Source organism: Ursus maritimus, unplaced genomic scaffold (assembly GCF_017311325.1).
Source record: "Ursus maritimus isolate PB19 unplaced genomic scaffold, ASM1731132v1 scaffold_4, whole genome shotgun sequence".
NCBI lineage: Eukaryota > Metazoa > Chordata > Mammalia > Carnivora > Ursidae > Ursus > Ursus maritimus.
Genome location: NW_024426552.1, coordinates 15,222,856 through 15,367,034, shown reverse-complemented (window position 1 = coordinate 15,367,034; position 144,179 = coordinate 15,222,856). Strand labels below are relative to the sequence as shown.

The 144,179-nt window shown below is 40.8% G+C and overlaps 1 protein-coding gene and 2 pseudogenes across 5 annotated transcripts; 1 reads left to right on the top strand and 2 right to left on the bottom strand.

The window, feature by feature from the left end:
* Nucleotides 1-3,528: 3,528 nt before the first annotated feature.
* LOC121100474 lies at nt 3,529-4,532 on the bottom strand (annotated as a pseudogene).
* Nucleotides 4,533-37,506: 32,974 nt separating this feature from the next.
* On the top strand, nt 37,507-74,228 carry MAP3K7CL (MAP3K7 C-terminal like). 5 transcript variants are annotated; one of them, XM_008701797.2, is made up of 7 exons: nt 37,507-37,721; nt 38,228-38,281; nt 39,773-39,881; nt 51,881-51,942; nt 61,958-62,073; nt 72,462-72,671; nt 73,940-74,228. In XM_008701797.2, exons 2-6 carry the CDS (start codon nt 38,246-38,248, stop codon nt 72,640-72,642), a joined length of 504 nt encoding a protein of 167 aa, XP_008700019.1. In that variant the 5' UTR covers nt 37,507-37,721; nt 38,228-38,245; the 3' UTR covers nt 72,643-72,671; nt 73,940-74,228. The 5 variants fall into 5 exon arrangements, with proteins under 5 accessions (XP_008700019.1, XP_008700017.1, XP_008700020.1 ...); XM_008701795.2 differs by lacking the exon at nt 73,940-74,228 and having other exon boundaries at nt 72,462-73,620; XM_008701798.2 differs by lacking the exons at nt 38,228-38,281; nt 73,940-74,228 and having other exon boundaries at nt 37,508-37,721; nt 72,462-73,620.
* An 18,353-nt stretch (nt 74,229-92,581) lies between these two features.
* LOC103673203 lies at nt 92,582-92,952 on the bottom strand (annotated as a pseudogene).
* Between the last annotated feature and the right edge of the window lie 51,227 nt (nt 92,953-144,179).

The following is a 144,179-nucleotide window of genomic DNA, read 5'->3' as shown; positions in this document are numbered from 1 at the left end:
TCACAGAAAGAGAAAGCACAGATGGTCAAGTGTGGCCAGGAAAAAAAAAAATCTTTGGCGCACCCATGTGAGTTCCAACTCAAAATGGACTTCTCCATATTCCCATCCCAGTAAGTGTTTGCTCCCCACCAGCTCTGGGAAACCGGTGGAAGGATTCTCACCAAGCCTGGGAAATAGAAAGTCCACTTGCCTGACGATGCTCTGGGAGAAATTAAGGAATGTTCATGGCGTTTCATGGGGACCAGGGCATTAAGTCTTGCTCCTTCAGATTGATTTTGCCACAGGCACATTGTCATTTCACTCCAGATGGCGGAAGTCAAGGCTGGTGAACAGTGCTGGCCTAAGATTCAACTTCAGTTTAACTGATGATAATCATAATGAGAAAGACATCACAGTAAAAGAGGGCCCACAATAATGAGAATTTGTCTTTATGGTGCTTGGTAATTGACTCCTAGCCTCTGCTCAGGCCCTGTTCTCAAGTAATCTTACACTAGCTTGACTCTGACTTGTCTTTTTCTTTTTTTAAGATTTTATTTGTTAATTTATTTGCGAGAGACAGAGAGAGGGGGTGCAAAAAAGAGTGCGATCGGGGGAGGAGCAGAGGGAGAGGGACAAGCAGACGCTGTGCTGAGCATGGAGCCCGACGAAGGGCTCCATCCCATGACCCTGAGATCACGACCCAGCCCAAATCAAGTTGGACGCCCAACTGACTGAGCCACCCAGGTGCCCCTGACATTTAGATGAATGAAGATTTGGGGCCTCATTTGCAGTATTGTATGTCAGAGTAGTTGGCGTAGCCATGACGATGACAATACTTCCCGTTGAATGTACACTAGGCACCACGCGTTTGCTGTGTGGAGCCCTTCACGGAGCATATCTCATTTAATCTTTAAAACCACCCAGATGAAAATCCTCTGATGACTTCCCAGTGGACTGAAAAAAACCGGACCCTATACCAGGGCCCCTAAGGCTCAGTGTGATGCCACCTCTTTCTACCTCACGTCCTGCTTCTTTCCCACTTGCCCTGCCTCGCTTTGTTCTTGAAACACACCAAGCTCGTTGCCTCCTTGGAGCTTCTCCACCAGCGGGCTCCCTGTGTCTGGACAGCTCTTCTAGACCTGGGCACGGACGGCTCCCCCTTGTCATTCAGGTCCCCGATGAAGTCTCACCTCCCAGAGAAGCTTAGCTTGACAGCTCTGTCCAGAGCCCTCCTCATACTCCTTTCATATCACTCTGCTTTATTTTCATCCTAACACCTAATACTGCCTGAAAATGTTCATGTCAATTTAAAAATTTTAAAAGCTCTCTATCTCCGCCCATTTGAATGTCAACTTCCCGAGCATTTGGACAATACATGTTCTTCATTATTATGTTGCCAACTCTCAGAACAGTGCTTGACACATGGTAGGTATTCAATAGATGAAGAACTCCAGTTTCCAGAGCAGGAAGCCGAACCACTGAGAAGTTAAGAAATCTGTCTTATGCCACACGACTCCGGAGGCACACGAAGGATTCATCCAGGCTTAATTCCAAAACCCATTTTCTTAACCACCATGCTATGACATGGATTAATAGATCTCTTTACATCAAACCTGGACTCATGTAAGGGTTACAGTGAAAACAAAACTTAGATGCCCAAGAGGGGAATTCTGGTTCTGTTTTAATCTACTCAGTTAATTGAGTGGGTTAAGAGCTTCTTTATTGAACCACTCTGCACTTTTTTATGAACCACTATTAAATAATAGTCATATTTCTCCAAAGTGCTGAATTTCAAGACTGTGCCCTCAGGAGAGAGCAGAGCTGTGAAAATATTTCACTTATGTCCTAATAACTCTGATCAAGATAATGCTTTTATTTTTTTCATTAGTTTATGTGAAGTGAAGCTTAAATAGACAATGTGGGCTGTTCTAAATATTCTTGATTAAGAAGTTTAAATATAAGCATAAGAAACAGCAACTAATAAATGCTATCACCTTTGTTGCATTTTCCTGCATTTGCTTATTTTAAGATATGTGATCTGTATTTGACCAAGAGTACGCAAGTTTGCAGCCTTGCACTACGTTTTCTTCGTGTTTTGAATTATGTGTGAGGAATAAATATAATTTCTGGGTTCTTCCAATCTCCTTCTCTAAAGCTCTCCTTAAGTTATTTCAGACCCTGTAAAGTTTAATTTAACCGTGCTAGCTTTATTTGATAGGTTAAACGGAATTAAATTGGTTTTAAAATAAATTACGCTGCAAATAATAAAAATGCTAATAGGAAATATATTCCTTAGTACTAATGCTATATTTCTTGAGGCTACTGAAACCCAGTTATTATTATCATTACAGGTCTTAGACTACAATTGACCAATTTATGGATGAATTTTGGCGACACAAGGAAAAGCGTGTGTGTGTGTGTGTGTGTATGTTGAAGAAGGCAAGACAGTCTACCTTTTGTGGTTCTGCTTTCTCTGACCTCACGAAGATAAGAAATTGCCTTCATTTCTTTTGTTCTCTAGTTTGGAAATCTTGGGTGTGATTGTCTCAGTGAGTTAGCTTCCTTTCGGAAACATAGAAAGCTAACAAGCTACCGGTGCTGGGCTATGTGCTACGAGTCTCTCAGAGGTAACTTTCATCTCTAATTCCAGAAACCGGGAAGGCTGCTCATACTGCTTGAGAAAAGGAGGGTGGGCTCCTGAGATACCAAGTTGAGCCTTATATTTGTCTTTTCCCATAAAGATACTGTTATATTACTGTTTGATGAGGTGGAAATCATGGTATTATTAGTGTAATGTGTATTTGTATTTTTGCAAACTTGCCCTGGAACAAATGAGAAAAAGATTTCCACTTCTAAATGACCAGCGAATAAGCTGCCTTTGGGAGGATAAGCCCTTCCTAAGTTGAGGGCTGCTTACCATTATGCACTTGACTCTATTAAGTTTGTAGCTGGTAAATGTTTGTGGTCTTACTGTGTCTTGATCTTGTCTGTGAAGTTGGGCTTTGGAATATAAATGACGTATTAACCTCATGAAGACATTGTATAGAAATAAGCAGCATGCATCTCTAAGTTGAATTTGACCTTATGCCTCCGTCTTTACATAGGATTTATACAAAAGATGTGTCTGAGGGGTTCAAAGAGTGAAAGAAAGAAAAAAATGAAAGGAAAGAAGGAAGGAGGGAAAGNNGGCAGGACAGAAGAAAAGAAGAAAGGGTTGGCATGACCTAATCCTAGTTTCTCATTATCAAACCTGTTTTCTTGCCTTTATTTTCATCATTATTGAATCCATGGTAAAAACTGAAAAAGTAGTAATGTAACATGTAATTCATTTGTTCACTTATGCATTCTTCATTATTGTTACAGACTCGTTCACTGTGGCAATTTTTTTGGGGGGGGTTGGGTACAGTATACTTTAGTGATCATACTTGACAACGTAGGGCTCCCCAAGCCCCTCCCTTTCTTCAGGGGGTCTGGGATGGAAACTGTGGGTGTTGGGAGATTCTCAGTGTGATGGGGGATGAGTTGGGACAAGGACTCCACAGCAGCTGAGGGCCTCTCTCTTCTTGCTCTTGCTGCGGCTGGTTACTCTTTGGAGGCCATGTGGACCATAAGGTCCACCACCTGGTTGCTGTAGCCAAATTCATTGTCATACCAGGAAATGAGCTTGACAAAATGGTCATTGAGAGCAATGGCAGCCCCAGCCTTGAAGGTGGAAAAGTGACCGTCACTATTAAGGTCACAGGAGACAACCTGGTCCTCAGTGTGGCCTAGCATGGCCTTGAGAGGGCCTTCTGATGCCTGCTTCACCAGCTTCTTGATATCATTGTATTTGACAGCTTTCTCTAGGAGGCAGATCAGACCCATGACTGACATGTTGGGGGTGGGGACCCGGAAGTCCATCGCAGTGATTTTTCCATTCAGCTCAGGGATGACCTTGCCTACAGCCAGTAGAACAAGAGATGATGTTCTGGGCAGCCCCTTGGCCATCATGCCACAGCTTCCTAGACAGGAAGCTTCTGGTGGCAGTGATGGCATGGACTGTGGTCATAGGTCCCTCCATTATGCTGAAGTTGTTACGAATGACCTTGGCCAGAGGGGCCAAGCAGTTGGTGGTGCAGGAGGCACTGCTGACCATCTTGAGGGAGAACCATATTTCTCATGGTTCACGCCCATCACAAACATGGGGGCATGAGCAGGAAGAGCAGAGATGATGATCCTGTTGGCTCTACCCTTCAAGTGAGCCCCAGCCTTCTCCATGGTGGTGAAGACCCCAATGGACTCCACAACATACTCAGCACAGGCATCGCCCCATTTGATGTTGGTGGCGTCTAAGTCCTGGGAGATGGAGATGGGCTTTCCATTGATGACAAGTTTCCTGTTCTCAGCCTTGACTGTGCAGGGAATTTGCTGTGGGTGGAATCATACCGGAACATGCAGACCATGCAGTTGAGGTCTACGAAGCGCTCATTGATGGCAACAATATTCACGTTGCCACAGTTAAAAGCAGCCCTGGTGACCAGGTGCCCAATACAGCCAAATCTGTTTACTCCCACCCTCACCGTCGGGTCTCGGGGTCGGGGCTGGCTCTGCACCAGAAGATGCTGCGGTCTGTCCAACAGGGAGAAGAGAGCCACTGTGCTGTTGTCTTTTAAAATTCTACTAAATAGCCAGCAGAGGGTGCACTTTCCTTAATTTAGGTCCTTCCATCCACTTACCAAAAGAGGACAAATCATTTTATAAGATTAAAAACTTTTATCTTGTCATTCATGACAACATGGATGGACCTGGGGGTATTATGCTAAGTAGAACAAGTCAGACGGAGAAGAACAAACACAATATGATTTCACCGACATGTGGAATCTAAAGGCAAATGAATGAACAAAACCCAGAAACAGACTCATGAATACAGAGAACAAGCTGGAGGTTGCCGGAGGGGAGGCAGGTGGGAAGCTGGGTGAAATAGGTGAAGGGGATTAAGAGGTACACAGAGATGGAAAGCACTGCATAGGGAACATAGTCAAAAACATTATAACGTTATATGGTGACAGATGGTAGCTACACTTACCCTCCTGTGCGTTGTGTAATGTATAGAAATTTCAAAACCCCATGCTGTACACCTGAAACTCATATAATATTGTATGTCAACTAAACTTCAGTAATAGAAATTAAAAAAAAAAACTATCCAATAAAAAAAGGTCCAAGTTCTCTTTCTTTCCTCTACCAATTATTACAAAATGGAATACGTAAAAGGCATAGAAGTATAGGCTCTTTTACTTTTTTGCTGATAGAAAAATCACTCTTGATGTCTTCCTTGCTTTATGTGGAACTAGGATCATCAAGCCTGTGTCCTCCTTTATGAACTGAGGCTTTTTAAAAAATTTGCTACATCCTGGTGGCTTCCTTTTTCCCTCACTCTTTTGTGTATGTATGTGTTATCCCTAACTAAAAACTAGCAGGACACAGCAAATTACAAAGTGATGTTACACATGCAGGGCCCCTTTATGTTTAATTATCTATTAATTTGGAAACAGGAAACATGAGAAATGGCCTGTGTTCCTCTGAGAGACTTTTATCTACCAGTTCTGAGAGATTTTTAATAGAATATCAATAATATTTATTAGCCAGTCAATTTGTAAGTGGCTCTCATTCCTTCTGTCACAGTATGAGGTAGAGATTTTAATCAAAACCTTCAATTTTGGGGGTTCCTGGATGGCTCAGTCAGTTAAGCGGCTGCCTTTGGCTCAAGTCATGATCCCAGGATTCTGGGATCGAGCCCTGAATGGGGCTTCTGTTCAGCGGGGAGTCTGCTTCTCCCTCTGCCCCTCCCCCTGCTCATACTCTCTCTCTCACACATGTTCTCTGTCTCTCAAATAAATAAAATCTTTAAAAAAACCCTTTGATTTTATTTTTCCAAGTGTTCATTTTCAAATGTATAATAACAACTACCATTTATTTCATACTTCCTGCTTGCCAAGGACTGTGTGTAATTGTTTATCCGTATGATTACATTTAATAGTTACAATAGCCTTTTGGGTTGGGTACTATTACCATCACCTCTATTTTAACGATGAGGTCACTGAGGATAGGAAGGGTTAGCGAGTTGTCCTATGTGGCCCAATGAACACACCAGAGCTGGGATTTCATGCTAGGTCTGAATGACTCTAAAATCCTGGCTTTTTTCACGTCATGCATGGTGTTTCCCAAGTTGTGGGTATGTTAGCTGCAAGCTTCAGATATTGATAAAAGAGTATTATACTCACGGAAGGAATCCTAGATTTTCTGTAGTCACATCTCTCTGCTTCATGGAAAAAAAAAAATAAAACCCAAACCTGACACAGAGCAGTTTGAGTGGTTTCGCTATTGAACATCCAGGACCAGAACCCAGACCTTCTGACTCCAGGCCCAGTGCTCTTTCCTCTGATTAGAAATGTTTCCAGATTTAAACTCCAGTTTATAGGACCATTAATAATCCTCTCTAAAGAAGAGGCAAGAGGTTTCACATTCTTCTCAGAGCAAAAAAGAACTGACATCAAAAGGTTTCTTTGGGGTCATTTGTCTCATGGTGACTTTGAGTTGGCCTTGATCTTTATTTAGAATTTCAGTTTTATGCTCTGCAACAAGTTTGGCCTTGTTGGAGGACCGTCCAAAGGTCAGCGAGTTGGCTGCTGGTGATTGGATGTTCACTCAGAAGCCAAAGTCTATTACTGTGCCCGTGGAAATCCCCAGCTCGCCTCTGGATGAGTATTACATCCACTCTCTGGAAGCTGTGGGCCTTGTGGGCTTTTTGCACACTGCTCCCTAGGAGCATCATGCTGGTAGGACAGCACTTCATTCTGTGAGGATCTGGGTCACAGCGGGACAATGGCTCTCCGGTGTTCTGGGTTTTTCTCTTTCTTTCTCTCGTTCAGCCGATGATTCTGATTCTGTTTCACTTTCTCAAAAAGGTGTGGTTTAAAGGAGAAAGAATCTTCCAGACTTTGTTTAGCTGTGTTGTTTTGTTCTTCTCTGATCTGAGTACAAATCTCCCCAGTATCTCTAAGGCTCACAGAAACTGTCCCAAAGATTTTCTTCCCAAGTAACAGCCCGTGCTGTCTATGGACAGGCTTACCCTGCTCTTGCATACACAACGCGTTTCATATTGAACATGCTGTGTAAGTATTCCTACAACTATTATATCTCAGCTAATATTGGATCTGTTCCAAAAGCAATGACATTTTTCAAGGATAGAAATACCCCTCTATAACCCATCTAATAAGATATTTCTCTTTATCTATGAAAAGGAAACATCTGGGTTTGAGTTCCAGCCTGGCTACTTAGCAGGCAGTGACTTTGGGCACATCAAGTACCTTTGAATCTCAGTTTCCTTCCGAGTAATACGAGAATGATGATAATTACCTTCTGCATAGGATTAATGTGAGAACAAGTGACATATATAGGAAAGTGCTTTGTAAACCTTAAATGATTTAACCTTAGTTTATGTCCCATTGTCACATACCTGTGAACACTTGAATGCATATATGTTATTGACATGATTGTTTATATGTCATAATTTAGGCTTGGACCAGTCCAGGCCATAGTTGTGACCCTAGGGTGGTTCTCAGCTGGGGACAATTGTGTCCCCCCAGGGGATATATAGCATTGGAGATTGAGTCTGGAGGTATTTTGGGGTGTCACATGAAGCTGATGGTGCTGGAATCTAGCAGTAGATTCCAGAGACTCATTTAAACATCCTACAATGCACAGGATACCTCCCTACAACACAGAATGATCAGTCCTAAAATGCCAAGAGTGCCGAATTTGAGAAATTCTCCTCTAGAGCAATGACTCTCAAACTTTAGCATGCATGAGAATCACCTGGGGGTTTGTTAAAACACAAATTGCTGGGCCCCATCCCCACAATTTCTGATTCAGAAAGTCCAGGCTGGGGTCCGAGAATTTGAATTTCTAAGACGTTTCCAGGTGATGCTGATGTTGCTGGTCCAGGGGCCACACTCGAAGCATCATTGCTGGAAACAATTCCATCAATAAGCATTGGTTGCTTTGATAGGCTTCTTTGCTTAGTCAACACAGCAGAACAGTGTCTTAACTTGTTAAATGGTGCAAAATTTGTATTAGCTAGTCTGGCTTCAGGTCTAAATGCTTTGTGCGATCTATGTGTGATTTTAGGCAATGATAAGGCTTTGCCTGGCAGGCCTTGTGGAGGGAAACAGCCTAGGGAAAATGAGAAAAGAAAAGAAAGGAAGAAAAGAGAAAAGGAAATTGGAAATATTACTATTATGCATAAAATAGGAGATAAAACACAATTAAAATTTATTTTCAATTTTAACAATCACCACTATAATTCTCCTTAAGTCAACCTTGAGATGTCTGCTAAGTACCTGTGGTGTGATGAACACTTCAGTTTTTAGGCTAGAAGACAGTGGATTTTATTACCAGTTTGTTTAGGTCATAGCCATCCTTCTGAATCCTCTTGAAATTAATAGTTTTTCCTATAGGCAGCATGGCCAAACAACATGATACATAGTTTCTATAACAATTGACTTCACATAATTTAGGCAGAAGACCAATATTCCAGTTTAATTAAAACATGTGAAGATATAATTTTTATAGTGATGTTTACAGTTGGTCAGAATGGGTTATCCCTTAATGTTATAGTATTAGGGTGAACTGAAGTAGAGGAGTCTTGATAACTTTTTCCCCCCAGGTTTTAGCTCAGTCAATAGAAGCTGGTCAAGTAGTTAAGACTGGACAAGATCGTAAAAGTGAATGTGAGAGCAAATTGTAGATTCTGTAAATTGTGTCTGTATAATTGGAAGGAATTATAATGGGAAACATCTAGGGGGCATATTACCCAGACTTGTGCTGTCCAATATGGTAAATATATAAACTTGGTCATAGTGCCTACAGGAAAAATGATTAATTTTAAGGGGAATCAGAAGTGGGTTAGGGATAGGTGAAATAGAAAGAGGGGACTGAGAGTACACTTATCATAATGAGCCCTGAATAATGTATAGAATTGTTGAATCACTATATTGTGCACCTGAAGTTAATAGAACACTGTATGTTAACTACACTGGAATTAAAATAAAAACATTAAATAAAATTAAAAACTCAATTCCTTAGTCATACTTGCCATGCTGCAAGTGCTCAAAAGGCTTATGTGGCTAATGTCTACCATATTGGATAGCACCTAGATAGGACATTTCCATCTTCACTGAAAGTTCTTTGGACAATGATAATCTAGACAGGATTGGGCCAAGTTTGCTTCTTTGGGATGAAATAAGCTAAATATAAATTTTAACAGGGATTTTTAGCTTTCCTTCGGCCCTACAGTAAATCCTTAAAACCTCACGGTATGTGGGCAAGGTAGGTCAGCGAGGAGCAGAAAACAGCCAAGCTCGCCACCACATGGACGAGTTGCTTGATGTTCAGACAGCTTTGCGGTTGTAAATGAAATGACCGCTGTGGGCAGTCTATATATTACTCAATGATAAGTGTACTCTTAGTCCCCTTTATTCCTATCTATCCTCCCACCCACTTCTGAATCCCCTTGAAATTAACCATTTTCCAATAGGCACTGTGGCCAAGTTTATATATTCACCATATTGGACAGCGCAAGTCTGGGTAACATGTCCACACACAGTGGGAAGGGAGAAGGGAAGGCATTTAACCGTGGAAAGTGCTCAAAAGAGTGTTCTGCCGGGACAACAGTAGTCTAAATATAAATCCATAGCTCTTGCTGAGAGGAGACCTGAAGAATGTTTCTGGAAGGAGAACCGAAGGAACCTCAAGGGAAAATAATGTGTTGTTTTTAAAGGATCATCTGGGGTGATGCTGACGCCAGTGGCCCAAGGACCACCCTTTGAGGAGTGGGGCCTTGGGGAACACAAGCCCTGAGACTGATTGACAAGAAAATATGTATCAAAAAGAAAAAAATGCAAACAGCATCATGGCTGGGGTTTGTGTTGATGGGAACCCAACAGGGTGGGCCAGTGGGTTGGAAAACCATGAAGGATGAGAATAGGATGGCCCTTTTGAAGTAACTTGCTACCTAGTAATAAATACCTAGTACAAAGGAATTTGTCGGAAGTCCTTAAGAGAGACACACAGAAATATCCTCTTTACCTTGATTTTGTCACCTGACCCAGGGAACTCAGTCAGTTACCAAGAAGGCAGGCGAGAGATGCCCTATGCAAGAGAAAGCATCATGGAGCTGCTTTGCGTCAAAAAGCAACCCAAGAAATGAAAAGAGGAAGTACAAAATACAAAGCCTTAAAATACATCCCAGATCTACCCACTTCTCTCTCTTTCCACTGATACCCTCTGAGTCCAAGCCACTGGTATCTCCCTTTTGTAACTGCAGTAGCCTCTGGCCTCATCTCCTTGTTTCCATTCTTTCTATTTTTATATGGTCACCCTAGAGCAGTCGGAGTGATTTTTAAAAATGGAAATTTCTTAAGAGAAAAAACAGCATGCTAAAAAAGAAAATAAAGCATTTATCAAATCCCCACTATTTGCACCACTGTGCCCTGTTCTACCTTCTTTAACCTTCACAATAATACATGAGGGAGGTATCACAATTCCCTCCTTTTTGCAAAGGTGTAAATGAAGGCTTAGAGAAGGCAAATAACTTGTCTGTGTTCACCTAGCTAGTAAGTGGCAGAGCCGTTGAAGAAACAAATGAATGATCACACAGCAAAGTCCATAAGCTTCCAACTAGACTGCCTTGTTAAATACTATCAAACCCGAAGAGAGATTTGTTATTGGGCCTTCTTCCACTGAGGAAGAGAGGAACTCGTTGTACCTTTATCTACCTTTATCTACCTGTTTATTTATCTGGACTTTGTGTCCTCAGTTATGAGGACAGCAGTCTCCTCATCAGGTTAGAGTGGAAACTCTCTATTCCTTTAACTCCCAAAGATGCCGAAGCGGCAGGGGGAGTTTTGACGTGGCCTCTGCTGAAAGGTCCCCTCCCTGACCAAGTTGGGCCATTGTCCTAGGGCTTAGGGCAGTGGCTCCCCTGTTTTTGGGTTTGAGGCTTAGCTGAAAGCACTGGTTTTTGAAGACACAGTGGCACAGATTGAAAGATTCAAAACAGAACACACACGAAAAGCCGGTGAAAATGACAATAAACCAAAATGAGTAAAACAGCATCTCAGAATGTGCAAATTGGGGTGCCTGGGTGGCTCCGTCAGGTAAGCGACTGACTCTTGGGTTTAACTTAGGGCATGATCTCAGAGTCCTGAGATCGAGGCCCCGCATTGAGCTCCATGCTGAGCGTGGAGCCTGTTTAAGATTCTCTATCCCTCTCTCTCTGCCCCTCCTCCCCACTCGTGCTTTCTCTCTCTCTCTTTCTTAAAAAAAAAAAAAAGAGTGTGTAAATACATCTACAGTTATCGCACTGATCATCATGGTGTCCCTCTTTGTCACTACGCTATCTCTTTCTCCGCATTGCTCCCCCATGTTCTTTCTGTCACATCACGCTTTTAAGGGATGTACGCTGAGTTGCAGCAAAAGTAAGTTTTATTACTTTCGTTACATTTGTTGCCGCTGGGGAATCTCTGTTAGAGTAGAAGCTTCTTTTCCTCCTAAGAAATAGACCGCATCCTCCTTTTATCCTCTGAGTGGCAGCACTGGGACGTTCGGGAAGCTGCTGGCTTCAGTTACAGAAACAATGGTGATTGCTAAGTCTCAGTGGTTTCGGACTTCAGTGTATTTCTTTAGCTAAATCAGTGATCTTCAAACCCTCACCCCTCACCACCAGCATTCTCTAGCATAAAAATCATTTAAACTTGCTTCTTGGGCTATGGCCAAAGCAGAGGACGGGGATGAAATTTTATAATATTAGAGATGAATAATTTGTTTCATTCCCAATTTTACTGATGAGGAAACTAAGAGGTTGAAGTTACTGGCTCAAGGTCATAGAGCTAGATAAGGGAATAACTTATTGGAAGTGGAAAAGAGTCTGGATTTTAGAGTCAAACTGGGTTTAACATTTGAATCCTGTCATTTACTAGCTGTTTTAAACCTGGGAAAGCAATTTAAATACTCTGAACCTTTCTTTACTCATCTGTAAAACTGGGATGCTAATGTTTAGTTTGCAGGCTTGCTTGTTGTTGCAAGTTTAGAGAGAGCTATTACAAATCACTTAGAAGAGTCTATTAGTTATCTATTGCTGTGTTATAAATAATTCCTGGACTTACCAACTTTGACAGCGAACATTTTTTATCTCACAGTTTCTGTGGGTCAGGAACCTGGGGGTGGCTTGGTAGGACACCTCTGGCTCAGGATTTTTACAAAGCTGCATGATCGGTCATGCAAAATGTCATTTACGTGGGTATGAAAAGCAGGAGCTGGGGTCACTGGAGACCGTCTTAGAGGCTGCCTAGCGTGGAGTATCTGTTACACAAGAGTCGATTTGGCTTAGATGCTGGGTCAAATTGTATTGATATCCCCACAGCCTAGTGGATCAGTGTTCATCTCTAGGTTCTGTTTTCAGCCTGGCCTTATTTAAAATTTTTATCAGTGACTTAGATGATGATATAAAACAATAGTCTTTAATATTTCTTGATCATGCATCTATAAAAACTTCCAAATATCTACCTCAATATACATATATTTATTTATAAATTGTGAACACCTGCCAACATTAATTTATAAACATGAACTGATATTAATTAATTAACTAATAGTAAGGCTTAATTTCTTTCTTTCTCTAGATGAATAAAACCCTCTAGAAATAGAAGTTCTGTTTTTTTTTTTTAAACCTGAACCCGAAAGAATTGTTTCATGTATTCTCTGGGTATGTGTAACCCCCTCCCAGAAAGTGACGAAGACATAGGGAATGTGGTGAATAGCAGAATCAGGATCCAACTAAATCTCAACAGGCTGGAGTTACAGACAAATATCCCAAGGTTAGGGACAAATCATGGAGAAAATCAACATCCCAGGTATATAAGTCACCTTACATAGATCCTTGCAAGGGTGGCTCCTCCAGGCAAAAGAATGACAAAAATTGTTTCCTTCTTCGGGAACAAGGCTTGATGAGCAGAGCACAGGCTGGATTTCAGCCCCAATTTTTCATCTCACCTGGGTCCCTTACACAGTGTACACACTGTACAACCACACATGGCAGACCTGTGGCTTCCCAGTAGCACATGTGAAAAAGAGTCTTGGGGGACATCTGGGTGGCTCAGTTGGTTGAGCATCCTACTCTTGGTTTTGGCTCAGGTCATGAATTCATGGGTCTGGGATTGAGCCCTGCACCAGGCTTTGCATTCAGCGGGGAGTCTGCTTGAAGATTCTCTCCATCTTGGGGGAGTTTTAGGTCAAATAAATGAGGTCCAGGGAACAGAGAAATCAAGTACATGGTAGAAACAGGTTTCAGGAATAAGGCTAAATCTCAATGGTTAGAAATGGAACACACATTTGGCCCAAGAAATCAAGACTGATTTGATACCATCACCTTGTTGTTTATATCTTTTGACCGCTCACAAGAGAGACACTAACTCCCTATCTGAGTGTGGGCTGGACAAATGACTCAATTCCAAAGCATAGGATATGACAAAATATGTATGACCAGGTCATGACTTTTTCCTTTCTCTCTCTCTTGGATCTCACATTCTGGAGGAAGGCAGCTGGCATGTTGTGAGGACACTTAAGCAGTCCTGTGGACAGGTACACATCATGAGGCCTCTTGAAGGAGCCATCTTGGAAGCAGATCCTTTAGCTTTGGTCAAGACTTCAGAGAAACACTGCCCCAGGTTGACTGCAACCTCATGAGAGACTCTGAGCCAGGACCACCCAGCTCAGCTGTGCCCAGAATCCTGACTTATAGATACAGTGTGAGGTAAAAGATGTTTGTTGTTTTAAGCCAGGCAAACTATAAGTGAAAGGCCAAATCCGGCCTGCTGCCTGTTTTTTAAATAAAGTTTTATTGGAACACAGTCATGTCCACTGATTCACATATTGTCTATGGCTACTTTCCCATTACAATAGTAGGGTTGAGTAATTGTGATAGAGACTATGTGACTCACAAAGTCAAATATATTTATCATTTAGTTCTTTACGGAAAGAAAATTTGCCAATCCCTGCCTTAACTGTTAAGTTTTGGAGTGATTTTTTTTTTTTTTAATACAAGAGTAGATATGTAATACAGAGGAATATGGCAAAGATTCCTAACAGAGATACACAAGAATAAACATTTTCTTCTTTTAAAGATTTATTTACTTATTTGAGAGAGAGAGAGCGAGCGAGCATGTGAACAGGGAGAGAGATTGAGGGAGAGGGAGAGAGAGAGAATCCTCAGGTAGACTCCCCACTGAGTACGGAGCCCGACGCAGGGCTCAATTGCAGGACCCTGAGATCATGACCTGAGCCAAAATGAAGAGTCCGAGGCTTAACTGACTGAGCCACCAGGCGCCCCAACATCTTCTTCTTATATTGATTTTGTCATATCTAGCTATAACCTCTGGAACTGCTACTACCATCTTGTGACCATGGTAAGAGTCAGTTGAAGGATAAAGCCAACACAATGAGAACAGCAGAGCTTAAGGAAGCAAAAACCATAAGACACTCTATAGTTAATAGAGAACAAACTGAGGGTTGCTGGAGGCAGGTGGGTGGGGGGATGGCCTAAATGGGTGATGGGCATTAGCTTCCCTGGGCCTCCCTCTTGCGGATGGCAGATCATGGGACTTCTTAGCCTCTGTAACTGCATGAGCCGATCTCTTATAATAAATACTTTCTATATATCTATATGAATCCTAGTGGTTCTTTTCCTCTGGAGAATCCCGACTAATACACTGGGTCAGTGATGAAGTCATCAAGCCACTGAATTAATCAACACTGGAACTAGTCTATCTCAACGCTGTCTTGTACCCTACAGATTTTCTTTTGTTTTAGTTCTTTGAGTTGGGATTTTGGTTACTTGCAGCTAAAATAATCTTAATTATATGGCTATATATTTGAGTAAAGAGGCTCTGCATGCAAACTGACCCTAACTCAAAAGCATATTAATTTGTCTAGGCAACTGGGGAATGTGTCTGTGGGGCTTGGTACATTCTAGGATCTTTGTAGCAAAACTCAAATTGCCTCCACCTCCCACTTTTCCATAGTTTCCTCCTCCCCTCCAAATCTGCACTGGTCACCATGGGAAGGGAGCCAGAACACATTGGGCTGCCCTGGATTCCTGATGCCCTGAAGACCACGTGCAATAAATTAAAGACCTGGGAGAAGAATGCACCCAAAGAACACAGTCGCTTGTGGCATGCCCATTACTTTCATGGTGACCTCGACACCTGCCCCTACTCTGACCTGTGAGTGGTCTAGGGAGTGAAGAGTGGGCGTGGTCTGCTGGGTCAGAACTGTGTTGTGGGGACCCACTCCCACCTTTAGCCTGGCAATGACCAGGTGGCGGTGGGCTTTGTATTTTGTACTTCTTTTCATTTGTTAGGTTGGTTTTTGACACAAAGCAGCTCCATGATGCTTTCTCTTGCATAGGGCATCTCTTGCCTGCCTTCTTGGTAACTGACTGAGTTCCCTGGGTCAGGTGACAAAATCAAGGTAAAGAGGATATTTCTGTGTGTCTCTCTTAAGGACTTCCAACAAATTCCTTTGTACTAGGTATTTATTACTAGGTAGCAAGTTACTTCAAAAGGGCCATCCTATTCTCATCCTTCATGGTTTTCCAACCCACTGGCCCACCCTGTTGGGTTCCCATCAACACAAATCCCAGCCATGATGCTGTTTGCATTTTTTTTTCTTTTTGATACATATTTTCTTGTCAATCAGTCTCAGGGCTTGTGTTCCCCAAGGCCCCGCTCCTCAAAGGGTGGTCCTTGGACCACTGGCGTCAGCATCACCCCAGATGATCCTTTAAAAACAACACATTATTTTCCCTTGAGGTTCCTTCGGTTCTCCTTCCAGAAACATTCTCCAGGTCTCCTCTCAGCAAGAGCTATGGATTTATATTTAGACTACTGTTGTCCTGGCAGAACAAACCCCTTCCCACAGTTAAATGCGTTCCTTTCTCCCTTTCCCATTGTGTGTGGTCTGCATGTGCCCCCCCCCCCCCAGTGGTCATTTCATTTACAACCACACAGTGGACTGAACAACAAGCAACAAGCAACAACTTGTCCACGTGGAGGCGAGCTTTGCTGTTTTCCACTCCTTGCTGACCTGCCTTACCCACATACCATGAATTTGAGAAGCTTTGCTCAGAGGGAAAGCTTGTCTGGATTAGAAAAGTCCTGCGTAGAAACTTGACACTGTCCTGAGCTGGGAGTATTTGGAATCACACACAGGAAAGGGCTGCGTATTTGTTGACCTGCCTGAATGACAGAATGTGTGTGTGGCCATCTCTAATTACAGCACTCCCGGAAGCATCACCCCGAAAGTACGACTGCTATGAACCACAGCACGTCCTCCAGCTAATCCTCATTAACCGAGGTGGACATTCTCTTTCTGCACGCACTGGCTTCTCAACCGTGTCCTTCCTGCAGTCTTCTCATGCCTTGGAGACTCATTGATCAATTCTCTGGGGGCACACGGGCCTAGCCCTGCCCCCGACTAGATACATTTAATAGTTATTTGTAAATAACTGGCTGTCCCCAGCCAAACTCTGGGACCTGGTGAAGGACCACCCATAGGGCATGGAGTTAGAACTTCTCACATTGAGACGCACACTGTTTCATGATGAGCGGGGAAGAAACTCTCATTGGCTGCCTCCTACTGTACCCGGGACTGTGAGATTTTCACCCTGGTGTCTAGCCTCGGTTTAGTGGTGGGACCCAGTTGCAGATTAGCCTCTGGACCAGTCCTGATCTGTTGCTTTCTGTCTCTAGGATGCCAAAATGGGAAGTAGAGCTTGCCCCTGGGGGATTCTATGCTTAAAGAAAGCCTTTCTCTCTGATCTTTCTCAGCCTTCCCGGAGGTGCTCACCCCTTCTCTCCCATGCACCTGCTGGCCATTCTTATGTCTTCTTTGGAAAAATGTCTGTTCAGATCCTTTTCAGACTGTGCTCCACAAAATGACAATTAATTAAATGTATCAAATAACGCTCTCCCTTTTTTGAAAATAAAGCAATATTATCCCTATAAGTTAGGAAAAAACTTCATACACCTATGTATAAATGAATAAGTGTAATCAAATCTCGCCTCCTTATTTAAGTAAATTTCTTTTCTTTTTGGCTTGGTTTCCCCTCCCCCTGTCCTTAGAGTCCCCATATTCCTCACTGCTCTTCCTCCCAGCCCATGTTAACAAAAGTGTCCTTTCACGTTTCTATCCATGCCCATATAATCACATTCAACCACAGCTATGCATAAGCCTACTTATGACTATGTATATGTTTTTTTACAAAAAAATTGTATCATACAGGCTTTTCTGCATCTTGCTTTTCTCTCAACAACCACTAGAATAATGCCTCCAAGCCAACTTCAGTGGCTCTAATTCATTCTTTTGAATGGTTATATGACCATTCTTTGTATAACAATATTGTGATTGAATCAGCCTTCTCCTGCTGACGGGCACTCGCTTTGTGTCCATTTTTGCCACCACGTACCGTGATTCAGTAAATGCTCTCGTATTATAGTGTCTGCACTGCGGCTTTCCTTTTTTGTAGGGTAGACTCCCAGGAGTGGGACTTCTGGGGGAAAGGCTATGCAGAACTTTAATTTTAGTTGATGCTGTCAGTTCGCTCTCCAAGAAGAATTAATCTAGCAATGCACAGCTCTGTTTTCCCTGAGCCCTGCCAACAAGAGAAGTTTTCTGTTTTTAAGAGGTTATCAGTCCAATGATGTATAAGGTGATATTATATTGTATATTTAATTTGACTTTCCTCGATTTAGCAAATTTGAGCACACTTTCACTTTTCTTCAAAACTTCTACACCTTGTACCCATTCAAGTATTTTTCTTTTACTATCTTCAATTACATCTTAGGACCAGACATTTTACCTTAAACCCCAAATTAATCTTTTTCCTTCATAAAATACCTCACATTCATTATACGAACATACATTCATATATCTCTGCTATTATGTACTTTATTTAATCACCCATAATCAATTAGTTACAGACCTTAACTAAAGCCATTAACTTCGAGGTACATTTTCTACCTTTTTACTTTCTGGAACTCCCATAATTCAAATGATGGTGGGATTAGTCCTCTAATTTTCTTATTCCCCACCATGTTCCATTTTCCATCTCTGTGCCTTTTGGTTCTACTTGCTGGTAGGCCCTTAATTTTCTTTTCCACCTTTCTATTGAGTTTTTCATTTCTACTTTCATGTTCTTAATTTTTTTTTAAAGCGAGCTTTTTACCCCCTGTGGGTCTTGAACTCATGACCCTGAGATCAAGAGTCACTCTCCCAACTGAGCCAGCCAGGCGCTCCTCATGGTCTTAATTTCAAAGAACTTCTTTTCCTTCTCTGAATGCTTGTTTTATACTATCCTATTTTTGTTTCATGGATGTTTCATCTTCTCTTAAATATGAGTATAAATATATATATATTCTGAATATACATATCACATCTGAACATATATATATTGATTGAAGTATCATTAACACACAGTGTTATATTAGTTATATTAGGTGTACAATATAATGATTCAACAATTCTATACATTGCTCAGTGCTCATCACGGTAAGTGTAATTTTAATCCCCTTTGTCTCTTCCACGCATCCCCCTCACCCTCTAGCTACATATATTTTAAGAATTTCTTTTTCCTCTTTCAGTAGTCTCTGCATCTTCCAAATTGCTTTGTGGTTTTTGGTTTGCTTGCTATTGTGTTTGTTGGGAGCTCCTCCTTCTCCTGGGATCAGTCTCTTTAGACCTGTCTTCTTGGGCCTGTCGGGTTTTCCTGAGAAGAATCTCCCAGTCTCCCGTCTGCCTGCACTGCAGAAGGGGACGACAGGAAGACCTGTACTTTCACTTAACGCCCCCTCCACCACTCTGCCCCATTTCCAGGTGGATGTACCCACTCATCCTCTCTCCTCCTTTCTCTAGAGAATAAAATACCACTCTTCTACTGGCAAGTATGGAGTAGAACAGAAAATTTAAGGGTCTGACTATGTCTCAGATTTCAATCCATCCTCCTTATTTTAGTTTCTCACTTATCCTCCCTTCCAGATGTCTCCAGGGCCACCCCTTGTGGAGACTTTGGAGGATTCTATGATGTAAATTGAGTTGGTTTTTGACTTTCCCTGCTGATGGTTTGTTTATACCCTCTGGTGCTCTCAGCCCCCTGTCATTCTCACATCTGGATATTTCCAGACCTAAAACTTTCTGTTGCCTCCTCTCCTCTGTCTCCTTAAGGTTCTGTGCTCACTCATTACAAAATCTTTTGCTGTAATTTTGGAAGGATTGAAATTAAATCCAATCCTCTATCCTTATGAAGGCAAATCTTTTTTCTTTTTTAAAAGATTTTATTTATTTATTTGACACAGAGAGAGAGATTGGGAGGACAAGCACGGGGAGCAGCATAGGGAGAGGGAGAAGCAGTCTCCCTGTTGAGCAAGGAGCCCGACACGGGGCTCCATCCCAGGACCCTGGGATCGTGACCCAAGCTGAAGGCAAAGGCTTTACTGACCGAGCCACCCAGGTGCCCCAAGGGCAAATCTTTACCACTTGTTTTATGTGTCTTCCTTGTTAGTGCATACAGTTAGGATTTCTTTGTTAACCCAATCTGACATTCTCTGCTTTGTAGTTTAAGGATTGATGCATTAGATTTTATTCCTTATATCTGATTTTACGTTTGTTATATATTTTTTAGACGGCTATTTTCTCTTTTCCTTTCTTTTGTAGGTCTGATCAAATTGTAATTCATTCCCTTTCCCCTGATAATTACTATGCTTTTCCAATCTATCTTCCATTTTTGGTTCTCATAATTACATACCTATTTCTCCACCATTGTTGAAAACAAGGCACCAATGATTTCCCTTATCAAGACGCTCTTTCTACTTCACCATATGTCCCTCCCATCTTGATTAGCTGACTCCAGAGTATTTTTACTCTTCCTTCTGCCTTTTCTCCCAGCAGATGATACCTTTGGAACTTTTACTCTAAAATTTTCCTCCCCACACCTCCCCCCAGATTCAACTTCCAATGCCAATATTTTTTTCATGAAACAGTTAACTTTTGACTGTATGCTTTTGTTAGAATTTCTCCTTGTAGTATGTTTCTTCTTCCAAAGTCCCTATCTGAGAACAATTCAGGACTATTGTGCTTAAAAATTTAGGATCTGGCACCACACTGACTGGGTTTCAATCCTGGCTTTGACCCTTTCTTGTTCTGTGTCTAAAGGTCAGTTACTTCATCACTTTGTGCCTCGCAGTCTTTCTTGGTGAAATGGGGTTAATACTAGTACCATCGTCGTGAAGGTTTTGTGCGGGTTAAGTTAGTAACAGCATGACAAGTATGTGAAACACTGTCTTTCATAGCCTTTTTAAAAAAGATTTGTTTATTTATTTGAGAAAGAGTGGGGGCGAGGGGCAGAGGGAGAGGGAGAGAAAGAATCTCAAGCAGTCTCCCCACTGAGCATGAGTCTGACTCAGGGCTCAATCCCAGGACCCTGAGATCACAAACCTGAGCTGAGATTGAGTGGGACGCTTAACCGACTGAGCCATCCAGTGCCTCTTTGCCGCTTTCACAGTTTATTAAATGTTAACTTATTAATACATTTATAAACATTCTTAGATATTATACCGTTATTCATTTACATGCCTGTCATCAAGATGTACATGTATGTATCTATATATGTGTGTATGTATGTGCGAGTGTTTATCTGTATGCTCGTGTGTATACATTCAAGGTTTATTGATCGTTTCTTTTTCCTCTTTTCTTTTTCCCTCTGTGCCTTGGAACCTCTCGTATGATTTGTACTGACAGGTGATTTAGATACAGAATTCTTGGATCATAACCATTTTCTCTCAAAATTCTTTACTTTTCTTTCATAGTTCTATTTATATTTTTGCTTTATGCAAAAAAGATATTTATTCCTTCAGTTATTTTACACCACCGTTCTGGATATCAACATGGCCTTCCTTTCCTCCAACTCATCTTGTGAAATGTTACCTGGAAAATGATAATTTTTAGCTCCAACCTGTTTTTGGACCTGAATTGGGACTTTATTTTTTTTTTTTTCCCTTTGGCATTCTCCTACACTTCTATTTCTCTTGGCATGTGCTAAACTGGAACTACCTGATGGATTGCTCTCTCTCTCTGAGCCTCCTTTTATGTGTGTCTGTTTTCCTTTGTCCATTTGCTGCGGCATAGTTTTGCTCATTGGGGTCTCCAAATGGTGGCAGCCAAGTCTGCTGGGATCCCAGGCAGAATTGACACAGGTAGGCGGCTAACCCATTGCTGAGACCCCTGGAGGGGAAGTCTCTGTTTCTTTTCTCTTAGGCCTTCCTAGCTTCCAGGTCAGGCAGGGCTTAGCTCACTGCTCGAGGGACAGGGAAACCATTTCCTGGGGGTCCGTGGGTCCTACAGTGCTGATTGCTAGGTCCTCGCCCAACCCACTGGGAGGAAAGCCTGCTCCAGTTCTCTGCTCTGCAACTCTCACAGAGCCAGAGGTCTTCCTAGTCTCCAGTTGTTGATTATGTGGTCTTTGTGCCATCAGGGGAGACAAAGAGGTTGGAGCTGATTGTGGAGGGGAGGGGAGTATTGATTACTGACTGTCTACAAAGAGCCTTCAAATATCAAAATGTAGATAAAACAAAGCAGAGTCAGTAACTTCCGGGCAGTGGGAGGGTAAAGGTGGGATATATATGGGGTCTGGTTTAAGGTGAGTCTTCCAACATGGCAGGGATTGATCGGGATTGGGCAAAGTGTATTATATAATAGTTCAGAATTGGCAGACAAACGGAGAAGGACACCTGTCAGGAAGCGTAAAGAATCACCTGATGAGTCTGGTTGAGGGCTCTACTGTTCTGAGAGGTGGTTATTTACTCTAACAAGGACCACTGAATAGTCTACTATTTGGATAAATGCATTTTAGGGAAGTTCCTGAAACACTCAAGTTATTTACAACTTCATCTTCCAAGTTTCCTGGAAGAGTGATGTGATGTTAACCTAGACGGTGACCTGTGTGGTTGCAGATGGTTTTTGTGTTCAGGGATCCAGGTCAGACACCATCCTGGCAAACTCCCCTGCTGCCAACTATGGCCTTCACAGGTGCACCCTCAACTTTGCTCTTTCACGGTCGGTGCTTCTGACATTTGGTTGCACAGGGAGCAATGATGCCACTGAAAGGAATTCCTGAGGAGGGGTGGGGACAGGATATCTGACACCAGCCAAATGCAGAATGGATTTGGGGACAGGGAAGCCTCTTTGGGAATCCTTACCTGGTCCTTGGTGGTTCTGAGCAGGGAGACAGAGGTTGGGGGACCTCCTAAGAAGACTGATAATGAATAATTGACTGGATATTAGGAGGTACAGAGATCTTACTGACCAATTAGAAACTCACAATAGTCTGAGAACTATGGGTCCCTGTACTGGCTTTACATACTCCAATCAGAAGACGTGCAGTTTTATCAGAGAACCCGAAGATTTTTGAAAACCATTCATTTCATGTAAGACTCCACCATCAGTTAGTGGGTCTCTCTCTTCAGTGTGGCTCCCATGGTTCTGGTCTGCCCTGCGCAAGTGTAGTTAGCGATAAGGAGTGTGCTGGGTTCCAAGCAGCAGCTTCCAGAGTTCTCTTTGGAGACATCATTTCTGCCCAAATCTGGGTGGCCTTTTTATGGACCTGTATTTGGAAGTTAGTTTTGAAATCAATAAAATAAAAGAGTTTCATTCTGATTTTTAAAAAAATCCAAACATAGAGCGCAGACAGAAAATGAAACAATAGCCAATAATAATAATAATAATAATAATAACTCTCAGAGTTTATGTGGTCTGGACCAGGCCCGGGATTACTGGGGAATGTCTGCAGTCCATCCCCTTGAGCTCATAGATTTTAGTCAAAGTGAAACACCCACAGTTACCTTAGATAGAAGATGGGGATGGAAGAGGGTTGGCAGGAAACTCAGAGAGCCAAAGGAGGCCAGATGCTTCTCTCCACAGGAGACTTGACCTTTGACTCCAGTCCTCAGATACCTTGACCCTTTTCTTTAGTATTTGATCCTCAGCTGATGCAAACCTTTTATTTATGTTTGCCCCCGGGGTGGGGGGGAGACAACAGGGCAGTGGGGCTGTTTGCGTTTCTATAAAAGGCAGCGCCCAGTGCTCCCTTTGATGTGTTCCGCCTTTGCAGTGGCATCGGCCCTTCCCAGCTAACTTGGTCTTTCCCATGTAGGGCTCTGGATCCTACTCCTAAAAGCTCTAATTTGGGGATCAGAGTCTGAAATAGCCCCAAAGGTATCCTGTTTAGCTTGTCATTTAAATAGCTAAGGCCCTGCCATGACCGTTTCAAACCGTCTCACCTTTCATTTAGCTAAGCAGTTCTTTTTTCAAATTCGGCTTGTTTGTGAACCCAGCATCTCTTTTTTCTTTATCCGCCGAAATTCTGTAGCTATAAAAAGCCTTGGTTGAAGGAGGAAAGAGTGAAAGCAGTGTTCCTCTTAGTAAAGGACCTAAGTTAGGGTTGCAGAACCAGCAAGGAACTGAGCATAAGGGCTTCCACCGGCTCCCCTCCTTCCCCCCGGGGGTGGGGTTCAGAGGTGTGCAGGGTATGAATTCTGGTTCCAATAATGACCAGCTTTTGGACCTTGGGCAAGTTACTTACCTCTCTTTGCCTCAGTTCCTGCATCTGTAAAATGGGAACGATGATCGTTCTAACACTTCATAGACAAGATTTATTACATTATTTGCAGAGCCCTTTGTTCAAATTTCAGTGATGTGAAGGCCGGGTGCCTTGTGGAACCAGATGGTGGCACAAAAGCCATTAAACCAAGTGTGGGGTCCTTCTGGGCACGAGGTCCTTCTGAGCATGGGGCCCTCTGTTGTTCCCCAGGAACCTGGCCCTAATGATAGAATTGTTGTGAGGATTAGATGAATTATTTTATTTAAAGCTCTTTTTTTTAAAAAAATTGTTTATTTGAGAGAGAGAGAGCGAGCACAGAGGCCAGGAGTGGGAGACAGAGAATCTCAGGCAGGGTCCCCACCCAGGGGAGCCTTGAGGTGGGGCTCAGTCTCACAACCCATGAAATCAGGACCTGAGCCAAAACCAACAGTCAGATACTTAACCCACTGAGCCACCGAGGCGTGCCTGTATTTAAAGCCCTTAAAGCAGCATTTAGCATATATGCAATCTATGTAAATGTTAGTTAGATCTAAAAAATGACAATTGGGTAATCTGAGAACTGAAGAGATTGTCACTACTTCAGGGAAACTCAGTGAGTTGGTGGTAAATCGAGGCTTGGGCTCTGTCCGATTACTACCTATATGGTTTATTTACATATGCTCTATGCTTTTTTCAGCGAAGGTCGTTCATTCAAAAAGCATTTTTGAATGCTTTTAATGTTCTGTGCACAGCGGTAGACTGTGGAAATATGTGGTTCATGAGTTTTGGTTTTTACTTACGGTGCTTTAGCACCCTAGACCTCAAGTTGTACTAACTCTGTCCTTGGGTGGGCCTTGGGATTCTCACCTTATTAAGCTGTATGAATTTAGAAGAGTCAGGTAAATGACATTGGGATCTTGTCCTCAAAATATGAACAGAACTTATAAATGTAAATTCTTTTAAAAAGACACACGTAAATATAAATGATGGATGAGTCTCTTCATAGGTTAAAGGCAGGACGATTTAGGTGATTTAAAAGAAATCTAGTTCTCGCATTAGTAATGTAATCACATGTGCTCTAATTCTTTGTTAATGCTCCTGGAGACACAACTGGAAAGACCTAGTTAAAATTACTCTGTTTTTTGCTCTTAATGTGTTCTTAAAAAAAACTATTAAAAACAGCTCAGATCAATGGCAGATGAATTTTTTAAAAACTCCTTGCTTAAAAAACCTAAATGGAGTGCAAAATACTATTCATTCTATATTCTCATTAATCGTCATTTACGTTTTCTTGGTAAAAGGGAACATAATTCACGTTCGTGTGAATTTCAGAATTTAAATTTGGAAAGGAGGGGCGCCTGGGTGGCACAAGCGGTTAAGCGTCTGCCTTCAGCTCAGGGCGTGATCCTGGCGTTCTGGGATCGAGCCCCACATCAGGCTCCTCTGCTGTGAGCCTGCTTCTTCCTCTCCCACTCCCCCTGCTTGTGTTCCCTCTCTCGCTGGCTATCTCTGTCTCTGTCAAATAAATAAATAAAATCTTAAAAAAAATAAATAAATAAATTTGGAAAGGAAATTCTAAAAGCATGTTAGTAAGGCTCTGCAGAGAGTTCTTTAAAAATTCGGCTACATTTATCTGGTGATCACTGAATAATGTACAGAATTGTTGAATCACTATGTTATACACCTGAAACTAATATAACATTGTATGTCAATTATACTGTAATAGTAAATAAAAACATTTGAAAATGTTTGAATATATCTATTTAAATATATATATATATACATATAATTTTAACATTCAAAGGATGGAGTAGCTACAGTTAGTCCAGAAGACTTTTTAAAGCAATACACTTTTTTCATGTTCAGGAATGTTTTCCTGATAAACAACTTCGATTTTCACGAAACTCAGTCCATAAAGGACCTTGCAGTACAGGCTTGTCTAATTTGAATTATTTGGACTAATCTGGCAACCTGTGAAATATCATTTGGATTCTTATCTTGGTTATGCTAACCTTGAGTAAGGCTTTTTGTTAAGGATGCAGGCTCTCACCTCAAACGCAGAAGCATTTGTGAACTCTGTCCTCACTATTGATAGGGTTCTTATATTTAATATATTCTCAGATCTCAAAAGGAGATCATCTCCTGTCCTTCACCGGGATTTTTCTGTTCCAGGAAAATATCCATTTCTATTTGTAGACTCTTCTAGGAAATTTTCTTCATTCTCATTTAGCTGGAGCAATGATGGGAAGCTGTCCCTTCTCTGATGGACTTAACGATGCTATTTCTGTATCTCACTGGAGAGGCGAGGCAGCCATTCATTTGTGGTTAATACTGTAATTCTTAAAATATATTTTTAAGAAGTGGATGGAAATATCTGAAACTCCATTTTCATTTGAATGCTATCACTGCTTAAGCACACACAGAACTGTCAGCAAAATGCTGTTTGTGTTGGGCAACTTCTATGAATTGAAAGTAGCTAAGCTAAAAAAAGGGAAATTGACAGGTGTCTTATTAGGCTTTAGCTATTAGTCATTTTTGTATCTGCACAAGTAATTGACACCCCACTTCTAAACAAGGATTCTGCATTTGCATGCTTTCAGGAAGAAGTCCTGCTGGGTGATTCTAATCCACTATTTTAGGATGTGATGGCTTAATTTGAAAAATGTTTTGATGAACAAAACATGATCTCTTCCTTGTCACTTTCCTCCGGTTTCACAGTATAATCAGGGACTGAATGGATTTTGCTGGGGTATGAAATATCTGATGACTAAATGGGTTTGGCAGTAAAATTGGGGGTGGTGTTGGTAACTGGCTTCAACAGGAAAAAGAGGAGGGATTATCTTCATTCTGTTCTTTTCTTGATGGTTGCTGTAAAATGTATTTTTGGTTTATTACAAACCAGTTGACCCTTGACTGAATCAAAACTAGGGAAGGAATTCTGAGGATAATTTGCTTTTTCCTTCTTGGGCCTGCTCTACCTCCCCAAAGGAAAGAATTTGGAATTATAAGAATTTCAGAGAGCCTAAATTTTAAATCTCTCCCTTCGAGATCAGGGAAACTGTGGTCCTGAGATGTGAAGTAACAATCTCAATGTGGCTAAGTGAGTGAGAGACAGAACCAAGATGAAAAGGTGACTAAAACACGGTGTTGGGTCCTTTTTCTTTTAATTTTCATGTTGGTGACTTTTTCCACAAAAAAGGTGAATTGCTAAGCCATATCCCGCTCTCTTCTTTACTTCACTTCCAAGTCATTTTACTTTTCTCCCACCTCTAAAAACACTGAGTCTGTGTAAGCAGATAATGAAATGGAAAAGTTTGAGTTGGCAATTTGATTAATTGAATACCTCCACCATCAACAACAACATTTTCCCATACCAGCAGCTTCCTGTTTATACGAGTCTTGCAACTCTCCATGTCATTGGCCTTTGTGATACCATTCAGGAATAGTGTCATACTCCAAAGTGGCTGAGCCTTTTGGGTAACCCTGTTGTCTCACCACAAGCAACTTTGGGTTCGGATTCACTATTTTTTGTTTTTTATATTTTATTTATTTATTTGAGAGAGAGACAGAGAGAGGAGCATGAGTGGGGGGAGGGGCAGAAGGAGAGGGAGAAGCTGCTGAGCAGGGAGCCAGATGCGGGGCTCGATCCCAGGACCTCAAGATCATAACCTGAACCGAAGGCGAACACTTAACCGACTGAGCCACCCAGGTACCCACAGTCTCACTACTTTTTTACATCCTCAAAATACACATGTCCAAAAGCACTGGTGAACGAAGTGGTTTTTACTGTATGTTTCCTAGAGAGATCACATACTGCCCAGAAAAAGACTGTCCCTTTGGAACCTCATGTTTCTCTTCTTGGCATCCTGTTTTCTGGTCTCTTTCCTCACTTCTTTCTTACATGGCTTTTTCAATTCCCTTTGCTTTCTGGAGCAACTCAGCTCTGGCCTAGAGAATGTATGGTAGTCCCAGCTTATCCATGGAGGGTGTGTTCCAAGACCCTCGTGGATGCCTGAAGCCACAGACAGTATGAAACCCTATGTATGCTATATTTTTTCCTGTACATATGTACCTAGGATAAAGCTAAGTTTATAACTTAAGCACAATAAGAGATGAGCAAGAATAACTAAGAATAAAATAGAACAATTATAACAATAGACTGTAATAAAAGTTATGTGAATGTGCTCTCTCTCAAAATGTCTTATTGTACTGTGCTCACCCTTCTTGTGATGATGCGAGCTGATAAAATGCCCATGTGATGAGATGAAATGAGGGGAATGACGCAAGCATTGTGACCCAGCACTAGGCTACTATTGACCTTCTGACGATACATCAAAAGGAGGAACATCTGCTTCTGGACCATGATTGCCTGGCGGTAACTGAAACCATGGAAAGCAAAACTGCAGATAAGTGGGGGGACTACTGTATGCCCCTCGGCAAAACAGAGGCCCATGGTCAACAATGACCTAGTATGTTCTTCAAGCATGCCTTTTAGGGCAGGGATGCCTCAGTTCATTTGGTTATACCTATGGCTTTTTGGCTACTGAGTCTTCACAAAAACAGATCTAAAGTTAAGAGGTTGAATTGGATTCAGGGCTAGCAGTAGACAAAATTAGAGATAGTGGCAGAGTAAGCATATCTCTTAACTTCTCTCCTGATATCCCTGGTTTCTGTGGGTGACTTCTCCGCTAGACACTTGGATCCCAGATTCGACTGAGTTCCAGAAATATTTATTGAGCTTCTGCTATGGACCAGGCACCGTGCATGTGTCTTTGCGCTAGCAGTTTCATCGGGGAAGGGGGCCAATGTGTAAAGAGATGGAAACAACACGAGGTGCTGCTGAGTGCTTTGGCGTGCAATTGCACAAGGGCTTTGGGAGCCGTGAGCTTGAACGGCTGCACAGAGGAGGTGACAGCAGAGATGGCCTTGATCTGCAAGGGCACAAAGTAGGCACCAAGGCTGTCGTGTTTGAAGGCACTGAGGGCTCAGTGTGACCCCCTTGTAGGGAGAGTGGGCCATGAGCTGAGACCAGAGGAGAAGAGGCCAAAGTGAGAAGGGCTTTGAATGATGAATATTATCTTCTAGGCAAGACTCAGCCCACAGATGGAACCTTGCACATCTTAACTTTTATCGAAGTTTGGCACACTCATACACCGAAGAGCCAAGAAGTTCCGCAAGGTTGGTTGAAAAATCCCAACAGTGCTCAGCCCTCCTTCGCACCCTCTCCATTCCAGAGGTAACCACTTTCTAGAATGATGTTGGTCTTTACCTCCCACTCCTGCCTGATGTGTTTGCTTTACAATTTCTTTCTTTTTTTGGTCTGCACTGTTATCTGCCGGCTTCCCACCACGGAGGACGAGGGTTTGGCTCTTTCTCCCTGCCCCCTGCTGCCATCGCACACACAGGCACCCTTCCTACACCACCTCTTTTCAACAGTGCGATTTTAGTTAGATCAATATTCGGTATTTACATTATTAAGGTCGTGTAAATGCTATTCACAGCTGAGGCAAATAGTCGACTACAGTTCCTTCTACTTCGCTACAGACGGCCCCTCGAGTTCATCTTGTTTGTTTGCCTTTTCAGTTCATGTATTGTCACTAATTCAACTCTAAATGTCTTTGCCTTTCTGCCAACGGCATAAATCTCTTCTCATATGGTACCAATAAAGTCTAACCATTTCCTATTCCTAAGGAGCCATTCCTGTGGTCTTTGGACCAGGCTCTGTGCGGACTGGAGATGAGCTGCCCCCTGCTCCTGGCCCATAGGGTCATTCTAATCTTCTTTCCTGTCATCCTGAAAGTATTTTACCCTCTCCTGTGTCTCCTTGTGTCCCAGGCCTCCTCTTTCCTGAGAAAAGTGCACTGGATATAAATTATTTTTTTTAAGATCTTGATCCTCCATCTTGATTGATAGTTTGCTCAGACATACAATTCTAGGTTAGAAATAATTTTTTTCTTTAGAATATCCAAGACTAGTGGGGGCACCTGGGTGGCTCAGCCGTTAAGCGTCTGCCTTTAGCTCAGGTCATGATCCCAGGGTCCTGGGATCGAGCCCCGCATCGGGCTCCCTGCTCAGCAGGAAGCCTGCTTCTCCCTCTCACGCTCCCCTTGCTTGTGTTCCCTCTCTCGCTGTCTCTGTCTGTCAAATAAATAAATAAAATCTTAAAAAAAAAAAAAGAATATTCAAGACTAGCTCCATTTCCTTGTGGTTTCCAGTGTCTTGATTGAGAGCCCCCAAAACATTTCCAACTACTGATTCTTTTATTTTTTTGCTCCTGTTACTAAGATTATAATCTATTTTGATTCTCAACTTTCCTTGCTAAAGTTTGATTCAAGCGTCCCCAGGCTAGTCATTACTTCTTAGTACCCTTCCACCTGCTTTCCAGCTTGCAAAACTTTGTTCCTATTATGTCTTTTCCTATTTTCCCTATCCTTGTGCATTTATGCCTAAAAGCAAAAAAACAAAAAACAAAAACAAAAACACAAAAAAACAAAAAAAAAAACCCCCAAAACCAAAAAAACAATAAAAACAAAAAACCAATTACAACCACAAAATTTTACTATCATTTTAGTAGGGCTTTAGAAATAGAAAATGTTTAAGCTGCCATCTTTGCCTGTAAGTCTCTTTAGAAATGGAGGCGTGGATCTTGGTTAGCAGTGCTCGAAGCTCATGGAATGTTGTTGGGGAAGAAGTTAGAAAATCATTCATGCCCTCTAGGGCACACTAAGATCACGAGATGACCAATGGCTCTGCACTCACAGTTGTTTGCACTCACAGTTGGAGGCTTTCAAAGTAAAGACATACACCAAGAGGACAGACAACCACAATAATTAATGGACCATACAGCTCAGTATCTGGGATTTTTTGTAATAGTTCAATGAGTTTCTTTAATAATTTCAGTAACGATGTGACTTTAAAACTAAAGCTCATTGGAGAAATGTCAGAAAAGTGTTCAGGATATGTCTGTTTAGGAATTCCAATTTTAATAGGTTGTGTTCATGGGTTAATACGGTACAAAAGAAGCAGTCGTGGTTAGCAAAAAGGAGACCACATCTGCAGACACCAGGTGCTGAGCACTTTCTGGATCACGTGTGCTTGTGTTAAGGGTGAGGATGTCATGGGCACCAATCAAGCATGAATTTCAAAGTACGTCTCAGAGGAAAAGTCCCATAAGCCTGCAGTCATCATGCTTGTAGCAGAGTGCATGGAGGAACCGTAATGAATCATACCCTACAAAATGAGTACTATATTCAAGTGGCATGTACTTGCTTATTTTCAGGGAAGCATTCTGTCATGTTAAATTAATGGGGGTAAATGGTGTTTTAATTTTGCTTTATTTGTATTTAATTTGTAAACATGTTTTTATAAGTGCTTTATCAATTTGGTTTCAATAGGAGTTTCATGAGAAGCTTACACATAGTTTTATGCATGTGCTTACTTAAGTAATATTATTATAAAAATTATCTAAGTCAATATTGGAGAATACTTTTGCTTTTAAAAGAATAGTATTCACTGCCTATGAAGTATTCCTGCCACCACCCCCCCCCCCACCAAAATAAATCAAACCTGAATCTGATCAAGTTTCTGGATCCAACTATTAATTTACAGGGAGTCTAGAGGGAACTTCTATGGTTTTCTAAAATAAATAAATTACCAAAAAATGAATTGTAGATTTAAAAAATATAAAAACAATAGCAACCAATCATATATTTGGGCCTTGTCTGGGTCTCGATTAAAAATAAAAAATGAACTGAAAAAATAATTTAAGACGTTTGTGAGAAAACTGGAGATCTGAGCGCTATCTGGATGTTGATGATTTGGGCAATTGTGGGGGCTCTTATTCTGGTACACTAGCACTATTCGGATGTGTTAAAGAAGGGAGTATTCTTGCCCTTTGGGATACACACTGGGTTATTTATAGGTGAGAAGAAATTCATGTTTTCCTTAGGATAATATTAAAATGATAAAATAAATCTATCTGTACTGTAGTAACAAGTTCTAAAACTTGGTTTTGTTAGTTCTTGGGAAAGTTTATATTCTTGGGAAAGATGCAAATACTGAAATATAAGATAAATATAATTTCCATAGTCAAGAATATTAAAGAAAATGTCATTCTTCTCCATGAGCCTGATGTCTAAGTTATCACAGAAATAGGGACATGTAAGTCAAATCTAGTCAACTATAAATGATAAATGTAGAGTATAAAACCATTAAAATTCTATATAAATGAGGTTAAACAGGCTTCACACACACACGCACACACACACACACACACACGCACACACACACACTCACACACATTATATTTCAGTTTGGGAAGCCCTGAGCTATCCTATGCTTGCTTGTTGGGCTAATTCTATATATGAAGGGTCTTAAAACTATAGACCTTAGGAAAAATCTGCCCCACTACCTGTTTTGGTATAGCTCATGAGCTAAGAGTGGATTTTATATTTTTAAATAGTTGACAAATATCAAAGGGGTACAAATTTCCAGTTTTAAAATAAAGAAGTCCGGGGGATGTCATGTACAGCACGGTGACTCTAGTTAACAATACTGTACTGTATATTTGAAAGTTGCTAAGAGAGTAGATCTTAAAAGAATCAGTAACTATGCATGGTGAGAATGTTAACTGGATTTATTGTAGTGATCACTTCGCAATATATACAAATATTGAACCATTATGCTGTACACCTGAAACTAATATAGTGTTATATGTCAATTACATCTCAAAGAAAGCTTAAGAAATACCAAAAGAAGAATAGTATTTGGTGCCATTTGGAATTTGTATGAAATACTAAGTTCATTGTCTATAAGTACACTTTTACCAGAACACAGCTGTACTCCTTTATTTACTGTTTGGTAAATAAAGTTTTACTGGAGCCCACCCACCCATTTACATGTTGTCTATTGCTGCATTTGACAACAGAAATGCAGAGGTGAGTCATTGCAACAGAGATGGTATGGCCTGCAAAACCTAAAATATTTACCCCTTGGCCCTTTACAGAAAAAGTACGTCAACCCCCGCTCTAGGTGACAAAACTGAGGCTGGGCGTGTCAAGAGTCTAGTGTAAAATTGCACAGAATCACAATTCGAATCTAGGCCTTCTAACTCTAGATACCCTTTGGGTATGGTTTTCCCTATGTTTTTGCCCCTGTAAATAAGAATTTTTACTTACACAGTGCTTATTGTCTTCCTGGCATTGTTGATCTTTCAATAATCAAGCCTATGACATATATACCATACTTGGGGAAACTGAGGCACCAATCAGTTAAGTAACTTTACTGAAGTCCCATACCCAGCAAGAGACAGAGCCAGGCTGGGGACCCAGACAGCCTGGCTCTTAAATGCTATACACTGTTCTGTCTCTTGCAATGAGGGAGCCACGAGGCCCCGGAAGGACCCGTTGAGTGGTTTAATGGTTCTCATCTATTCACCCCTGTCTTGAACTTTGTGATATAAAGTTGATCATTCTGCTATCTTAAACCTGAATTCTCCCCCGCACAAAAATACAGTTGACCTTTGAACAACACAAGTTTGAACAGTGCAAGTCCACTCAGATGCAGATGTTTTTCTGATACAGTACAGTACTGTAAATGTATGTCCTCTTCCTTATGATTTTCTTAACATTCTCTTTTCCCTAGTTTACTTCATTGTAAGAATAGAGCATATAATACATAAAACGTACAAAATACGTGTCACACGACTGTTTATGTTAACAGTAGGGCTTCTGGGCAATGGTAGGCTATCAGTAGTTAAATTTTTGGGGAATCAAAAACTACATGTGGATGGTTGACTGTCAGTGGGGGTGTTGGCGCCCCTAAACCCCATTGTAGTTCAAGGGTTGGTTATTTCATGGCAGTGAAATAATCAGTCTTCTCTTAGAACCATGGGTCAGGAATGTCTTATAAACCATTCCTTAAACACCATGCATAAGCATTAGTATTTCTTACTTAAATTTACAAAACCCTGAGCTAATGAGTCAGTGCCATGGCAGAGCCTGGGGATAGGTTTTTTTTTAAAAAAAATAATTAATTAATTTTTTTATTATGATATGTTGGTCACCCTACAGTACATCATTAGTTTTTGATGTAGTGTTCCATGATTCATTGCGTATAACACCCAGTGTTCCAAGCAATACGTGCCCTCCTTTAATACCCTTCACTGGCTAGCCCATCCCCTGACTCCCCTCCCCTTTAAAAACCCTCAGTCTGAATAGGTATTTTTAAAAGGCATGAGCCCAGTAATGAGGGAAGTTTGGGAAACACTAACCTGGCACATACTAAATCTTCCTCTAATGAGGGGCACCTGGCTGGCTCAGTTGGAAGAGCACGCGACCCTTGATCTCAGGATTGTGAGTTCGAGTCCCATGTTGGGTGTGAAGATTACTATAAATAAATAAGTAAATAAATCTTCCTCAAATGCTTATTGAATTGTAAGCAGACATTCAGACCACATTAAATGCAAGGATGACCTGTTCCCATGAGACTCTGTGCATATTACAGGCCACAGTTCAGAAGCAAGTCTGGATTCATTATTTGAAAAGCTCCTTGAATACTATTAAAACTAACTTTTCGCCTAACAACGAAATACATTTATTGCTGAGAAGAAGAAAATAAAAATTATATATATGGCTTTTACCCAGAGACATACCGTAAATCTGTTACTATTTTGATGTATACTCGCAATCCTTTTTTGATTGAATTGTACAATTCTATTGAATTCTTAAAATACCATGTAGTTATTTTGGGTTACAGTTGTGGGAAGGGATTTCACTTGGGTTTCAGATTTGTTACTCTCTTGGAAGTGTTTAGATAAAGAGCCAAGAAATACACTGTTGCTCCTATGGGAACAGAAGAGCTAGTGAATGTTAATTACTCTTTAAAACCTTGAATTTATATGATGAGACTTGGACAGAGCACATTTAGATTATTTGGATGTATTCTTTTTGTTCCTTTCTGGTTGCTGTCAAATTATCGCTTTAATGACATCTTTCTCTTTATAGCTCTTTGCCAACTGGGCATTTACCACATCACTGCTGATGTCGTCTTTGATGTTATGAGGATAGGGCCATTGACACTGAAGCCCACAAATTAGGTGGTCCCCAGGATTGCTTTAATTGAGACTGGGGAATTCTCTGCCTAAAGATCTATGCTGCACTTGTCCGGTGCTTCTGACAATATCATAAAGGATGATAGTTCTATTGTATTTAATGTGTAACTTTCCCTTTCTATCTCTGGGTGGTTCCCCCAGAGTTTCGGTGATCAGGGCAGAGGAGGGAGGTGTTACCTCATTCTGGGTCTTTCCGTTCTGAAGGGTCAGCTTCACTGGGAAACAGATGCTTCCAATTGCTGATTCTCTTGGCAATGTTGATGTCACTGTCAGCGTTTCTCAAGGTGCACTGAAGGGTTGATTTGGAAGCCAGTGCAGATGTGGTATCCACTTTGCCATCAGTACAGATAAGACACACAACTTTGATTTCCTTGGGGGGGGTCATGATAAATATGGCTGGTGTCAGATGAACCTGGATGCCAGACCACTGAAGCAGAGCACTCCTCCAAGCCAAAGCTTAAGAGTCAGGCATCGTTAATGAAACAATTCAGTTGGATATTTCATACAGAGTGCATCCTGGTATAGTGGAAATAGCATGAACCCCAAATTAGAAAACCTGGATCCTATCTAGGTTCTTTGTTCCATACTGATCATTTATCCTTAAGCCTGTGACTTATATTGTCCGAGTCTCAGTTTGCTCATCTGTCAGATAAGGGATGACAATATTGACCATGATTATGTTATAGGATTACAGGGAAGATGAAGATGAGATAGTGGATAAGACTCTTTTGATAAATTATAATGCTTTATGTAAGGTGATATTATTAACCATAAAATAACAACAGTGATAATGATTCCTGAAAAGATTTGCAGTTAGAAACGCAAATAGGTTTATATGTGAATGCTCTAATTCTCTGAATCTGTGCAGCTTATTGCTGTGGATATCATAACAAATTAGCCTTTTTTTTTTTTTTAAGTAGGCTTCATGCCCATCATGGAGCCCAATGCAGGGCTTCACAACCCTGAGGTCAAGACCTGAGCTGAGATCAACTGACTGAGCCACCCAGGTGCCCCAACAAATTAGCCTTTTATTCATTAGATCAAGACAACCTGGTGAGTCTTTTTACTTGTTTATTAAACTTTTTTTGGGAGCAGTTTTAGGTTTACAGAAAAGAATGAATGAAAAGCAGGTTTCCCTATGCCTCCCAATGCTACTTCCCACTTATTTTCTCCTAATATTCACATCTGGCATTTGTGTGGTACGTTTGTTAAAATCGATGAGCCGTTATAATAGATACACTATTATTAACTAAAGTCCACTGTTTGGGGTAGGGTTCACTCTTGGTGTTGTACATTTGGTGGGTTTTGGCATTTCACCATTAGAGTATCATCCAGAATAGTCCCTCTGCCCTAAAAGTCCCACCTGTTTAATCGTCTCTGCCTGTCCCCTGAACCTCTGGCAACTACTGATCTTTTTACTGTTTTCTTAATTCTGCCCTTTCCCAATGTTGCCCAGTTGGAATCATGCAGTCTATGGCCTTTTCACATTGGCTTCTTTCACTTAATAACATACACTCAAGTTTCCTCCATGTCTTTTTGTGGCTTGAGCGTCTCGTTTCATCACTGAATAATATTCCATTATCTTGATGTACCACAGTTGGCTTATCCAGACGTCTTGTTTGCCTTCGGGCTTTGGGTTTTATGAATAAAGTGGCTATAGATACGGGGTGTAGGTATTCATGTGGACAGTAGTTTTGAACTCCTTTGGGTAGATACCAAGGAGTGGGACTGCGGGATCATAGGTTAAGAGTTCGCTTAGTTTTGAGAAACTACCAAATCGTCTTCCGAGGTGGCTGTGCCATCACACATCCTCGTCAGTACTGCGTGCTGTCGGTGTTTTGGTTTTGACCCTTTTCATATGTGTGTATTGGCCACTCGTTTTAATTTAAAATTCTCTAATAACCTGTGGGGTTCAGCAGCTTTTTATATGTTTATTTGCCATCGTACATCTTTGGTGAGGTGCCTGTTCAGATCTTTGGCTCATTTTTGAAATTGGGTTGTTTGCTTTCCTACTGTTTAAAGTGTTCTTTTTATATTTCGGAGACTAGCTCTTTATCTGGTTACTTAGCTTGCAAAGACTCCCCTTCCCATCTACGGCTTGTCTTTGCGTTCTCTTAATCCTTGTTTATCTTTAATTATTTAACCTCCACATCTTCCTCCACCTCAAAGTACTACTGACCTACAGGTTTTTGGTATTAAAGAGGACGAACAAGTCGAATGCTCCATTCCTTTTCACCACTGACTGGCTTTGCAGTTGGGTGCGTTCGTAGATGGGATCAAGTCATCAAGCCCATCAGCGGCTCCATCTCAAACCTCATGTTCTTAACCGGGATCCTTGCTGCTATCAACTGAGAGTCAGCCTGCGGTCTGTCCGAGTTGGCCGGGTCTTGCTGAGCTGATTGGAGCTGCCGGCATTTTTGCTGACTGGAGTCATGCTATCTTTGCCAGTTTGCTGGAATAGACACAGACACTGATTGGGTCACGCTGAAGACATTCCTGTCTTGTGAAGCAAGTCTGTTTGTATTTTAGGTTTGCCAGGACTAATGAATTAAAACATTTGGACTCTCCACGACTTGCTGTTTATCAATGCCTCTGACAGGAGGAGGGTTTTCTTTTGCACTTGCTTTTTCTAGAAGCATGACAACATCCTGGCGGGTGGAGAGGCAAGGAAAGGAGAGAGGGGTTGTGGAGGGAAGCGGAACAGGGAGGCCCGTGGGACGCGGGGGTCTGGGGGAGAGCAGGTAGCAGGGAGCTGCCCTGACAGCTGTCATTGCTCCTCAGACTGTCACTGGCTGCTATGCGGCAGGTGCAGCCTGCTCTCCTCCTAGGTCTTCACTCCACAGAGGCAACGACTGGCCAAGGCAGTGGCTGGCCCTGGATTACACAAGTGCAGACACTCAACTAAGTGAGGTAAGGCGACAGGTGTGAAAACCGAACTAAACGCTCGGGGCACCAGCAACTTAACGGCAGCTCTGTTACAGCCGAGAGGAGGAATCAGTGGTCCATTTCCCCAGGCGGTGTGATGAAAAGGCAAGTTGGTTTAGGGGCTCTCCTGGCCGACACTGTGTGGAGCTCAAAATCCACCCCACTTGGCTGCTGTCATCTTTTCCGAGACAGATGTTCTCGGTGGTGCGGAGGGGAGGGGCTCTAATGAGCTGTGTTTATCAATTTCATTTCCCCGGGCTGGAAACCTTGAGGCAAATTTCCACCTCTTGCGCTTTACTTCTTGGTGCAGGAAAGCATTGGGAGATTAAGCCAAGAGAGGAGCGCTTTTCATCCTTAGATGTTAGGATAAAATGGGTTGGTGATGGGACAGTGCGTAACAATGAGAATTTTTCTCTTAGCTACAACTTTAAGGGGTTTTTAAAAAAATTGTTTGTTTTGTTAAATTTGAGACAGTCTGTTCTATTCCCTAGGAACAGGTGGCTAACAAGATGGTTGATTCTAAGCAGAGGAGACTACACAGAAATGTATGTCAGAGCTAAGATAAAACAAACCCTGAGTCAAGTAACAGCACTTTTATATTACCCTTTTCTTAAGTTGAATGTTTCATGTTATTACTTTTTTTCTAACTTAGAAGGACATGACTCGGAGTGCTTTATGGTTCATTGCTATTTGTGGTTTTAAATGAATGGGCCAAATATGATTCTAATTGGGTGAATAAACAGCTGCTGGGTTTTCTCCAAAGCTATACTAGGTGTTTAATATAAGCTTGTTCTCTTTCCATGTACCAATTGGATGATTCCATATGTATGTATGTCTAAATATACGTGTGTGTGTGTGTGTGTGTATGCATTCGAGTTTGCTCTATAAATAAGTGTAAAAACAAAATTCAGTGTTCTAGACACTATTTTTAGATACAAAGAAGTTATGGGAAAGAGTCGGAAACCTTGCTCTGAGAAAACGTCCTTCTAAACAGTTCCCAGAAACTTGCTGAGGATGCTTGAAGAGATGATTTATATTTTGCCATTTTTAGAGATGTTTTCCTAAAAATATCACTCAGAGCTTTTGGTTTACTGTCTACATGAGAGGGAAAGTAGAGAGTTTAGGGATGCATGATTAAAAATAGAAAAGTTGCACGTATGTATTTAAATAATGAAGATATCATGTATTTATAACAATATCTTTTCCTTAGTCCCATTGAACAAAAATTATCAAATATCTTGGTTAAAATGTATTTGGGCTAAATTCTATTATAACAAGGAAATATGCATGTATTTTTGCCCATCCCAACTCATCTGTAGGATGTTTTTCCATTCATTCGCTCTTAGTTTATTAATTATATGGTACAGATACATTAGAACGTCAATAGGATGTTTTTAAGTTCTGTCTTTTGCTTGTATCATACATTGTTAAGATGTACGACCTGATAAATGTTTGATAGATTTACAAGTAGTTAATTAGATATTTAATGCACATGATATTCGTAATATAACTGTGGGATATTTTACAATAGTCTTTGGTATTCTTGAAGTGGTCCCTGATACTCATTCTTTATCGCTTATTCTTTATCATTCAATAATTCAGATCAATAATTCAGGTCCAATTTTGGCTTTTGAGAGTGACAAGTTAATTTAATACGAAGCTGTCCGATGTCCCATTAGGACATCTTTATCTGCCTCAATTAAAAATAAAACACTATATAAGACCTTGAAGGGCCAGGGTTGGACCGGTCAGTATGCAGGGATACTAAAAAAGGGAAGTGGGTGGAGATTTTGCTCCATCTTGTATATTTTATTTTGGATATATATTTCCAAAACAAGTTTTTTTTTATAAGCCAGAAAAAGAATTTTAAATGGGGCAGGTGAATACTTTCCATGTAGGGAAAGAAAGCTAGGAACTGGGAGTATCTTCAAAATAAGAAAGTAATGGTTGATAACTTTCCCTCCAATTTCCAAGATCCTCTGAGTATTTGAGGGATGACTTGGGTAAGTGACAGTGGCTCTCTCTTGTCCTTGCAGCTGGAAGACCCAGGGGAAGACCAAGGCTCAGGTGCCCACATGATCAGCACAGCCAGGGTACCTGCGGATAAGCCAGTACGCATTGCCTTCAGCCTTGATAATGCCTCAGGTATGCTCTGCACCCGGGGAGAGGGCCACCTCCCTGCCCATCACTGCTTTACCGTCATGTTTTCCTGCTCCACACAGGCTGTTTAAAAATGCATGCCTGGCATGACCTAATGATGGGGCGTGTGATTTTTCATCAAGCATTGCTGGAGGGTAGCTTCCAGAATTGCCTCTGGTGATGCTTCCCCCACCTCCCATCCTCTGGTTGTCTTAGCACATTTCTCCTTCCTTTTTACTTTCCCCATTTAACTTTCTTTTATTATAAAATTCCTGGAGCTGTAACAATTTCTAACGATTCCAATGTATGTCATCATTGAAACTGTGTGAGGAGACGTTTATTAAAGTGCTGGCAGTTGGTTAGGTGATGTAAAAATATCACTGTCCCGGTTCCAGCAGCATTTCCTGGAGCCTGAGTTCCAAATGCTGGTTTCTCACTGGTGCTCCCACACTTCCGGCTGCACAGTGTTCAGCCAGAGTGATGAACAGGACAGGTGAGGCAGACCCTCTTGAAATAGTAAGGTCTGAGGTGAGGCTGCCATACTTAGAGCCCTTTGTCATGACTCCCTTCAGTGACCTCTTAACACACATATTGAATTACACCACCTATCATGGGGACCTCAGGTGGTGTGAGGTCACAGACGTGAGGGAGGGAATGCTTGGGTCTCTTTCACTGGCATCAGCCTTGGCTCTCAGTCTGTCATCTGTTAAAATCCGTAATCACACGCTCAAACAACATTACCGTTTCAACCTTGAGTCTTTTGAGGGCTAATTCTGTGTGCCTATCTATCAATCAGTCAGTCATCTATTTTTCTTCCTACTCTGCCCATGTAGAGCTAATGTTTTAAGAAGTAATAATTGAAAAGAAGCAAGTTTATCCCTAAAATAATGCAAAGCAAGGATCTGGGCTCTGTGAAGATTGACATTACACAGCCAGTTCCGGCTTTACTCTACCAAGTGATTATGGTGGTGGCACATCTGTGCCCGTTTTCTTGGACTGTGTAGCCCCCAGTGGAGGATTGTTCTAGAGTAAGAAGAGGTGAAGTCTTGCCTTTTCATCATCTGCTCTTTCAACTCTCTTCCCATGGCCTGCTGTTATCCTGTATGTCCACTCAGGGGTTGCCTTGAAACACCATGGGGAAGGGAAATCCTCCCAAAAGGCAAACCAATCTATCCCAACAAAGAAATGACAACTAACATTAATTGCATTTCTCTTTTGTATTAGGCATTCATATGTATTATTTCAAATCTTTAATCATGCAATGTAGGGGCGCCTGGCTGGCTCAGTTGGTAGAGCATGCAACTCTCGATCTTGGGGTCATGAGTTGGAGTCCCACGTTGGGTGTAAAGATTACTTAAATAAGTAAGTAAATATTAAAAGAAACAACAAGGCAGTGCAGACATTGGTATTGCCAATATGAAGACACAGAGCTTGAGGTCCAGAGACTGCGCTGTTAGTAGGTAACAGAGTTATGATTTAAATGCAGGTTTCTAGACTGATGAATCTGAACTCTATTAGTCTATATCACTATTCTAAAAAGAAAAAGGAAAGCCCCTCCCGCTCTTATGAATTTCATAAATGTAAGATTTTGAGGAATAGTTCACACTTGAATGGCTAGATTTCAAGACGGATACATGTAAGCCTCTAAATCTAAGGAGAAAGAAGTATAATTTACTACCTGTGATCATGTCCCACTTGAGCAGAACAAGTCTTGTTATGATCAGCAGTCTTACAATTTCAGTATATAAAGCTTATTTATTCCAAGCAATATTATTATAATTTTGGATGAGACAAATAAATGTACTGTTTCCTTTCTTTCTTCAATTAATTAATTAAGATTGTATTTATTTTTGTGAGAGAGAGAGAAGGAGGAAACTTGCATGAGCAGGGGGGAGGGGCAGAAGGAGAAGCAGACTCCCCACTGACCAGGGAGCCCGATGCAGGATTCCATCCAAGGACCCTGGGATCATGACCTGAGCCAAAGACGCTTAACCATCTGAGCCACCCAGCAACCCTCCTCGTCTTTATTTTAACAGAATTTAATTTATATACAAAGAAGAGCCATGGAGAGGTGGATCTTGATCTTTGGACTGCATAAGTAGATTCTTCCTTGAAATACAAGATATGCAACTTGTCATCAATTTGCCACCATCCTTTGAATGATATCGGCCCCTGACTAGGAGCTCTTGTATGTTTTTTTAATCAGTCAATTTAGATTGATTCATTCTAGTCTTTCAAATATCCCAAGAATGTCCACTTTTGAAATTCATGTTTTTTAATACGATGGCTTCAAAAAGGGGTTGTCATTTATTTCAAGTAATTCCTACTCTCTAGTTCCACAAAAAGATGCTTGGGAAGATTTATAAAGAAACTGCTAAAATTAAAAAAAATTTTTTCCTATGATCTATGTGTCCTCATAGCTCTACAAAGGCATCTAACTAGAGAATCCAAGGCAGGAGTGGGTTTCTGTGTTTCTCAACCTTTCTTAAAATAATGACCTGAGAGCACTCACCAAAAATACACTTTCCAAGGCCCTACTCCTGTGTATTCTGGGGCAGCAGGGACAGATGGAGGCCCCACAATCTGTATTTCTGCATGCATACGAAGTTGTGAGTGTGCAGAAAGATGCTTTGCAGATATTTGGAGACACTCCCTCTGAATTCTTGAGTAAGGAGCCTGTGGAGTGTCACACTGAGCAACACTTGCCATCACGCACACTGTGCATGCCTTTTGAATTCCAGTGCATTCTAGACCACACATTTAGGGGGAAAACAAAGGCAAACATCCTAGATTTCCATAGCAAACAGGGCAACTAAGATGGAATTTTGGGAAGTAATTCCATATTTATGGACTTATTGTTGAGAGGTAAGCAGAGTCCATGAGAAAAGAGACATCATTGCCTGTTATTAGCGTTTTTTTTTTTTTTTGCATATTTTTCTGAGATGATTTGGTGTAGAGGTCACGGACATAGGGCTTTAGAGTCCTCAAGACGTGGTTTCTAGACCCATCTTCATCACTATTTGTGTTATCTTGGGTAAGTCACTCAATTTTGCTGAACTTCAGTTTCCCACAAGATGTAAATAGTGATAATTCACACAGTGGTGGTAAGAGTTAAATAAGACTATACAGGTAAAGCATTTAGCATAGTGCTTGACACAAATTAAGGACTTGACTGGTCCTTGTACTTACGATAATTGATTCTGGCATATTAAGGAAAACATAAACATCTTAAGCAGTTTTATGTCCCACCTACATCTCCCACATCTACTTAATGTCAAGAGAGAGTTTACAGTATAACTGGCCTGAGATTATTTAGAGACTGGTTATGCAATTGACAGATTTTGGGTATCCCTGCCTCTCCTCTTACTAATTAGCTGAACTTAGTTTCTATGCTTTAGCACTCTACCAAAGGTGGGTGAGATGTGCAAACGTGAAGTATGGCACGATCCCTCCTATGGGTTTCATGAGAGAGTTGGGGGAAAATTCTGTGTCACCCAGAGCAGATGGGAACAGCTTCCTGGGAGATGGGATGATCAGCTTGCTCTTGAAGACGGGTTGGGTATTGAAAGGCAGTGTAACAAAGGTGTCATCTCTGGGTACCAGGCACAAAAATGGGGGCTATACAATTTTTAACAATTCTTCCTTTTCCTTCCAAACAGAAAGACTGAGCAAAACCTAAGAGGAAGAGCATGATATATTCATGAAATAGTAAAATTCTTGTTAACTGGAGCAGAGGTCTTGAAGGGTGGAAGAGTGGCATATCATTTAATGAGCTCTGCTTTGGGCTCTACCTTGACTCTCTGTGTACATAGCAATGGACTAGCATTAACAATATAATCTTAAAAGTTTAACAACCGAGTTTGGATTTGATCACAATCAAGTGTCAAAAGTTCTTGAACAAGGGAGTGATAGGATGAAAATGGTAAATGTTCGATTGGTAGAATAGCCTGGAATGTGTAGAGATGAGAGAGTGGAAGAGGCTTTTTGTAACGGCACAGAGACAACATACTGAGTACCTGGATCAGACGACAGGATGGAAGGCCTGAATTCAGAGTACATTATGAAGGGAGGGTTGAAAGGACTCGGTGACAGACTGGCTCTGGATGGGGAATTGATCATGGTTTATTGATAGCAGAATGTGCCACAGGACTCCAAATAGACCGTGGACCTCCAGGGGCTTAAATACAGGAAGCAAGTTTTTAGGGGGGGGAGAGAAAGGCCTTTAAAAGACAATCACTTCTTCTAGACTATCATCAGAACCCTTGATTAAGTAACACTGAGCTAACCACAGTTCCTGGAGGCAGCAATGACTATTTTTAATAAACTAATGATGTGATGACCTTACTTCTAAACTGGGAATTCCAAAGAGTTAACTTTCTAAATTGGGACATTCGTGGAGTTAGTTTTCCCAATAGAAAATATGCAGAAGAGAAACATGAATCCCATCTCTTGGGTTATTAGAGAATCACTGGCTCTTCTCCAGTTGGAGAGAATTTAGAGTTGGACTGACATGAGGATTTCATGTTCATTACTTGAGAGTTTTCTTTATTTCAGTCAAGCTATAAAATCTGCCACACTCAAGTGTGAATTTAGACCTTGGCTTTGGGGTTCTTTTTGTTGTTGGTGTTGTTAAGTTTTTAGGTTTTTTTTTTTTTTTTTAGAAGGAGTCAAGGATGCTAGTAGTATCAGCCCAAGCTGGTAGCTTTCAAAATTTGTTTTTAAAAAATTCTTTCAAGCTATTGGAATTTTTCATATCTGGGCATGAGCTAATCATATGACATTTAGTTAAAAAAAATCCAAGACCCGTTCTGTCGATGTCACTTCCAAGTACTACTGTTCTCCTCACATACCAGGGTGTTTGTGTGGCAGTGGGAATCACAGGAAGCAGCTGAAATAGCGTTGAATCTAATATCCCTGGGCTTTGTGTGAGTGTCGAGTGTGCACGTGCGCAGACGGTTCTCAGCCAAATCATGACGCAGGTGAAGTGTCTCTTGTCATTGTTGCTTTCCTTCAACTTTTTCTACCTTTGGTACCTTTGGGTATTATTTCCCTCTCCCTCCTCAGGGCACTAATGTTCCTGTCTTCTCTTCACTCCATGCTCTGAATCCTTGTTCTCTGGAAAGATTCTGGAAAACCTCATCTACACTAAGCATTAAATGAATGTATATTGAGGTTTACTTTAAAAAAAAAAATCTCTCAGGCTGTTTTTTGTTTTTTGCTTTTGTTTTTGTTTTTTGCGTATCCACAGAGAAAATGGTAGGAAGTCAAGGGTTAAAGATTCCCCTGGAATTTTGCCAGCCAGTGAAGGGTGAGGATGGCCTTTGGGAGAATAGGGGTTTGGGGAGCCTTTTTGAGCTCTTTCAAGTCACCTTTCCTAACTCTGACCCTACCTCCAAAGCTGTCTCAGCATGCTGGGACAACAAGCGGTCAAAATCCCTCATAGGTCCAGTGGGAGTGTGGGGGAGGGGTCTCCTATATTTACATCTTTTACAAAGCATCGAGTTGAGAACCATAGTAGAAACGTAATCATCAAATACTATAAAATCAATAATACAATATCTGTAACCACTTTGAGTTTGTTATTCCGATATTAGATGAAGGTTCTTTGAGATACAGCTGGACTTACTTGTTGATATCTGTCGCTTAAGGCCACAGGGCTGGAAGGGAAGTGATTGTTTATGACTAAATGCTTTTACTTATCTCATCAGTTTAGACTGGCAACAACTCTGCAGGAAGATGTCATTATACCCATTTTACAGATGTGGACCACTGGCTATGGGAGGTTAAGGAACTTGCCTCAAATCAAGCAGTTAAGAAGTAGTAGGAAAGGATTCAAAGCTGGGCCCCTGGGGCTGTTTTTGCTTGATGACCCATTTGAAGGTAGGGGCCATGTAATGAGAGAGAGGCATGATTGTTTCTGACGGCAAAGAGCTTCCACAATCGTCATGGGAAATGGTGGAGATGGGTTAGTTCTGATATGTTTTTATAGAGCAGGAAAGAGGAAAAGTAGAAGTAAGTTTTATTTGGTGGTATGCTGAGAAGTAAATATACCTCCAACTGACTCTTTTTGGAGCAAATGTTTCTGGGCAAATATGTTATAAGCTAAATAAGTAAAAATATTCTTACAAAAGAATACATTGGTAAGATTTAGAAACTCATAGCTATAATAACAGTGGCTAGAGGAATGTTTCTGAGAAGCATAAAAACTGTCCTTAGGGGCGCCTGGGTGGCACAGTGGTTAAGCGTCTGCCTTCGGCTCAGGGCGTGATCCTGGCGTTGCGGGATCGAGCCCCACATCAGGCTCCTCCGCTATGAGCCTGCTTCGTCCTCTCCTACTCCCCCTGCTTGTGTTCCCTCTCTCGCTGGCTGTCTCTATCTGTGTTAAATAAATAAATAAAATCTTTAAAAACAAACAAACAAACAAACAAAAAAAACTGTCCTTAAACTGAATCAGGTCTCTCTGTGTGGAGAAACATCATTCAGTCTGTTTCATGTACGATCTTTTTTTTTTTTTTTTAAGATTTTATTTATTTATTTGTCATAGAGAGAGAGAGTACAAGCAGGGGCAGCAGCAGGCAGAGGGAGAAGCAGGCTCCCTGTTGGGCAAGGAGCCCGATGTGGGACTCGATCCCAGGATCCTGGGATCATGACCTGACCTGAAGGCAGACGCTTAACTGACTGAGCCGCCCAGGCGTCCCTCGATGTATGATCTTGTTTGTAGGTACTGGCTGAGGTGACATGATGACTACTATTAATTATAAAGAACTGGCAATCTGCGAGGTGTCATACGGAATCGCTGTCTGTATCCATATCCATGTCTGTACTTTTAATTTGATGGGCCCTGAAAATCCAATGTGTATTAAAGGTTCACATGTCCAGTGTTTAACAAGCAGGAAGCAAAGTTTCAAAAAGCTTTTGATGTGTCTCGAAATGCTGTGATGCTCTAACAAGAACCAAAGTATACAGATATTTTTAAAAAGGTTTTTCGATATATTTGTAATGTGAGTCGGGAGCCTTAGATCACTTATTTCTAAAAATAAAATATGAATCTTGATTTAGATTTAAAATGAAATACCCAAAGACCTTTCATGCATAAATTAAAAAAATTTTTTTGCAATATTTCATATAGAAAGTGTTTGCTTTGATAGGGAAGTAAAAGGGAAACCCTTCTTAAATTCAGATTTAAATGAAGAGAGAAAACCCAGGAGACCTGAGGTTGTGGCTGCACCAGGGAAATCTCTCATAACCGGCATGGGGAGACAAAGTAACCAGAAACAGTGATTCTCACCCTGCCTACTGTCTGTATTACTTAGATGAGGAATAATACCTCCAACCCCCACCATCGTACACATACTCTCATGTGCACACATCCTCACGCAAGTGCTTGCCCCCCATTACCCCTTCAGTTGGGTTTACGCTGAAAAGGAATGGAAAGTAAGCTCAGTTATATTAAGCATTTGTTATTATCCCTGATTATTTCCTGGGCACCAGGCTTTAGGCTGAATGAATTGACATATGCATTCCTTTACTAATAAGTTTTGAAACAGGAGAGGAGAAACCAAGTCTCAAAGAGATGATGTTGATCGTCCACATTAAAAAGTGGCTGACCTGAGCCCTATAGAATGTGGACTAACCCACCGTGTCTTGAGTGGTTAGGAGCTGCACAGTTTCAGGAACATTTTTGCATGAACCTTGGCACTGTAGCCATTGCCCAAACCCATCCACCTCCTGAGTGTCAGTCTGTTCCTGGTGCCCTGAACGATGGTCTCCAGGACACCAGTGGGCAGGACAGCTACATAATTTGTGGAGTCACAGTACAAAAACCCAGGGCTACTTGTCCAAGAATTTCAAGTACTCTCGCTGGAGCATTACACCAGGAGCAAGGCCCACCTGGGGGAAGGGCTCTGTGTGTCTGCGCGGACACATGCCCATGGGGCCAGCTCTGACAGCAGAAAATGCAGTCAGATGGAATGGATTCTGGGCAGGGCTGCCTGTTGAGTTTCTGGTTGGGGAGTGGGGTGGGGCTTGGGAATGTCTTCTGAGCATGGCTTATCTCTGTCGTTATCTTTGTAGAAACCTAAACTCTTCCCACCAAGGATTTGTCCCCAGGTATGCGCGGGTTGGAAAGCCCAGTGGAAGGGAGAGATAACGGATCCCAAAGTCCAGTCAAGACGTTGACTAGAACAGTGGTTCTCAAATGGGCATGGCAGTGAGGTTTTCTTGGTGTGTGTTTGCTTTTGTCTCTAAAGCTAAATTTATCCATTATAATGGACAACTCTTCTATGATTATGTTTGTCTTAAGATTTGGGAGCTAAAATGTTCTGTCATAAAGAGATACTAACGATACATGGTAGTAGTTTTGAGTCATCTTCACTAGCTGAATAAAAAGTTGGACACACTAAAGCATGATTCCCAATGTTCTGAGGAATATTTCACTGACTCATGAAATACAAAAGTCAGGAAGCCCATGGACCAGAAAGTGAAGAAGGGCAGGGTACACCCCTGAGTCTTACGAGACGCCTTTCCTTTGTTGGGGCCCTTGTCCTTTGCTCTACAATGAGTCCTGGACCAGATGATGGCTCAGCCCCGTCCAGCTGCGACATTCTCTGAAAACTCTGACCACATAGCTCTCATTGCTAAATAACAGTGAAGTTTTGGATTACAGACTCGGTGGGTCCCACTTATCTGATTCATGGAGAAACACAGAGAAGACAACGTAAGGAAATCTGAAACAGAATAACCACAAAAGCAACTCAACAGCTGCTCCGTAGATGCTGAGACGAGCCCATCATGAAATGTACTATGGCATGTCATAATGGTCGGGATACCAATAAGAAAGTTCTATCTTAAGTACCATTGACTTAGTCACGTTGTTTGGCAAAACAGGCAGTGAACATCTGCTAATCAAAAAAAAAAAAAAAAAAAAAAGCCCTTTAAATTCTTTTCTTTATATTTCATTCTTTAAAAATTCCTTAGCAAACATTTTGCTTGGTCCATTAAAGCCCACAGGGGCATTTTGAAAAATGAAGCCAATGAATTATTTTTTAAAATATTAATATGTTAAAAAACACGATAAAGTGATTTGGCAATTTAGCAAGAGCCTGAGTCCCTGCCTCGCACATCATAGGCATTCAATGACTATTTGGCAAATAAATATATTTTAATAAAAATGTACTTGCATTCTGATTTTGTCATATTATAAGCATACCTACTAACTTCTCTCCTTTAAAAAAAAAGCCAAATTTCCCAGAAAGAGGGTCTCTTGCAAAGCTACTGTACAATCCACTTTGTGCTTCTGAATTGTCAAAACAAACCTAACGGCTCTCAGGAACTCTGATCCAATGTCACTGTCAAAATGTTTTACAACGATTTGGCCAAATGTTGGTGGAACAGCTGTGCTACTAGTCTGCCTGAATCATTTTCCTTCTTTCCTTTTGGCCCGATCCTGTGATTCATCATTCTGCTTTTAGAATACTTGCCTATTTTTAAAACCAGTCAAAGAAGGCAGCCACTGTTTAAAAGTAAACACACCGCACATCAACTCAGAGCAAATTTGTAAGCAGCTTTGCAAGCCCTGCAATTTCTGGCCGGCAGGGATGCCAGTGGAACCAGATGGCATCAGGCAGTGAAATGCAGGACTGGCTTTCAGACTCGGTAGTCTCCTTACATCTGTCTTTGGTTTTCTTATTTCCGCTGCCATTTCCCACTTGGATTAATCCAACACGAACCATTCTTTAACCAAAGTCTTGTCTTTCTTTTGGTTGTCATGACCACATCCGTTGCGTGTTTCTATGTCAGTGAGTTAGACTTTTTTTTTTTTTAATTCAAGAAATCCAATACTAAACTTTGTCCTCAAAATTATTGGCATGCTTACCTATAAAGTTTGACGATAATGATGATGTAGATTTCTATAACGTACTTCATTAATTCCGGGTCATACCAGTATTGGCTGTTTACTTTACTATAGTCAAGCAATTGAATAACTTGCTTCTTCTTTTTTATAATTAAGCAGGAAGGAGTGTGACTTCACAGGCAGCAAGGTGGCTTAAATCCCAGGAAGCCTCGAGCTCCCTTCCTGGCTGTCTTTGAGGATTCTGGAAGGCACTGTCTATTCTGGTACTTTACAGAAGTGGTTTCTCCTTCTAACAAGTGCCTGTTTGTCTATGACTATTAGGGTTGGGATGTCGAAGTATAATATGTTCCCATTTACCCGTGCCAAGTTGTTCTGGCCTTGAACTCAATGAACTGACATAATCATGATGTCTGGGTTATCGATAGTTTATTGAAGTAAATTGAAATGTGCCTTAGACCCACATCCGTTTTACGAACTGTCGGTTTCATAATGAAGGCTACCTGTAAAGGGTCAGTAACAACACGTGAATATTTCTGTCTTTTGTCCAGGTCTTTGCAGACGAAGGGGGACTTGGAAAGCCACAGTATCTGGCAGAAGTTGTCATTCTGGGTAGGAAGAGAGCAGCCAGAGGGCGATTAGATCTCCTTGTGTCCTCTTGATTCAGTCCTCCAGCCGACAGCAAGGGTCTCGGGAAGACTTCCCCATTTCTACTTGCTCTGTGAGGCTGGACAGTGTTGGTGAACCCGTGGGCATCCATCGTCTGGCATAGGCACCAGAAAAAGTGGATTCAAATTTGGTGATGCCTTATCATTGCCTTAAGCCACTTTTACACGGGCGTATTATTACATGACTCTTGACTAAAATACGCCAGAGGCTGCTAACTGCTGTGGCCCTTGAGGCGTTTGGCAGAGGCAAGTACTGTCCTGGGTTGAATTATCTTTCTGGTAATTGATCTTCGATGCCTTCAAAGAATTGTAATGCTTAGAAGCCAGCAGCCCCTTCGTGCTGCGTTTTATTCCGGGCTATGCTATCGGTGAGTAGGGCGAGGGCACTTGGTTCTGAGTTGCGTATGGCCCATAGCACGTGCTCTTGTTCAAACAGAACAGCACATTTTTATAAACAGGTTTGGTCATGATAGTGAGAACATAAAAGCCATGAACTTTCCCTTCTTTGTTACGATGTAGAACAGATTCAGTTTTTAAACGATTCTTTTATACTCTTCTGTCTTATTCTCATAGTCATCTGTCCCGGGGTAGGTGTTGTCCACATGGGAGGGATGGGAATGAATGGCCCGGCAGGGCCAGAGTCTGCCTGGGCACACCAGGCTTTGCTGACAAAGGGCTGTCCTCTAGCAGTGCGGCTGGGTCACAGTATGTTCTCGAAGACATTTGGGGGATCTGGATATTGTAGGCCAAACTCCTCTCAGGTTTCCTCGGATGCTTCTGAGAACATCTTTTGATCCAGCAACACCTGCCTATTGCCAGTCAGTTTGAGGCAGTTGAGGACAGAGTGGCCAGGGCTCTCTTTGCTCAGGCTCGCCCACGTCAAGGCAGTGCACTGGGCCTCAGGTGGGGACTGCTGCCTGCCGTGTGGGGAAGGACCACTGTGACTGGGTTGCTGCCTGTTACCCGCGGGAACCCGGAACGAGGCTCTGGGTAACTGCCGGTGGTGGTGGTTTGTGGTAAGGACATCAAAGCTTGCCACGTTGAAGTCACTCAGAGGAGAACTTCTATTTTTCACTAACACATTCTCCTGTCCCATTGAGGTTGTTCTGCTCACCTCATTAGCGCTTTGTTAAAGCACTTTCCTGCATACCAGGAAATCTGGTTGTGGCTACCATCAGAATATGGAGGACAAGCAGTGCTTCTGAATTGTGGAGCTGCCAGACCGAACAGTTGAGGGTTCGGATATTTGTTTGCAAAATTTTGGCCAGGCCAGCTATGCTCTCCAGGCTTATGGTTATACCAAAAATGAACAAGACTGCCTTCTGCATTCTCTGTGTCTTCACCTGTGGTGGGAACGAGCAATAAGAATACTTGAAGCAGTATATATTGATGATTTAATCGTAGAAGTCCAAAGATGGTGGGAGCAGGACACCTCCCAAGAGAGAAAGAGCTCTATAATGAAGAATCCTTTTATTTTCATGTTCTAGATGAAACACCTCCTGAAGACGCCATTCCTCTGGTCTTTCCAGAATTAGACCAGCAGCTACAGGTAAGGATATATCCAGAGTCTTTCCTTTTTCCTCCTTAGTTTCATGAGATACTGTGAATGGACAAGTGGCCTCATTGAGAAAAGACTGACTTGGAGACAGAGCAGGGAATTTTCAAGTCATCAAGCCTTCCACTTCTAGAGCTCCAAAGTCATGCAACTCACATGTAACGTCCCTGTCTGGGTATCTGGCGACTGCACGAGAATATAAAAAATTTACAGCGTAAGCAACCTCCTCCTTTTAAGGACTTCTGGAGCCTGGGAACAGGGCTGGTCCCTGCCCTCCTTTGCAGGGAATGTCTCTGTGCCATTGCACTGGTGGCCCATTTCGAATTAGTGATTTAGTGATAAACCGTGCAGAGGTGACTTGTCATGGGCGGGGCTGGGGGTGGAGAGGAGGCTCCAGAATAATCTTCCTTTCTCTCCTCCACCCCCAACTCCTCCCCAGTCCTCTGACGACAACTTTCAATAGAATATAACGATTTTAACTTAAACGTTCCGATACTGTCTGGTTTGACCCATGAGAAAACTATTTCATGTGCAGAGCTTACGGATGATCTATCAAAGAGATCCCATTTTAGTACGCCAGAATCATTCTAAAGGAACTGACTTATGACATTTCAACTTTCTTTAGATGACATATGTTTATTCCAGGCAAAGATGGGTTTAGGAAGAGTTTCTGCCCAAAGACCTGGATACTAGCCATGGGTCAGACGTGCTCTTGAATACCTCACTTTGTAGTCACACTTAGACAAATCTAACAGGGGTCTTGAATCCTGCACATGGACATTTACTTAGTCACTACTTTTTTTTTTTTCCTCTCTATGTTTTGATTTTGAAAAACTTTAGGTGGGGTCTATAACCTCTACGTCCTATTAGGTCTGATGTCCGCCATTGTCTTACACCCAGAAGCTTTTCCCATTGGCGGGTGTGACTGGTATCCTGAAGTCTTTCACATTTGGGACCCCTGGTCCTGAATAGCCCTCAACAGAGGTGGGAAGAACCAAGAATGAGCCCATGTGCAACCCAAGACAATGTCCTTTTTGGTTGGTTCCGGTTCTGATCTCAGTACCCGGCACAACTGAGTTAAAAAAACCTGGAAGTAGCCAGGTCAGATCTGAAGAGCTGGTGTTCTAGTACTGGAGTGGTCTCTAAAAAAATTCAACCCAGTATGACTCAGGTGTGACTAGGTTTCTTGGAGGAGTCCTCCTTCTTACCTCTGCCACGGTCCTGGGTGCCGTCACAACCCTCCAACAGAGAGCCCCCTCAACAGACTGGTATCTGTTATGCAGAGATGCCTGAAGGGTGGGCAGCAGGTGGGAGGGTTATGCTGATCACCACAGATGTCAAAGGACAGCTCTGTTCTCCTCTAAAATTTCCTCTGCAGCTCTCAGCTATCTTATCTCCACCTTCTCTTTGGTCTCCAGCCCAGCTCCCCCAGTGCCCGATAACTAACATACCCTGAGTATTGCTTTCTGTCACCATGGGGAACGAGTCCGCTCTCCGTCTGCTTTCCCGTCTGGTGTGCTCCGTCACACACACAACTTTCCCGCTTTGATTCTGTCCTCACAGAAGGGAAGATGCACCGCTGCTGGTGGTATAATTGGGATTTTAGAGAAAAACTAGATTCTCTCCCCCGCCAGTCCCAGTTGTTTTTTTTCCTTTATTTTACTGTCACCTCAGAGTTGTTTTATTATCATGGGAGTTAGAGGAAAATAAGGAATATACATGTTTTGGAAATAAAACAGTAAAAACATATCTAGGTTCTGGTTCCTCCGTCAAATGATGGATGGTTAATTCTACTTTTTTGGTATTGACAATTTTTTTTTTTTTTTTTTTGCCTTTGGGAACATTAATGGTCTTCCCTGATTCACGGATCTTTCTTTACAATTCTCCAGACAATTTTTCTATTAGAGCATCGCAAGATGCATTTGGATTTTATGGTTTTAATTCCATTTGACATATGTATTAGAAATTAGGTCTATTTAATTACTTGAATCCAATGAGACTATTTCATCTTCATTGATCCTTAGCGAGATAAGCCATTGAGAGGCTGCTTTCTGGCTCATGGGTTTTGAACCCCCCCATCCTCTACCCTTAAAATATGGTATCGCTTTACATCTTCATGAATGGAGGGAACATTCCCAGCTTCCCACCTTAAATCACTTAAGCGAGTGCCTGATTTTTGGGTGAAGGATATGATCAAGTTTGTTATAAACATTTACCAGTGGTCCATGTCCTAACCATTTGGTTAGGGTCGCCCCGTCTGGGGCTGCGGTCTGCTACCTTTATTCTGTCCTCCAGAGCATGAAGGGCTCAAAAACAATACGGTGAGAGGGGAAAGCTAACACAGAAAATGACATCTAAAAGCGGATTCTTCTTTCCATGTTTAGCGTAAGCGTATACATTTAAGCCATTCTGCAGCAGGAAGTCTCTGTATTGAAAGCAATGAAAATGCTTTATGTAGGAAAGGAGCAATCCATTCTGGGGAGCAGGCCATCTTCACAGTCAGTGTCATGTGCTTTCATCACATAGTAATGGCTCTTGGAATTTTACCGACCATCATAATCCTCTACGGAAGAATAAAAGTTAGGTTACAAAGACACGCGAAGTGCCTTGTGGTTGTCACTATTTGCTCGAGGATAAACTGACTCTTGATTATCTCTACAGGAGCCTTAAAAACGTGCCAGATGAAAAACAAATGATGCCAGGTGATTATTGCCCGCCCTACTCTCTGCATAGCCTCAGATTTAAATCCCACCGTGTACACTGAGTATTGCTAGGCAAGTGACGCTTCCCTGCAAATAATCTCATTCGGGCCTCGCCATAACTGTGTAAGCTAACTACTACGTCTCCACTTCAGGGATGAGAAACCTGAGGTCAAATTGTGGTCCGAGTACATTTGCTGTTTCCGCCTCGATCTTGGACTCCACATCTCGGTCGCTATCTTTCCCTTACAGCTTTCGGGAAACCTAGGGACTGCTTAAATTACTTCCATAGGTAGAGGGTTTTTTTTTTTTTTTTTTTTTTTTTTTTTGGTTCGTGAGGTTGCCATCATGGGGCGATAGAACAGCCTTGTAAAACCGGTTCTGGCTTTCTGCTATCCATTACACATTCTTGTGCTGTTTATAAAATGCAGCTAGAAGTAGCTCTTCGGTGGATACTCTCTCACCAACTTGACCCCCTAGATTTTTCTGTTGCTTTGCCAAGAATGTGGACATGTTGCAGCATGTAATTCGTGGTGCTTCTATTTTCACAGAAGCTCAAAAAAGCCCTGTGCAAGAATAGCCGTGACAAACATTTCTCTTGATGTCTCTATTAATGCAAAAGGTTGGGCAAGAGACTTTGGGGTAAGGTAGGTGTTAAAAGGAGCATCTCTTTATAACATTCGTTTGTGGGCCATAGGCCTCAGCCCGGGGGCAATGGGTAGGTTAATTCTATTTTATGCAGATCCCTTTCCTGGAACTTGGTTTCTAAATTCTCTCTGCCTATTAGAGGCAGGAGTTGGGTAGAGCTGGTTTTGCAAACACACTCCAAAGAAGGGAGCTCAGTTCTATGTCCACTTCTAAGAATGACTGAAAAATCACTATTTTTCGTTAGGCTCAGTTTCCTTCTATTGGAAAAGGAGGTCATGCCCAACCTCCCTCTTTGTTCCAAAGAATGGTCTGAGTCGGCACCACGTTTGTCTTAAAATTTAACCATGTTGCTTTGTTTTGGAGATCTTCGTTTGACCTACAGATGCTCCAAAGCTAAGCTGTAATGTGGTTTTAATTGCATTGCAGTGAAGAATATGTTTTTATAATCAGGTAGAGAATATGGTAATAGTAAATTATAACAAAGTTCCTAACAGGAATTACAATGACTGGAACATGGGCACTGGCATAAGATTGGCCTGAATTTGGATCTCAGCTCCATATCTACCAGTTTTGCGATTTGGGGCATATTGTTTACTTTCTCTAAACCTCACTTTTCTGAACTGCAAAGTGGAGACAACAGTATTGATCTCACATTGTTATTGTGGGAATTAAATGTGATAATGAGTAGATCCAGCACAGTGCTTGGCAAAATAATTGCTCATTTAACGTTACTTTCCTTCTCTAGTGAAATAGTTTTTTGAATGAAGTATTTAAGAGCCAGTAATTTATCTTTGTATGTGTAAAATGACAAGAGAAGCATCTCTTTGGATATTTGAGTTAGGGATAGAGGTTCTGACCCTCTCTTCTTTTCATTAAGCTAAGGTACTTTGAAAACAATATGACTTTTTTTTTTTTAAGCCAAATTGAGCAATAGCTTCAGTCCTTCCTAAAGTCCTCCCATCTAATCTGAGAAGACAGTGACAGGTGTCTCTGTGGTACACATTGAACTTGCCTTTTCTCAGACAGAGTCTAGTAAGTCCAGAAACTGATGTCACCTCCACAAATAAACAATTTCCTAGCTTCAGTTGTGTGCTGTAATATCTTGTTATCCAAGCAGTCTCTCCAGAAATTTCTTTCAGGTCTTACATCAGTGTATTGCTTGATGTCTTGGAAAGGAAAATGATAGAAAATGGGGAAGTCTTAGCATTCTGGGGTTCTGCTACACTGTCTTGAACATCCATCGGGAAATGTAATTAGGACATAATCCCATAGAAAACACTGAAAATGTCTGCATTTTCTCTCTCATACGTATGTTGAAAAGTATCTTATCATTTGTTGGCTGCTGTGACCACACGGGAAATATACACAGATACCTTGGAGCTTTACTACAGCGCCTTACCTTTTTTTTTTTTTTTTTTTTTTTTTTGGTGGGGGGAACCCCAGTAGCCATCCAACAATTCTTAAAATATTTTCAAAAGTGTTTTAAACCTTAAGACAACAGAGCTTTCAAATATTGCAATTAGTCCTGATGATATTTTTTTTCCATTTAGTTTTAACAAATTGTGCCTGTTAATTTGGGGACATTAAAATAAAACATAAATTTAAACCAGATACCTCCATCCTCCCCCCCCATATAAAGATAACACCGAGATTCAAGGAATAAATAAAAAGTCCGCTCAGCAACTGTAGAATATTTAGCTTCCTAAATATAATCTTCTGTGTGGAAAGCTGGGAGAGGAAAATTAAATTCTTACATTTTTTGAAGTGGATGGGGCCAGTAGTATTTGAAGAAGCCAAGTAGAAAACGGAAGCACTTAAGTTGGCTTTGCCCCTTGCAGAGAGATGCTTGGCTGGGTCCTTTCCCACGGGGCGCTTTCCAGAGGACGGGAGTCCATTTCAGGAGGAGCTTGCTATAAACCCCGGGCAGAGAGCAGAGATGGGATGGTGTGGCTCAAGCCGGCATTCTTGGAACAGGAACCTGCGGTTTCTCTCTTACTTCATCTTGTTAAATCTGTCCTGATGATTGGGGTGGATACCAGGGGTAGTAGCGACTCGCTCACGCTGTGTGTAATTTAAAGCCCTTATAAGCTCCATCCGCAGGGAGCCGCGGGATGGGGCAGAGAGGGAGGAAAGGGGGTGAGGAGCAAGGGCCCCCTCCTGGGCTCTGACCTCATCCCAACCCCAATCTGGGTCTTGGAAAAATGTGTTTCAAAGTTGGCTTGAGTCGCTGTTAGCAGACTATCTTGACTAACCTTCTTAGAACTGGCTCTATTGTGAGTGGGCCAGATACCAAGGTGTTGAGTGAATTGGAAGGGTTGTTTCCGTGATCCCCGCAGGACTCCTTTACCTTTTCACTTTCAAATCAAGCATCTTTGGATTCCTTGTCTTTGGAATGCAGTAGTTCATACTTTAGGCAAGAGTGTGGGAGAAATGCATCCAGAGTGTGGGAAGTCGTAGCGTAATTATGGAGAAAATAAGGAAAATTTTTTTCTCCTGATGTGGAAAGAAATTCAGTGTCAACATGAAGAGTCTATTTATCGCTCGCCTGTTCCCAGCACGGAACGATGACTACGAAAGCCCCTTGGACGAGAATAGTCAAAACAAAGCAATGAGAATTAAAGCAAAAATATTGTTAATTTTTTTTAAAAGATTTTATTTTTTTATTTGACAGGGAGAGAGACAGCCAGCGAGAGAGGGAACACAAGCAGGGGGAGTGGGAGAGGAAGAAGCAGGCTCCTAGCGGAGGAGCCTGATGTGGGGCTTGATCCCAGAACGCCGGGATCACGCCCTGAGCCGAAGGCAGACGCTTAACGACTGAGCCACCCAGGCGCCCCAAAATATTGTTAATTTTTATTCCAAGAAGCTGATAGATTTTTTTCATTTGGTTACCACCGGTATTGTTTTCTATTATTTTCTAGTTTTCAATGGGAACATGTGTTAAATGCTATTGTTAACCCATGCATGACTGATTAATTCATGAGTTTCAACATTTCAAACGTCACATGATATAAACCTATCGATAGCTCCATTTTTACACTGGAAACCTGATTATTGTGCCTGAATTTTGGGAATCCGTTTCCTCAGGCAAACACTTTCATTTTATTCAATGAATGCTGTTGGTCATATATTATCTCTTATTTTGCAGGGTTATAAGAACGTAAGAGAGTCACCCTCCGTGAAAACCTTAGGATGCTACACACACACACACACACACACACGCACACGCACACACACACAAACACACACGCACACACACAAACACACACGCACACACACACACACAGACACACACACAAACACACACACACACACACACGGGATCACAAAGCAACAACAGTGTTCTATATTGTACAGAACAACACCTCATGACCTACGGTTCTACTTTTTTGGGGGTACAAACCTAAATATCTTAATACTCTTCTTCACCAGAATTCCTATTGGAATGCAAACCAGATGTATTTAAAAAATCCTCTGACGAGTTTCTTTGGTTGGGATAAACGTCAAAGGCCTTCTAAAGACAGCGTGTCCTGCTGTCAGGGGCACTTTGTTTTGTCTAATGACATTTAGGGTTTGTGGCGAATGGCTCTAGATACAAAAGGGTGAGAAATTTTAAGTTCCTTGGGGAGAAATTTGGGAAGGAGAGAGCATTTAGGTGCATATGAAGTGAGCCTCAGATGGTAAATCCTTGCAGCAATTCTTAGAAGATGAGTGGGGGCAGCAGAGAGCTCTAATGACAATTTTCTTTTTTTGCATTAACTTTTTAAAAAATCGCGGGGAAAACACATAACAAATTTTACCATCTTGGTGATATTTAAGAGTATAGTTGACTAATGTTAAGTCTATTCACATTATTGTGCAACTAATCTCTGGAACTTTTACATCTTGCAAAACTGAAACTCTATACCCATTAAACAGCTCCTCATTTTCCCCTCTTCCTTCATTCCCTGGCCCCTGGCAACTAATGAAATGACTTTACAATATTGTGGTGGGTTATGCAATATAACTTCTCTCCTTGCTTAAAAAAATCTACTCTATTGCTCTTTAATGCTTTCCTACAAATTGGGAGAACTGGAAATGGTGCCAAGTTATATGCCAGGTTGGGAGAAGACAGAGCTTGTGAGAGCTGGAGGCTTGAAGTGACACCTAGCATCCTTTTATTCCCTGAGACTCTGAACACTAAGTATTTTTGGCTTTTCCTTTTTTAATTGGCACTACTTTTTAATTGTGGGAAATCTTGAAAATAGTGTTATGTGTAAGTAGCATGACTGTCCTGCTAAGAGCATGTGAGGGTACTGAATATATCCTGAAATTCTCCCTGTCCCCATATGCCCTTAGAGGCACGATCACACTACCCACACATGAGATCTTCAAATTTCCCACAAATAACAAGTGCCAATAAAACAGAAGAGATGAAAAAACTTTCCATGTAATAAAAAGGATTGCAAGGTGGCAAGCTAAGGGGGAGGAAAAGACCCTCCACTTCTTAAGAAAATTATATATGTAAATGTATATTCTCTTCTTAAGAAAATTATATACATAAATTAAAAAAAATTCTATATGTAACTTTATTACATGTTGTTGTATGTACACGTGTACACACACACACACATATGTAACTTTCAGTTTTCCCTTTTGATTATAGCCACAAAGCGTATGTCTTCCTGTACATGGCTATGTTCATTTATTTCCTTAAGGACATAAACCCTTTGCATGGAATCCTAGAATCTTTTGGCTGTCACATAGGTGACTATGCTAATTTTGTGACTCCAGGTACCTACAAGTAGTGGCAAGTTATGGAACGAGCTGGGTATAGTTTATGTGATGTTCATAAGGACAGGAAATAGGATGTGAAGAGTCTCAGGGCCTCCCAGTGAGGACATGGGGCACAGATGATTTAATAGCAACTTGGCTAGGGTGCCTGGAGTAAATTGTTTTCATTCTCCTTACTGTTATACCTGGTAATTTGCCAGGGTAACAGGTGAAATTGATGAGGGGGTGGTGATTTCTAGGACATAGACCAGAGGAGCCGGGAGTTCTGAATTCCTTTGGCAAGAGCTTTGTCTCATGGGGTGCATTATACTGTAATACTACTGGGCAGTACTTTTCATTTTATTTCTACAAAGAAAGATGGTAATGGTTCCAGCAGGCTGAGTTTATGCTATGAATGTGATCATGGGGCAGTAGGGAAGGATGCAATTATTATTAGATTTTCCATGAATATGGACATGAGATGTTCCATATAAAGGTAAATTCCATGCAAATCTATTTCAAATTTTATTTCTTTTAGAAAACCTCTAATCAGAGGCCTCATGATAAATAGGAGGGGTCATCTTATCTATCAATCAGAATTCATAGGATTTTATAGAACTTTACAGAATTTCTATTACGTCCTGGGTGGGTTTGCTGAATACAACACCCAAAGAAATCTCTGTCCTCTAAGAATACAAAGGGAGGAGCAAGCAGGAAGAAACGCATCGCTCCTAATTTCTGAATACAAAATTAGTGAGAATATGACCTAGTCAGACACATACTCACATATATAGACTCTAGCGAGAAAAGGATTAGACCAAAGAGCCCACTTAACAATGAAATTGATTTCTCAGATATTATATACCATTTTCTTTTTTTTTTTAAAAGATTTTATTTATTTATTTAACAGAGATAGAGACAGCCAGCGAGAGAGGGAACACAAGCAGGGGGAGTGGGAGAGGAAGAAGCAGGCTCATAGCGGAAGAGCCTGATGTGGGGCTCGATCCCATAACGCTGGGATCATGCCCTGAGCCGAAGGCAGAAGCTTAACTGCTGTGCCACCCAGGCGCCCCTATATACCATTTTCTATAAATAATTGAGTGGGGTGATTAAAACACTCTTTAAAAGACTATTAGCTAGTGCTTCTTAAGGTAATGTTTTTAATAATCTGTTACTAACTAGAAATTAGAATTATAAACTCAAGGAAAGCTTGTTCTTTAAAATATAATTTCTAGAAAGGAGTAAGATTTTCAACATGTCAGGGTCTAAAGACTTGCCCTGCTGGCCTTTGTTTTCCTTGTGGATGGGAGAGAAACAAAGATAAGAATCCATGTTCTTTTCGGCCTCACGTGTGACAAGCATCGTTTTACTTGGGGTTTGGTCTTTCATGGGGTTTGTTAATCCTTGCAAGCTTTATTTCCAGCCCAGCATCATTTCTTCAGTTTGTTTGCATTTCTCAGAAGAGAGCCTTTCTTGGAGGGCTACTCCATTCCCCAAGATGAGATTATGCCTCTGGGCTACAGGTGCAGAAAGCAAGGGGTCATTAAAGCAGACAATGAACTATTTCCCCACCGCAGCCCTTCTCCAAAGCAGAATTTAAGACTTCGGGAGAGAAGTAGAGAATTAGTAGAAGACCTATTTTCACTCCAATGCTCGGCCAATAATGATCATGTCATGGGCCTCGCAGTTCTGGCTCAGGCCGGACAATGCCCATGAATGATGTGGGGAAATTTGTCAGCCCACCTCAGTGTTTTCGGTCAAGTAGAATCAGCCAAACTTTGTCCAATGTTGACCGACAGTGCTATTCTCATGCAAAAAATCTCCCTCTAAAGGACATCAGTAGATCGACATCTTTGGTAATGTTTTCTGATGCGAAGAAATGGACTGATTTCTTCTTCTTGTTGTTTGTGAAGCCTCTGCCGCCTTGTCATGACTCGCCGGAATCCATGCAGGTGTTCAGACAGCACTGCCAAATAGCGGAGGAATACAATGAGGTCAAAAAGGAGATCGCTCTGCTTGAGGAAAGGAAGTAAGTACCGTCCCCCTGAGCTCTCTCACCTCTGAGTACTGTCTACTGGTCATGGACCAGGGGAAGCAGGGAAGGAATGGGCGAGGGTGAGGGTGAGAGGGAGGGATGGGGGCAAGTGACGTTCTGTGGTTCAGAGGTTACTAGGCCACTGTGTGTATCATGTCTGATAATAGAAAAGATCCAAATTGAACTGCTGAAGACAAAATGCTTTGCTTTATGGAGTACTGAGAAGAACAGCAGGAGGACTTCCTACCTGAAACTTAATTTTTTTAATAAGCATTTTTTGTTCAGGAAATTAAAAATGCCAGAATACCACCCAGAGTCACACTCTGTTCCCTGCGGATGTGCCCAAAGTCCCCAGAGCACTTTGGCTTGAAGTGAATTTTGATTAATGCTTAATGGTGGAGTTCCTGCGTCAAGTCCAGAAGCCAGTGGGATGGATCTTTGGCTTAATGTAAATGTATTAGTTGACTAACTGCGTTTTATAGGCCAATAGCCCGAGGAGGTTTTTTTTTTTTTTGTAATCTTGATAGCTTCCATTACCATTCCAGTTCTGCTGTAGGGAATTATAGAGTTCTATTAATTAAATTAATTAATTAAAGCATTCTAATTTTACTCACACTTAGCTTTTTCTAGCAGAATTCTCCTCCTTTTTAATCGCACTCGGTTCTACCAGTGTCTACCCCAGGGATCCCCGTTCTTTCATACTTTCAAAGCCTCAGACCCCTTTCTGCCCTAGCATTGTGTAGACCCTGTTTATGCATTTATTAGTGAGATCTTTTGATTAATATTTGCATCTCCTTCTACATGGTAACGACTAAGTGCTTTTAATCCCTGAAAGCAGGGAGTCGGGTGTCGCTTTGCACCGTATTTCTGAAGCCGAGCCCAGTACATGGGATGTTGATGCTGAATGAGTTTTGTTGAGTGTGTGACACGTGATCCAAACATGTTTTGATTCTTTAACTTTCTACTTTTTTTCCCACTTCCTCTTCCTGAGTGATAGATGATATGTACTTATTATTTAGTTTTTAAATCAAAGCAAGTGAAATACGTTCTGAGAAATTTATAAAATTCTTGGGGCTCTTTGAAGACTGCCCCCCACCCCCCCACTCTCCGGAATGATGGTTGGACAGAATAACATGGTGGGGAGCAGTATGGGTTGTAGGGTCAGACTTTGCATTTACTGTACGACCTCGGTTAACAAACCTTTTCTTACTTCCTTGCTGTGTTGTGCTTCAAACATAAAATCATACCTGGACTGATGGCTAAAGGGGGTGAGAAGATATTTATGAGGAGATCAGAAAAACACAACTTCCCCTCATTAATCTGAGACTTTGTTTTTGGTCTGAGAGTTCTCATAAATTGGTTGGAATGCTCAGATTACACATTTGCACACAATCTGAGTCCTGAAAAAACCTTCTTAAAGGAGCTGTAGAAGCTTATTAATAATACCCACGGGGAAGTTAAAGGAGGACTTGTATCATCAGTAGCCTATAAATGTATCTCCTCGTGTGTGCACGTGTGTGTGTGTGTATGTATGTGTGTGGATTGTGCTGTTGAGACAGAAAAAACAGGTAATTATGTATTTATTTGTAAACTCTTCAGATTGAAAGTATTGGAGGACTTTGCTTACTTCAGTTAACTCATGGGTGGCCTTTTTTTTGGCAATGCGAGCTCACCCACTAAACCGTATGTTTTGTAAGTTTATATTTTTGTGTGTTTCATTAAAAAATAGGATAACGATGCAATAGTGACTCATGCGGCCTTTTATTGAAAACATCCCTGCTGTTTCTGCATAACTAATCTTATTTGTTCCCTAAGCCTGTTTGAACTTTGGATTTTCTTGACACTATGATGTTATCTCCCTCCCCTCCCCCCACTTTCTTCTTAAATAATTGGCTAGATGCAGGGGAAAGGCCAGATTCTTTTGTTATCTTTTTTCCTTTCTTTTTTAGAAAGTCTCTCAGATTCTTTTTTCTCCATTCCTGCTCTTGCTATTTGGGATCCAGACTTGCTGCTTCAAATCCTAGTCAATGTTATATTATAACTGGTGTCCCTGCCTATGGTTTCACATTGCTGGAAAAGGACACCAAGTTCTTGGCCTGCATTGCAAGCTCTAGCTCACGATGGCCTTAGCACCCCTGTAGAATGTTCTACCTCATCCTTCGTCTTCAGCTATGTTGGCCTATCCACTCTTCCTGCCTCTGTGCCCTTGCTCACACACCAAGCTCTAGAGTGCTGGGTCCTTCTCTGCCAGCTTAGCCAATATACCTGCCCAACCATTCCACAGGGGTCATCTCTCCTCCTGGGTAAAAGAAAAAACACTGGAATGATTCTTTTTTTTTTTTTTTAAGATTTATTTATTTATTTGAGAGAGTGAGAGCATGTGTGCGTGAACAAACAGGGGGAGGAGCAAAGGCAGAAGGAAAGAGAATCTTTGGCAGACTCCTCGCGGAGCGCAGAGCCAGAGCCGGAGGTGGGGCTGGATCTCATGACCCTGAGATCCTGACCTGAGCCAAAATCAAGAGTCAGAAATATAATTGACTGAGCCACCCAGGAGCCCCCGGAATGATTCTTTTGGCATATTTGTGGGCTGGTGTTATCAATAGTTATCTGTTTAACTTTATGTCCTGACTTTCTGACTGGGCATAATCCCCTACAAATGTGGACACCTTTTAACATCTCTTTGTGTCCCAACCACCGAGCTTAGGTCAAACATGAGTGAGGGTGATTTCGAGTGACTGATTATAAGACATGGTCATACCCTCTGTGTATACAAATGGTGTAACAGATGTGTCATTTGTAATTTGTATGGTCCCTATTTAAAATACAGAGTCGATATCAGCAATAAGGAATTGCTGAGATAAGGTGTTCAAATAGGAAGTATGATATATCTTATATCTACAAATAAATGAGACTGGTCCTCCAGGGGTTACTGGTGATCATTGTTTGCATTAATACTTTACTGAAGCAGAAATTCATTATGTAGCATATATTTTCCGGGACATTCTCTGCGTTCAAGCAAGATAAATTAGGTCAAATGAATCTGACCCAAGTCATTAGCTCTCTGTGTTTTGATGATTTGGATAAGAACTTGTTTCCCATCATTTCATAAAGTGCGGGCGATTAAGTTGTCTCTGGTGATTGGCTAGCGTGAGTTAGAGACAAAGAGAGAAGCTAACTCAGGTATTTTAAAAGAGGTTTTCTTTAGTGAAGCCTTGTGGGCACAGGTGAAGCTGAACTTCTCTCTCATCTCCAGAGGGGGTCACCCTGGATCAAGTTTGGGAGACTGTGAGGAGGAGAGAGAAGAGTTGATTGTAACTATTATTTAAAATCATGTCTATTAGATAGATAAAGAGAGTCAAACATTTCCTAGGACTATAAACTCAGCATGCAGTGAATTTAATTTAAAGAATCACTTCTGGCTTATTTGATGTATGAAAAGCTTATTCTTACTTTTATTAGATTTTTTTTTCTTCTCAATTGAAAAAAATGACAATTTTATTGAAGGCTTTAAAAACTTACCAAGAATTCTGACATCCGTCCAGAATTCCTACTATTATTTCTGCCTCTTTTTAGGCCTTTTGAATGTGAACCGATATTTTTATAGAATTGGATCTATAATAAAATCAAATGTGTACATGCTTTTCTCAATAAATATTGTAAAATTTAAAATATAACACAGTTTTTTCTGTGGATGTAATGGGAGAAAGTGAGAGGTAGACATTTTATGACTTCTGAAATTTATCACCAATATTTTGACAGCAAATTAAAGTATAGATTAAGCTACCATTAGATCTACAATTAGATTTACAATTAGTAGAGGTTGCTTTGCTCCAGATAGGGTATTTGATCTTGTTCAGAGGAGACACCAGTTGTCTTCTGTATGTGTGAGACATCGTGCCAGATGCTGTGGTGTTTCAAAGATTGACTTAGAATGTCAGAAACAGAGATAAACTCTTAGAAAAATCAGGATGAAAAGTGTTACATAATTAAAAAAAATAACTCTGATTTTCGGTATGTTCACAGAGTTGTGCCGCCATCATCATAGTTTTAGAGCATTTTCATGCCCCAGGAAACAAACCTTGTACCCCTTCCCCCCTCTCCCCATCAGCCACCGACCCCCACTCATCTACCTTCTCTCTATGGATTTGCCTATTCTGGATACGTCATATAAATGGAATCATACAGTATACGGTCTTTTTTGACTGGCTACTTTCGCTCGGCATGATGTTTTCAAGGTTCACCTATGTTGTAGCTTGTGTCAGTACTTCATTCCTTTTCATGGCTGAATAATATTCCATTGTTGCCGAGTCTGTGTTTTATTTATCCATCCATCAGTTATGGACATTTGGGTTGTTTGCTCTTTGGTTAATTATGAACATTCGAGTATAAGTTTTCATGTGGACATATGTTTTCAGTTCACTTGGGTATGTGCCTAAGAGTAGAACGGCTGGGTCCTGTGATAACTCAATGTGCAACCTCTGGAGGAACTGCCAGACTGTTTCTAAAGTGGCTGCACCATTTTATAGTCCCACCAGACACATATGAAGGTTCTGACTTCTCCATATCTTTGCCGACTCTTATGTCTTTTTGGTTAAAGCCATGCTAGTGGCTGCAAAATGATGTCTCATTGTAGTTTCGATTGAGACTTCCCTCACAGCTGAACACGGTGAGCACCTTTTCATGTGTTTTTTGGCACTTTTTATGTCTTCTTGGAGAAATGTCCATTCAGATCCTTTGCCCATTTTTCAGTTGGGTTATTTCTCTTTTGATTATAGAATTGAAAAAATGTTATATAATTTTTGTGGGTTCAGGCAAAACGTTAGAAAAGGATGTTCATATGGGGATAACACAAAAATATCAGACCTATATCTTCAGATCTTTTTTTTTTAAAGATTTATTTACTTATTTCAGAGAGAGAGAGAGAGCACATGAATGGAGAAGGGCTGGTGCAGAGGGAAAGGGAGACAAGCAGATTCTCCACTCAGTGGGGATCCTGATGTGGGGCTTGATCCCAGAACCATGAGATCATGACCTGACTGAAACCAAGAGTCCGACGCTTAACAGATCGATCAAGCCACCCAGGCACCCCTATCTTCAGATCTTTTAAAAAATACATAAAATGATAATTGAAGGAGCAACATCTTATTGAGGGGAAGTTATCAGGATGGGGGAAAGGGAGCATATGTAATTTGTAACAGCGTAGTCAAAAAATAGCCCTGTTCTGATTTGTTTTCAGTCATGGCATTTAATTTGTTCTGAATTTTCCAATAACAATAGATTTTTATGTTTAACCAGAAATATTTATTTCTTTAGGACATTCCTGAAGGAACAGATTTTTTTAAGTTGTGTTCTGGGGAACCTTTCAAAGATTGGGGATGAAGGGGGTGTCAGGTAAGGGGGTGTCAGGTAAGGGAGTGTCCAAAGACCAATCAGAGAAAGTCCTATTTGGTTGGTTTTATTTGCTTCACTTCAGGGTGAGATTTTCCTTGAAAAATGGTATCATAGCTAGAAGATATTGAAAACCAAATCTCACTTTTATATTCCAGGCTTTTAAAAAAATTCTTTAAACAAATTTACACAGCCCCCAGAAATTAGCAAATTTATTGTCATAAAGCAATAGTAAATGGAGAGATTTCTCCGTAAGTGTTTGCAGCGTAAGCAGTAAGATGGGGGGGAGTCCTCTCCTCTTCCCTAAGGCATCCTGATACGGGTAAGATGCCTCTGCATAGGGTATAAGACTTGCGTTCATTTTCTGACAGTGGAGATATGCTTCCTGAGAGCAACGNNACTAGCAGGAATGGAGGAAAGTGCCTGGTTTGCAATAGGATTTCAAGAACTAATTGAGGGGATGAATAGAACCAAAGAACTGTCTTGGCTCTTCACTCTGCTCCAGAGGTATAGCCGAGGGCATTTTTCCCTTTTAGGATTTAGTTTTGTGTGAAATCCCATTGTTCCAAACTTCTCCAGGCTTTGAGATTACACTTTCCTTTCATGCTCCAGTCATAATGATTTGGGCCTCTTATGCCATCTAATTATCTGCTGTTCAGTCTTCTAACTGGAATCTCATTCCTTAGTATCTCTCCATCTAATCTCTGCCTGGAACCGTATTAAGAGGGACAGAATATTTACCACTTCTCAATGAGAGTGCATTTAAGTAGGTCTCCCTTGCTAAGGAAAGAGGCTCCAATCTTTAGGGGAGCAGAATGAGGCAACGTTTTGTTTTTCATCTATTCCTATTCTAGGATTAACTCTTTGTGGGGTGATTGATAGTGGAAATCTCCATTTCCTTTGGAGTAGGTGGTTCTTAACTGAGCCAATTCCTCAGTCCCCAAGCCCTGGATATTGGCAATGTCTGGAGACATTTTTCGTTCTAATAATTGGGGGTGGGGGAAGATGCTACTGGTATTTAGTGAATAGAGGCTGGGGAGGCTGCTAAGCCTTCTATGATGCCAGTGAATATGGCAGCCTCCAGTAGCAAAGAGTTGTCTGGCCCAAAAGATTGATTGTGCCAAGAGAAACTCTAGAGCAAATCTCACTTCTTTCTGCAAAAAGTGTTGTCCTTTGCCTCCCAAATGATGAGATATATTTATTCCTTATGGATTATTCATTTGTAGGGCTCCAATTACCACAGTCTAGACTGTGCTTTGCAATTCCATTTCAATACCATTGATTGTTCCCCCACCCACATACGATGAAGGTAGACTTTCACATCCTTTTTTGCCATCTTGAAGCATCTGCTGCTTCTTTCCTGTGTATCAAGGCTTGTCCTTCTTTCCTGTGTATCAAGGCTTGTCCTAGAGCACATGTCTTTTAAGAACCACCAATAGTGCAGTCTAAATCATTATTTAGAATAAACTTCTCCCCATGATGAAGACTGTATTTTATCACATTATTACCCAAAACTCTTTAGCTCATTATGACCGAAACATCTAAGATTTTGTCTTTTCCAAGTAAAAGACTTAGTCAACTTTGAAAGTCCCCAGAATAATGGTAGTGATCTTTCCAGAAACAGAAATATTTGTCCTAATGATGAATTCATGTCCCAACCTCCTGCAACATAAAGAATCTCCTTAATTTCGGCATTAGTTTCCACAAAGTTTCAAAGTTCTCTTCAGTTGCGCTTTCCCTTCACCCATTTGTTATAGCAAATAAAAACTTCTCCAGGCATATGGCTTAGGATGGGGATGGCAGATGATCTATGATGGACCCAAGGTCATGAAGTACACTGTTGAAGTACATCATGTTGGAAACTATCTTATAGGTTCTTGATTTCAGAAATAGCATTCCTGTAATGATGGTCTTCTACCCCCTTATCACATGACGCTGAAGGGAATGCTAGAAATGATAAACACAAAATCAAAGGCAGGACCACATTTTCGCCAATTATAGTTATTGATTTGTTCCTCAGATCATCTATTTATAAGATTGTCTCCATAGCTTGATGTGCCAGGTTTAATTATGAATTGCTAATGGACGAACATAAACACATCTACATAAATAGGTCTTGGGCAGAAGACAACACACATTTTGACAGTGTTCATTGAATGTCTGTGTAATTGCTTATCAGATACACCAAGCTAATTTAGAAACTTATCATTGGAGTCCTCTTGATTCCAGTACGGAAGAAATTGTTATTGACTTTCTCCAACACAAGAAAACTAGACTAGACCATCATGATCATTCCTTTTAGTTGTAAAATATGTGATTGTGTGATTTATCTTTTCTTACCAGTCAAAACGCGTAACAGATGTCCTCAGGAGTTTTAAGCGAGTTCATATACGGAATCAGGACAGTAGCTATCCTTATACCGGGTACTGCCAATTTCCAGGCCATGATTTGAAAGCAAAACTCTATTTCCATGTGAATTATGCGTGTGACACAGTTCGTTTGAGTTTTACGTTTTGCTAATCAATTTCTTTAGGACAGTTACATAAGGAACTTTACTAATATTTAATTATTTTTTTTTTTTTTTTTTTAAAGATTTTATTTATTTATTCGACAGAGACAGAGACAGCCAGTGAGAGAGGGAACACAAGCAGGGGAGTGGGAGAGGAAGAAGCAGGCTCATAGCGGAGGAGCCTGATGTGGGGCTCGATCCCGGAACGCCGGGATCACGCCCTGAGCCGAAGGCAGATGCTTAACCGCTGTGCCACCCAGGCGCCCCTTAATTATTGACATTTATTGCTTAAACTATGCTTAGAGGCAAAGAACCCTAAACATTTAATCAGAAGGATAGGTTTGATTTCTGGCTCGCTCTTATTAGTTGGGTGACTTTTTCCACTAAGTTAAGCACTTTGCATTTCTATTTCCTCATCTTTAGAACACATGTGATTTGTCTCTGAGGTATCTTACTCTTTAATTATTCATTCAGCAAGTATTTATTGGGAGCCTTCATATTCTCGATACCATGGAAAATTCAAAGATCAATAAGAGCCCAAAGGAACCTTGTGTATATGTATAGCACTGTTCCAGCTTATCTTCCCTTTGTCCTCTTTGGGCATTTTTTTTTTTCCAATGCCTGGTTTTGCTCAGTGGTCATCAAAGCAGGTGCACAAAGCAGTACATTGGGTGAAGGAAAAATATACTAGAACTTCAATTCTGATTTGTGTTTTGTCTTTTTCCTGGGGTAAATTTTTTGTTAAAGATTTTATTTTTTTATTTGAGAGAGAGAGAGAGAGAGCATGGGGGGTGTCAGAGGGAGAAGCAGACTCCCTGCTGAGCAGGGAGCCTGATTTGGGATTTGATCCTGGGACTCCAAGATCATGATCTGAGCAGAAGGCAGTTGCTTAACCAACTGAGCCACCCAGGTGCCCTGGGGTAACTTTTTATTTTTGATGGTTTCAAACTTAGAAAAGTTGCAAAAATTGTATAAAGAACTCCCATATATCCTTTGCTGGATTCACTAATTATTAAACACTTCTCTGGTTGTGCTTTATTCTCCCTCCATCAACACTGCACACTACTGGGCTTCTCTCTCCCTCTTTCAGGGAGATGAGGCATCTATCTATCTATCTATCTATCTATCTATCTATCTATCTATCTATATCTATCTATCTATGCCCCATTGCTCTAAATACTTCAGTACTTCAGTATTTTCTAAGAATAAGCACATTCTCTCATTTAACCCCAGTACGATAATTACAAATCAAGAATTTCAGCGTTGATGCCGTACTATTATTTCACAATCCACATTTAAATTGCATCAATTTCTGAACAATGTCCTTCACAGCAATTTTTTTCCAGTCCGGAATTGCACATTGCACTTTGTTGTCATTTTTCTTTAGTTTCCTTAAATATGGAACAGTTCAGGCTAGCAATTTGAAGAGTACAGGCTAGCAATTTTGTAGAATTTCCCTCAATTTGAGGTTGTCTAGTGTATGCAGTTTTGGCAGGAATACCAGAAAAAGGATGTGTCCTTGGTGCCGGCGATACCTATTTATCTTCTTACTGGTGGTGTCAAGGTTGATCACTTGGTTAAAGCGGACTTCCAGGTGTCTTAGGCTTTTGCCTACAGAGAAAGAAATCTGACACATGCTTATAGGCAAAGAATTTGGTTAGATCTAGTTTAGGATTCCCGACTCACATAAAGGGAGTGGACCTGTTTTGAGTTGTCATGTTCAGTAAATCTAAACCTGGACTGGGAATCTTCAGCTCCTTATTATGTGTATTTATATCAGTGCATTATTTACATGTAATTACTGAGAACTGAATTTGTTTAAGACCTAATCACTACAAGTTCCCTCCAATAACCTTACCCTACCTCCTGAATTCTAGCGTCGGGCCAGCACGAAAAGTAGATACATTGTTTTGTTAAATAGGGCTGCAAGATATACATAAGCAGTAGGGAAGGACATGGAAAATAATATTTGCAGGAAGGAGTTGGATTCTTTAGTTCAAAGAAGCCGAAATGAGATTTGTTAAGCCCTGAAGGAGAAAACAAAGGAAGACAGTAATTGAATTTGGAAGACAAAGACAAGGTAAAGGACAAACTATAGTTTTACCCATAAGACAATAGATCCGATCTTAAATTATAAACTGAGTTTCTGGGTCCCCCCCCCCAACTAGTTATAACTTTTACAATTTGTTGTACTCTTTAAAAAAAAAATCACTTTTTTTTTTTTTGATCGTCGAAGGACTCCTTGAGCTTTTTTGCTCTATATTTAGTATTTTGGACATGTCGGTAGAGGTGCTGGAATAAAATAAAGTGGCTAAAACTCGCAAAGCTGGAAAAGCTGAAAGTAAGGCATTGGAAGTCAGTAGAGATGGTGAAATTCAGAAAAGCAGAAGGAAACATTCTGTTTCCATTATGCTGTTACTGCATCCTTTAGTTTGCTTGCATTAAATTGTGTGCTTTTTTCCTCACCTGCCCCCTGAATCTTCAGAAAGGAGCTCATCGCCAAGCTGGACCAGGCAGAGAAGGAGAAGGGGGATGCCGCGCAGCTGGCTCGCGAATTCGAGGTGCTGATGGAGGAGAACCGGGCGTTGAAGTTGGCTCAGTCCCAGTGTGTGGAACAGCTGGAAAAGCTTAGAATACAGTATCAGAAGAGACAGGGCTCATCCTAACTTGAAGCGATTCAATGTGAGCGTAGAAGGTTGGTGACTGCTGTGTGCTGGCCCAAAGATTTTTATTTTAAAGGGATAGTGTGTAAGATTTTATGGTTTCTTTTTATTACCCATGTGGCAAACGTCTATCATGAATTTAATGCTTGCCAGATCCAGTTTGAGAGAAGGGATATTTTATTTTCAATAAGATGATCAAAGCAAACCTATTGCCAATCTATGTTTTCCGAGATCAATAATTCATTGCCAAAGATTTTTTTTTCCTTCTTGAGAAAGATGTGATCATACTGTACTTCAGGGTAGAAAACGATAAAAATAGAATATTGACTGACTCGGCCAAGAATCATGAACAGAATTGAGCCATGAAACAAACTAGTGAGAGGTTCACTGCACTTTCATATCTGTGTATTTTTAAATTTCACGTCTTGACTATTTCAGCTGTGCTCAGCCCGCAGTCAGAAACGTCTGCGCCCCTATTTATGTTCACCAGAGTTAGGTTTAATCCCTCAATGACTGATTGTCCTGAGAATAAATGGTTGCATATCATAAAAGCTTTCTCAGGAAAATATTAGCAGAAAGCGTGTTTGTGCCAAAAGCACATCTACCAGTGCTAACTTGCTGTTGTAATAAAAAGCTGATAAGACCGCATGTCTTTCACGCCACGTTACCAGCCAGTAAACATCTCTGCCTTTGCTTGTGTGCGCTCTGGGGGCATGGGGGGGGATGGGAAAGTGTTGTTTGGACATTACTTTGGTGAGCTCCCATGAAAACATCAGTAACTCTCTAACTATGACTTTGCTTTGGATTTAAGGAGATATTTTGGATCAGTAATAACAGATAGGAACATATGAATAAATTCAGGAATAAGATGATTTTTCCCTCGTTCCACCTATCACCATATTTCCCCGATCGATCTCTTTGTTTTATGTCCATTTCTATTCATGTAACTTCTTTTTCATTAAACATGAATCAAAACTGTCAGTCTGTGTTTTGTCCCTTTCTGAGCTTCCTTTGGGCTAAAAATCAGTTGGGGTTGGCTACCCTGGGTCGGGCTGTGTACTTAGTTTGAAAGACTGTCTGTGTGAAATAAAGCAGGGAAGTCCCTTTTCTTGGAAACCATTCAGAGTTGTAATACTCAATAGGATGCATTAGTGTCTTAAGGTATTTTGCCAGAAAACACAAAAGGGAATAGTTGATTACGGCTTGGGCTAGACCAGCTGTTATGGGCAGGGGGTGGTTTTACCCCTGGGGGGACATGTGGCAACGTCTAGAGGCATTTTGTTGTTGTTGTCATGACCAGGATGAAGAGATACTACTGGCATCTAGAGACTCGAGGTCGGAGATGCAAGGACAACACCGCAACTACAGAGAGTTGTCTGGCCCAATGCGCCAATGGTGACAAGTCTGATACACCCAGGACAGACGAGTCACTGGGCAGGTGGACAAATGCCAAGGGGAAGCACGTTGCAGGGTCACAAGTTTCTTACCATGTGGTGCAGAGTCCGTGAGGTCCTTCGATCTCCTGACCCTCAGTTTCCTCATTTGTAAAATAAAGCTTTTAGATAGATCTCAAAGTTTTTAATGTTACATGTGCCTATTTGCCCTGAAGCTGCTTTAACATTTGACCAAAGATGAAAGTCCCTATTATCCTGGTAGAACCTTCTTCTTTAGTAACCCCAAGGCTTATAAATACTAATATAAAGGAGGGATTGTCCACTAAATTGTCCACTGGATTCTATAAATCCAGAATGAATAGACTGGGAGGATGAAGAGTACATTACCAATGTTTAGACACAAGGATTAGTTTTTGGTCACTGCCCATCTGAAGAGAGTTACATATATTTACAGAATTCAAGCAGTCATGGCCCATTATAGATAATCTGGGGGGTGGGGCAGGGAAATATAGTTCCAAAATATCTTTGCTCTATCAGAATGAAAATAATGTTGCAGGGTCAAAATCTTTGAACACCACTGGTAATATACTAAGGAGACACTGAAAAAATAGTTTTCATGTCTGTACCAGTCTCAGCCTGAAATTTCACCGTGTGTTTCCAAACGGTATCTATTCATGACTCAAAAGCGAGAATTTCCCTAGCTGTGTGTGTGTGTTTTAAGCAGACTTTCATTCATTGAAAATATGAAAACATCATCTACTTTTGAAGCATTACCAGAGCAATCTACACGTGAAATTTCTTACATGGCCAGCCTCATCTATTCCTTCATTTGGCAAATATCCCCCAATCTTACTTACTGCTGCATACTACTGATACAACACAGAATCATTTAAGAATTTTCTATCTTCAAATACATTTACCGTATTCTTGCTACTAGCAATAGTGAAAATGTCACAGAGCATTAAAAATGAGCAGAGAGGTCATATTAATATTAAGGTGAAGATTCTTGCATTAGAGCCAGAATGAAAGGAAAATGTAACCCATAGTACTTCCTGCAATTGCTCTACTAAAGATTTGCTATTTGTCGGTCATTTAGTTTATGTAGACATGAAAAGAATGTGGTCGTATGTGGCTAGAAATCAGATCTCTCATCATCGGTATGGGCAGAACAGTTGCTCTATCACACTCTGGTACCTGGGCTGAGATGTATCATTAAGTCAGTACAAATAAGGAAATAAAAGCCATCTGGAATTCAAATTCAATTCAACAAAAGTTTCCTATACACTTTACTAGTGCAGGGCAGAGAAACAACCACAGAGGATGTAAGAATGCGTGACATAGTCCCAGCCTTCGATATGCTTCCAATTTAGTAACAGAAATAGCATACACGTTCTAGTTCCTGGAACACATGAATAAACACAAATGCAATAAGATAAATGAAGTTTATAGTAGTTTCTCAAAGAAGAAAAGAAAGGCACGAGCAGAAGAACAGTGCTTGGGAAGCACAGAGTGAGGGCCCCACCTTTGGGAGAGTAAGTCGTCCTCCTGTAGAGTATATATGGGGGGGTAGTGGACAGTTCAGTCGGGCAGTTCCACTGGGCTCTGGTTGTGGGGGGAGTTTGGGCAAAAATGTCTTGAAACATGGAGGGTTTGAAGATAATTCAGATGGTTGCGCTGCATGGATGGATCACATGAGACAGAGACCAGAGGCATGAGGAATCGTCTGAAGGGCAGTAGAAAGGCGGGAGCAAGAAGGAGAGAGGCAGCAATTGAAGTGGAGTCATGTGGGGAGGGATGGAGGCATGTGAGAAGTAGAATCTGTGTGGCCTGGGATGGATTGCGTATGCAATAGAAGCAAAGAAGATAAGAAGTAACATTTAATGAGCCCCTCTGTGCCAGATGATGCTGGGTGCTTTATACAGGCTGTATTGTTTAATTCTTATAACAACCTGAGAGGTAGCTCGAATTAACCCCATTCTCCAAAACCAGTGACTAATGTCGCAGAATTTTTCCAGAGTTCCCTAGCACTGGGATTGAAATACAAAGTTTTGTTCCTTTTTCATTTAATTCATTCTTTTAACTATTTCCTGAATACTTGTACTTTGCCAGGCATTCCGAAGGTGCCAGGGACACAACAGTGAACGAGAGAAACATGGGTCCTGTTCTCAAGATACCTTTGGTCTAGTCAGGGAGGTAGACATTTACCCAAATGTAGTCTTGGGTTAGTCTTAAAAAGTATCAAAAAATCCCTATTAAATGTAGAGCCTAATTTCTCTGCCTTTTAGTGTGAGCTGGACTTGAAGACTTGTTTCTAAAAAACAGAATAGAGAAGTAGAAATATATGATTTCTAAGACTAGGTCATAAAAGACATAGCAGCTTTCTTCTCTTCTGTTCTCTTGGATTACTTGCTCTGGGGTGAGCCAGCTGCCATGTTCTGAAGAGACTCAAGCAGGCCATTGAGAAGTCCACATGGTAAGGAGGACTGAGGCCACACCAGTGAACTTGGAAGCAGACCCTCCAGCATCAGGCAAGACTTCAGATGGCTGCAGCTGACTGACATCATCTTTTTTTCTCCCCTCCACTCTCCTCCCCTCCCCTCCCCCCCTTCCCCTCNNNTTAAAGAGAGGGAGGTGAGGAGGGACAGAGGGAGAGGGAGAGAATCTTAAGCAGTCTCCACACCTGGCATGGAGCCCAATGAGGGTCTCGATCTCACAACCCTCAGATCAGGATCTGAGCCAAAATCAAGAGTCAGATGCTTAAGCGACTGAGCCCCTCAGGCACCCCCTGGCCGACATCTTGATGCAACATCATGAGACTCTGAGCCAGAGCCACCCAACTGGGCTGCTCCTGGTTCCTGATTAGTAGGAACCAAGAGATAATAAATCTTTGTTGTTCTAAACCACTAAATTTCAAGGTGATTTGTCATGCAGCAATAGATAACAGATAGACCATATAGACGAGGTAAGCAAGTGCAAGCAGAAAAGAAACACAGTTTATGAATATACAAAAGAAAGAGAATCTAACTGAGATAAGGCATCAGGGATGGTTTCCTTAAGGTGGTGACTACTGAACTAAGATCTGGTGGATGGGTAAGAGCTAAAGAAGCAAAGGAGGCAGGTGGAGGAAGGCATCTAGACAGAATAAAAACACGTGCAAAGGCCCTGTGGCATGTTCAAAGCCTTGAAGGAAGCCATTATGGCTAAGCATGAAGATGTAAAGAGAGCGTGATACGAGATGAAGTTGTAGAACAGGGCAGAAACTTGAAGATCACATTAAGAATTTTGGCCCTAATCCCGAAGGCAATAGGAAGCCACTGAATTTTAAGCACAGGGGGCACCATGTGAACACATCATCTTCTACAGTGACATGTTTTAAGGGTTTTTCTTTTTTAAGCTACTTCACTTTCAGTTGTTGGGAGTGCTATATAATGTTATTTATGCTGTATATATTTAGCTAGCTGGCCAGAAAGACTGATGATAGGGTTAGTTATATAGGATTATTACATACATTTTACTTGATAAGTCATTTTAATGAATATTTTTCTGCTTAGACAATAACAAACTCTTAATAGTATCATGTGGCCTGGCAGAATAAAAGACAGACTGAGTCTACCTTCACAGTCACCATTAATATATTTAATTGGGTGACGCTAATAATCCTACTTTTCAATGAATATTTCTACCACCCACCTTTTAAAAAATGTTTGTGTTGCAAAGTTGCCAAACCTAGAACTGACAAGAGTATGCTCTTCAGCGATTAGAACTTCTAAGACAATATTTTTCACACCTCTTGTTATTTTAAAAAACAATAATAGTCAGAACCGAGAGTGAAATTATATCACATGTGAACATAGAAACTCGAAATGCACATAGGCCGAGATGAAATAACCATTAAGCTGATATGAACCATTAGAGTCTTTGAATACCCTTCCAGTTCTAACTGTCTGTATTATATTGTAGACAGAATGTATTATTTCTCACGGTTACCAACAGATGCTCCCTGAAAAAGAAATGTCTTATACTCAAAAAGGTTTTGAGTTACAGTGTTAAAATCATATCTGTTTCATTTTGCTCTCAGAAACCTTGAAAACCTTTCTTCCTAGTCAGTCCTTGTGTGTGGGCGGCTTTTGTGAGTGTAGATAATATGATAATGATGGGGAGGGGGTGGCCTGAGTCACATAAGCCAGAAAACACAGTTGCTCCCTCTGGAGTTTGTCTTTTAAAAACTTTTTATTGGTTGCTTTTGGACTAAGGCATTCAGGACAAGAATTCTGAGCGGAAGGACCGAGCCAGGGTGAATAAAGGAGGAACCAAGTTTTTGAACAGTGCAATGAGAGGAAGAATTGGCATTTGCGATCGGCCTCTCTGAACCGATTTTGTCTGTCACAGAACATGTCTGGACAGTGGCTGTTCCCTCAGATCTGAGTCTTGGAAAGGGAAAGATAAAGAGATAACAGGACAAGGTAAAATGATGTGTGAAACAGACTGTCCCCCCTGCCCCCCTCCCAGCCCACTTCTCAAAAACAGAGTAAATACTGAACATACTGACTTTCCCCATCATTCCTGTAAATAAGGATATGACTCACAAACTCTGAAATCTGCAGAATGCCATAGATACTATGGTGATTTGATAATTTAAAAATAGCTGGGAAAAAGCAAGAAATCGGCCATGGGTAAGTTGGGATGGTTTCTTTCTTTTCTTGCCTTTTTTTGGTTTTTTTTTGGTTCGTTTTTCATTTAACTTATAATTGTGTCAAACCCTAAGTATCCTGACATCTGGTTTCCCAACCAAATTTTAGGGTTTTGTGGTTTCTGGGAACTAACACGGTGAACACAGTGGTTCAGATCTCAGATTCCAGGCAAGAAGCAAGGCTCAAGACTTACCAGGAGTCACTGCAGTCTACATGCAAATCTCTATTTGGTTATACGTTCTTCTTTTCAGAGAGAGAGATGAGTGTTGGTGGCATTTGAAGACACTGACCCGCATCCCCAAACTGTTACATGACCATTGCAATATTATAAATACAGATATTTAGGGTGTGGATTATAATAATAGTGGTTGACATAGCAATAACTATAAAGCTTACTGAGTGGCATTCACTGATTTTTAGCTCCCTGATCCAGAAATGGGAAGCAAGGAAACTTGCTTAGTGGTGCTAAAACCCCCAAAGCAGGAGTTTCTGCAAACCTGGTTTCAGTTTGAGATTTAGGATTAAGGTGTAGGTGAGGAATTTATGTATCCCCCAAATCTCAGTCTACCTTTATAATCAATGTCCTGCTATGGAATACATTCAAAAGGAGCCAATAAAAGAGACCTAAGAAGGGAATATTTACAAAGTTGGGGGCAGGGTTAAGGGAAATGGGGTGGGTGGTGAAGCCCTGGGGACTGGCAGCCTCAGGAAAGTCTCTCCTAGGCCTTCGAAAATGACGGGGGGAAGAAGCAGGACTAGGACCTGGCAGAGACTGTGTCTGGAGGAGAGGCTTCACCCCATCACATTTGCAAGAACTTGTGTTTTGGTGGGGGTGGGAGGCCACAGCCTACCCAGGGCTAGCAGGGAGGGGCCTGGGGGAGAAATTCTCATCCTTCCCTTTTCTGCTGGTTACCCCCAAAGGACAAACCCAATCACATGTCAGAGGGCAAAGCGAAACTTTGTTGCTGTGGTCCAGATAGCCAGGCTCCAGGGGTGGGGGGGGTGGGGGGAAGGGCCTGGGGGGGGTGGGGTAGACATAGCAGGGTGGAAAAGCCAGGACAGTGGATCTGCAGGGGCCCATGGAAGGTCTTTTGCACAGATGACCCACAAGCTAAAAAGGGAGAAATACCTCAGAAGCAAATAAAAAAAAGCAGGATGGCCAGGCTTGTGATTTTCACCCAGCGTCCTTCCTAGTTTGTAGAGCCCCATTCGGTATCCAGGAATATGAACCAAGAGGACCCTCAGCTCCTCCTCCCTGAGGATGGATCAGGGGCAGGGTTGCCAGACAAAGTACAAGAGGCTTAGTTAACACTGAACTTCAGAAAGCAGATAAACAATGAATGGATGGATAAATATATATAGCATAAGTATGTCCCAAACATTGCGTTAAAAAAAAAAAGAGCTGTTTATCTGCAGTTCAGTTTTAACTGAGAACTTCATATTTTTATTGGATAAATCTGGCAATGCGAATTAGGGAGGGTGGTGTGGAGATGGCTCTGTGAGCGTACCCTGCCCCCTCCCACCCTTGTCCTTAACTACCATTTGTTTAGAAGAAAGTGCTCTGGAAGTAGAAATGTGCTATAGGATTTCTGAAACCATGCTCTTGCAACATCAGTGTTTGAAATGCGAAGCATTTAAAAAAAAAAGGAGAAGAAAACACTGTTTCATGGTCAAATAAGTTAGAGTTACACTGGGTTAAAGTTAGAGTTCTCCCAGCTTTCGGCTTTCTCCTGGCCTGTATGTATGTATGTATGTATGTATGTATGTATTTATTTATTTATAGGTTTTATTTTATTTGTATTCATTTATTTTTAAAGATCCTATTTATTTGTCAAAGAGAGAGAGCACAAGCAGGGGGAGCAGCAGGCAGAGAGGGAATCAGGCTCTCCGCTGAGCAAGGACCCCGATGCGGGTCTTGATCCCAGGACCCTGAGAGCATGACCTGAGCTGAAGACAGATGTTTCACTGACTGAGCCCCGCAGGTGTCCCATAGATTTTAAAGTAATCTCTACACCCAACATAGGGCTTGAACGCACAACCCCAACATCAGGAGCCGTGTGCTCCATTGACTGAACCAGCCAGGCTCCTGTCTCCTGGCCTTTAATGCTACTGTGCACTGTGACCCCAACAAGAGTGTTTACTTGCTTTATTGAAAACCCAGTACAACAAACAAATGACAGGCCCAAGATCCTTCTGTTCCACAGTGACCAGAGGTTTCCACTGAAATGCAGTTTAAATTTAGCAGTCATTTCGGGGCGCCTGGGTCGTTAAGCATCTGCCTTCGGCTCAGGGCGTGATCTCAGGGTCCTGGGATGGAACCCAGCCCCGCATTGGGCTCCCTGCTCGGCTGGGAGCCTGCTTCTTCCTCTCCCACTCCCCCTGCTTGTGTTCCCTCTCTCTCTGGCTGTCTCTCTGTCTGTCAAATAAATAAATAAAATATTAAAAATAAATAAATAAATAAATAAATAAATAAATAAATTTAGCAGTCATTGTGATGTCCATCACGCAGTATCTCAAAATCTTGCCTTAAGGCTTTATTTGCATTTATAAAGAGGTTTTAAAGCTCCCCATAAATGTTTGCAAAGTGATAGCATTCTATTTAATAAGATATTAGATTGTCCACTTGATATGCCATGGTTTTGCTTAATTTAAAATGAGGAATCAATTAAAACCAAATTATCATCCAAGCAGGGGCAATCCTGGATTTTTCAGAGAGAAGAATGAGGATAGAAATACCAGCTTTCTCTGCTTCACAAGGTTATTTTTGAAAAGAAATGAAATGTTGTGAAAGACGCACAAAAGATTACAGCGTTGAATGAAGTTTTATTATTACCCTCGCTGTAGAGTTGGTGGGCTACACCGGTCTTATGGTTTTCTTTCTTTCTAGTGCTAAGAATTTTAGTTAATTTGTCCAACCCATAATCCTATTTCGTAGTGTGCAATGGGAGAAAAAGGGAGGCGCGTCAGTTAGGATTAGAATGAGCTGCAGAATAAGTCAGTCGGAGAAAGACATACCACATGATTTCACTTATATGTGGAATTTAAGAAACAAAACAGATGAACATAGGGAAAGGGAGGGAAATTAAAATAAGACAAAATCAGAGAGGGAGGCAAACCTTAAGAGACTCTTAACTCTAGGAAACAAACTGAGGGTTTTTGGAGGGGAGGTGGGTAGGGGGAAGGGGTAATTGGGTGGTGGGCATTAAGGAGGATACCTGAGGTTATGAGCACTGGGTGTTGTATGCAACTGATGAATCACTAAACTCTACCTCTGAAACTAATAATACACTATATGTTCATTAATTGAGTAAAAAAAAAAAAAAAAAGAATCCGCTTGGAAGGACAGATTTCATGCTTACCCCCCACCCCAGCCACCACCACCAAATAAAACAGTGGAAAGATCTTTTTCTTCTAGGATGTGAAAAACTGGGGAAGTAGAGTCCTGGGTTGATCGGCTTCATAAAATCTTCAGAGCCTCAAATTTCTCTGCTGTTATTGAGGGATGTTCCTCATTATTATGGCCTGAGATGGCAGCAGCTCATTGTTATGGTTTGAGATGGCTACAGCGAGGAAGAGGAGGGGCCAGGGGAGACTGAGGAGCTCAGTCGTTAAGCATCTGCCTTCGGCTCAGGAAGTGATCCTGGAGTCCTGGGATGGAGCCCCGCATCGGGCTCCCTGCTCCCCTGGGAGCCTGCTTCTTCCTCACCCACTCCCCCTGCTTGTGTTCCCTTTCTCACTAGATGTCTCTCTCTGTCAAATAAATAAATAAAATCTTTAAAAAATTAGTAAAAAAAAAAAAAAAGAAAAAAAGGAAGAAGAGGAGGGGCCGGCAGGGTGGGCTGGCTATCCTGGAAGTTGCCACAAGATGCTTCTGGGCCACAGGGTGCCCGGATATTTGCTCAAACATTATTCTGGGTGTGTCTGTGAGAATGTTTTCACATGAGATTTACTTTTAAATTAGTAAACTGAGTAAAGCAGATTGTCCTCCCTAATGTGGGAGGACTTCATCCAATCGGTTGAATAGAACATAAAAGCTCTGAGTGAGAGAGAAATCCTTCTCCTGCCTCCCTGCCTTGAGTTAGGATATTGGCTCATTCCTGCATTTAGACCAGAACAGAAACATTGGCTCTTTCTGGCTCTCAAGCCTGCTGGCCTTCAGATGGGAATTGCACCATTGGCTTTCCTGGGACTCTAACTTACAGATGACAAATCTGGGGACTTGTCAGCCTCCATAATCACATGAGCCAATTCCTTATAATAACCCCCCCCCCCATCTCCTGTTGGTTCGCTTTCTTTGGGGAATGCTGACTAATCCAATCCCATTGTCTGGAACTTAATATGGAAGAAAAAGAGCAAGTATATGGAGTGAAATGTGTGGGGGTGTAAGCAGAAGATTCTGCCACAGGAAGGAAACTGAAACCCTTCAGGGTATGTGTGCGTCAGCAGTGATGGGGGTGCAGTCTTTTATTTGGGGAGCTGACCAAGAGCACGGCCGTATCAGCAGGTCAGGCTCTCCACGTATGAATTTGGGCAGCAGGATCTTCCTCTGTCCTACCAGCTCAAAGTCCCTGGAAAATATGAATCATATCCACATTCCTTCATTTTAAATATCTATCCAGAGTATGTTAAATACAAATATCTCTACAAATAGAAAGCTCTGTCACTTTGTGCCGTGATGCACATTTGTATGGATATGAATATATGTGTATAAAACATGGAAATAGGGTATTTGGTCTGTTTTAATGCCTGAAATGGAAGTAAGGGTGATTACTTTTGTATAGTGAGTAATACACCCCTGGTTTTTGGCATTTTCTTTTTCTTACACCAGGTAACTGTCAAGGGTGAAGAATGGATGACAAAAGGTTTTGACAATGATGACAAATTATTCAGTTCCTAGATTGGGGATTTTTTTTTTATTAGTTTCAGGGGTAAAATTTAGTGATTCATCAGTTGCATACAACATCCAGTGCTCATTCCATCAAGTGCGCTCCATAATGCCCATCACCCAGTTACCCATCCCCCTATCCCCCTCCCTTCCAGCAACCTTCAGGTTGTTTCCTAGAGTTCAGCATCCCTTATGATTTGCCTCCCTCTCAATTTTCGTTTTATTTTATTTTTCCTTCCCTTCCCCTACGTTCATCTGTTTTGTTTCTTAAATTCCACACATGAGTGAAATCATATGGTATTTGTCTTTCTCTGACTGACTTATTTTCCTTAGCGTAATACCCTCTAGTTCCATCCACGTCATTGCAAATGGCAAGATTTCATTCTTTTTGATGACCAAGTAATATTCCACTGTATATATACCACCTCTTCTTTATTCATTCATCAGTCGATGGATATCTGGGCTCTTTCCGTAGTTTGGCTACTGTGGACATTGAGGCTATAAACATTGGGGAGCAGGTGCCCCTTTGAATCACTGTGTTTGCATCCTTTGGATGAATACCTAGTAGTGCAAATGCTGGATCATAGGTTGGGGATTTTGAAGCCACTTCACTGGCTGGGTGAAGGTGTTACCCCATTATTAGAGGTCTAGTGCTTGATTTTCAGAGCAGTTATCCAAGCTCTTGTAAGAACTGCTAATAAGAACATGCATCTCTTCCCAAGCTTTGTACAAAGATCAATTGTACATAACTCCTGAGGGTTGTTGTCATTTCTTGCCTCCTCGTTTTTCCATCCCTGGGAGAGAAACAGGGGTATGAGATCTGTTTGGTTTGCTATTATCCTGGGATCCTAGTATAGGACCATCGGAATAATCACTAGGTGGAAAGTCGAATAAATACTTACTTTTAATTTGTAATTGGTTACCAAACTTAAAGCTTTATGTAGCGTCAGGACTAATTGAATAATTTGTAGGACCAAGTATGAAATGAAAATTTGGGGCTCCTTGGTTCAAAAATTAAGAATCTCAAGACACTGATGGTAGAGCAGGTAGAGCCAGCACAGGGCCCTTCTGAGTGTGGATCCTGGGCAACTGTACGGGTGGCACATCTATGAAGCCAGCCCCTCTGAGTGTTGCATGATTACCACTGTGATGTCCTGGAAGTCTCCACAAAGCTCCCACTTTATCCCCTCCCTCCATGCCCTCGAATCTTCTCTTTCTTCCCAAATCTTTACTTTGTATAACGTTATCGGAAATGAGCGGGTCTAAAGAGAAAACATTAATTAGTTTAAGATTTTTTCCCTTTCCTGACCAGCAGGACTCACAGACATTTCCCTGTCTTCTGACTGCCTCTAGTATGAGGCCGTATCCTGAGCTGCTTTCTCACCATGTATACACACGTGGAGAACATTCGTGGGGCTGTGTGTATGAAGGGGATTGATTCCTACCAAATAAACTAGGAATATTTGACAAAGGCCCTTGGCATTTAATATGGAAAAATGACCCATACGAATCTCATCATCCACATGTAGTGAAGCATGAACTGATTTCCCAGGGAGATGGGATATACCTGGATCGCGGAAGACTTATAAGGCAAATGAAAGGCACATATTCTAATCAAAGTAGCTTCTGATTGCTTTCTCTCCTGTGCTACTGTAAGCGTCAGGGCTCTCCAGAGACACAAAACCAGTCCAAGGAACTGGCTCAGGCAATGACAAAGGCAGGCAAGTTCCCAAATCTCCAGGGCAAGTCAGTAAGCTGGAGACTCAGGCGAGGGGGCAGTGTATTTCCGGTCCGAGTCTGAAGGCCTGGGAACCAGGAGAGCCAGTGGTGTGGTTCCTGCCTGAGGGCAGGCCCGTTGGAGACCTAGAGGAGCTGGCTTTCAGAAGGAAGAATCCCTTTTACTCGGGAGGGCGTCCGCCTTTCTGTTCCATTCAAGTCTTGGCTGCAGGGTGAGGCCTACCCGCCTTGGAAAGGGCAATCTGCTTCATTCAGTCTATCAGTTCAACAGTTAATCTCATCCCAAAACACCCCTATGGGAGCATCCAAGCTAATGTTTGACCACATATCCGCCCCCCCCCCCCCCGGGGTCACATGAAGTCAACCGTCACGGATACCCTATTGCCACAAATTCTGTATAGCACTTAAAATTCCTGGCTTCGCACGTAGTGGAGGAAGCTAACATTCTATTTGTTCCTTCTACCGCCTGGCCATAACTGAAGAGTTAATGAGAACAAAAGGTAAATTCCTACATCAACAGTTTACTGAGCGCGAAGCACAAGCCAGGGAAGAGAAAATAACCAAAAAGAGCTGATTCATACAAAGAATATCGGTGAGGAAGCAGCCTTGTTTGAGTGGGTTTTACCTACGAACTTCCTTCTTTCACTTGTTAGCTGTCTTACCAGGGACGTGACTTATTTTCTCTCATGATTGTCCTTTTAGGGCTGGAACCGAGCGAGGGTCAGCACCGCTGCTGTGTGGAATAGGCTGGGTTAGGGAGGACACACAGAATGAGGGTGAACAACTCAAAGTGGATGAGAGAGTAGCTCTGGGTCTGGGCATCCATCACCACGGGGCAACAAGAGTTGGAAGGAGTAAGCTGAGGGGAAATAGGAAAGAATGTGGGAAGGAGCAGAGAGGGGGAGGCTGGAGGGGGGAGAGGTGTGAGGTCAGCCCAGGTGGGCTGGTCATGGTCAGCTCTACTTCTATTTTTTAAAAATATTTTATTTATTTATTTGAGAGAGACAGTGTGTGTGTGTGTGTGTGAGAGAGAGAGAGAGAGAGAGAGAGAGAGCGCGCATGAGCCAGGAGGAGGGGCAGAGGGAGAAGCAGGCTCCTCGCTAAGCAGGGAGCTCAAAGTGGGCCTCGATCCCAGGACCCTGGGAACATGATCTGAGCCGAAGGCAGATGCTTAACCGAATGAGCCGCCCAGATGCCCCCGGCTCTACATTCTTGAAGAAGATGCTCAGATCATACCAAGGAGAGAGAAACCAGCCTGCAGCTTGGAGAAGACGCAGGTGATAAGAGAGGAAAAAGAGCTGTCATTGCTGAATTCCTTGAGAAAAAAAACTATTCAGAAGAAGCTTGAGGCTTAAAAGACAGTGGCATCCGTGGGTCAAACAAGCTTGAACTAAAAGGCAGATTTGATTAAACAGTTAAGCATGAATGCCAGGGTCTTTCTTAACTTAGGCCTTTGTTTACACCTTTCTCTCTGCCTGGACCTGAAATGCCTTCTCTCTCTGCCACTACCTGGTTCACGCCTGCTCATTACTAGGTCTCCACCTAGCTGCTTTTCCTTCCAGAAGACACCTCTGACCCCTCAAGACTGGATTTCGTGCCTTCCTCCCGTGTTCTCAACTCGCCCGATTTTGGAACATATTGTACTGATTGAGGTTGCTTTCTGCCACGTCTGTTTTCCTGGAGGAGCTGGAAGTTCCTTTATGACTAGGGTTGTGTCTTGTTTAAAGTCCCATCCCCAGAACATCCTTCAGTGCCGGGCACTGTATAGGAGATGCTAACTGAAAGAAGGAGCGAATGCATGGGTTCCCTTCTGCTGCTGTCTCAGTGGCCCTTAAGGCCCTGTGCTGGGCATTTGGTGACGGAGCATCAGGAAGACTGAGGTAGAAGTGGGGGTGAGACAAAGCAATTGGACACTCTGCCTGGCCTCCGAGAGCCTTAGGTCACAGCTGTGACTCATGCTGTGACACAAGACAAGTGAAATAATACAATACTGTAGTACGAGACAGGAGAGCAGGAGTGCCAGATTTAGTAAAAAAAATACAGGGTGCCCAGGGAAATTTGAATTTCAGATAAACCACTAATAGTCCATATACATCTCATGGAATATTGGGGGCATACTAATGCTAATAGTTATGCATTGTTTATTAAAATAAAGGTGTGACTTGTTCTCCTGTAATTTACCAACCCTAAAAGAGAGGAACATGGCCTATAAGAGATCATATTACCTCTGTATTTTAGGGGGTGATATGGGGATCTAAGAGAAAGATGATTCAGAAAACATTTTCTAGGCAAAATGAGTTGCAAAGGATGTGAGCCAAAGCGTGGAAGAAATGCAGTGGAGGCAGGAGGCTTCAGAGACTGGCTGCCATCACCACCGGGGAGAAGGTGTGAAATGGGTGGTGAGAAATCCAGCTAGATGGTTGGGCCGGGTCTGGTGACCTCTGATGTGTCAGAGCCTCAGCATCCCCAGGACCCCCGCCCCTTTGCCTTGGCTAGACTTCATGAACAGGCAGGGCAGGATCTTTCTGCCTGGGCAAAAGTTTCATCTTTACCCAGTTGAGCAGCACTGGACATTAGTCTGTCCCTGTCAATAATAAAGAAAAAGCACCAGGGACATTTTGCAAGGGTCATAAATTGCTCAATCGTTTGCATTTTTTCAAACACTGGTGTCAAAACAGCATCTCTGGCCAAGTCGAGGAGAAAGTGAATATTAACAATGACTTACCAAAACAAGATGGGAAATACTAACAACTTCGAAAGTATTTATAATTTAGCCTTTCCACTTTTCTCTTACAGTATTTATTTAGATTATATGGTAAATATATAATGAAATTAATAAATAAGCTTACTTAGCATCTAGGTAAGAGGTGGAAACGTTTATATAACCTTTATCGAGCACCTGCTATGCTCCAGGGGGCAACATATACAATTTCCCCTACCCTTTTTTTTTAAGATTTTATTTTTTAAAGTAATCCCTACACCGAATGTGGGGCTTGAACTCATAACCCTGGGATCAAGAGTTGCACATTCCACGGACCGAGCCAGCCAGGCACCCCAACAATTTCCTTACTCTTAATCACGACACTACTGTAACGCTACTGTGCATATATAAACATATGCAATAACATTATAATGCTGCTGTGTATATAAGCATATACAATCATACTGTAAATGTTGTTACGTGCCTCTTGCTGAGTTTCATGTTTGTTCGCTCATCTGTGATCACTCAAGTAGCAATTTAGTTATTTTGAATTCCAATCTGATTTGGCTCTCACGTCTATATTGTTTCCATTATATCACACCTATAAGTACAGATCCATGGATAAACAACAATTACTGAGCCTTATGGCATACACCCTGTGGGAATAGAAAGGAAAGAACCTCTAATTCTGTCTTATGGGCATCAAGAATGGCTTTGTAGGGGAGGTGATGCTTGAGTAGTGATTGACAAAATTTTCTCATCTTCTAATCAGATTAATAATAGACGATGTGTGGAGAATACTCGCAATAAAAGAAGTATTACTAGTTTTAAAAACATAGTGTATTATTTCTAAAAGGCTCTCATTAGGTTTTTGTAATCTTTTATTAAATGTTCCACGTTGATGACACATACTTACATTCTCATACTTGCTTCTTTTTTTATTACACACCCACTAATATAATTAGTCATATTCATTAAATGGTCATTATTTATAATCTTTAGCTACTTATATGATTATAGTTTGATACTACTTTTGTTAGAAACACTACACATTCACATAGAAGTATGTCTTAAATGTCTTTATAATTCTATAACCTATGTGAATGGTTACGTACTTGGGTTGACTAAATTCCTCCCACATAATTATTTCAATTATATAAAATGTTACTTACATAAGTGTAATGGTATTATAGTTGTAAAATATTCAATTCTGTAATTATGTAAGATTAAAGTAAGAAGAAAGCCCTGAAATTTTAGCAGCATACTTCCTAGAGAAAATCTGAATGGTTCTTTCCTATGTTTTATTTTTATTTTTATTTTTATTTATTTATTTATTTTTAATTTTATTTTTAAAGTTTATTTATTTAAGTCATCTTTACACCCAACGTGGGACTTGAACTCATGACCCCAAGATCAAGAGCCACACACTCTTCCAACTGAGGCAGCCAGTGCCCCTCTAGTCCTGTATTTTAAACAACTATAATGATAAAATATGAAAACAAAATGCTCTTCAATGCTTTGCTTTCTCATAAGACATTAACCAAATTCTAGTTTAAAACCTCAGAGAGTGTTAGTTTTGAATACATTCTTGTGAGCTGAATCCTCTTTGAACCCAAATCTGGTTTTCAGATTTTCTCTCCAGGAAGCCCTCTAGAGGGATCTCACTTCCCTGGGTTAATACTTAACGTATTTTTCCCTCAGCAACTCATTGTACATTGCCTTAGAAGCTTTGCAGGCTTTTCTTGTACAGAAAAAGTTCTTTAAAAATGCCCAGGACACGCTTCTTCACTTGGTAAGCTTTGACAGCCGTCTTTGACTGACTGACTTTCTGACAATGACTGTCCAGAAGCAACAGGAAGAAGGGCGTAATTCTGCCTTGACTAGAACATTCGTGGGGAAGGTTCTATGCTTGAATTTCAGATGTGCTCCTCAGGAAGTCATATAAACTTGATGCTTATGCTTGCTGAAGGAGAGATTTTAAATGAAGATAAAATTATGACTTCCATACAATATAAAATGAACGTGTATCAAAGATTTTATTTAACTCAGGAATTAATGAGGGACCAACAGTTGTTGTAGCCCGTTTAAAAGAGAACCACACGTATTATAGTCAAAGAATGGGACATGAATTCTCAAATACATGCAAGACTGGTAAAACTGGTCAATAGCCACAAGAATACAATTTGTATTTTTATGGACAGGAATTGTTTGCATTACAATAAATTTTCCACAAGTTAACTTCTGTCTCTAAAAGGCACACAAAGGCATAGATAACCCAGATGGATGAGCTAGATGATGCTAGTAAATTTAGTCTGTCCCATTTTTTCTCATGTAGTCTTTCTTTAAAGGGTGCTTTTTTTTTGGAAGGTGGACGCCTGGGTGGCTCAGTCAGTTAAGCAACTGCCTTCAGCTCAGGTCATGATTCTAGGGTCCTGGGATTGAGCCCCACATCAGGCTCCCTGCTCAGTGGGGAGTCACCCTCCCCAACCCCGTGCTTGTGCTCTCTCTCTCTTTCAAATAAATAAATAAATAAATAAATAAATAAATAAATAAATAAAATTTTTAAAGGGTTCTTTTGGGGCATATGACATCTTTATAATGATAAATAACTCAAGATTTAGAAATTAACTGGTGAATAAATTAGTTGTTGGGTCCAAGACTCACACACAGGAATTTTTCATTGAAATTCATCTTGAACAATAGCATAAAAATTAAGGATTCTTTTGAGAATCAGGCACTAACTAGTTATACGATGATGCAAAAACTGAAATATTATTCTACTTTCTGTATATGGCCATGAAATACAATATAGGCGTTCTGAATGATTTGGATCTGTTCTCTAACTAGCAGCAACCTCCCTGTCACTCACAGATCGACCTCCATAGTAACAGCCGTGCTAATACCAACAATAATAATAAAAACTATGGCAGCCAAGTCCTACTGATTCCTTAACATGAGCCAGTGTTAGGTCTTTTACCTATACATTTTTAAATTTAATTTTCATACCAGCACATACAGTGGGGTATAATTATACCTATTTTATGGAATAGCAGTTCATGCCTTCCTTACTCTAAGTCCTTCTTTTTTAAAAAAGAAAAGGAAATTTTAAGCAAACAAGTCTCACTGAATGATCTGAATTATAGTATCTCAAAAGCAGCATGGTTCAGTGAACTAAACAGCAATCCTTTTTTGGCTCTGGTTTCCTCAACGACTTGGCTTCTTTCCCCTCAGTTTTAAGTTATGAATAGCTTTACATAATTGCTGATGCTTAATCTCTGTGCAATGCTTCGAGAAATCTCTTAAGGTATAAAACCCTCAATTATTACTCTTTTTATGAGTGAATTGGAAAGGACTTGAGTGCTTTGCTTTAACAGACAGATTTAGAGTCTGGAACTGTTGACTTCTAGCCATTCAGAGAGAAAACATCTGAAAGAGTAATGCAATGAAATTACAAAACAAACAGTGTTTGGGGAACTGAGACACTATCAGACTACCCACGTCGGAAAACGATGTTCACACTTACCCACACTTTGTCTTTCTTCCTCCCCTTCTTCTTCACCTCTGTTCTCTTTATTGGCTTTGTATGATTATAAAGTCATTTAGTACCTGACCACATGAAGAAATATGCTGAGTTTGACTTTCTCGATGGCATAAACTGAGGAATTCATTTTAATATATGTTGCATTTATTTTACAGATGACTCTTTCTTGTTGTCCTGTACTTACGGTTCTAAACCCTCTTTATCTTGCTCTGCATTTTTATTTCCTTGCTTTCTATTGTGGCAAAAGGAAAACAAAAAGCAATCACTACACCAAGGACACCCTCTCAGTAAAGATGGTTTCCTCCAGGCCTGACTGTGAGCTTTCTCCACCCCACTCATAGAAAGGGTTAGAATAAGGAAGTAGCATGAGTCATTACGATTGCCACACGCTCAGGAAAACCCCTGCTCCATCTTCCTCTCTACCCTGGGTGACAGGAGGTAAAATTTCAGAACATATGTTCAGGAGTTCTCTGGAGGAACATAGCATCGATTTGATCAAAAACAGCAATAGAAAAGACACACATAAAAAAATCTTTGAAGAGCAGAAGAATGGGTCTGATCTAAATTTGTTTATAAGCTAGTTGTTTGGAAGTAGGAATGCAGTTGCCTTTTCTTACACATCCTCTAAAACTGCTCCTAGATTAGCTCACCCAAGCCTATCGCACCCCCATGTGGCTGACATACATATAGTATTGTTTTTGTGGGGAAGACACATTTGGCTTTCCAGTTTGATTACTAGGGACATGTTCAACAGAATGAAAAGACAGCCTGCAGAATGGGAGATAATATTTGTTATCCATATAGTTAATTTTATATATGGTGTGAGGTAGGGGTTCAATTTTATTCTTTTTCATTGGTTGTTCCAACACTGTTTGTTGAAAAGATTATTGTTGTTGTTGTTGTTGTTGTTGTGTGTGTGTTTTTAAAGTATATCCTCCATTTTATTTTTTTTCCAGAGAACAGTTTTTCTTCAGTCCTTAAGGACTTAGCTCTTTACATGGGCTTTGGTGGAAGTTATGGGGTTGCACCCTTGGATCCAAATTGGGGCGGGGGTGTTGGGTCCTTCCGTGCTTCATGAGAGCAATTCCTGACTACCTTTCTGTGAATGGCACAGCTCACACAGTGATGTGATGTAGTTTCACACAGAGCTTGGGAAGCATATAGGCATTGAAGACACTTGCTTTGGAAATGTCCCTGATGGCAGTGGCCTCTACTATGTTCTGAATAATGAACTTCTTAATGGCCTTGTCCTTGGGCACAAAAAAGGCAGAGTTGGTGCAGCAAACAGGCTGCACTTGGCCAGAGCCCTTTCTGGCATGACCACTATTCCTCCTTTTCTTGGTTATCTTGGAAGCGAGGACCCAAGAGAATGAAAAGATTGTTGTTTATCCATTGAAATACACCAGTACCAAATTGTCTTTACTACTTTATTACTGTAGCTTTGTAATAAATAATTTTGAAGCTAGGCAGTCTAAATCCCACAAGTTTCAGGATGCCTGGGTGGCTCAGTCGGCTAAGCATCTGACTCTTGATTTTGGCTCAGGTCATGATCTCAGGATTATGAAATGGAGCCCTGTGTTGGGCTCTGCACTGGATCTGGAGTCTGCTTAAGATTCTCTCTCCCTCACCCTTTGCCCCTGCGGCCCCCCCCCATCTTCCCACCTCCTCTGGCCTGCTCATGCTTGAACTCTCTCTCTCGAAAAAAATAATCCCTACAAGTTCCTTAATATTTTTGAAGATTGCTTTGGATATTCTGTTTCCATATAAATTTTAAGATCAACCTGTCAAATTCTGCAAAAAAAAAAAAAAAATAGCAGCTGACACTTTGAGAGGGTTTGGGTTGAATGCACAGATCAGTTTGTGGAATATTGCCGTCTTAACAATAATAGTGCCTTTTGATCCATGAATATGTGATGTTTTTCCATTTATTTAGATATTCTTTAATTTCTTTCACTGACATTTTGTAGGTTTTCAGTATATAAATCTTGTGCTTTAAAAAATTTATTTCTAATTTTTTTCCTTTGTAAATGGAATTGTTTTCTTGATTTTTTTTTGCCATGGCATTTCAATACTTTATTAAAAATAATATAATGTTCAATAATAAATCTGATTTAAACACATAAAAAATAGGCAAACTTATTTGGCTTCTTATCCATTCATTCATTCATTTGCTTATATTTACCAGATGCTATTAAATGTCAAAGACTTCCAGATTAAAAACCAAGTGCCAATTATTTTTCAGTATTTCAAGTCATTTTCTTCTGTGTATTTTTTTTTTTATTAACATGTAATGTATTTTTTCTTTCAGGGGTACAGGTCTAATCCATCAGTCTTACACAATTCACAGCGCTCACCATAGCACATACCCTCCCCAATGTCCATCACCCAGCCACCCCATCCCTTCCACCCCCCTCCACTCCAGCAACCCTCAGTTTGTTTCCTGAAATTAAGAATCTCTTATGGTTTGTCTCCCTCTCTGGTTTCATCTTGTTTCATTTTCTCCTCTCTTCCCTATAATCTGCCTTGTTTCTCAAATTCCACCTATCAGTGAGATCATATGAAAATTGTCTTTCACTCTGATTGACTTATTTTGCTTAGCTTGATTGTGTTTTTGAATTATTCTCATGCTTTCCTTTAATTCTTTAAACATAATTTCCTTTAGTTCGTGAGGTGATTTAAAGTCTTTATTTAAGAAGTCCAAAGTCTGGACTTTGTTAGGGAGAACTGACTGGTTGTTTTCTTTTGCATGGCTATACATTCCTGTTTTTTTATGTGTCTAGTATTTTTCTGTTTTAAACAATACATTGTGGCAACTCTCGAAATCAGATGCTTTCCCCAGAGTTTGTTGTTGTGGCTGTTTTTTGTTTTTGTTATATTGTTGCTGTTTGTTTATTCATTTGTTTAGTGACTTTCCTGCGCTCTTTCTGTAAAGCCTGTGCTCTTTGTCCTATGTGGCCATTGAAGTCTCTGCCTGGTTAGCTTAGTGGTCAGCTAATGATTAGACAGAGATTTCCATAAATGCTTTGAACGAATAACTCTCCCAGCCTTTGTGCGTTGGGCTATATCTGCAGTGATCTTGCTAGCAGTTCACAACTTTGCCTTGAGCGTCAAGGCAAGCTAAAGATGAGAGATTAGGACTTTCTTAAGTCTTTTCTGTGTACGCATACAGCCCTGCATGCTTTCTACTAGATTTCCAAGAAAGCATGTGAGCTTTTCAAAGTCCCTTATGGACCTCACCTCGCCCTGTTCTTTTCAGGTGTTTTGATTAGCCTCTCTTAGTCACATCATCTTAGGCAGCTACAATGTTAAAACAATTGCCACTGATTTTTTTCTTTTTTCTTTCAAATTCCCTAGAATCAGGGATGTTGTTAACAGAGCATGTTCTGAGTCAGGTCAAATAAGGACACGTCCTGAAAATGGGGATTTTCAATAAGCTTGCCATAAGCCAGTCAAATGTTGACAGTTATGGGGCTTTTGGGAAGTTCCAAACCCATCTACCCTCTTCAGTTAGACTGCTGGTTTGCATGGCTATTACAGTTACGAAGCTTTTGGTCCTCAAGGCTACCATGAAGCTGGGGAGGGAAAGATGGTTCTTACCAAGATTCTGCCATTTTTCTGGATAGACACAACTTGGAATTTTGTAATTCTTTAGTTAATGTCTGGAATATGGAAAAAGTTGATTTTGACTTTTGCCCGAGCTTTATTGCAGATTTTTGTAGGTCCTTATTCTGCCATTCAAAAATCACTCTTTTTTTTTTTTTTAGGAGCTTAAAAGAGAATTTTTTTTTAAAAAAGGTAAAATCATGATTCTCAAATCAATACAAATATTAAATAAGCATGTAACAAGGATTTTATTTAACTCATTACTTAATGTGGGACCCAGTAAGATGTTAGAAATTTAAGAGGGTATTGAAAGAACACACGCACACACACACACGCACACACACAAGCACAGGCAATTGAGAATGCTGTCTAGTTTTACATATGATGCATATTTTGTTAGCACTGACAGCCCAACAACCAGTTGTATTTCACAGATCCCTAGTCACTTGCATTTCTTCAGAAAATAATCATTTGCATTATGATCCGTTTTCTACCACTGCCAGAGTCGTAAAATAGTTGAGAGATAGTGAAAGCAAAGATAAATTAGAAGGGTGGATGAACAGGACATAAGGTCATCTTTTTTTGCCCACATCAAAGTCTTTCACTCCTGATACAGGAGTGGAGAGGAGAGCACGGGAACGGCATGGGAATGGCACACAGACATGTGGTCAAGGGGGCTGTTTATGACCCCATCTTAGGGGATCATTTCTTTTATGTGCCCCAGACTCTTCATCTGTGAGGGAAAGGGGATGGCCCAAGTGATCACTAGGCTCCTTCCATTCCACTGTTCTTTAAAGTGTGGCTCTTGGACCGCCAATGGCAGCATCACCTGAAAACTTGTTAGAAATACAAATCATCAGGCTCCATCCCAGTCCAGCTGAATCAGAAACTCCAGGGTGGGTCCCAACAATCTGTGTTTTAACAAGCTCTCCAGGTGATACCGATACAATTACATTTTGAGAACCATTATATCCCAGGTTCATGGGATGGGTCTTTGATATCAGGGAGATTCTGTTATCATAAGAGTATATTTGCTACTTCCTCTTGAAGTTGGAAAGCATACAATTCTATGTTTGTATAAAAGAGAAAGTCAGTTTGGTTGAAGCTTCTTTGATCTAGGCAAAACTTCAATCTACTATTTATTTCAACATAACCATTTTAAAGACAGGCCAGAAAAGTATTTCTTGAACCTTTGGGTTTCACATACTTTATACTGTTAGAAGATCTCTCCCAGTTGTCATGGCAGCCAGAGATGAGATGAGTCTTCCCAGATCTTATGCTGGAAAACATTTCCTCTCGTTCCTTGCATGCAAAGGCAATGAACACAAGGCCCTGTATGGCATGATTGGAAAACTTCTCTTTAAACTGTGTCCCTGGGTGGGGCACTTCTGCTCCTACTTATGATGGGCCGTTCTGTTTCTGTTCAGTACGCACAGGACTAGTCTGTCCTGTTTACCACTATCATTTTTTTTTAAAGGTTACAGCTCTCCTGTGCCAAGTTAAAGGATGGTTTTCAAACATCCTAATTCTATAACATGCCTTCTGTACATTCTCAGCATCGTGCTCTTTCCAGTGTTTTCTACACTAATATTCTCTCCCTAGCTCTATCAGATTGACTGGTATAAAGGTCATCATTATTTTTAACCTGTTGCCTTGATCATCTTTGAAAACTCTTTTATCAGTGACTTACCCTTAAGTATCGGTCACCAATTACATTGACCAAAGTAGTAGCTGTGAACTTAAGAACCACTGAGATTTCAGAACTTGTCAATACGTCACTATTCACACTGTAGGCAAGTTTCTCCGGGAGGTATTAATAGGTTAACTAGGAAGAAAGTATTGTGTGTGGTCAATTCTTTCTCTTGAAGATTCATAATGTACATTGTGTTAAAGGCTCTGAGAGTCTGACAGTAGAGAAACTTGTCTGTGTTTGACTCAACACTTTCCAAACTTCTTTGAACTACTGGTATACCTAATGCCATTCAGCTTGGGAGAGACAGGTGTAGAAGATTCGAGCTGATGTATAAGACCAGATATTTCACAGAATCTGATTTCATTCATTCATGATCAAATAAGGGCAACCAGTTGAGGGCCAGTCTTAGCTAACAAAGCATCAGTGTAAATGTGAGTTATGTACTGATGATAGTAGAGTCTACCACAGCTTTGTTAAAACCTGGAAGCCTCTTAGAGATGCAGATTCTCAGGTCCTAATCTAGATTTATTTTATCAAAAGCTTAATTTGGATGAGATGTGATTCCCATGCATTTTAAAGTCTGAAAAGCACTGATTACAGCATTTCCCCTGTTATTTCTTTTTTTCACTGCCTACCCCATTTAGAATTCCTTGGGATGTTTCCCTTCCTGGAAATTCAAAATCTTTGCCATTATTTTTACGCAAGCTTTTGTTTCTCTTTCTCTTCTCTGAATCTATTATCCTATGTGGTTTGTTTTATATCTAACATTATGGCTGGGTCTGGGAAAATTCTATGAGAATCATAGTAAACTTTTGAAAATTAATAACATTACCTAAATTGTTGAACACTATTAATTAGTTTTCTAATGTCGGTCTAAGTCTTTCTTTAATTGTAGGAAAGGGTGGGGGAATGTACTAATGATCTCCTTCCATTTAAAAAAGTTCCTAAGAGTTAAAAATATAAATTCTGCATATATTAAAAATAGCATTCTTTTTCACCATAATTTATTTTCAGATGTCTGACTTTCCAAATCATGCAGTGGTAGCCATAATAAATATTATACAAGGGGCACCGGGGCAGTTCAGTCAGTTAAGTGGTCGACTCTTGATTTCGGCTCAGGTCGTGTTCTGGGGATACTGGGATGAGCCCTGGTCAGGCTTCACGCTTGAAACAGAGTCTGCTTGAGTTTCTTTCTCCCTCTTCTCTGCCCCTCCCTCCCTGAGAACACACACACACTCTCTCTCTCCTTCAAAAAAAAAAAAAAATCTCAATGAGAATCTATAGGTTAAATACCAATTTTTTTCCACTCATGGCAGATTAAATAATATATTTGGGCTTCACTTTAGCTAAAATGTCTGAGATTTGACCATGTTTTCATTAGACAATGAATGTAGGTTTTGATGATCCCGTCCAAGTATTTCCAGAGAAAGCAGTGAGAGGAAAATTTAAATTCTGACAAAGATTTACTCAAGTTTGTTCTTTTGTGGGGAAGAAGAGCTGTATAGTGAAATCTAAAACATTCAAAACTCATAATTGTTCTTGTTTCAAGCAAACACCAGGTCTCTAGGTTTATTAGCCTATAAGATCACAGAACTCTAAAAATGTTCCTGAAAGTTCTCTTTTCTTCAACCCTTGCACTCATATCTATTCATGTCAGTGAAGAGAGTAACGTTAATATTTTAAAACACATATCATGTAAAAAGGAAGTGAGGATTGCAAATATGGGAAAAGAATGTGATACAAAGAAGTGCGTTCTGTGTTTAGCAGAGAAACCGTGAAGGCTTCAGAGAACCAGCTAAATGCATGAGGTCACTAACTCAACATTTTAAATTCCCCAGTGCTGAATTTTTTTGGTTTGCAAGAAATCTGAGAGGCATTAAGCTTCTAGGAAAAAGTGTTGCAACTCTGGATTTTTGCCTGTCCTTTGACCCTAATAAGGCTGTTTAAAAATAAAGTTAGCAAGGAACTTGGCCTGTCTCTAAAATGAGGAATAATATTGTGTTCTTACAAGCCTCTGATATACACATCTTCCTACTTTACAAAAGCTCAAATTCACTGAGGATTAAAATATTAAGAATCTAATCATGCAGAGAAAACAGGAGTTGTTTTCTCAGTGTCAAAAATGAGTGACTCTGAAACTCTAGAATAACGTTGTCCAATATTGCTTTCTGTAATGATGACAGTGCTCCCTATTTACACAGTCCAGTGTAGTAGCCACTAGCCACATGTAGCTCTTGAACTCTTGAAACATGGCTAGTATGACAGAGAAACTGAATATTTATTTATTTTTACTTTGATTTTAATTTAAATAGCTACAGTGGGAGGCACCTGGGTGGCTCAGTCGGTTAAGCATCCACCTCTTGATTTTAGCTCAGATCATGATCTCAGGATCATGAGATCCAGCCCAGCATTGGGCTCTGCACTCAGTGGGGAATCTACTTGAGATTCTCTCTCCTTCTCCCTCTGCCACCGCACCCCACCCCCCATGCACACGCACTCTCTCTGTCTCTCTTTCTCTCTCTAAAATATATAAATAAATCTTAAAAGAATAAGAAGATACAGTGGTCAGTGTCTACTGTGTTAGACAATTCAGCTCTAGGAAGATTTTCTTTCCATTGTGAATTTAACATTTACAGCAATAGTTTTATTTCTTAATGTTATTTTCTAGTTTACGGATTTAGAAAAAAACCGTTTTGTACCTCAGATGAGAACAAATTTTGTAATATTTGCAATGCCATTGCTTAGAGGTAGTCTCTTGAAAATAACGATATTAAGTGGCCCACTAGACAATGTTGCATAAGTGATAGAAACGCTTGACATAAAGTCTAAGATACCCTCACATCTGCAGTCTGTGGGGCAGGCTTGACTGGTGTACAGAAAAAGGACCAAGGAAAACCTGCGCACGGTGAAGAGAAATCACCACTGGTACTGTAGGTCAGTCATTTTCTCCTTTTATTTTTATTACATTAAAAAAAGATTTATTTATTTATTTGAGAGAGAGAGAGACAGAGACAGAGAGAGAGAGAGAGTGCACTCATGTGAGTACAAGTCCAGGAAGGGCTAGAGGGAGAGAATCTTCGAGCAGACTCTCTGCAGAGTGTGGAGCCGGAGGTAGGGCTCAATCTCACGACCCATGAGATCATGACTTGAACTAAAACCAAGAGCTGGACAGCTTAACTGACAGAGCCACTCAGGCGCCCTTATTTCTATTAATTCTGAGTGACTTTATCAAGTCTTTTGATTTATCCTTTTCTGACTGGCATTTGAAATTTGAGACCAGGCTAAATAAAGGACCCAGTTTTTAGACGTGTACGCTCCCTACCTGCCACCACCGCCAGGAAAGGCTGGAGATGATGAACCAGCATGGGTGGTGGCCTGCAAAGAAGCCCCCTGTGAGCTCTTTCCTTATTTTAAATGTAATGCTAATGGTGTTTCTTGAAATATCATCTTTTCGTTGGGTCTTTCCTTCAGGATTGGATTATAGACCACATAGGAAAACCAGTTTCATTACTTGATAAATACGCTTTAGAAAAAGAATCAATTTTTGAACAGGCTGGACGTATTAGGGAGCAAAGTAGAAAACAGTGCTCTTTCAAGCCCTCTGTCAGCTCTCCTTTCCTTCCTCTAGATAACATCTGTCTCACAGATGTTGTTTTCAGGTACCAGAAAGTTCAGCCCAGAGTACTACCAAACTTCAAATCCCTCATTCAGTGGAAACCTTCTCCCATCTGCCATAGCTCAAGGCTGTGGGGTCTGGGGGGCCTGGAAGTCTACGGTGGAGAAGGGGTATCTGGTCAGCTTCTCTGCTCTTCCCTGCACTCCTTTCTCTGCCACCAGCCACCTGCTGATTCTTGTGCCTCCAAGGTAGGATGCAGGAGGGTGGGAAGTGTTAGAGGAGTGGCAGAGTCTTAGTTGGCTGCCACTGGGGTAATTTTGTGTTGTGGGCCCTCTGGGGACAGGTACCCGAAGTACACTCAACACTTTCTCTCATGGACTGATTGTGAGAATGACCAAAGGTCCCCCCTCCTGCCTCATTCCCTGGCTTTGAGTATCAAAGCCCTTTTAATCACGAAGTAAGCTATGTGCCTGGATGACCGCTTAGCTACTTCCTCTGATGGAGCACCTCCCACAGCTTCCTCTCCAAGGGTGGCTTTGCCTGTCAAGTAGACCCCTTCCACAGGGTCCTTTCAAGACTTCTAGAGATGGTTACCTTGCATAGTGCCCATTTAACCCATAGAATGCTCAGCACCTGGCTCCAGACAGTCTGAAGTGATGGGCCTCCCTTCACTTTGCCTACAAGGCAACTCTAGCCAGGCTCTCGTTAGACTTTGCTGAGTGGGAGTCAGGCACCTTGCCTATATCCTTCCTGACAAATCCAGGAAACTCCAGCCCGATTTCCCCAAGAACCTTCACTCAGGGCCCATGCCATTGTGGGGCTCAGATGTTGCTCCCACTGTCTAGGGATGAGGGATGGCGGGGAGGGCATCAGGGTGGGGAGATGTCATACTCCTTCTGGCCAGACACCCCAGTCCCTACAGCAGTTCTATTGAAGAACCATTTGGCATGTGCTATGTGCTAAATGTGTCTTCCCCCAAACTCGTATGTTGAAGCCCTAACCCCCAGTGTGATGGTATTAAGAGGTAGGGCCTTTGGGAGGTGATTAGATCATGAGGACGGAGCCCTTATAAGAAGAGACAGGCGAGGACTTGCCTGTGATAACAAATCCAGGAAGAGGGCTCTCATCAGGAGCTGAACCGGCTGGCAACTTGATCTTGGACTTCACAGCTTCCCAAACTGTGAGAAATCAATGTCTGTTGTTTAAACCAAGCAGTCTATGGTATTTTTGTTATAGCAGCCTGAGCTGAGACAGTTTGAGAAAAAAAGAGAAGCCCTCCTCCCACTCTCCCTTGGGGAGGCAAGACCAACATGCAAAGGCATCCTTAATAATGTTCGTACTCCAGCTGTATAGAAGCTGCTGGAAGGGGGCATAGGTAAGTTTTGAGTCCCATAGAGCGTCACGCACAGATGTTCTAATGCTTCCCTTTAGGACTTGAGATATAGTGTATGGTGATCACCTCACTGAACTGAGAGAATTCATTGGCATTTGGTGGAAGCACCTCAAAATTAGGAGGCACAAGATTTATAAAAAGCAAGGAATATAAATACATTAAAAACAACGTTTTCTAATCCTCAGAGGATGATGCTCAAAATGGAAAAATACCAGTATTGATCTCCTGTTGACCACGAATCACCTCCAAATAGTTCGCGTCGTATACACAAATATGGGGAAAGACCTTCACCACGCTTAGCATATATTTTCACCTTACCTATAGAATTGAGATGATTTCAAAAAATGGCTAAGCAAAAGTGGGAAGGTGGGAAAGTTCATCTCTGATAACCTCTGCCCACTTGTGCTTTCCTCTTTCTGGTACTTCCAAAAAGTACCTTTTTCTTCCCTCTGAAACCCCTGCCCCTGCCGAACATAGAGACACAAATACACCAACACAGACACACATTCGCAGATCCTACGTATGGAAAAACAAGTCTTCAATCTTTGTGCTTCTTGTTTGTTTGTTCTCTGGCCTTTTTTTTTTTTTTTAAGATTTATTTATTTGAGAGTGTGTGTGTGTGTATGTGTGTGAGTGTGTGTGTGTGTGCACGTGCGTGTGAGGGGGCGGAGCAGGGGAGGCGAGGGGCAGAGGGAGAGAATCTTTCAAGCAGACTCTGTGCTGAGCACAGAGTCCCACCCTGGGCTCAATCCCATCATCCTGAGATCAAGACCTGAGCCAAAATCAAAAGTCCAACACTCAATGGACTGGGCCCCCCTCTGGCCCTCTTTTTATAATGTATAATCCACTTAAATCTTCCAGCGCAGTCTCTTATGCTCAGGATCTTTCCTGCCCCCCAACACCTGACAGAATTGGTGCTTTTGTCCTGGCCTTTAGGTTTTACTTTTTAGTAACTAGTCAGAAAAAATAATTCCCGCTAGTGTTCTCGGTAAAAGGAAAGACGTTAATGTGTGACACCTTTCAGGTACCAAATGTACGCTCCTGAACAGGCCATGGCCTTTGGCAATGAGCTGGGCTAACCCATAGGAGCGCCTCCCAGGGCTACTGTGCAAGGCAGGACGGGGGCTGGCGCAAAAGGTACTGCTGGAGCGTAGGACCTTCTCTGTTCCCTTCAATTCACGCCACCTAGACAAGCTTACAAAGAATTTTTCCTAGGGGGTTATCTGTCACTCACTGAATTGGTTTTGGGGGTGCAGCCCAAAATGAGACAGAAAAAGCTTTATTTCGTCACCTGTTGCATAGTGGCGATTCCCCAGATTTTTACATGTTAAAAAATGCGTTTATGCTTTTTGCAAGTGGAATTATTTCTCAGAAAGTTTTAAGTGGCTTTAAAAAATATGACTAGAATTTCTTGGAGACAGAAACTTCATTTGACACAGGTTTCCTATGAAAGCTTTTCATTGTTTCCTTCGTTAGTCTTTGAGTTGGGATTTTGTAATGTTCCAGACACCCCTGTCTCCCCTGCCTGCTGTGTGCATTATCTCCACTAAGACTGTTACAGCAGAAATGCAAAGAGAAAGAGCCAGACGGCGGCTTTGGGCTGCCAGCACAGGCTCTTAAGTCCTCCGGTTTCCTTTGAGCCCTTCCTATCGGCTAGTGGCTACTTGGTCTTCGTCACTCGGCTGAAGTCTGATGTCTCCAGAACGCCTTCTCCACTTTCCGGTAAGTTCTCTTATTTTGGCTTCACAGTGTCATAGCACACTTTTATCTCGGTGTTCAACACACCTTGAAATTACTCATGTTACCCCTTTCTTGGCAGGAGGCTCGTCTTAGTCAAGACTCATTTGTACCCCCCCCAATGTCTACTCTAGTGCCTAGCACACAGCTTGCTCAATAAATGTTTATGAGAGAGAGGGAACTAGGCAGGATTGGGATGTATTCTGAATCACAGTTTGCAGTAACAGAACTAAGTCTAACCAGGAGTTGGCAAACTCTTGGTAGAAGGCCAGATAGTAAATATTTTACAGTTTGCACACCATCCGGTCTCTTTCACAACTTCTCAAGTCGGCCATGATAGCAGGAAAGTAGATAATACACAAATGATTGGGTGTGGCTGTGCTCCAATGCAACTTTATTTCCAAAAACAAGTGGCACACAGATTTGGCCTCAGGGATCGTTTGCCAGCCCTCGTACTAAAGTAAGAGTGGTTTACTGACCTCACTGAATTCTACGCTTAGAGTTTATTTGTACGTGGCTGTTCTTCCCCAGAACTCAAGGGTTTTTGTTTTTTTTTTTTTTACATATTTGAACGAGAGTATATTATGGTGGAAAATAATCTTCTCAGGAGTTTGCTAGTGGCCTAAAGATTTAATGTCCAAGCAAAGATGTATAATTTACAACCAAGAGGAAGCTTCCTCACTAAGAGAAAGCAATTTAAGTCCCACTAGGTGTAATGTGCTTGTGAGTGGGAAGAAACAATTAATATCAAGCAAATAGTACATTTTTAAGAATAATCTGTTCCCCTAGTATCTCCCAGGTCATCAAGACAATGGACTTTTTGTTTTATTTATTTATTTATTTATTTATTTATTTATTTATTTATATATTTTTTAAAGATTTATTTATTTATTTGACAGAGACAGAGACAGCCAGCGAGAGAGGGAACACAAGCAGGGGGAGTGGGAGAGGAAGAAGCAGGCTCATAGTGGAGGAGCCTGATGTGGGGCTCGATCCCATAACGCCGGGATCACGCCCTGAGCCGAAGGCAGAAGCTTAACCGCTGTGCCACCCAGGCGCCCTGTGGACAATGGACTTTTTAATGGGCAGGAATTATGTACTTAATAAAATTGTAATACTGGCTCTGCTTGTCGGAGGAAGCTCATTATTCACAGATTATGTTTCTCTGCGTCGTCCTGTTCTCCCACCGTTTCTTGACATTAATGATGTTCTCTGGTAGGCTTGTCTCTCACAGAGCTCCACGTGGTCCAAGCTGGATCTTGGCTTATATGGCTCTCTGCCAAGATTAAACTGTGGGGGTGGCAGGAGGACAGACTCCAAGATCTCTAGGATCCCATTCAGTTCTCAAATTTATAAACTTCTTCCTCCTCTCTAAATGCCTCTTTTCCATCCCAGCCTGGCTCTGGCTTTGGCACATATCCTACATTTAAATTAGCTTTTCCTTCTCTGAACTCCAATCGAGTCTTTAGGCTATAGAACATATGGCAGAGTTAGTTAGAATATTAATCTGGTTTCTGTGTAGTTCCCCTTCTTTCCGTGTCTTACCTTCACTTGAACTCCGGGGAGTCCCCAGACTTTCATCAAACACCAACGCAAGCATTTTCAGATGCTGACTTATAATCACTTCGTAAGTTTGGGGCTGAGGCTGTGAGAAGCACAGTGGAAGGGCAACAGGGCTATGAGAAGGAGGTGTGGAGGGACGGACTTGCCCAAATGGAGCCGGGGAAGGGAAGGAAAGACCAAGATGTGGGGGGATTCAGCTTGAGATCCACTTGCTCTCAGGAACTGATGGTTACTGCCCATGGACAACCCACCGTCTAAAAGTACTGGGCCTTTATTTGTGCCCTGGACAAAGGTGGAGTACTTGCAAGGGAGAGAAAATATTTTTTCCTAGTACTTTCCTACTAGTATATAGGCTGAAGTCCTATAAATTGGATAGATGAAAGACACACTAATAAAAGAAAAGTAGCTTGGGGACAGCCCTTGGTCTTGGTGGCATGGGGGTTGCAGGTTCTGGGCTAGGTTTCCCCCCAGCACTCCCCTAGGGAGGAGGCAGAGAGCACAGCCCTGGATGCTCTCACTTCCTACTGCACAGTGACGAAGTCGCTAGCCATGTGAGCTCAAGAGGGGGATGGCCCCTGCGGGCCTGTGAGGGGAAGTGACCAGGGCCGTATGGTGCAGGGGCAGCTGCGTGACTGGCCTCCAACTGGGGCCAGAACTATTCTGCCGGGGTTTAAAATTTTAAACGAGAATACAGAGTATTATTTTTGAGGAAATGAGAGTGAATAAGTCATCTCTGACCTCTTCCAGCCATTTTTCATAAGAGAGACTATATTAAACTTATATATTCAAAGACTGCATAATCCTGCCTCCAGCATCAGTGGTTTCTCTGTTTCGTGATCCACAAGAACTTCTTCAGCAACAAATGAAATGCCCCGGGGTGTGGAAAATAGGACTTTTACATTGGTCTGGGATTGGCCGTGAACTCCAGCATTTTCACTGAAAGGAGTTTCATTTTGGGGGGTGGGGAGGTCTTTTGTGCCTTGCCAGGAAAGGCTCCCTGAGAGCAGGTCAAAGTGGCCATGCATATCTTAAAGAATGGTTGTGGTGGGCTGGACTGCGATCAAGTATGTATACAGAACATTCGAAGAAAATTTTGTAGTTCTATATTCGATATTTGCACACACTAGTATAGCCTCATATTAGCACATTTTAAAACTTTAAATAAATCCTTGTGGGTTTTGTTTTTGTTTTTGTTTTTGTTTTTAGAGAGAGAGAGAGAAAGGGAGAGCATGAGGGTTGGGGGGCAAAGGGAGAGAATCTTAGGCAGGCTCCAGGCCCAACAAAGAGCTGGAGGTGGGGCTTGATCTCACCATCCTGAGATCATGACCTGAGCCAGGATCAAGAGTCTGATGCTTAACCAACTGAGCCAGCCAGGTGCCCATATAAATTCTTGTTTTTTTTTTTTTTTAATGAACAAAACTCGAAGTATGTAAACGTTAAGCCAGTAAAAGTCATCTAGCAGCTTAACAGTTTATTTAATTCAAATGAGAAGATTTTCTTTTACCTCTCTGATTAAAACATGTCTGATATTAAAAAAAGAAAACAATCAGAAGTTTATTAACACGTGCATCATGCTTACAAATGGGAGCACTCAGTGGTGAGTAACTCAAAGGGTTGGTTAGAACTTGGGCTTATATAGCATCTTAGCAAAGGAACAATATAATTTTAGAAAAATGACAAGACAGAGAAAGGACTTTTGAGTTTTCATGGCAGCAAATTGTGGGAATGCAGATAAATGGGAAACTAATGGTAGATAACACTAGTTCAAGCAAGGTTTGTGATGTAGTTTCCTCTGGTGCCACCTCCAGGCTGATAAGGGTCTAAAATTGTCTCTGTGATTAATTCTTGTTCTTCTTGGAGGAGGGGGTGCTTTGTAAGTTTATGTCCTGCTTTTAGGCGAATAGGAAAGGGCAGAGAGCTTTTCTTATATCTGCTTCTTCTCATTTGCCCTTAACTCAAAATAATCTTTATGCCAGAGTGACGTATTTGGGGGTGGCATATTCTGCCACCATACATTCACCTTGTCAAAGCAGGAAGTGGGAAAGAAAACTATGGTGTCCTGGTCTAGATGGATCAGAACAGTTGGGAATTTCCCTGTGAGATGGAACAAATGTGGACCCACTACCATCATTACACACTCTGCTCTGCTGCTAACATTTGTTATTTCTTGTGAGTTTGTCTTGTTTTTAATTACTTTTCTATGAATAAATTTCTTCATCTCAAAACGGGTAGAATAAGACCAACCTTGCAGAGTTATTGTAGGGAGAAGAGAATGTGTGTAAGACTTGTAAAATTATTCTGTTATACCAAAATAAAGAATTATTAAATCAAAAGCTCTCTGAGGCTCAAGTTTTATTCTTCACTTTACCACACGATGACTCATGTCAGAATATCATCAAGATGTGAAGGTCATGGAAAGTGGTTCCTGAATTTTCATCATTTTGGTGTTATATTCATGAGTCACTGAGGTTACAAAATTCTTGCTGCATTGAATGTTCTCACTCTTCCTTCAGACTTCAACTCAAATGTTCCTTTCTCTGTAATGCCTTTGTCCACACTCCTCTGCCCCATCCTCCCCCATTCTGTTCATTCCTGTCTCATATACATCATGTTGTGTAATAATTATTTATTTACATGTCTGATTCTCCTGCTAGTTTATGATCACTTGGAGGAGAGGAAAACAGAGCCTGTGTTTTGTTCACCTTTGTATCCCCAACATTTGCACCATCTGACAGCATAAATGCTCCATGCAGTCCAGCAGCTTCTGGAGCTCTACTGCTGTTTGTAGGGCAATCGAAGTTTGGAACCCTGATAAGAGCTGTTGAATGTTCCTTACTCTATAAATGCAACTTAAAACTAAGGACATCTGGTCTACTGTAAAAATCTCAAGGGGTCTCCATTTTCCATTCTTGTCTCCTTTCACTCATTTTCCAAGTACTATAAAAGAGAGCATCTTAAAACAAATATCTATTCATCACTTTCTTGATTGAAACTCTTTAAAGACTTCTCCTTGCTGAGGGATAAAGTTAAACTTTTTAGGATGGCACAGGACCCTCCATAACTTTATCCTGTCTACATTTCAGGACATCTCTCTCTCTCTTTTTTAAAGAATTTATTTACTTATTTGAGAGAGAGAGAGAGAGACAGAGACAGAGAAATAACAGGGTGGAGGGGCAGAAGGAGAGAGAGAGAGTTTTAAGCAGTCTCTGCACTGAGTGCAGAGCCCCGACACAGGGCTTGATCTCACAACCCTGAGATCACGACCTGAGCTGAAAAGTGTCCAATGCTTAACCGACTGTGTCACTCAGGCACCCCAGGACTCATCTCTTGATGCCTCTTCTCCATTCTCTCCCCACATTTCCCCACCCCACCTGCCACTGTAGAGACGCTGAGCTCCAAGTAATTATCTAAGTGGACTATGCTGCCTTAACCTCTGTTCTTTGTCTTTTTTTCATCATCGTCATCCTGTTCTTTCGCTGTTGTCTCTATTCCCACTTTTATCTCCTTTATTATTTAAACTTTACTTATTTTACAGTCTTGTTCATATCTATTATATCTAGTTTTTGTAATGTGAATTTTCCATTTACAATGTTTACTGACTCTCTCTCATTATGGTGGATTGTTTCCGTGTGTGTGTGTGTGTGTGTGTGTGTGTGTTTGTGTGTGTGATGTTTTAATTTAGTTCCTTGTGAGATCATCTTCAGTAGGCGTTGATTTTTCCCCTGTGGGAGTAGCGTCCTCTGTAGTGAAAATACCAGTTTTGCCAGTTTTCTAGTGGTTTCATGGGTCTCAGACCAGCTTTATGTTAATGTCTTAGCTTGGGATTTTGATGGGGAAAATATAAATTGGACCCTTACATGCAAATGTGCCTTAGGTGCGGGGTTTTCAATTATTCCCCCACCCTGAGTTCCAGGCAGATGGCAAGTTTTCTTGCTACTTCTCTAGTCTTGTGGGGAGAATAATTCTAGTTCCCCTTTCCTAGATGGGCCAGGCTAAGTGCAGAGATCTCAGTTCCAGCTATCTACCTCACGTGGGCTGTATTATTTTCTTTTTCCTGCCTGATATTAACACTCAGCCCTCTCTCTAAGAAGGGCTGACAACTCCTGGCAGGTTGCTACATCAGTTCAATCTACTACTCTGCATTTGGTTGTCCCTTTCATTTCTTAAAACTATGGTTGTTTTCCTTTTCCTTCTTTCAAGCTTGCTTTTTTTTCTTATGCTATTTTATCTAGCATGTGGGAGAACCCGTATCAGTTTGTCCACTAGGTTGCTGGAGGGACTCTGCTTTACCTACTGAAGTTGTCCTCGTGTCCTTTACATGTACTGTTCTGCCCTCAAACTAACTCAGACCCCAGATGAACTTTGCTCATCTTTCAGTACTCAGCTCAGGCACCCCTCCCTCAGTGGAGATTTTCCTAACCCTTCTCCAGGGTGAAATTTGTCTTTCCCTCACTCACACCTCCACTGTGCTCTTCATTCTTCTACCAAAATCTGAGACATCAATGTGCTTAGTAGCATATAGGACTCTCTCTTCTTCTCTGAAGATTGTATTTTATTTATCTTTGTGTCCCCAGGGTCTTGTGCTATACAGGGTCCGTAATACGTGTTCAATACATGCCAGATGAATGGATGAATAAATGAATGAATACATAACGTAAGTGGGTAAGGCATAACATAATCTAATAGTGTCTCTGTCTTTGCCTCTATGCCGGTTTCCATAGTAGCCTATTTCTGTAAAGGCATTGAGAAAATCAAATTTAAACAAAGCATTTTATCCCGAAAAGAAGTAAAATGTCAGATGTGCAATGAGACTAATAGCAGCAATCACAGTTAGTGCTCACCATATGCCAAGAGCATTAAATTCACACATCTAATTTTTACAACAATTTTTTGACAAGATACTTTTACAGATCAGGAAACTGAGTCACCAAAAGGTTAACTTGACCAAGCTCATAAATAACTTGGCCAAGCTCATAAATAACTTAGCCAAGCTCATAAATGGCAATCCTAGGATTTGCTCTCAGGTACTGTGGCTCCAGAGGTCATGCTTGTAACTATATTAGACAGACTGTTAATACCAACGAAAGAGACATGTCGAAGTTTCTGGATCCAAGATTTTTTTAAAGCAATTATTTTTAAGTCCAAAGTAAATAGTTGTTTTCTAATGATGGCTCAGGATCTTAAAACCATGCTATGCAGGAAGCTTACAACCTCACCCAGTAAATTATCTTTATATTTAGCTGATCAGTCTAAAAATCCTTCTAGAATTGAATTTAGATCTCAGATGTTGCTGCTTAAACACCCGCCTTTCTTATTCATAGGTGAGAAAAAAAAAAAAAGAACAAATATAGCAACCTTCTCCTTGTGTTTCTGGAATGAAAGTTGAAGCTTGATGAAAAATTATTTAGTAGTACAACCTTTTTCTTTGAATCTAGAAAGCACCTAAATATTTTGGATATACCGATATAAGTACACCATGGCCCTTACTCACTCTTGTCCTTACCACTGACCACAATGTAAGAATCAAGACATTCTGCAGCAGAGCAACATGCCTCACTGGCCCAGCCATTCTCACTGCCATATTGGCTTTGGTTGGTTACCACCACGCTTATCCTTGTGGATGAAGACTGCATGTAATTCCTGCGTTGCTAATAGGATCTCATTCTCTTATCTAAACTCCTTTAATGGAAATCTGTGAAGAAGCGATGACTTCTTCACTGGCTATAAGCAAAATGGTAATAAATTTTTAGAGTGGCAGAAGTTTCTTAGGGTTATGAAAGAATACGCTGAAGAGAGATAAGCAACTTGAGCGGTTACTAAAAATACCCAGCATGCATGGGGCTGAGATATGTGAGGTTATGTGCAGCTGAACAAACAAAATGACTATTTCTGTAGGGACCCTGAGTGTTTGGCGCTTCGCTTCTGATGACGCACCTTACTATTTAAGGAGTGCAGGAGAATTATCCTATCTGAAGTCCAGAATAGATTTTTCTCTTCAAGAGAAATTTATTTTTAAATATTTGAATGGCCCTTGAGTAAAATATATCTATCATAAAAATTAGCCAAAGAGACCGAGATGACACAGCCTAAGAGCCACGATGAGATCAGAAAAATAGATGTAATCAGTACAGTACAAGGAACTTCGTTTTTCTTTTTCTTCAAGAAACTGGCTCTATTACAGTGACAGTGATTTCCAGAAAATGGATGGGTATTGAGATGAGATTACTCATGAGAGGTAATGTGGATTATTCAGGTGAAAAGTTTTTCTTGTCTTCTGTTTAGGCCTGAACTACTGTATTTAGATGAATGTTCAAATAGATGGTAGAAGCTATCGCAAGTATTAAAATTTAAATGGCTGGCATTGAATTAATGATCGGCAACCTTGGTTAAGGTGTTCTGGCCATGCATAGAATTGTAGTATGATTTTTCAAGGATTAAGAAAGAAATCATACCGAAAGACAATAACTGATAAAGGGTTCAGGCGGTTTGAGTTCATGTTTGAACAAGTATCAGGCAAAAGATTTATTGTTTTAGAAATACTCTCCCTGTAAAAGATATCTGAGTTGTTTATGAGTTACTGGCACTTTCTTATAAAGCTCCAGTTGTTGCTTTTCTCAGAGAACTGGGAAGTCCCTTTTGACTTCAGTTGTGTTCGACGGACAGCACTCCCATCTGCAGAGACTGGATGATCTCCTTTCTCGCTAAAGGACAAAAGCTGGAGCGTGCATGGTGGCTGGACACAGAGACCTCCATGAAAGGATTTTCTCACCCCAGTGCTCTCCATGCCTGAAATTCGTTATAATTCTTTACTTTGGGAACTGGATACCTGTCAAGATGACTCGGAAAGAAAAACACATTCTTTGATTTTGCAAGGATGTATTTTTAGGGTCAGATGATATGAGAGGGGATCACACAGTATCAGGATAGTTGACCTGAGTTGACCAAAGAGCATAAGCTGAAGAAACAAAAACAGTGGCCAATTTTAAAGTGGAGCTGACACGATACAGAAAAATAGCAGGTAATTCAGGGAAAAAGCAGAGAAGTCCGATCGGTCAAATCTGGAGAATATTGAACCTAACATGACAAGATAGAAATGCTAACAAAGTCACTTAGTTTGTACTCTGAAGTTTTTCAGTTCCAAGTGACATTGATGGGCAAGAGTATGTTTCAGTGACCATTTTAAAGAAAAGCAGTCATACGCATTTTTTTGGGTATGTGGTTACAAAAGGGTTAAAAAGCAACAGTGATGGAATATATGAATCTGTAGCATAGAAAAAAATCGAGTAGTTTTTTAAAGTAAAAAAGTTTTAAAAAAATGTAAATTTTTTTTTTTACTGTTATTGGAATTGAACTGATAGAGAAAATAAACAGGTGAAACAGAAAATAAATGAATTTTAGACTGATTTTTTTATTATGTTTTTAAATTTAAATTCCAGTTAGTTAACATACAGTGTACTATTAGTTTCAGGAGTAGAATTTAGTGACTCAACACTTTCATACATCACGCGGTGCTCATCACGAGTGGTCTCCTTAATACCCGCCATCTACGTAACCCCCCCACCTCCCCTCCAATAACCGCCAGTTTGTTCTTTCTACTTAAGAGTCTGTTTTTTGTTATGCCTCCTTCCCCCCCCTTGCTCATTTGTTTTATTTCTTAAATTCCACATATGAGTGAAATTATACGGTATTTGTCTTTTTCTGAGTTAGTTCACTTAGCATAGTACTCTCTAGCTCCATCCATGTCATTGCAAATGGCAGGATTTCATTCTTTTTTATGACTGTGTAATATTCCTAGACTGATTTCTTAATCCCCAAAGATATTATTTTCTGTAAAAAGTCCTCTTTAAAGGAAAATATGTTAAAAACATTTAAAAAGGAGGGGCGCTTGGGTGGCACAGCGGTTAAGCGTCTGCCTTTGGCTCAGGGCGTGATCCTGGCGTTCTGGGATCGAGCCCCACATCAGGCTCTTCCGCTATGAGCCTGCTTCTTCCTCTCCCACTCCCCCTGCTTGTGTTCCCTCTCTCGCTGGCTGTCTCTATCTCTGTTGAATAAATAAATAAAATCTTAAAAAAAAAACATTTAAAAAGGGGATTTTATGTGTTTTAAAAACAGTGTATTTCAATTTTAGATAGTAGTTTTAAAACACCCACTAAGAAGATGGGGATTTTATTATAATACATTTCTTTTCCCTCCCCTCTGTTATAGGGTTAGGCAACTACAACCAAATCTGGCCTGCTGCTTGTTTTTGTAGATAAAATTTTATTGTTAACTTGTGCAATTGCCCATGCTCGTTTGTTTATGTCTTATTTATTCTTGCTTTTGAGTTACAGCAGTGAAAGGAGTAGTCCTGATGGGAACAACATGGTCCTGTTTTGGTAAATAAAGTTTTTGTATTAACAGAGCCACATCCTTTGGTGTGTGTATGGTCTATTCCTGCTTTTGAACTACAGCAGTGAAATTAAATCATCTTGACAGAGACCATGGGGCTGGCAAGCCCAAGTTATTTACTCTCTTGCTCTTTTTAGGAAAAGTTTATTGACTCCTATTATAGCATTACTTTTTATATTATCAAGATATATAATATCTCCTTTGCAACCACAGTTCTGCGTGTTTGGTATATTTAAAAGGATCCAGTGCCCATCACTAGTCCTCTTTACTATACCTTCTTCAATTTTGAGTTCTTTATTTTGATTCTTTTCTGGATTTCATCAGGTAGTTTCTTCAATAATAGGTTATAAGAGCTGAATTTCTCTTTTTACATTAAAAAATGTATACTTGCTGCAAATTACTTTAAAACATCTTAGGTAGCTATTTTATTCTTTCCTAAAAAACTATGTAGGTTAAAATAGTCTGATAGAACTGTAATTCTAGTAGCCACATTAAAAATATTGTGCAGAACAGATAAAATTAATTTCAATAGTATATTTTATTTAACCCAATTGTATTGAAATATCATTTTAACACACAGTCAACATAAAACTTTATTAATGAGATTTAAAAATATTATTATTATTATTTTTAGAGAGACAGAGAGAGAGTGTGAACAGGGAGGAGAAGAGGGAGAGAGAGAATTTTAAGTAGGCTCCATCCCCAGCGAGGAGTCAACATGGGGCTTGATCTGAGATAATGACCTGAGCCGAAATCTAAAGTTGGACACTTAACCAGCTGAGCCACCCAGGCGCCGCTAAATTATTGTTTCATAGTAAATCATCAAAACCAGCATGTACTTTATGCTTACAACACACCCCAGTTTGAATTAGCCATGTTTCAAGTGTTCAAAGGCCATATGTAGCTAGTGACCGTCATATTGGATGACACATTGTACACTATTCCCATTTATAGTTGAGCGTGGAATGTTGCTCTGCAGAAGTCTGAGATCTGTCCAATAATTGTTTTTCTCCTTGGAGGTGATTAGCTTTTTCTGATGCTTGAATGATTGTTTCTTCATTATTTTTTGAAGTTCACTAACTTCACATGGACATATATTAATGTAAAGAGTTCCATACCAAATTTTCATGTTCATTTACTGTGCAGATTTAATGTTTTAATTTTAAGGATATTTTCTTATAATATATCTCTGTATTTGTTATTTTTCTTCTAGACACCAATTATGCATTTGTCAGGGGCCTGTTTTGGCAGTGGTTTCTCTGTGATTCTTTAAGCACTCATGTTGATTTATATTACTATGATGTGCATAAAATCCTTTTCCAAATTTAAGTAAGTGGATTTTGTTTTTTGCTCTTTCAGTCTTGTTTATTTGTTTCTTATTGTTCTTAACTTGCTTATTTTTAATGACATTGTTTTGCTTCTCATTTCATTTTCTAAGAATTGTATTTTCTCTTTTCATGTTATGGTGTTCTTTATATTCTAATTATTGTGCCCTTATTTTGTCAAAGTCAAATGGTTGTTGTTGACTCTTGTCCTATTACTCAAAGCTTTTCTGAAAAATTTCCTTGTTTCTTGTTTGGTTTTTCTTCTATGTTAGTTTCTTTATTAGTTACATATTATATTTTCTTTCTTCTCCAATTTGTCCATAGTTTCTTTTCACTGTTGTCATGCCATTTATTATTTTTTAAAATCTCATTCACTTTTATGGTCGGCCATGGTTCTTTACTCTGCTAACCAGCAGATTCTTTTCTTTCTTTAAGATACTGATACCATTGGATGTTAGATGACTCTGAGGAGCAAAAGGAGGCATTGAGATATACTCCCACCCACTTGAAACCCCGATTTTTGCACGTTTTGCTGATTTGCTGATAGTGAAATAAGTGACAGTAACTTACACAGACTCTGAATAGTGGTTCTCACCAGTACCCAAATCTGGACTAGATTTTGTGTGTAGCCTAGCTTTAATTTGTTACCCCATTCATCACTAGCCAGAAGTACAGTGTAGCCTAAGGGTAATGTGTGCGTGTGTGTGTGTGTGTGTGTGTGTGTGTGTGTGTGTGTGTTTGGACTCTGTTTTCACTTTGGAGGCTCTCTCTAATGTTAGGCACCTGAATTCTCTCTACCCGGTCAGGATACATTCCATGTGTAGACCTTGGATTCACATTGGTCCTCAATTCACAAGCATCTCACAGACTTTATCTTCTTCATAGAGAATCAGCTATGTTGTTTACACCTTTTGCTTTCCTTTACTGCCTCCATAATCAGAAGACAAAGAAGATAAGCAATATACTATACTTCTTTTCAAATTGAGTGTATTTTTTTAAAAAGATTTTATTTATTTATTTGACAGAGAGAGACAGCCAGCGAGAGAGGGAACACAAGCAGGGGGAGTGGGAGAGGAAGAAGCAGGCTCCCAGCGGAGGAGCCTGATGTGGGGCTTGATCCCAGAACCCCAGGATCACACCCTGAGCGGAAGGCAGACGCTTAACGACTGAGCCACCCAGGCGCCCCTCAAATTGAGTGTATTTTAGTGAGAATTCTCAGGATTTTGTTAATGGATCAATGTGGCTTCTGAGGAAAGGGAAGGAGTGAAATTAGGAGCTATGCCATACTCTTCTCCGTGAGACACATCTGCTTTTTAAAATTCTATTTATTAAAGTTAATGACACTGGGTCATATCCCTTCATTTGTTTGGAATCTGCTGGTAAACTTTTTCTTTGTAGCTTCAGAAGTAGTATCTCTTACTAGATATTAGGGGAAAGTTATTATAAAGCAGCTTCGTTTCTCCCCTTAAACAGTAATTTCTTTTTCTGAAAAAAAAAAAAAAAAACCCAAAAAACAAAACCAAAAATGCTATCTCTGTGTCTGTCTGTCTGTCTGTCTGTCTCTCTCTCTCTCTGTGTGTGTGTGTGTGTGTGTGAGGGGGAGAGAGAGAGAGAGAGAGAGGGAAGGAACACAAGAATACTCTGGAATATTTCTGAGATAGTTTCCAATTCAGAAGTTATTCTCTTCTTTCCAAAAGTCAGGGAGACTCAGAATGTCTCCCAGACTGTACTCACAAAGGCAGTGGGAAAAGGAGAAAAGCAGATTTTTATGGCTTTTGTTAGATGTGTAATTTCTCAAGTTCAAGCGTCGGTACCCACTTGTGCACTTGCAGCAACTATAGACGGAAGATATTACAAATTCTATTTTACGAGCTTAACTTTGGGCTATTTTCAAATAGAGCTTAAAAAAAAAACCTCTAAAATTCAGGTAACATTGACAATGGGGAACAAAGTGACTAATATTTTAGTGGAAAAACCCCTTCTAAACCTGTAAATCAGTGCATGGTTGACCATCGTGACTTGGCATGTGATCCTAAAGGAATCAAAGGGTAACATAGAACCCAGATAAAAGCAGAAGAAAATCACCTGGGGTAGACCCAATCGGCATTTAGGAATAAGATTCTGGTAGTCAGTCCAGGAAAGTGACTCCTTTTAAAGAATGGGGTTCAATCCAAGCCAGTTCTCATGGGGGCCTGCATCTTTAATGAAATTACTAAAATAAAGACATGCCCTTCTTATCTCTGTGTCATACTTTATGCCTGAAGATGCTTGGCTACTCAATGCAGAAACCATATTGGTAAACATTTCTGTCAGTTATTTTATTGTGTCCTATAAAGTATGTTTAAAACTTCTATTTTACAGACAAGGAAGCAGAAATGAAGTGTCTTTGAGTATGTCTTTTTATATTAGCACCAAGAAATTTTAAATTAGGATATGGTAAAATTGACTTTATCTTTTTGTGTACAGTTCTGTGAGTTTCCTACTGGTCTAGATTCAGGTAACCGCTACAATAGTAGGGATACTAAACAGTTCTCTTACCCTCTAACGTTTCTTAGAGCTATGATTTTGCAGTCACAACCTGCCCCCACTCCTATCTCTGACAACCACAAATCTCTTCTCTGTGGTGACAGTGTAATCTTTCTGGAAAATAGAATCTTACACTATGTAACCTTTTGGGATTGGCTTCTTCTACTTGGTATATACTGCCTTTGACTTTCCTCCAAGTTGTTACATGTACTGATTGTTCCCTACTTTGTCTTTTCGTGTTTGTTCAACCATAGTTTGTTTAACCATTCATCTATTGAAGAACATCTGGGTTCTTTCTGGTTTGGGGTGAATGTGGATACAGCAGCTCTAAACATCCACGTAAGGATTTTTGAGTGAACATAACTTTTCATTTCTGTGGGGCAAATACCTAAGTATGGGATTGCCAGGTCATATGGTAAATGTATGTTTCATTTTAGAAAAAAACTATCCAACTGTTTTCCACAGTTTCTATATTTTGCGTTGCACCAGATATGTGAAAGTTCCAGGTGTGCTGCATCTGAACCAGGACTTGGTATTGTCAGTATTTTTTATTTTGGCCATTGTAATCAGTGTGTTTGAAGCCTGGTTTTAATTATGCAAATGAAAATTAAATTTAAAATTAATTTAAAATCTCTAAGGGCAAATAATTTTGTCAAGTGTTTACTTGACATCCTCTTATCTCTTTGATGAGATGTGTAAGTCTTTTGCCTATTTTTGAATTGAATTGTTTGATTTTCTACTGTGGAACTTTGAGAGATTCTTACACAGTCTGGATCCAAGTACTGTGTCCAGTGTATGATTTTCAAGTATTTTCTCCCAGTCAATAGCTTATCTTTTCATTCTTTTAACGGTATCTTCGAAAGAGTAAAAGGTTTTAATTTTGACGTAGTCCAATTTATTATTTTTTTCTCTAATGGATTTGCTTTTGTTTCCATGTCCAAGAACACCGTCTATTCTTGATACTGAAGATTTTCTCTAATGTTTTCATGTGAAAGTTTTATAGCTGTCTATTTTACATTTATTTTTTTATATCATCGTTCCTTTATTTTTTAATTTAAATTCAATTAATTAACATGTAGTGTATTATTAGTTGCAGAGGTAGAGTTCAGTGATTCATCAGTCTTATATGACACCCAGTGCTCATTACATCAAGTGCCCTCCTTGATGTCCATCATCCAATTACCCCATCCCCCCACCGACCTCCTCTCCTGAAACCCTCGGTTTGTTTCCTATGATTAAGAGTCTCTTATGGTTTGTCCCCCTCTCTGATTTTATCTTGTTTTATTTTTCCGTCCCTTCCCCTATGATGCTCTGTTTTGTTTCTTAAATTCCACATCTGAGTGAGATCATATGATAATTGTCAATTGACTTGTTTCACTTAGTATAATACCTTCTAGTTCCATCCACGTCATCTTTGCAAGATGTTCAATTTTTTGCATATGAATGTCCAATTATTCCAATATCATTCATTGAAAAGACTACCTTTTTCATTTAAATTTCTTTGGAACATTGTCAAAACTAATGGGTCATATTTGTGTAGGTCTGATTTTGGACCCTCTATTCAAATCCACCCATTGTTATGTCTAAACTTTCACTAGTACCACATTGTCTTGATTATTGTAACTTTATAGTAAATGCATGAAAAAGATAGTGTAACTCCTCCAACTTTATTCTTCTTTTTCAAAATAATTTAGCTATTCCAATTCCTTCGGCATTCCATATCAATTTTAAAATCAGTTTGTGTATATTTACAAAAATCTTGCTGGAGTTCGAGAATTTATCATACCTATTGATCAATTAGGGAGAATTTACTTACAGTATTGTCTTTCAATCCATACACATTGATCATTTTCATCAATATTTTGTAGTTTTCAGCATACATAACCTGTGTGTTTTGTTAGATCTATACCTAAGTGTTTTATATTTTTAGAGCTATTGTAAGTGGTATTAGATTTTATTTTATTTTTTTTCCCCGAGAGAGTGTGAGAGGGAAGGGAGGAGCAAAGGGAGAGGAAGAGAAAGAATCTTAAGCAGGCTTCATGCGGTTGACACGATCATGCGGTTTTTCTCCTGCAGGTACTCAACATGATGGATTGCACTGATTGACTCAGATGTGCATTTCCAGGATAAACCCCACTTGGTCATATTGTATAATTATTTCATACGTTGCTGGATTTTAGTTGCTAATATTTTGTTGTTGTTTTTTGTTTACTTGCATATTTTCATTTAGTTCTTACAGTAACCTTGTGAATGAAGAAGTATCCCCAATTTATAGAGGAACATAATGAGGATTGAGAGCATTGGTAATTTGCCCAAAGTTACACGGTGAATAAGTTTGATAAATGGATTTCTGAATCCAAAGTTATTCTCTTTCCACTCTCTCACCAAGCACGGGATTTGGAAAAAAGAGTAAGAGAGCCTCAAGAGATCTTAAATGTGGTCATGCCTTCAGGATTAGATAAATTACTTCTCAGAGTGTAAAAGTCTTCAGGATTTGTTGTCAGAGACATTGGAGAATTGGAGAGGTGAAGGAAGCCTGACAATGCAAATATTTAAAAAAATAGATTTAAGAAATTCTAGAATTCTTTATTAGATGGATGGCTGATGCACACCTGGAACAGAAGATAGTAATCAGTAGGGACTGACATACATTTACTGAGAAAAGGTCAAAATAAACTCTCATTTTCTCTGATCATAGATTTCCTAGATTGCATGATCACCATAGAATAGCGGACGAGCATATATCTTATTGGCTCTGGGACCTCCAGTTATCATCATTGGACCAAAATCCACATGGGAGAAGATAAAGTAAGAAACAACTCCAAATTAAAACTCATTTGTATAAACCAATAAGGACTAGCTTAATATTACCTAGAAGAAGAATTACCAAACCTCAAGTCAAGTCCACGAAGACTTTATCTTCCATGACCCAGGCAGGTATCCTTCCTGTCTGTGATCATTGTGTCTGTTGCATCCTATAATAAACTCCTACAGTGTGCTCTTTTCACACATCCTAAATTATTCCACGATATTCCCAGGGGACTGAAGGGCCACATTTCCTAGAAATATGTGAGTTTTCTAAGGGGATAAGGATTTCTGCATTCTCATGACCATTGGCACATGATTTGGTAGTGTAGTGTGCCCCATCATCGGAGCCCTGTGGTTTCTTTATAGACAGTTTCTGCTGTTGTCTTTGTGATTGGTTCCTCCTTTGGCCTTTTTATCAGTTAGCTATCTGTGCAGTTCTTCTTTTTCTTTTTTTTTTTCTATAGAAGTAACTATAAATAGCACAAATAACCATCCTCCCTTCAATCTTTATTATTGTCTTGCCTTGGATAAAGCCTATCTAAATAATCTTATGAACAAGATAGAGGCATGTGGGATGGCTGATACTACTGATGACTTTTCAGGTAGTTGGATAATCACATGAAAGGATATAAATCAAGGGAGGTCAACCTGGAAGGAAATTTCTCCAGGCATCCAAGCATGCCACAGTTCTTTGTTCTTGAAGTTTTCCTGTGATTTTTTTTTTTTTTTTTTTTGGTAAGCTCCATGCCCAGCTTGGAGGCTTGCTTGAACTCATTACCCTGAGATCAAGACTTGAGCTGAGACCAAAAGTTGGTCGGTTAACCGACTGAGCCACCCAGGCACAGCTCCTGTGAAAATTTTTATCAGTGACTTGGGCATAAACATAAATGCCATGTTTACCACACTTACAAGCTTACAGTTTATAAAGCTGGGGGTAAAAGATGAAAGATCTCTCCAGGCTGGACCACCGGCTATGAAATGACGAGAAATATGTGAGTCCCTATTGTCAACTTCAAAAGGTCAGTTTTACAATGATAAGATATGACATACAAACCTTTTTGACAGCAGTTTTTTTGACACCAAAAATAAAACACGAACAAATCAATGAACTATGAATTTGCAGTGAAACCAAAATACTACACAACTGCCAAAAACCTAACAGTCTTATTCTTCAGATATTTCCCATAAGATCTGAGTTCTAGACATGATGTTTTATGCCTCTTTATATCCCCTGTGTCTTGCACTTAATAGATGATCAACGACTGTTTGTTTAATAACAGCTATGATAGTCAAGATGTAGCTGGAGTATTGTACTGAAATGTCACTGTCACATTTTAAGGGTCAGTTGCTAAGCTGGAGTGCACATAAATAGTGATGGGTCAACAGAGGGGGTCTGAACACTACATTCCTGGAGAGCCAATGGAAAAATTAGGAATGTGCAGAAGAGATAATTAATGAGAGACAGGCTAATTATTTTGGTCCAGATTCATTTTATCCTGTCCCAAGGGAAGAATTTGATTGATCCTGTGGGGAGATAGCTGTAAACTCAATATTAAGAAGAACTTTCTATAATTAATGGAGACAGTGGTGTGGACTATTGATGAGCATCTGTTAGGAATATTGCTGAGGGAATTCTTGCCTATGTATATGGTGTGGTGATTTAGCTTGAATGGCCTTTCCAACTCAAAGATTTCATGGAGTAAGTAGTAGTAAGATTTAGTCTAATTTTTTGAAAAATGGTAATAAATGTGTGTGATTTCCATGAATGACAATATTTTACTAAAACACCTTCCCTTTTATCTTTATTTTTTATTTATTTTTATTTTTTATTTTTTAAAAGATTTTATTTATTTATTCGACAGAGATAGAGACAGCCAGCGAGAGAGGGAACACAAGCAGGGGGAGTGGGAGAGGAAGAAGCAGGCTCACAGTGGAGGAGCCCGATGTGGGGCTCGATCCCTGAACGCTGGGATCAGGCCCTGAGCCGAAGGCAGACGCCCAACCGCTGTGCCACCCAGGCGCCCCTATTTTTATTTTTTAAAGATCTATTTATTTATTTTAGAGAGTGAGAGAGTGAGTGGGGGGGGAGGGGAAGAGGGAGAGAATCTCCAGCCAACTCCCTGCTGAGTGTGGAGTGGGCCTCTGTCCCGTGACCCTGAGATCATGACCTGAGCTGATATCAAGAGTTGGACACCTAACTGACTGAGACACCCAGATGCCCCAAAGACCTTTCTTCTTTAGTGATTTAGCCAAGAAATGGGGTTTTGACTTCTTTTTTATTAGACTATAGTTTTATTTTTTCAATTTGTTTCACGTTAGGTACCGCTAGACATTTGCATTACTCATATCCATTATTTTGTCAAAATGTAGCTATCTCTCGGGGCTCCTGGGTGGCTCAGTTGTTAAGCGTCTGCCTTCACCTCAGGGCATGATCCCGGCGTTCTGGGATCGAGCCCCACATCAGGCTCCTCTGCTGGGAGCCTGCTTCTTCCTCTCCCACTCCCCCTGCTTGTGTTCCCTTTCTTGCTGGCTGTCTCTCTCTCTGTCAAATAAATAAAATTAAAAAAAAATGTAGCTATCTCTCTGTTGGTTTATTAAGTCCTTAATTTTTCTGAATTTAAAAAGTCATTTTACAGGCGTTTTTTCCACACTCAGTTCATTGTAATTATTTGCAAAGCCAATAATAACATGTTTTCAGTTTCACGTACTTTACATTTCCCCCCATAGTTAAATAAACAATGAACATTAAAATTTTTTAAATGCTAATTTTTATCATATAGTGACCCAAATACCCCAACAATGAAAAGCTGAGTCAAACCAATTGCCTGCCCTCAAAATAGTTCAATGTAACATTAATTTCAATTTGCCAACAACACAAGTCAGCAGTGTACTCTCCCGCGGATTTACCACCACATTCTTAACATTATTGCACCCTGGATCCCAAGAACACTTTGTTTTCTGGTCCCACTCTGCCTCTCTGGCTTCTTCACCGTGACCTCTCCCCTCATTCTCATTTTAATTGTGGTTCTACTTGAACAAAGTCCTTGTCATTGTCGTGTTTCTTTAGGATTTTCTATGTTGAGGTCTCATCTACTTCCATGCCTTACACGGTGGAGCCCCATTTTCCCTACCCATCCTGTGCCCTGGCTCTCCACCTCCCACTTAGGTTTCTCCATTGGATTACAGATCTAAGATCCAACTCAAACAACTTTTGTTTTTCCCTCAAAACAAAACTTTGGGATCTTCTCTGTTTCTGCCAGTGATAGCACTGGCAGCCATTCAAGCTCAGAATATATCGCACTCTCTGCTCCCTGCTTGCAGGGAGTAGCCTCTCATGATTGTGAAGAGCACAATTTCCGACTCAGGCTAACTAGGTTGAAACCCAAGCCCTTCCTGCTTCCAACTAATTGTTCATCCTTTTGAGGCCTCATTTTTCCCACCTGTCAAATGGAAATGATAGGAAGGAACTGTGGATGTTGATGTTCATGTGGCTGGAACAAGTATTATGCATTTGAGCGCTCAAACTTCCAGGCTGACCAGGTCATTATTTTGGTTATTCAGACATGTCTCCTATGAAATGTGGGTGTTAACAAAACATTAACTATGAGAGACAGATTATATTTAGTTTTTAAGTCACTCCCTAGTGATAAATTTTTAATATACTAATATATTCACTGGGTTATGTGAATAGATTAGTGTGGAAAAATCAATATACTGTATTAGTTTGCCAGGGCTGCTGTGACAGAAGTACAAAAGACTGGGTGGTTAGAACAATAGAAGTTTATGTCCTCACAGTTTGGGGACCAGAAATTGACATCAAGGTGTCGGAAGGGTTGGTTTCTGTTCACGCCTCTCACTTTGGCTCGTAGGTGATCATCTTCTCCCTGTGTCCTCACATTGTCTTCCGTCTGAGTGTATGCGTGTCCTAATATCTTCTTGTAAGGTACACCAGTCATATTGGATTAGGACCTACTCTAATGATCTCATTTTATCTTAATCACCTTTTTAAAAGCCTTACCTCCCCCCCAAATCACATTCTGAGGTACTGGAGACTCAGCATATGAATTTTGGGGATGCGGGTGGCGGGGGACACAATGCAGCCGACAGCATATACTTACGTGAGGTCTTAGCAGGTGAAAAAATGAGTCGAGTTTTAAATTTGTCTGCTCTGCTATTTCCCATAAGGCAATCTAAAAGAACCTGGGGAATCTAGGTGGTTTTTAAAGCAGTTACTTTTGTGGTGTTTCATCATTCCTTCTGCATGGAGGGAAATGAAACTCAAGCTGGCCTATTTGGTTTCTCTGAACCCGCTTTGCGCACCCTTCTTGGGGAAGGGTGATTTTGAAACTACGGACTAGAAAGGCTTTTGGATTGCGTGAGTCATGCTCTCTCTGTGACCCTTACCATGCTGGGTGATCAGGAGTTGGCTGTTAGGTTATTGCTCTGGGCAAAGACCAAATTTCCATCCTGATCTCAGTCCTGACACCAATATCACTCTGATACATCATGCATTAGTGTGTGAAGCTTCAAATCAATCCACTTAATATTTTCCCTTCTGTAGGTGGACTTCAGTTCCTTTATGGATCAGGTTTGTGGTCTTGGTTGGGGACCCAAGGTAGGGGGAGTAGGAGGCTGGAGGGAGTCACAAGGAGTTTGCTTCTAACATGAGTATGGGCTCAGGTGCCCTCTTGTGTCTGCTTTGGCTTACTCTGCAGAGGAAAAGCCCGAGTTACATGGAATCCCAGTGCCCATCTAATTTCTTTCTCTCTTGATTTTCAGACAGGTTTTAATCCCAACTAGATAACCTGGTGATAGAATCACTTTCGGTAGGGTTCGGTTCATCTCGATGATTCTTTGAAACCTTTAACTCACACTGCCGTTTGAGTTGTGTCACAGCTCAGTCAGCCCTGAAAGCTTTTCCAGCGAGGTCTGGGTTATCGTGTGGTTTATGCAAAGAGAAATTCTGGCCATTGTCTGCTCCAAGTAACAAAAATGGGTACTGTCAGAAGAGACAAAACGAATCTACCAAGTGCTGAAGAAGCATTTCCTCCTGAGAAGTTCATCACTTTGTGAAGCCCAAGTGCAACAGAGTGATGGTGGAAAGAATATCTTCCCCTGGAGACTGACAGTATTTGCAGAACGAAGTTACATTGTTCTTCTGATAGTTGGGGTGTCTGTTGACGATGTCATGTTCTCTATTTTGCTGAGTAGGTATTTAGGATCTGCTTTGGGAGGAAACGAAAGTATGACAACTGGCAAGGGGGAAGGAAATCTACAGAAATTTGCCTTTTCTGTGTATTTCTAAGATCTTATGTCAATCTAGTGTTTTGAAAGAACGTCCAGTCTACCTACAAGCATTTTAAATGAGTCCTTTACTCTGCTTATCATATGAAAACCTAATTTAGCCGTACTCTACCGGCCAAGTTCTTTGTTTTCATTATTTGTCAGTAAGTGTTTTTGTTAAGCACTTCCCCCTTCTTCCTTCCTCTTCTGAGCCCCTTCCACTCCACCCACCTGCCTTCCCAATCCCCAGTCCCAAAGGGAGAGTGATGAGTCTTACTCATGCTTTACGCAATTCTCATTAGGGAGGATCCTTACCACTGACAATAAGGTTGACTTGTGGAATTTTCAAAGATGAAATTTCAGTGGTTTGGAGGAAATCGCATGGTTTGTTTTTTCCTCCCCCACATGCAGATAATATCTACACAACAGTATCTTTTTTTTTTTTAAGATTTTATTTATTTATTTGACAGAGAGAGAGACAACCAGCGAGAGAGGGAACACAAGCAGGGGGAGCGGGAGAGGAAGAAGCAGGCTCCCAGTGGAGGAGCCTGATGTGGGGCTCGATCCCAGAACGCCGGGATCATGCCCTGAGCTGAAGGCAGACGCTTAACGACTGAGCCACCCAGGCGTCCCATATACAACAGTATCTTATACCTCTATTCCGTATGGAAACCTTGAGCAGAAATGTCCTGGGCTGATCACTTGGTAATTGTATCAAGATTCAGAAGTCCTTGCTGTTGTAGTCACACCTTCTTTCTGCTGACCTGGACTGGACGTTAGGGGTTCCTGCCAGGCCCTTATATTTATTTTGGAACAGGCCAGCATGGAGACTATGGAAACGCTCTCACCCTGCAGATGGAAAATTCAGCCTCCAGCCCTGCCCTGCCTCTGCCATGTGCTCACTGGCTGTGAGGCCTCAGGTGGGTCCTTTAACCTCTCTGGACTTCGTTTCCTTATCTATAAAAGAAGGACATTGGCCTGATAGGGGAACCTGGTTGCAATATCCCTTCCAGCTGTGGCTGCTCTGTGGTAACCCATCCTTGGACCATCATTGTTTGGGTCCTGTCAAGCTTTGTCTTTCATGAGTTCCTTCTGCTCATCCTTTTTCCCAGACTCCTAAGGCCTAGAGGGTGACTTATCCCCTCCAGTTGGTCTAGCCAAAGAGTGAATCTTCTTTGCTGCTAATCTTCTGAAGAATAATTCATTCCAGGGACAGCAGACATCATCTGTATTGCACCAGTCAGCTTCCTGCTGGCTTTCTTCAGGAGGCCCGGGCCCCACCACCAAGCTAAGCTTGCCAAGGATTGGGGCGTAGCTCCCACAGCTATGCTTGAGGTCTGCTTCCCAGCCCCGTCTGGCCTTGCTGGATGAGGCAGCAGCATTCTAGGAACACATGCCCTCTGCTCAGTCTGCTTTCTTGCCATCCAGCTCATTTTCTGAATCTCACGGTGCTTTCCTCCCTGCCAGTCCTGGCAAGACCGAGTTTGTCAGGCCCTGCAAGTCCCTGTGGGCCCGTCCAGGTGGTTAGGACTTTGGTTGCTCTTGGCTTCTTCCCTAAATATTTTTAAATGCTTTTAATTGATTTGAAAAACATGCTAACTTTGAGATTTAAAGTATTTGTAATTGCACCCCAAGGCCACTGGCTGAGCAGTGGAGTTGTCAAACAGCCCATAAATAAACAACTTAAAAGGGAGAGGTGGAACCATGAAGACCGTTGCCGAACTGGGAGCCCAAAGAAGCAGTTTCTCTCTAATAGCCCTGCCTGTGTGTATTAATTCCACAGACTCCAAGAAGGGACGACAAGTTAACTTGCTTTGGATTCCAAGAAATGGGTTGCAGTGGGACAGGCATAAACCCATGCTTACCGACTCCTTCAAGGCTGAGCTATGTTATGGGCACTCCCAGAATTGTAAAATGGTTAATTACGACTCCCTAGGATAATGATGGCTTACCTTGTAGTAGCCAGCTCTTCCAGGATGGCACAACAAGTGCTCTTTATCCCCGGTGCGTCTGACTACAGATAACATAGATCTTGAACTAATCCTAGCTAATCTCTGGCTCATGTTTAGCTTAAAATCCAAACCCCTTAAGCAATGGGATGCCCTTAGAGATGGGATGTTTATCCCAATGCAGTAGTGTTGCTGCTTTGTGGTGTCAGATGTGTTCGTCCGCTTAGCTGTAGTAACACACAGTCTCCGAATCTCAGGGGCTCACACCAACAAGTGTCTCCCTTGCATGGTACGGCAGTAGCTGTGAATCGGTTGCTACGATTCTGCTGCAAATGTCTCCTCTTTTCAGGGATCAGCAAAAGAGCAGAACTTAGCTGAGATATGCTATTTTTGTGGCAGAGAGAAAATAGAGAATTGACTAAAAAATGTGGTTCTTCTAAGTGTTTGCTTGAAACTGGGACACTATCACTTTTGCTTGCATTTCATTTGCTCAGACAGAAGTCATACGGCCAAACCTGACAATGTGGCAAAGCAGTATACTCCACCCATAGAGAAGCACTACAAGTCACCTGGAAATGGGCTGGGATGTGCAATCACCTTACAGGGAAGAGAGCCAATGTGGGGAACAATAACATAATCCATCATATTGGGCTGACATGCCAGACATGTAACTTCATGAGAAAGGCAAGGCTTTCAACAGAAGTCTCAGACCCATAAATCTACCTTTCCTATCCTTGAATGTTCTCATATGAAGGAGAGAGAGAAGATCTCTTTGATTTTCACACTTGGGAAGCCTTATACAATGTTCTTTTTCTGAGATGAAGTCTGGCTTTGATCTCACTCCCTTGAAGTTCACTGATTCCTACCTTAGACTGTATCTCCTTTCCTATGAGTTGTTTCCATTGGTTTGATTTCATCTTTTCATTTCATTTGGTGGCTTTAGTGTAAGCAAAAGTCCACTTTGCTCAAGTCCACTTTGCTCTTCTTTGGGCTGACGCTGAAACAGTGCTCTTGCAGCTGCAAAATCACTGTGATTGGGAGCAACGCCAGAAGATGCAGGAATCAGCATAGGCAGAGACCAGAGCGTCTTAGCACGAAGACGGGTTCAAGAAGTAGAAGATGACAGAAGAGTGAGATATGGAGACAAATGCATCCATTTCTCTATTTTAACTAATTGGTTGATTGGTTAATTTTTTTTGAAGATTTTATTTATTTATTTGACAAAGAGAGAGTGAGCACAAGCAGGGGGAGTGGCAGGCAGAGGGAAAGGGAGAAGTAGGCTTCCTGCGGAGGGGGATATCCCAGGACCCTGGGATCACAACCTGAGCTGAAGGCAGATGCTTAACTTATTCAGCCACCCAGGTGCCCCAGTTGATTGGTTAATTTTTAAAATACTAAGGGAAGGGGTGCCTGAGTGGCTCAGTTGGTTAAGTGTCCAACTCTTGATCTCAGCTTGGGTCTTGATCTCAGGGTCTTGGTTTGGGGGCTGCTTTGGGCCCAGCATTGGGCTCCACACAGGGCATGGAGCCTACTTAAAAAAAAAAGGAAAGAAAAACAGAGGAAAAAAATACCAAGGGAAAAATAAAGGAAAATGAAAAGCAATTTTCATATCCCTGCAAGCAAAATATGAAAAATAATAGCTGCCTCTTACTGATATTTTCCTGTATGTCAGTCCCTGTGCCAAGGCCTCTGCAGGAACGAGAAGTGGGACTCTGCCCGCCATGTTGGAGATGTGGAGCTGAGGCCTAGAGAGAGTTTCTACTTGCCCAATGCCACACAGTTGGCCCATGGTGAAGCTCCGATGAGAACAATGGTTATCTGATTGTATGGCTCACGTTTGTAAAGAAGATATTGTTAAGTAAAATTGTTCTACTTATGCACCAAAGAGGTTGACTGAGCACAAAATTCCCTTCCTTAAGAGTCAGTGGCTTGCCTTGGGGACGCTTGAGGGGTTGGCATTTTTGCAGTCAAGTTGCTTCAGTTCTGTGCCCGTCTCTACTCTAGCTTTTCTGCCACCTACACACTGTGTTTGTTTGTTTGGTTTTTTTTTTAAGATTTTACTTATTTGACAGAGAGAGAGCCAGCGAGAGAGGGAACACAAGCAGGGGGAGTGGGAGAGGAAGAAGCAGGCTCCCAGCGGAGGAGCCTGATGTGGGGCTCGATCCCATAACGCCGGGATCACGCCCTGAGCCGAAGGCAGACGCTTAACGACTGAGCCACCCAGGCGCCCCTACACACTGTTTTGTTTCAAAATGAGCACAATTCTTTTACTTTGTAATTTTTTTTTTCTGGTGCCCCTGACCATATACTTCCCACCCCTCCTCAACCTAAGCTTTTCCAAAAGTGTGACAGGCAGGTGGAGTTTCCATCTTTAGCAGAAAAGCAGTGGGTATGGATAGCATTGAAACCTACAGCCTGAGTCGTCTGTCGCCCCTGAAGTCCCAACATTTTCCATTTTCTCAGTTTCTCGATGAATCATCATGTCCCTTAGTGCCTTTCTTCCACCTTACCGCCCCAAGGAGTAGTCTCTTAGAATTAGGGTTATACAAAATAAATATATTGATAATGACATACTTATAATGAGGAAGCTTTCCTCTAAAAAATCATGCTAACACTTTATATAATTATGATGTATTTGCTCTTCAGTGTTTATAACCCATTTTGAAAAAAAAATACACTGTGTGTTAGAGGTTGGCGAGATCTACCCAAAAGCAAGGAAAATTTATTTTAAGTGCTGCAATTATGTCAATTATATCATGAAATCATGAATTGTGGCTCTCTGTCAAAATGTGCTGTATTTCCTTAGATGTGCAGAAGACGATGAATTCCCAAGATAACTCACTGAGGTGTCTTTGTTAGGCTGACATATTTGATATCATTCCCAGATAACTTACATGGTCAGAGAGGTCCTCATTATGCAACCCATCCTTGAGCAAGAGACACTAGGGATTTTGCTCAACCACTCAAGGTTCAGATGAGTTGTTGATTGCTTAGCTAACCAAATCAAGTTAATCCTCTATCCATATATGGCAGCATTTATTTTAAAAAAAATTTATTGAATTCTTTCTATGTGCCAGACACATTTCCAAGTGTTGAGGACTCCCAGGGAATGAAACTGATATGTATGCCTCCTCTTGGGGAGATTACACTCCAGCATCAGGTGTTAAAACAACACAATCTAAAAAATGTGCTTGGTAATTTTTAAGGCTTAATTAGTTCAAAAGGATCAGAGTATAGATTCTATATTAAACATCTTTTAAAAGAAATCTTTAGGCACTTGTCTATGTTAGCTTACATTATTCATTTACTGCATTTCTTTTTTTAAAAGATTTTATTTATTTGAGAGAGAGAGAGTGAGAAAGCGAGCACTGGGGGTGGGGGGGCGGGAGGGGAGCTAAAGGACACTGGCAGAGGGTGAAGCAGGCCCCCGGCTGAGCAAGGAGCCTGATGTAGGGCTCAATCCCAGGACCCTGGGATCATGACCTGAGCCTAAGGCAGATGCTTAACCGACTGAGCCACCCAGGTGCCCCCATCTACTGCATTTGTTTCTTTTTTTTTTTTTTAAAGATTTTATTTATTTATTTCACAGAGAGAGACAGCCAGCGAGAGAGGGAACACAAGCAGGGGGAGTGGGAGAGGAAGAAACAGGCTCCTAGCAGAGAAAACTGTTGTGGGGCTCGATCCCAGAATGCTGGGATCACGCCCTGAGCCGAAGGCAGACGCTTAACAACTGCGCCACCCAGGCGCCCCCATCTACTGCATTTCTTGACAAATAATTTCTTGCTGTTTGTCTTTCAGTCTCCATTCTATAGTGTATTTGCAAAGCCAGGAAGCACAGGATAAACTTCAATTAAAACAATATGTTAGCTACATTTTCGAATAATAGGCTCAACATGCTTATCATGTGAGGTGAATTTGCTGTTGAAAGCAATGGGTCTAATTGCTAATCTGGGGGGAAAAAAACTTAAGAAAACACTACTGATCAAAAATTCTGGAAGAGGAGGGAACATAGTATAATTATGATACTTTTAAAAGGGTCTGAAAGTTGAAGAAATACAGAGTGAGTATGTTTTGACTCTATAAATGATACATTGATGAAAATGAGTTTATCCTGTGTTTCCTGACTTGGCGAGACACTCTGTGTTTTACTTTTCTACCCACTGCAGTGAGGAAGTAGCCCCTTCCTGATAGTTCCTACATAGCCCTTGTTTGATCTCCCCTTTATTCTTCCTATCTTGTGAAACAGAAGCAAAGATTGGATGCTAGTCACAAAAAGGTAGAATGGAATGCAGATTTTCTTCTAGAACACTATTAACTTGTCTCGACTGAGGCGATGGAGGTCTGGTTTGATGGAAAGAGACAGGAAATCTATCTTCTGGTTCTATATCAGTTCCCAAGGGCTTTCTGATATGGGTCAAACTGCTTCCCCTTGTGTTCTCCTCTATAAAAAGAGGAATGCGGGGGTAGATATTTTCTAAGTCCCTTCTTGTTCTAACATAATGTGTTTCCATTCCATATGTGTCATTGTGACCTTGTGAAGGTGGGAGGGAACCATTTCTTCCCCCTTTTTAAATTTTTTTTGATGTCTCTGCCCATAATCACCATCTCTTTAAGGGTTTGGATTCATCATTAATGGCAATAATTCTTTCGTGCTTTGTTAATAAACAAAACTGGAACATCAATTGACCCCTCTCTTAATCAATTAGAAATTGTACGAAAGAGTGAGAAATGCACAAATTGTGGCACAAACAAGGGCAGTATCCCCTTACTTGTTAGTCAGATTTTATGCTTATTAGTATTTTTGAATATTTTAAGTACACACACAAAAAGGTAATTTTAGCCATTAGGAGAGATGCGAAGTGGTATTTCATTGTAGTTGTTTTGTATTTCCCTGACGATGAGTGATGTTGAGCATCTTCTCATGTCTCTGGTAGCCACCAGTATGTCTTCTTTGGAAAAATGTCTATTCATGTCTTCTGCCCATTTTTTAACTGTATTATTTGTTTTTTGAGTGTTGAATTTTATAAATCCTTTACATATTTTGGATACTAACCTTTTATCGGATATGTCATTTGCAAATATCTTCTCCCATTCTGTAGGTTGCCTTTTAGTTTTGTGTTTGTTTCTTTTGCTGTGCAGAAGCTTTTTATCTCAGAGAAGTCCCAAGCATTTATTTTTGCTTTTGTTTCCCTTGCCTCTGGAGATGTGTCTAATAAGAAGTTGCTACAGCTGAGTTAAAAGGTTGCTGCCTGTGTTCTCTAGGATATTGATGGATTTCTGTCTCACATTTAGATCTTTTATCCATTTTGAATTTATTTTTGTATATGGTATAAGAAAGTGGTGGAGGATGTGGAGAAAGGGGAATCCTCTTACACTCCTGGGGGGAATGCAAACTGGTACAGTCACTCTGGAAAACAGTATGGAGTTTCCTCAAAAAGTTAAAAATAGAGCTACCCTATGACGTGGCAATTGTAAAATCAGGTATTTACTCAAAGGATACAAACATAGTGATTTGAAGGGATACATGCTCCCTGATGTTTCTAGCAGCACTATCAACAATAGCCAAATTATGGAAAGAGTCCAAATGTCCATCGACTGATGAAAGAATAAAGAAGATGTGGTGTATTTGTACAATGGAATATTACCGCCCATCAAAAAGAATGAAATCTTGGGGGTGCCTGGGTGGCTCAGTCGTTAAGCGTCTGCCTTCGGCTCAGGGCGTGATCCCGGTGTTCTGGGATCGAGCCCCACATCAGGCTTCTCCGCTGGGAGACTACTTTTTCCTCTCGCACTCCCCCGGCTTGTGTTCCCTCTCTCTCTGGCTGTCTCTCTCTGTCAAATAAATAAATAAAATCTTAAAAAAAAAAAAAAAGAATGAAATCTTGCCATTTGCAATGACATGGATGGAGCTATAAGTCAATCAGAGAAAGACAATTATCATATGATTTCACTCATATGTGGAGTTTAAGAAATAAAACAGATGAATATAGGGGGTAAAAGAAAGAAGCAAACCATAAAACAGACTCTTAACTATAGAGAACAAACTGAGGGTTGCTGAGAGGGGAGGTGTGGGGGGGATGAGTTAATTGGATGATGGGGATTATGGAGGGCACTTGTGATGAGCACTGGGTGTTGTTGTATATAAGTGAGGAATCACTAAATTCTCCACCTGAAACTAGTATTATGCTGTATGTTAACTAAATGGAATTTAAATAAAAACTTGAGAAAAAAAAAGTAAGGACTTTCAGGAACGATGGTTTCCAGAACTCACAACCACATTGAGTTCTTATATTTTCATTTTGAAAAATATAGATCAACTTTGTTGAAGATGGTGAATTAAAGATTAGGAAGAGGAGGCCTAGGATATTTCAAATATTTTGACATGCTTTTCCTCAGGAACCTTCACATGGGTGTCCGGTAAATCAAAAAAAGGTAAATTAGTAGCCCCAAAAGACGTCTGTGGCCAGTCTGTACGCAAACCAGAACGTATGGCAAAGGGTGCTATTTCGATGCATTCCTCTATCTCAGAGGAAGACTGAAGTGTTATTTTCATAGTCAAATGATTAAAATAGTAATGGTTTATTTACTGTCTCCTAGTGTGGTTGGGAAATACACTAGATTAAAACTCAGGCAACTGAGTTTCTGTTTCTGATCCGCCAACTACCAGGGTAAGCTCGTCTCTCCATGTGAGCTTCTTGGCAAATGTCTCCTCAGGCCTTTACTGGAGAGACAGGAAACAATGATGACAGAGCCGGGCAAGCCCAGACCCCACACGGGCCTCCTCTGTAATTTTGGATAGTTCTGGAAACTGGACCATCAGCTCTAATTACCTATGTCGGGAAACCAATGCGCACTAGGCCACGTTTCTCAACAGCTTGCCCGGGCCCTGCTCCTAAAAACAGCTCAGACCTGCTCCACAGGAGCATGAGTCCTGGCAGCCGAAGAAGGTGAACTCATTTTGGGCATAGGTTTCTGTCAACAACAGAAAGATCCACCGTTCTAAGCATAGCCCTGACCCGACGGCAGTAGCTGTAAACTGTTTCACTTTTGCAACTTGAGAAGCTCCGTACTTTCACCTTATAGCAGATCTTGGTCAGATAAATGTCAGTGAACTTCTAGCTCTCTGCCCCATCTCTGCAGAAACAACTACCAAAACCACAACCACCTCCACCACCATTACGACAAAATGAATTTCGGTGGTTGAGTGCCATTCCTCAGCTCTTTCTCAGAGCCATCAAGCGGCCTGGAGCAAACGAACCAAGCCTCTTGTGTCACCGGCACCGATAGCGGAGTTAAGTGGGAGTTGTGTGCGTGTTTTCCACTCTCTGCACACCAAACCGTGAGGGCCATTTTAAAATGGTGACCGTTTTGTAGGAAGCAAGCCAGGGTAGAAATCAATGGCTCAGGGATGGAGCCATGAATTCTTTACTCTTTCATTCCATACAGTGACAATCAAATGCAAAACCAAGCACAAAAATATATTTCTGTAAATGTTTTATTTTCAACCTGAGGTTTTGAGCTTTTTTGTAGATACTGATTTCCTCAAGTTTTATGATAAGAATACTACTACTAATGGTTACATTGTGCACCTGGGTCGTTGCATGTTATAAAGACATAATGATACTGTGACTTGCAAATGATTTTGAGAAATGTTCCAAGAATATGCCTACAATTTGTTATTCCTACCTAATTCAAAGTTTGTATTCATGAGAAACGGTTTCAGGAAGAGAAAATGTACCACGCAATTTTATCTGATGTTTTTTAATAATTATGAAGAGAAAAACGGCTGAGAAGAATGTGTCGACTATACTCTTTAATACATTTCAGCAAATATAAGAACTGACTGCACTGGCCACTTTGGTAGCTAAACGGTATCCATTCAATAGAATGTTTGCTTAGGAGAGACGTAATATTCTTACAGGCTTATTGAAGGATATTATCTTGAATGAGCTAAAGTGTTTAAAGTAGTGATCTTGACAGGAAGTATCTTGAAAGAAAACACAGCAAGGCTGTAAGGCAATCTTCACTCGAACTTGGACTTGTGAGAATAAGTACGTAATGTTGCCTGGTGAGAATCATAGGGTGTTATCACCACCTGGGACCTGTTGATGTTTTACAGATGAAGCAATCGCCCAAAGCTGCTTAGAGTGAGCAGAGTCCGAAACTCGGGTTTTCTTATTTCGAGCCATTTGCTGGTTTCAGCAAACCCCTGGTTCTCTTCCAAAGGGAAAAAGTTCCTCCACCTGGCAGCTTTGCAAAATTTATGCAGGAATATTAACTTGAGGTTGGCCACTCTCAAGGCTATGCTTCTACAGAAATATTTTTTCCCATCAAGAAATAACACTGAACGCCTCACCAAAAAAGACGTACAGATGGCCAATAAGCACATGAAAAGATGCTTCACATCATATGTAATCAGGGAAATGCTAATTAAAACAGCTATGAAATACTACCACACAGTTACTAGAATGACCAAACTCCAGAACACTGACAACACCAAATGCTGACGAGGATATGGAACAAAAGGAAGTCTTGTTCATGGCCGGTGGAATGTAAAATGGTATAGTCACTTGGAAGACAGTTTGGTGATTTCTTACAAAACTAAACATACTCTTACCACACAATCCAGCAGTTGTGTTCCTTGGTATTTACCCCAGGGAATTAAAAACTTGTCCGTTCCAAAACCTTCACACGAATGTTTATAGAAGCTTTATTCATAATTGCCAAAATCGGAAAGCAACAAAGATGTCCTGCAGGAGGTGAATGGATAAATAAACTGGCAAATCCAGACAATGGGATATGATTCCGCATTTAAAAAAGTTATCGAGCCATGAAAACACATGGAAGAAACTTAAATGCCTATCATTAAGTGAAAGAAGACAACGTGAAAGGCTATATATCATTCCAACAGTATGGCATTCTGGAAAAGGCAAAACTATGGAGACAGTAAAAGAATCAGTGGTTGCCCGGGATTGGGGGAGATGAAAAGATGGAGCCCAGAGGATGTTGAGGACAGTGAAACTATTCTGTATGATACATGATGAATACATGTCATTATACATTTGTCCAAACCCAGGAAATATGCAACACCAAGAGTGAGCCCTATTGTGAACTATAGACTTTGAGTGACGATGTACCAATTATAGGTTCATCAAATGTAACAAATATAGGGCTCTGATGGGGGATGTTGAAAAGGGGGAAGACTAGGCATGAGTTGGGGCAGGGAGTACATGGGAAATCTGCATCTGCCTCTCGATTGCTATGAACCTAAAACGGTTCTTAAAAAACATGAAGTCTATTAAAAATCATTTAAAAAAGAAATAACACTGGAAATCATTATCAAATCCATATTTTACATTTAAAATTTATCTTTTAAATTGGTTGTACAAGCTGCAAAATGGGAAATATTTTTTCATCGGTCTGAAGAATGTCCACCTGGCACCTGGGTGACTAAATGTCAGTTGGTTAAGCATCTGACTCTTGATTTCAGCTCAGGTCATGATCTCGGGGTTGTGGGTTTGAGCTCTGCATCCGGCTCTGCCTTTGGTCAGGAGTCTGCTTGAGATTCCCTCCCCCCATCTCTCTCTCCTACTTTAAAATAAATAAATACATCTTTAAAAAAATCCTGACAAAAAGTAAGTGAGCATATGTAGGCAACGAACTTTGATTTAACCCCTGGTAAGAATATGGGTTTTACCATTTTCCAATGGAAAAACTTGGGTTTATGCTCAACATCTCAATTCCTTATAATTCTACATTTCTTAATTAAAAGAAAGAAATTATCCGGTGTTATTTCATCCATCCATTTCCCCTTTGCTATAATGATTCTTGCTACTTAGAGTAAATACTCAGCAAAAAGCAGGATGCGTATTTTTGAATGGTTGCTTTTTGTCCAGTAGAAATTTTGTCTTTTGGTCACATGAACTTCTAATCCGAGTAGTCAGCAAATTTTGTTTGACTTCTCTTTCTTATTTTAACAGACATTAAGATCTCTATTACACATTTGCTATTTTCAGTTTATTCGCTATTAGATACGGTAACACTGAGTTTTTATTCACAAAAGGAAGAGCTTATTTCCCCATTTCCTTCATAGTTCCCAAAGTGCTTTTTTTGGATGATTTCATTTCTTCTTCCAAGAAGAAAATTGGCTAACCTTCCCTTAAAAGTTATATTGTACAGCAAGTGTTCCAATACTTCATTTGGTCGCAAATGAGAAACAGAATTTTTACAACATGACTTTCCTTCTGTGTGGTGAGCACAGTGGGTGGGAATCAGCATCACTAAAGAAAAAGACAAATGCTCCTTTGTCCTTCTCCTCTTACAGATTCTAGGAATCTAGGGTTCCATCCAAGCTCTTGAAATCATATAATTTATGTCCATTTCTCCTCTTCTGATAAGAAGGCTATATGGAGAGAGTTTTTAGAACTAAACTCCCTCTTCTTCTTGAGCTAGGACTAAATTCCTATTTTTATGGTTAAAGTCAACATTTCCAGCTTTCAGGTTTTTCCTGTAATCTGAGTTTTTGTCCGATGAAGAACAAAACTCAGGAGTCAGAACTTGGTTTAAGACAGTGCCAATAATGAAATTATTGAAATTAAAAAAAAATTAGTAGGTATGCCTGGGTGGCTCAGTCGGTTGAATGTCAGACTCTTGATCTTGGCTCAGGTCAGGATCTCAGGGTTGTGAGATCAAGCCCCACGTTGGGTTCCATGCTGGGCGTGGAGCCTGCTTGGGATTCTCTCTCTCCCTCTGTCCCCCTCTTCCCTTAAAAAAATCAGTGATTACTGACAACAATATCCACTTCCCTGTAGTTTTTATGTAATGGGAATGAAGATGTTTTACTATGTTATATTTGGTATTTCCAACTATTTTTAACTTTAAACGTTCAAAATTCATCCAGAAAATATTTAAATGTCTTCTTTATGATTGGGGTTCTGCATAAGCATTTATTTGAAAAGGATTTCTACTTCTTTGAAAGTTTGGAGCCATCACTTTAGAATATTTCCTTTTCCATTAAAAAAGTACCATATTCTCATTAAAAATATTTAGGAAATATAAAAGTGTTAAAACATGCCAATAAATCCACATATACACAACTATTGATAATGTCTGGTGCTTCCTTCCGCCCCTTTTCTCCCTACATATATTTTTCAAATATTTTTATAATTAGATTGTATATGCAAGGGGCACCTGGCTGTCTCAGTCGGTTAAGCATCTACCTTTGGCTCAGGTCATGATCCCAGGGTTCTGGGATCCAGCTCTGAGTGGGGCTACCTGCTCAGTGGGGAGCCTGCTTCTCCCTCTCCCTCTGCCTGCCACTCTCCCTGCTTGTGCTCTGTCTCTGTCAAATAAATAAATAAAATCTTTAAAAAAATCATATTGTATATGCAATTTTTCCATGTCTTAATGTTATATGTATTTTCCATAGTATTATTGTATCTCTGGTAGAGAATATTAAAAATAGTGTTTGTGAAAGTAACCTTTTAAATTATTTTTATTTTATTATAAAAGTAATATAAAATGAAAATATAAAGTCTCCTAACTGGTCCTAAAGTTTCTTAACTGGTCCTCCTACTACCTCCCCCTGCCCTTTAGAGATAACCACTTTTTTTTTTTTTTAAGATTTTATTTATTCATTTGACAGAGAGAGCAGCAAGAGAGGGAACACAAGCAGGGGGAGTGGGAGAGGGAGAAGCAGGCTTCCCGCTGAGCAGGGAGCCCAATGCGGGGCTCGATCCCAGCATCCTGGGATCATGATCTGAGCCAAAGGCAGATGCTTAACGACTAAGCCACCCAGGTGCCCCTAGAGATAACCACTTTTAAGAGTCTCAACTATCCTTCCAGAAATTCTCAGGCATATAAAAGCATATTCTTACATAATGTAACATTTTCTACATTACATGTTATCTAAGTTTGTGTACACATCATACACTGAGAGAATCATTCATACTTTAACTTATAAAATGTCTTAGGGGTTACTTTTTCAGACCAGTTCCTATACATTTTTCTCACTTTTTAAAAAAAACTCAATAACATTCCATTGTATTATGTACATTAATTTGGTACATGGTCCTCTAGTAATGAACATTTAAATTATTTCTTTTTTTATGCAACGATTAAATGTGGACACTAAGGTGGCGGCCAACTCCATGATGACTTTGTACGGATTAGAAAATGACACTCTTCTATGAAGGACGTCTTCTACGAGTCCCTCCAGTTTCCTCTCCACCATTTCCTGCCTCACTCTGTTCCCTGGGAAGCTGATCTGCATATGGATCCTATCAATACACTCTTCCTTTTATATGGGTTCAGCCAATGCGAGCAGCTGCGCGAAGTTGGAAGGGGAAAGTGAGGAGAGTTTGGGATATTTCCTCCCTGGGTTCTTTTCCTGCCTGCCTGCTGAGGACTGGGTTTCCTCCCTAAACTTTCTCTCTCAAGCTCCTACTTCCCTCCTCTGATAGCTGCTCTTGTCTTTCTAGTCCTGGGACACTGCACTATCCTCTCTAGCTTCTCTACACTTTGTAAGTAGGTAGAGCTCAAATTATCCAAATGGATTGTGCCACTATTTCCTACTAGGATGCTAACTGATACACTTCTCTCAACAGATACAGCCCCAAACCAGGATGTTTGATTTGTTGATTGGAGTAGGTGATTACCACCAGCCACCACCCCCCCAACCCCACTCCCTGATTCCCTGCTACTTTGTCAAGATGCCCAGTGTAGGGCACAACCTAGACAAGACCTGACAGCCCTGATTGCAATACAAATAATGGTTTTCTGTGCTTTCATGAATTCCACAGGATAGCTTATTAGCAAAGATTATACACACCTTTTAATTTTGAAAGAATTTGCCAAATGGTTATCCCAAAGACAGCCTGAATTTACATCCTCTCTGGACTTTTGCCAACTGTCGGTTGTATAACTTCAAAATTTTTGCTATTTTTGTAGGTAAACATGGTATTTCATTTTCTCTTTGACATTACGTGTCTTTAATTATGAGTTCAGGTGGGCATCTTTTCTACTGGGTTAATATTTTCCTTACTTATGGGGCCCCTCAGTGGCTCAGTTGGTTGAGGGTCCGTCTCTTGGTTTCAGCTCAGGTCATGCGTAAGATGACCCCCGTTGTAAGATGGCCCCCATCGATCCTGGTGTTCGTGCCTTTGTGTAACACCCTTCTCTTGAGTGTGGGCCAGATGTGGTGACTTGCTGCAAAAGTGATGGGCTGCCACATCAGCAATTAGATTACAAAATCTATGACTTCTAGACTTACTTCTTACTCGGATCTTTCACTCTCTCTCTCTCTCTCTTTCTGTCTCTCTTTTTCTCTCATTTGTTTGCTATGTTGTGAGCTGCCATGTTGTGAGCTGCTCTATGAAGAGGGGATATGGCCAGGAAAGAAAGATATCTCTAGGTTTCAACCTGTGAGGAACTGAATCCTTCCAACAACCAAATACTTGAGCTTGGAAGCAGGTCATACCTAGTTGAGACTTGAGAAGACGGTAGCCCTAGCTGGTACTTTGGTGGTAGCCTTGGGAGACATCCGGGGTCAGAAAACCCAGCTAAACCATACCCAGACTCCTGACTCCAAAGAACTATGAGGTAAAATGCCTGTGTTGTTTAAGCCAATGTTTTGGGAAAACTTGTTATACAACAGTAGATAATGAATACACTAGTCCTGTGACAAAATGTTTTAGTTCTTATAGTTTTATGTGATCTAATATTTGATAAAACAAAGTCCTTTCTCAATTTATTTTATCTGGATTTTTTCCCCCTGGCTGTTCTGGTATATTTGATCTTCCAGATGAACTTCATACAGTTTTGTCAAATACCTCACAAAGTTTTATTCTTTTTTTAATTGATTTTTTTTGGAATGTTGCATTGATAAATTTATAGTTTTGAGTTTTTCTATACAGGAACATTTAGTCAACTCTCCTTTTATGTGTTCTTAGTAAAGTTGGGAAACTATATTCATGTTTGTTCTATATATTCACCATTAAGATGATTCCTAATTATTTGTTTTGTTTTGCTATTGTAAGATTTTGCTTATTTTCTCCTTTGTTATGATTTGTATGTTGGAAAATTATTCATTTTCATAAATGATATTTTCTAACTAGCTACTTTATTTAATCCTTGTATACAATCATTCAGTCTCCAAATAATGACAATTATGCATCTTCCTTTCCAATATGTAGACTCCTTATTTATTTTTCTTATTTGATTACATTGGCTTTTACTTCTAGAACAATGAATTATAGCAGTAGTGCATAACACCATTTTTTTTGTAAATTTGAATGGAAAACTGAAAGTTTTACCATCAAATTTGATGCTGGCTTTTGATGTGATTAAATGTAATAATCGACCTTTTTTGCTTTGTATCAGGGATGGATGTTGGATTTTATGTCATTTCTGCATTGATTGTGATGTTTACCTGATTGTTTGTGAATTATTAATACCAGAAGTTATACTAATAGATTCTCTAAGATTCCACAATGCAGTTAATTACGACAGAATAGTCCATCAGATGAAGGCCTTGTAGTTTCCACTCCTATGCAAGCCAAGTTTTGCTTTTGTAACCAGATCTTTAAAAAACATCCTCATGTTTATAACTTTGTCCTTTGCTAACAATAATAATGGATCACACATATAGAAACTTCTATCTCTCAGCCTCTCTTACATCTTCATATTTATTAATTCATTTTTTAAAGACTTATTTATTTATTTGAGAAATAGAGAGAGTGGGGGAAGGGTGGCAGAGGGAGAGCAAGAATCTCAAGTAGGCTGCACACCCAATGTGGAGCCCTATGTGGGACTGGATCTCACGACCCTGAGATCATGACCTGAGCCAAAATCAAGAGTCAGACGCTCAGCCTCCTAAGCCACCCAGGGGCCCCTATTAACTCATTTTTTAAAACAATTACCACAACTTTATGAAATAGGTATTATTATTATTATACCCCTTTCACAGATGAAGGAGCTGAGGCCCAGGAAGGTTAAAAATAACCTGGCTAAGTAAGTGATGGAGTCAAGATGCAAAGCAGACCCACTGGGCCTCCGCACAAACTAGGTAATGGCCACCACCACAGTCAGATACAGAGCATTTCCACCCTATCAAAAAGTATCTTCCACATATCAGATAAAGACCTAGTATCCAGGATCTATAAAGAACTTACGAAACTCAACACCCAAAAACCAAATGATCCAGTCAAGAAATGGGCAGAAAACATGAACAGATATTTCTCCAAAGAAGACATACAGATGGCCAACAGATGCATGAAAAAATGCTCAACATCACTTGTCATCAGGGAAATACAAATCAAAACCACAATGGGATATCACATCACACTGGTCAGAATGGCTAACATTAACAAGACAGGAAGCAACAAATGTTGGCGAGGATGCAGAAGGGAACCCTCTTATACTGTTGGTGGGAATGCAAGCTGGTGCAGCCACTCTGGAAAACAGTATGGAAGTTCCTCAAGAAGTTAAAAATAGAGCTACCCTACAACCCAGCAATTTCACTACTGGGTATTTACCCCAAAGATAAGTTGTAGTGAAAAGAAGGGGCATCTGTACCCCAATGTTTATAGGAACAAAGTCCACAATAGTCAAACTGTGAAACAAGCCAAGATGTCCATTAACAGATGAATGGATAAAGAAGATGTGGTATATATATATATATATATATACACCCATGTGTGTGTGTGTATATATATATATATACCCATGTGTGTGTGTATATATATATATATACACATATATATACACACATACCGTGGACTGTTGCTCAGCCTTCAGGAAGGGATGAACATTTACCATTTACATCGATGTGTATGGAACTGGAGGGTATTATCCTGAGAGCAATAAGTCAGAGAAAGACAATTATCATATGATTTCACTCATGTGGAATCTAAGAAGCAGGGCAGAGGACCATAGGGGAGGGTAGGGAAAACAGAATGGGAAATCATCAGGGAGGGAGAAAAACCATGAGAGACTCTTAACTCTAGGAGACAATCTGGGGGTTGCTGGAGGGGAGGTGGGTGGAAGGATGGGGTAATTGGGTGATGGTCATTAAGGAGGGCATGTGATGTGATGAGCTGTGGGTGTTATACGAAATTGATAAATTATTGGACACTACATCTGAAACTAATGACATAGTATAAGTTAGCTAATTGAATTTAAATAAAGAAAAAAAAAGAAAAAAAATTGTCTTCCAGCTTCTGTGCAATCATCCCCCATCCTGTGTGGCCCCAGGCATCCACTGATATTCTCTTATCACTATAGATAAGTTTTCCTGTCCTAGAATTTCATATACATAGAATCATCTTGTGTGCATTTTTTTATGTCCAGCTTCTCTGGCTCAGTGTAATGTTTTCCAGATTCATTCACATTGTTGCATTTATTAGTTTGTTCCTTTTTATTATAAGTAGCGCCCTATCATATGGATTCATCATAATTTATCTGTTCACCTCTTCATGGACATTTAGGTGGTTTCTAGTTTTGGGGTATCACAAATAAAGCTGCTATGAGCATTTGTATACATGTACTTTGTGGACATGTGTTTTTACTCCCCGTGGATAAATACGAAAGCGTAAAATAGGTCTTTCCTTACATCAATACTACACAGCAGGAGCTTGATGTTAATGAGATATATATCCAAAGTGATTGATTAATTTCTAAATCCACCAAACCACCATTTCTATCAAATTT

Coding starts and splice junctions, on each gene's coding strand:
- MAP3K7CL (XM_008701797.2), top strand. CDS start 38,246: ATGGTTGATTCTAAGCAGAGGAGACTACACAGAAAT. Junction 51,943..61,957: donor AATTAGACCAGCAGCTACAG/GTAAGGATATAT, acceptor TTGTTTGTGAAG/CCTCTGCCGCCTTGTCATGA. Junction 62,074..72,461: donor GCTCTGCTTGAGGAAAGGAA/GTAAGTACCGTC, acceptor CTGAATCTTCAG/AAAGGAGCTCATCGCCAAGC.